Source organism: Cyrtonyx montezumae, unplaced genomic scaffold (genome assembly GCF_038088225.1).
Source record: "Cyrtonyx montezumae isolate F1298 unplaced genomic scaffold, pur_monq_1.0 scaffold_8, whole genome shotgun sequence".
Taxonomy (NCBI): domain Eukaryota; kingdom Metazoa; phylum Chordata; class Aves; order Galliformes; family Odontophoridae; genus Cyrtonyx; species Cyrtonyx montezumae.
In genome coordinates, this window is record NW_027072089.1 from 6,787,266 (window position 1) to 6,931,444 (window position 144,179).

General features: G+C 42.5%; 1 protein-coding gene across 1 annotated transcript; it reads left to right on the forward strand.

Annotated features, from left to right (window-relative positions):
• The first annotated feature begins 10,302 nt into the window (after positions 1 to 10,302).
• On the forward strand, positions 10,303 to 82,482 carry ST3GAL1 (ST3 beta-galactoside alpha-2,3-sialyltransferase 1). The gene is made up of 7 exons (XM_065752572.1): positions 10,303 to 10,387; positions 57,604 to 58,329; positions 68,090 to 68,286; positions 71,865 to 72,044; positions 77,299 to 77,344; positions 79,999 to 80,118; positions 81,592 to 82,482. The coding sequence occupies exons 2-7, from the start codon at positions 58,018 to 58,020 to the stop codon at positions 81,763 to 81,765; spliced, it is 1,029 nt and encodes a 342-aa protein (XP_065608644.1). The 5' UTR covers positions 10,303 to 10,387; positions 57,604 to 58,017; the 3' UTR covers positions 81,766 to 82,482.
• Positions 82,483 to 144,179: the final 61,697 nt, after the last annotated feature.

Here is a 144,179-nt window from a genome sequence, read left to right on the forward strand (position 1 = left end):
TGCTTAAATACAGAGGTCTACAGTTCAGGCTCTGACACAAGAGGCAGTCATCACAGGCTTCCTTGACTCTTGCTAGAGAGAAATAGAAATGCTGTGATGAACATTTATCCAGTCTATTTCAAACATCCACTTTAGGATGGGATGAATTTCGCTCTGGGAGGACTCATTTCTCTGTGCTGCCTTCAAAGGGAGGTGATGGTGAGTAGTGCTGCACAGCCATCTATTGGGTAGAAGATCACATCTGGTCAGAGGTATCCACCTGAGAGACAGGAAAATCTCGATCTACTTAATTCATTAGAAGCAGATCATAGTGCTAACTTGACTATAACACAGAGGACCTTCAGATGAAGACATTTGTTTCTGATGGATATTGTTATCCAAAAGAGATAAATAAGAATTAACCGTCTTGTTTGTAAAATTATTGAGAAAGCCCAGTGTCAGGTGAAGATATCTTTCCAAAATACCTCTTCAAGCCAACACTCCTTTTTTGACTTAATAAGGGCTTTTTGACTTAATAAGGGCTCCCTGTGGGCTGGGTTGCTCCAGAAAATAGAGCAGTTGATGTGTCCAGATCAGTTGGCTAATCTCTGTCTTAAATTTATTTTGAAGCTTGCATACTGAAAAGTCCACACTCTTTTCCATTCTGCTGGGAAATTAATAAAAACAAAGAAAACAAAACAATTAAAAAAAAAAAAAGTCCCAAACCCAACAAAACAACCCACAACCAATCAACCAACCAGGCAAACAGAAACATGTGAAAATGCAGCAAATTCTTTTGTCTGCTACAAAAAGAGACCTAGTCTTTTTTGACCATAACTATACCTTCTGTAGTTGTGAGAATGATCTCAGGGATTTGATTTGCCACTGTTAGGAAGAACTTCACAAACCAAAAGGAACAAGTTATTTCCTAGATAGCTGTTTCTGCTCCTTGCCTAAGATCTGCATTCCTATGATGTGTAATTTACACCAGTTAATGCATAGACAGAAATGTTAATGATGTGAATGGCAGAAGAAAGGAAAGACATGAGTGTCCAACCAAATAAAAGATGAAGGCTGATCACTGCTTGATTCAAATCATCATAAATCCATGAGAGTTGCTAAAAAGCTGGTTTATGCTGAAGGGATAGCCCTAATGTCTGCAGTTATCAATAGATTAAGTTTCAGTGCTCAGGGAAAAACTTCTACCAGGAAAGAATGTCCTTCTGCAGTAATGGGGGAAGAAAACTGCAAAGGCATTGCAGCCCTGTATGAATTCATGAAGCTCACTCTGAAACACATCCTTTTTAAATTAACAGTGGTGAGACTGGAATGTCAGCCAGTACTGCAGCAGGGTTTTTTTTTTTTCTGTTCATATCTTGATCAAAACTTCTTTTGACTTCTCAAACTGCTCAAAGAACAACCGAAGAAAGGAAAAAGACAGTAAAGACAAAAAGTGTGTTCAGTGACAAAAACTAACACTAAAACTAGGAAAATGAGCAGTAGCTCATATTTGGCTGTAAAACATCACTGTACCATATAAACTAGCTTTATTTTTTATTGTTTTAATGGAAAATTCTTCTTCTGCCAAAACCCCAATATTTAGAAACGATATTTGGGAACAACATATCTATGGGAAACTTTAATGTTACATAGTAGGTGGCTGAGAACGTGAAAATACTCATAATACCAGACCTCAGTAGCATTTCCCACTACAAGCAGCTTCCTCTTTGCAGCTTCATTTCATCTTGTCATAACCTCAGTACTCTCATAGGAGCAAAGCAGTCCACCCTTTGCCCCTTAGAGAGGTTGGAAAGGGTGCTGGATTGCAGCCCTGTTGGGATCAGCACAATCAGTGCCAGGCTGTATAACATCTTCTGTTTCTTACCCTTTTCAGTGCAATATAGCGGATGCCACCTGCTATGCTTTATTTCCTTGAGCATACACAACATCAAGCCACATTTGCTTACAAAAGGATATTGAAGTCTGATCCAGTTGTTTACTCATATAGGAAACAGTATCATAAAATTTTTCCCATAAATGCATCAAGACCTGTATGTAAACACCATGAGCTCTCCTTTCTCCAGTGGAGGCTTTTTTTGCATCATTTTGTCTTGATTATTATTTTAATTCACAACCTGAATGCATTCACCTGCAGCTGACACTCAGAGCTCCTTTAGCTGCTATACATTCCCCCCTTCCCTGCCATTTACTTCCCAATTAATCGACAGCAATCGGATTCCCCCTCAGCTTTCATTTCACTAGGCTGAGCAAATCTCATTTGCCCATTTCACGGCTCCATCCTGCTGGCAGCTTAGAGTCATTTCATATACCAGAATTTTTCCCCTCTTTAATTGGAAGCAAATGAAGAGCTGCTATCTCAAGGCAGATGGTTCTATTCATTCCTAAGGGTAGGTTTCACCTCATTTCACTTGGTCCAAAGTGCGCATTGTCAGCTCCCTCAAATTTGCTGACTGCTTTCCAGCCATGAAGCAACCCCAAGCCCAAGCCTTTCTATAGATCCCGGGAGAGACTAGAAGACTGGGAACAGTGCAAAGGCATGATAGCCTTGGATGAGGCCTATTTTGAGCCACAAGCATATTTAATTAACAGCGTTGAATGTGGACTGTCAGCATATAATGCAGGATGCGCCTTCTTACCCATATCTTCATAAGAAACTATTTTGACTCTACTTTTACATAAAGCATGAATGGCTTGGCTCTGTAAGTTCTGATAGCTCATGCTCAGCACACCTGCACTTCGACCCATCAGTCTCATTCACGCCTAGCTTCCAATGGAACCACCAGTAGTACCAGTTCACCCGCTTCATCAAAGACCACATCTGCTACATTAACTTTTCCCTGAGAACCACTCTCTGTCTCAAATACACTGATAAATTTTTCATATTTAATCTCATACTGGTAAATACACGTTGCATTTTATCCCATTATCTACATACCTAGTATTTGTCTACAGATCTTAATGTTTCCTTTTTAATTTGTTCTACAATATAATACTATAAAAATCTTAAGATTATCTGTCCTCTATTTTTTTAAGTAAGTTTCTTTCCAATTTATTGAGTCTAGGTTATGATCTAAGTGCTGCATCCACCTGGTTTACAGAAACAGTATTTTCAAGTATTTGCATTCTTTTATCCAGCTCTCATTTTTTATAATTAAAGCAATCCTTTAGTTCATCCAACTCTGGCCTTCTGAAATCAGGTAATCATAGCTGTAATCCTGGTTTTCGTTATCTAGATATACAATTTAAGTAGAAAAAGGTCACCATCAGTTACTGAACAGTCATCTGTTATGACAAGCCTTTCTATAGCAGCTGATTTGTTAACATCAGGTAGAAAACAGTGCTGAGGATGACTTAATGCTCCTTAGTAAGTCTGCGAAACAATAGTGAGAAACAATACAACCTAAATATTTTCCAGTCTACATCTGGGAGATTTAATTTTTCCAGACCATTTCAATTTCTAGACTTTTTTTTTTTTTCCTCTAGTAACATCTCAGATATCCATTCCACATGGAGCTCCAAGCCTGTGGGTTAACATCAACACCCCAACCCCACTGCTCAGCTGCATTCCCTGGAGCAATCCTGTCTACAACATTTATCCCTGCTCAGCTTGTCCCACCAGCTGAAGGGATTGTGCAATGTTACCTCAACGTTTACACCTGGCAAGACAAAAGTATTTTCTATTCTACGTAGCTTATTATGTTCCTTTTCTACCAATGAGCATAAATGTCATTCCACACTAAATTAAGCTGTGACTAACATCTGTCAGGTGTGGTTCATTGCTCTTCTCATTGTTTTCCTAGGGGATGACTTCCACATACAATTAGTGCTTTGTTTTCTTAGTGTGTTTAACAATACAGCATGTAGAGCCCTTGTAACATGTGCAGTGTCCTTTGAGGGAGAATATTTATCTCAAAAACTGCATGGTGGCAGAGTTTGTGTGCTTCTCTGACATTCAAGAGAGATGAAACAGTTAGCTGGTACTGATGAGACAAGCACATAAGCCTGACTTTGAAAAGGTTCTTCTATGTTACTACATTTATTTTGTTTGAGTCACAAAAAAAAACAACCAAACAACATTCTTGTCAAAATGTTTCTTTAACAGGCTTTGCTTGCCATTCTTCTTGTGGGCTAGAGACTCAAACACAGACCTAATAGACACTTTGACCTAACCAACATTTGTTTTCTGAGTCTAAATCTAATCTAACTTTCCAGTTTGCTGCTGATTATCCTGGGGGTAGCCGAAACAAAATGAAATGAAATGATGCTAATAACTGCACAGACAGTTAATGCACAAGTTTTCAAGTCTTTGGCTGGGAACAGATGAGGATTTTGAGCAGGAGTGGCTCAGGCACTGTGGGCTCAAGATGCACGAAAGTAAATCATGTGAATTTTACTCGTGGCCCTTTCTGTAGGTGATGTCTGAACTACCTAAACTGGTTCTTTATGTTGGGGAGATTGTCCATGTTACACGTGTATAAAACACTCCAAAAGTACACACATAGTCCTTCTTTGCCATAGTTACTTATTTACTACTTACCCTTTTTTAATGTGCTTTTGTCATTGTTCTCCAGTAACTTACTGACAGCTGATGAATGTTTCTATATGAATTTAACTTCCTGTATTCTGACAGATGTACTATAGTTTTATCTAATTTATAATATCCTCAAAGTGTTTTATTCATATCTTCTGTTTACCATTACTTTTGAGCTTTATATTACCCTTGCAGAAAACAGAAACCCGTAACATTTATCTAGGAGTTTAAAAGTAAGGCAGTATTTCATAGCTAGGATTGTTTTCATGTGAGTTTGCTGAGGGCTTGGCTTGAGATCCAGACTTGCTACATATTTCTGCTAATCAAGCTTCTGGTATTTACTGTGTATTTTTACATGCTACAGCGTTGAAATGTTTTTCTGACTTTCCTAGATTTTTACTGAGTGCAAGTTGTGCCATATCACAATCTCTATCCACAGCAAATACTCCCATATCCAGCACTAAGGAGTCCCAAAAGCTAAAAATCTTCTCTGTATTATAATTTGGACTCAAAGGAAAACGTGCTCTGATACGGAAGCTGTCTCGGATGCAGTCCTGCACCTAGGTGCTGAGATCACCAGCCATGCATCAGTCCCACTCAACTCAAGCACCTTCTTTGCTATTTGAACGTAGACCATCTGTCTCTCATATAATTCAGAACAAACAAATTGTGTAGAGTTCTGTCATGGTCAATAATCCTAGTGGTTACGAAGTTTTGAAGTATTTGATCTCCTTCATATTTAAACATAACAGACAATAGGTGCCTTTCTGTACAATATGTAATAAATGTATGTGATTAGCTGCAATAAAAAAAATAGATTTAATAGTAAAATCATCTGTGTGGAGTTGGTGTCAGACTGGAGACACTATATATCACTGTGGCAGGTCAGTAATATCAACATTGACAGCAACCTCACAGCATTTCAGTGTGTGCATTGGTCTAGATCAGAAGAAATAGTGGGGAAGCTGGGGATGGGGCATTTGCTGGCCACACTCTCACACATTTCCTCTTTTCCCCATTGGTAGTATGGTTTAGTGAATCACAGAATTATAGAATCATTAAGGTTCAGAAAGATTTCTAAGATTGCTTAGTCCATCAATCCATCACCACCATGCCCACTAAACCATGTCTCTCAGTGCCACATCTACCCTTTTCTTGAACAACTCTAGGGATTGTAACTCCACCACCTCCCTGGCAGCCTGCTCCAATAATGACTCTTTCACAGTAGGAATTCTTAATATCCAACCTGAACTTCCCCTGGTGCAACTTAAGTTCATTATCTCTTGTTCTATCACAATTACCTGAGAAAAGAGGCAGACCCTCAGCTCAGTACAACCTCCTTTCAGAGACTTGTAGAGAGCAGTAAGGTTTCCCCTGAGCCTCCTTCAGACTAAATAATCCCAGCTTCTTCAGCTGCTCCCCTAAGACTTGTACTCCAGACCCTTTACAGAGTTCATTGCCTTTCTCTGGACATGCTCCAGTGGCCTTAATGTCTTTCTTGCAGTGAGGGGCCCAAAATTGAACATGGTACTCAAGGTATGGCCTCACCAGTGCCAGGCACAGGAGGATGATTACCTCCCAGGTCCTGCTGACTGCCATATTTCTGAAACAAGCCAGGATGTCATTGGCTTTCTTGGCCACCTGAGCACACTACTGCCTCATGTTCAGGTGTCTGTTGGCTAGTACTTCCAGATGCTTTTCTTCTACACAACTTTCCAGCCACTCTGCCACAAGACCACAGCAATGCATGGTGATGTTGTGACCACAGAACTGGACCTGGCACTTGGTCTTGCTGAAGCTCATACAATTGGCCTTAACCTCCTGATCCAGCCTATAGTGCTTAAGTTTCATTGCGAATATTTTGGAGTGAGCCAGCCATTCTGAATGACAATTTATTTACACAGGCAGGAAGAAATAGCTTCTTGGCAACTGCATACAGACCAAATGCTGGTTTTCTATTTTAGCAGCTTCTTCTTGGACAAGACACAATGGCAATTGGCTTGTCTGAAAGATGGCAAGTTACCTAATGCAAAGAGCCCAAATGTGGAGAGCGAACACCAGCCCAATCTGCACTCTCAACTTACCACTCATTGAAATACATGACATTGGTTCTGGTCCCAAAAAGCTTTTAAAATAATCAAAATGATTTATTCCAATTGCAAATCTGGAGTTACTATGAAATAGACATGACATGCTGGGCCATGCAGGGAAATAAGGAAGTGTGTGGACACCGGTGTGTGAGGCTGAAACCCATTCTGACTTCAAGCATCTGCATCACTGGTTGCAAGCAATCAGGGAGGGACAAGAAACAAAGCCAATAAAATGTGAATCATTGGGTACTTACCAGCAATTAGCATCATTTTTAAAACTGCCAAGAGTGACTAAGCTGACGTTCCATTGTTTAGGAAGTTAACAGGAGGTTGGCAAAAAAAAATACATCCAATCTTTAGAAATATCAGCATAAAGTCACCGTACTGAGTGTTAAAGTCTCACAGCTCCAGCTCTGCCACAGCCTGGGTCCGGCCCTTTCATAGCTTTACATTAAGCAAGCTGCAGCTCCTCTGGGATGGGCTGTTTCGAGGTGAGCAAGCCTCAGCTCTGCCCACACGTGGTTTGCCAGTGTGTAAGGGGAGAAAAGCACTGAAATTGCTTCATTTCTCCTCTTTTCTGATCAGTGCCAGTGATAATAATTTCCCTGTTACAGCTTGTAGACCACTGTGTGAATGCATAGGAGAGCTCAAATCTGAGTCTTAAATAAAAAGAGTTTTGGTTCCAGCACAGCATGTTTGTGAAACATGTACTGACAAGACCAAAAAAAAAATTGTTTTACATGGCTTGTAAAACATATGTTAAAAATTCTGCATCATAGACCAGCTTTAAATTATTCATTTTTAATTCCTTCAGCCTTGAAGAGCCTTTAAACAATCCTGCCACTGAGGGAACAGCGATAAAATAAAATACTGGCTACTTAAAACTATAGAGAAAAATGCTTTACCCAGACATGGTTTCTGAATTTTAAAGTATGAACAAAGGACTGGATCCCCACTTGGTGAAAGCTGATAGAGCTGCTTTGATGTCTGCATAGCGATCCGACATCAGCAGCTGAAAGCCCTGGCCCTGAGTTTAGAATAGATTGCGTTTATCCACATAAGAAGACAAGCAAGATTTGCATGGTTAGTTCAAACTATTTCATATCCACTGAGCTGTTGAGGAAATATTGTCTGTGAAACAAATCCTGGAGTCTTTCCCAAAAACATCTAAATGACACTTGGTAGGGAAACGTGGAGATATAAAGGGGAGCAGATCCAACCCTCCAGGCTGAATCCTGCTGTAATTACTTCAGCATTAGCAGAGAGCATTTGCTACCTGCACTCACACTGGGGAGCAGCAGAGAAGTTACAAGCATTCAAAGAAGTTAACTGAGCCCAACACCGACAGAACAAAGATAAATAAATTCCATGCTTGATGTTGCAGGGGGATGTGGTCTTGTTCTCTCTTTCTGGCTCCACTTATAGGTTCATAGGTTCATTAGGTTGGAAAGGACCTACAAGATCATCTAGTCCAACCATCCTCCTATCACCATCCCTACCCACTGAACTACTAAATCAAATCCCTTAGCACCTCATCTAAACGCTTCTTGAAAAGCGCTAGGGACGGTGCCTCAACCACCTCCCTAGGCAGGCCATTCCAGTGCCTGACCACTCTTTCAGAGAAAAAATGTTTCCTCAAATCTAATCTAAATCTTCCCCGGCGCAACTTGTGGCCATTCCCTCTCGTCCTGTCATTATTTATCAGGGAGAAGAGGCCCACCCCCCCCTCACCACAACCCCCCTTCAGGAAGTGGTAGAGTGCAATAAGGTCTCCTCTGAGCCTCCTCTTCTCCAGACCAAACAATCCCAGCTCCCTCAGCCGCTCCTCATAAGACTTGTGCTCCAGACCCCTCACCAGTTTTGTTGCCCTTCTCTGAACATGCTCCAGGGCCTCAATGTCCTTCTTGTAGTGAGGGAACTTCTTGCAGCTTGTGGTGACAGTGGCTGAGACCTGAGGTCCCCCTCCGTGCCCCACAGATGTTCTTCACCATGACTCACCATGGCACTTCTTCATGCCCCAGTAAGGGCCTTCTCCACACTCCTCTACGGCACAGGATATCATAGAATCAGAATGTCTTGGGTTGTAAAGGTCTTCAAAGACCACCTAGTTCCATCTCCCCGTCCTCAGGAGATCTCATCACTGTCTCCATAACCTCAACATTTTTTTAGGTGGGATCCTGAAGGCTACTGTACAGCCCGAGAGCTGGCAAGCCATTCCCAGAGACTTCCTGACAGACAAGCCCACTTACCCACAGTCATCATGAAGCAAACGAAGCAGAAAACCCAACCACTTTGCTTGAAGGTATAGGAGGGTTACAGAAACTGTCAAGGTTGATCACACAGAGTCCTTCAGGAGCCATCCCACCTCCAGCAGCTCCTGGGGAAAGAGCTATTTAGCACTCTGCTTCCCCCCAGCAGTAACTCTTCGTGTTAATACACTCTTTGTAAAATTATTTTTCAAAGGATTTTTTTTTTATCCACTTTACCTTCAATTTAACTTCTTCCACACCCTGCTTATGAAGGATACAACGCGATGTTGCTCTGTAGCATCCAGAGGTAGAGCTGGGGATGGGGGAGTCTCTCTATGGGTTTATGAGCTGGTTTATGGATCTGTGGGTCTATGGGTCTATGCTCAGCCTGTTGCAGGTGCTTAAACCAAGTCCAAATATCTGCACAAAACGTGGCACCAATCTGCAATCGCACTTTGAGCCTTTACTAATATAACTCTATGGAAATGAGCTCAGCAATGATTGATGACTTACAGCTCCTACGTAGCACCTTACAGTGGAAGTCAGTTGTGCTGGATGCAATAAACCAACAACGTGGGCAGTTTCAGTAAGGAGATTAATAACTGACATGCTGGAGACGGAGCTTGTTATTCCCCAGCTGCCCAGCATCCTTCAGAGCTCACCCCTGACATGTGCTGTGGATGTGTATATTCTATGGCCCACAGTGGGACCAGGGAGAGCAGCAGAGTGGTATTTGCTTTTCTGGAGGTGCTATTACCTCCATGCTTCTCGGCTTGGCTCCAACCCTCGCACACCGACACTAAAAAAGCCAGCATTATGTTGTTAAATAGTTAGAGCAGACACTTTATCAGTTGAATGTATCTGTCTGGGGGTTTCTTTAATGACGCTTTTTTAATTCGACAGCGTTTTATAGCAACCTTAAAAATGTCAGACGCGGGACGCGAGGAAGATATTATTTACGATGTGCACTTTTTTATTATTATTATTAATGATGCAAAACACACTTTCACCCCTGAGAGAAGCACTGGATCTCCTTCCAATTCTTCCTGCTGCCATCATCTCCGGGTAATGGGGCAATCTCGGTGTACCAGGCACTTCAGGGTGGTGATCCGGGGAGCAGGTAGCATTGGGGAGAGGAAGGGGGGAAGGGAGAGGAAGGGGGGAAGGGAGAGGAAGGGGAGGAGAAGGGGAACGGAGAGGGTGCTTCTGGGCGCCCACAGGACAGCGGAGCACCGCGTACAGCCCGTGGGAGACGGCGACCGGCGGGGGCCGCCCCGATCTCGCCCTGCCCAGCTCCGAGGAGGAGCCGCGGGGGCCCAGCTCCGTCCACGTGGCTGGGGGCGCGATATATGAGCGGGCAGGAGGGCGGGCAGGAGGGAAGGGGAGGGACGGGGAGCCTTGGAGCAGCTCCGCGGGCAGCGGAGGAAGCGGTAACAGGAGCAGCAGCAACATCACCATCACCGCGGCGCCGATCTCCCGCCGCCGGCCATGGGGTTTGGCCGCCCTCGCGCCCCGCCGTGAGTACCGCGGGACCCCTCCTCCTTTCCTCCCGCTTACCTGCGAATCTCGCTCACCGCGAGGCGGGAGCCGCCTCTCCCCTCCCTGCTCCTCGTTAAGTTCTTTATTTCGGGGTTATTTTCTCGGCCACGAGCGGAGAGCGGCTCCGGCGCCGTTTATGGGGCGGCAGCGCCCGCGCAGCCGGGAGCGCTCCGCGGGGAGCGGTGCAACTTCAGGGCATCCCCAGGGCCGCCCCAGAGCCGTCCTCCTGCCTCAGTCCTCCGCCCCCTCGCCTCTCAAGATAATAATAATAATTATTTTTATTTATCGCTTTGCTCCGTTAGAGGAAGGAAGCGTATCTTACCCCGCCGGGAGAATTAATTTCCAGCGGAGTGTAAATAAGTAATCTTCGATTACTTTGCTTGTGAGGTGCTCGTGCGCGACAATTGGTGTCTCCCCTGGCCAGCTGTGGTGGATCTTAGCCTCGGTGAAAATGAAAACATGGTCAAAGCTGCCTTGGTGCGCATTGACTCACTCAGATGTGTGTGGTTTCTTTTTCTTCCCAACTCTTCATGAAGCTTGAGTTTCTGTGTAACTCATTCATATATAACAGTAAGTCAAAATTACGTCTTTGCTTGCTGGGCGCGCACGTGAAGGAAAAACCTCCCTAACTATGGATCATTTTGGAGAGATTGGAAGGGTGACAAAGCCCTTGTAATCTTTTGGGTCTGTTTTCATAAGCTCCAGAAAGCTCTCATGGAAAAGGAAATTAAATTTCAGCGTGGAAAAGAGACAGGAAATTTGAGGATATGAAAAAGAAACTCCACCTTTTATTTCCATCCTGTCCTTGTGTGTTGCTGAGTGTTGGTGCTCTCCACTGACATAAGGCATGAAGAAGTGTTGCCCCTTTCCGGAGCCTTCCTGCCACTTGACAGCTGGGAGTGCACTCAAGGAGCTGTGTGCTCCTCCTGTGTGTTAAGCACATGGCTTTTGCTGGAGGGCTGTCTCTGTGCAGAGCATTTGCTTTTTGGATCCCTTCTTGGTATATCCATTTGGTCTTCTGGACATATCTTCACCCCATCTTGGTTTTTAGGACCTGGCGCAAAGCCCATGGGGCACTGCCTGTTGGAGCTGCTCTTGTGTTAGAAGCTGGGGTTTGCCCCAGGTCTCCTGTCCAGCTTTTAGCTGTGCTTGATGTCCCTTCTTGGGCTCCCCTGGGAATGGGGTGGTTTTTAATGGCGGGACACATCTTCAAGCTCATGAATGGCTGGGTGTGAATTAAACAGAGTTTGTGAGTTGCTTTCTTGTTTTGTGTTTATTTTCGTGGTTATCCTGGAGATGGCAGAACCCCCATGTAGGTCCTTGGGGAGCTTGTTGCTGTATCCCACTTCCTCACTCTGTTTGCTTCATTTGGGCGCTGCTGGGGGGTAACATTTCGGCAGGTCTAAATCCTGAGCAATGACAAAGCCACACTCTGTAGCCCTACCCAAGCAGCTTTTGGTCTCTTTACCACCAGGTTTTTAAAGTATGCTTCTGTCAGACATATGTTGCATTTTTCTGCTAGGAGCATGTGAACGCACGATCCCTGAAAGAGCAAAAGGAGAGAAAACTCCAATTCCATGTCCTTTGGGCTTGCTGTTTGTGCATGGTCTGCTTGTGCAGGGGAGCAGTGAGCTGCTCTGCTCGTATCAATTTTTTACACATCCCAACCAGAGGGGAACTCTCAGCCTGAACTGCAGTTTTTCTTCCCAACTTGACAATGTTAGTAACAGTGAGAAAATATCAACTGCAAAGGTAACTTCTAACACTAAGCATCATTTTGTTTAAGGCTTTGCATCTGCTAATCAATTTGCTCTTCTGCTGATGGAAAACAGTAATTTGAGGGGAAAATTGGGGTCATGGGGATGGAATTTTCATTGTCTTGGCTATAACAACATCCCTTATCCCAAATACGTGGCAAATGCTGCTGCTAAATGATAGTAATACCTTTTTTATTAAGGGCGTCTTGCAGAAGTGTTTTCAGGAGTGTGGTGAAGCAGAAATGTGCTTCTAAGAGCAGATCCGGCTCCACAGCAAATTTAACATGCTGTTAATCCCACCACCTGGTGGAGCTTTTTATGGCGCCAGCTGAGGAACGCCGGATAAGCACGCGTTTTTGTTTGGGTTTAGTGGCCAGATGCAGAGAGTAGAGTTACTGTAACTTTTTTCTTCCTCGCACCAGACTTAGTTTTCTGTGCATCCTATGTGCCCTATACTTTGTGGAAGGGAGCACAAGGCTGTGGGTGTCTCATCTGAAACAACACTTCTGTGCAGACAGATAAATCAGTGGCAGATTCCTGCCCTTTTCTTTCCCTTTCTGCATGCTTTTAATTTCTTCCTTTTTATTTTGGAAATATGATGCTGGCATAATTACAGTTGGAACTTGGGCATCCAAAACCTGTTTGTTTTCACTTAGGGGCAAGCAACTTTGTGGAAGAAGAGATCAGGAAGAGACAAGCAGTGGCATGTTTTTCTTTATCTGAGATTACTGGTAAAGGTTAAGGCATGGGGGGGTGCATGTAGGAAAAGTGCTGAAGGGATTCCCTTGCTCCTGTCTGTAGTTCTGCTTGATTGCATCAGAATATGTAATGTTTGTTACGTGCTCCTAGAAGATGCTGATAAGTCAGAGGTGTGCAAATTGGCAGCTCACACATCAGTGTGGAATCAAGTACCATGGTGTGAAACTTTCTGTTAGCAGTCATAGTCCCCAGAAAACATCTGTTTAGGACAAGAGGCTGAAACATGCAGACAAACTACTGTTGTGTGTGTTTATGTTGCTTTTACTGCCTTAGTTGTCTGTGTCTGAAGACAAGTGGCTGATGAAGGCTTCAGCTGAGGAAGGTGGCTGTTCCCATGCACCTCTCAAGTTCTGCTGTGGTGCTTCTGGTCCCACATCTGATCTCACTTATCCCAAGGTGGATAAGAGCCTTTGTGGTCTGTCTGGGTTCACTTATCTCTGTTGGTATCTCCTCTGGTGTACTGTGTGAGCCACGTCCTGGGCTTCAGGGATTGCTCATTGGATCTGCACAGAGCGTACGGGGAGTACAGATGTCTACCTGTAGGAGCCCATCTTTCAGCATCTTGAAGGCAGTTTCTAACCATAGCCACTTAGTGGTATTTGAACTGACCTCAACTACCTGTTCTGGCCTCCTGGAGTGGTCCAGCAAGCAGTCTGACACCTTGTGTCATATTTGGGACTCTAGAAAGGTGGCTCTTATGTTTAGAGCATATCCAGTGGCTTTTGCAAACAGTGTTTGGCAACTGTATTGACCCTCCCATGAAGTGTGGGAGCTGGATATGTTTTCTGGGTACTAATCTTTAACTTATAAAATATATTATCAACATAAGTGATCTTATCTGTGTTGGTAGTAACTTTGTGTGACTCCATGTTGTTCTTTAGGCTCTGGACCGGCCTGACATCCATCAGCGGTACCTACAGAGGAACTACCATCACCATTCTGATCACACTTCCCACTCTTGTCCAGCCTCTTCCCTCTATTAATACTGCTTGTGTTTCTCATACTGCAGTTTTTAAGTAGCAAACTGAAATAATTAATGGAAAATACCCTGTGAGCTCCCGTTGGTTGGGTTTGTCCAGTGCATAGCTGTTAATTGCTGGAAAGAACAGAACATAAGGGATAGCTGTGGTCAGAGCCCACAGGGACCAAATGTGACCTTCTCTATCTTGTTGATACCTGCCATAGGACTGCTGCTGCCAGGGAGGTGTGATCATGTACTCTGGGAGTCCCTATAGCTTCTCTGAGCTGGACGCATTGTTATCCCCTTGGAGGGTTGTTCTGCAAAGAAAACAACAACACAGGGAAGCTTAAGAATTCAATTGGATGCTGGAAGCAAGTTTAAAATGCTTCTGGACTGGGTAATTGTTACTGAAATTTTCCCAAGATTGGTGGATTTCTTTAAATTATTACTTTTTCAGCTGCGATGCACCAAACCAAAGGTTGTTCCTTTTAAAGGACACAACCTTATTTCTGGAAACTGGATCTTCAATCAATGACTTAAACTTACATATCTGAAGTGCTGTATGTGCTGACGCATCAGAGTGCTGTACCAGCTCCACAGAGAAATCTAATTCTATCAAATCTGCCAGCTGAGTTAATGTGACCCTGCTAGGGAAGTGTAAGGTGTCACCTCCTGATTTTTAGTTAAGAATCATGTTCTCTATCTCCAGCTCAAATTCAGTGAACACTAGACATGGCCAGAACTAGATTTATTTACAAGGTGCCTGCTCACAGCATGACATGCAAAACTGAAGGTGAGATGTCATCTAAATATTAGGGATATAGTACACCAGTTCTTGTCCTACACAAAATCCTTGTTTGCGCTTAGTCTAGAAATACAAGTCTCTGGACAAAGTATTCTACAAAATAGTACAGAAAGAGCATGGTTCAGAGCTACCTGCAACTTGAATTGGAGCTGACCTCGCTTTATGAGTCTCTTTTTATGGTGCCCTGCAGCTATAAGGGTGCAGTAAGGACATTCATGCCTATATCTTAAGTTCCTTTAATCTGATGGGATATAGTGATTTCACATGATCTGCCCTTGGGCTGCAGTGTGCATTAGTGCAGGCCTTTAGCTGCTATTGCTCCATGCATCTCATATTTTCTATTAGATCTTGCTAAATAGGTTTGTGTGGGTGATATGGCTTAGCTTTTGGCTTGGTTGGGGAAACTGAGAAAAATGCGTGTTAATATTGACTTAAAGGAAACCTTAACCAAACATAACCAGGTCAAGATAATAATCAGATCATAATTTTGGCTTTGAAAATACAAGGCACTCTTGCTTTTTTGGTTCACTTGAACTTAGTTCCGTGTCCATTTCAAACCCTTTGAGATGAAGCAAAGAACTTTTACTATAAGAACCAGAAGGAAAATTTGCCTTTAGAAATATCAGGATGATTCCTGTGGCCTCCCTGGATCAGCTCCATCCACATTTCATTCTGTGAAGCTCTCCTGCTTGGCAGCCAACTGCATGCCTGGGCCAAGCCTTGCCACTTGTGTTTTGAGAATAAAATGGAAAAACTGGCAAAAAGTAGCAACACTTCTGTAATGGAGAGTCAGGCAGTAGTGAAATTCCCATGTCAATTGCATTCAGATTTCTCAGGAAGCATAAACTACGGACACATGGCATTGTGCCCTGCTGTCAGTGACACACTGCATGTCTGGGTCAAAGTTGAAGACATTGGGTGGAGTCTGTGATTTATTTATTTATTTTGTGCTAACTTCTATTAGAGCACTGAGTGTGTAAGGCTGAGGGTTTCCCCTGAGCCTTGGGGTGAGCTTGCATAGAATCATAGAATTGCTCAGGTTGGGAAAAACCTTCAAGATTGAGTCCAACCTGACCTTGCCTTGTTTCCTCTTCATTTCTCTTTTTTCTCCTAACACACTGAAATGGTTTTTAAGTCTTGTCTTTCTTCTACCATTCTGCTTCTCATCCCCTCTTTTACTTGTATTCTTCTTCTCATCAGTCCCTGTGCAACCACTGCTCCTTTCTAGGGGAGAACAGACTATTGCAGGCTATTTCTGTCTGCTACTCCCTTTCCTCTGCAGTGCTTTGGCCTTTTAAGAGCCAGGATCAGAGCAAGCTGAGACAACAGAAAGGCTGAGGACACTTAAACCTTGTACCTGAGGTGATGTCCTGAGTTTGAATTGGGAAAGTTAGAGTAAATTTGCAGCCTAATGGACAGAAGATCTTTAGGGACACTGGCTACAATGATTCACTGTCAGCCACTCCATTGAATAGTGCAGTCATTGGTGATGTGCAAAAGCTTGGCAACAAAAATCAGTTGAGTATCTGTTCTGTCTGCTGTAGTGATACCTGTGCTGCAAAGGTTGTGCAGTTTGGTACTTTTTCCAGATGGCTGTTGGTGCACTGCTTTTGCTGGCTTGGTTCCTGAGATCCTGCAGGGTAACATAGTGCACCTCTGTCAGTCGCTCTCTGTGATTGCTGCAGAAGATTTTATGTGAATATTGCAAAAATATGTATGCAAAAGATTAAAAAAGAAGAAAAACTGCAGACCAGAAGAGCTAGAGAAAACACTTGTAATGTGGTAGCAGGATGTGTGGGATAGCATGATAAAGGTTTAGGGGTGCTACAGCCATCCCAGTGGCCACTTCCTTTAGCTTGCTAGGGCAGTAGCATGTGTGTGTCATGAACATAGGAAATTCTGTACTAACATGCAGAAGAACTTTACAGTAAGGGTGACAGAGCACTGGAACAGTTTGCCCAGAGAGGTTGTGGAATCTGAAGACCCAGCTGGATGCCTGTGTGCGCAACCTGCTTTAGCAGAGGGGCTGGACTCAGTGATCTCTTGATCACTTCCAACCCCTGCATTTCTGTGGTTCTGTGCGTATATTGAGAGATAACATCATCAAACCCATTGAAGAATGTTGTGAATACAGACAGACTTGTGATAAACTGCCACATTAGTTTTGATAAGGTAATTGTGTGCAGTATTCAGGTGCTCTTTGACCATTTTGGGAGATTGGAAGCGTTTCATTTACGTGTAAGGTTTGTGCATTGTAAAATGTTTAAGGACAGTGGAGAACTGTGGTGTGTAGTCCAGACAGGGGGAAACTTGGAGTGATTGAGATCTCTCACAAGTGGGAATTTCGCTCCATTTACAGGAAATAAATGCGATTCGTAAAGGCACCTCTTTTTTTTCTCATGATCCTTAAAACCAAGGGCTTTTTAAGAAAAAAGTATTAATAATGTATATTAAGCTTTCCAAATGTTGCTGTGATTTAACATAATGTTCACAATTCAGACTAGGTATTAGGAAACATATTTCCTTATGGTAAGGATCAAACACTGGAACAAGTTTCTTAGCAAGGTGATCCCCTTGTCTATCCCTATTCAAGAGATAGTTTAATGCCCTCAATAATATGCTTTGACCCTTGGTTAGCCCTTAAGTGGTTATTCTGTTGGACTTGATCTTTGTAGGCCCCCTTCAACTGAAATATTTCTATTCTATTCACAGTTAAACTACATCATTGCGAGTTGGATGTAGATCTCCAGTTGAGCCTGCCTGGGCTTCTTGTGAAGCACTGTCACTCTGGTGTGAAGGATGGCCAGTGCTTCAAATGGAAATCTGCCTCCAGATGGGTCTTGAGTATCTCCAGAGAAGGAGACTCCACAACCTCTCTGGGCAGTCTATTCTAGTGTTCTGTCAGCCTCGCTGTGGAAAAAATTCATGTCTGCATACTCGTGTGGAACTTCTAATGTTCCAGGTTTTGGCCATTGCTCCTTGTCCTGTTGCTACTGAAAAATTCCGGCCTCGTGCAGTTCCTTCCCTCCCTTTAGGTATTTATAAACAGTAATTATATCCTATAGTAGGTCTTCTCTTCTCCAGGGTGAACAGACCTGTTGTCCACCAGAATGCCCATGTCCATCTCTGCAGAGCTCCTCTCCAGCAGGTCGTTCCTTCCCCTGTGCTGATGCAGGACTCTATGCTTGCTTTTGTTGAACCTCATCAGGGTTCCTCTCCACCCAACTATTCATATGGTTGCTGGCTGTTGAAAAATATAAGACAGTATACAGTAACTGCAGAATTTAAGACATTTGCTGGTATCATGGAAACAAAGGAGTTTTGATTAAGTTACCTCTGCAACTCGGGAGTCTCTTGTTAATGCTGGGTTGAGTGTAAATATTGGCTGAGTAAGCTACTATGTAGGTGTGATTCATTTTGGGATTTTTTTAATAGGGGAAAAGCTGGAGGTTTGGATGGAAAGGAATCAATAGGCTACAATTACCATCTCAACTTGTTTGGAAGGGGTTGTCTGTCTCTGTTTTGTACAGCCAGAGGAGAATAGGATGCTCTTCTCTGTCTTGCTGTTGGAATAGAAGAGGGGCTCATTAGTTGTCTTCGCTTCAGCCTGCTTAAAAGGAGGGCATGTTTATCCTTTACCTATGGCCCTAAAAACAGTGGCTGAAGAATGCTTTGTTAGGCAAAAATATTCCCAGATCAAGCCAGAAGTGCTCATTGCAGTTGCTGCCCCTGTTGTTTCTTGGAGAAGCTTCATTCTCTCCTCAGTCTAGACAGTTGCCCTTTGTCCTGTGTGTGGGGACTGTCGTTGCACTAATTGACAAACAATCCTATCAAGTCTCATGTTTGCTTCATTTAAAGTTGTTATTGCTGGGAGGACAGTTCTCTTGTGGGAATGAGCCTGACCAAGAGTTAGATGTTAGAGAAGCGGGGAGCAAACCTTGGCACCTCGTTAGGCGAGCTGTCAGGGGTGTGCACATCCCAGCTTTTTCCTCTTGAGTATGTGTGGTTTTCTTAACGAGGGTTTGCTCAAAATGTCAAGTTCCCTAATTTATCTTGCCACATGGAAACTAAGGGATTTTATGGAAAAAATAAAAAAATTAAAAATAATGCAGCAGAGCTTCTCTTTGGAAAACTGCACTTCATCGATGTGTCAATCTGCCCTAAGGTTGTTCCTGGAGCCACTAAGCACACTTCTGGCATGTCTCTGAATGTGGAAATTAACACTGGGAGTCTGACTGTTATCTGCCAGCAGGGTTTTGTGCCACTACGGTACTGGCTGTGATGCAGGCATACAGGAGGCACTGGGGTGTTACCTCAGGGAATAGACCAAAGGCAGAATGAGAGACCCTGTCCCCAGTTTCTCCTTGAAATTCCTGTTCATGCTTCAGATTTGCTTGGCAAAAATGCACTCGTTAAAGATTGGGTTACCAGGATGGAGTGCAGCACTTCTCACTCTCAGAGGAAAGCAACTGGCTTTTCAGGACAGGATGAGATGTGCTACTCTGACTTGTATTGCCAATTCCTGTGCTGCTGACGTTTGTCTCAGATGAATTGAGATTTTTACATTCAGTCATCAATGCCTGAGGATCACATTAAGGGGTAAAACCAGGTGAGTCTGGCACATTTTTGGAAAGCATTGCCCTCTGACCTCCTCACCTCTACCAAAGGAGTTACTTCATATTTGTCAAAACCAGGATCCCTTTTTTAATATTCTTGTATCTAATCAGGTGTTATTTGGCAAGTGCATCTCTTAGAGATGGAAATTCTGTTATTAGGGCGCTGACACTTTTCTGAATATTAAAAACCCTCTTGCTTTTTTACAGCTATCAAAATCAATCTTTCTGATCTCCCCTTGAGCTGCTGTGCTTTCTTCTGAGCTGATTGCTGCTTCTGGGCAGGTGCGTGGCAGCATCGCTTTGGCTGGCACTGACAGTATTGACTTCCAAGGAAATTAAGGTGTTTTTGCTTCTAGTGCCAACTACTGCTTTTGGTTTTTAATCCTCTCTTCCATCAGTAACAAATGCTGCATGACGATTTCACCTTTCTCCAAGAGAGAATAGGGTTGTGCACAGTAACCTTGAGTATAGACTTGTCATATCTAATGAGCTCATTAAGGCTTGATCTGCTCATTACCTGGGGACTCTTTTGAGCCTGAAACGTGTTAAGGAGATAGAGAGTGGGTAGGATGCTTCTCTGAGTCAGCACGGGGCTATTGCTCAGCACATGTCTTAGAATCGATTGCTGAAAGTCTCATCTGCTTAATGAGACTTGCAAAGCATCTCAGTTCTCATAATCTCTGGAACACATGGCACTCTTTTGAACAGGCTCATTGATGCTGATTTCCTTGCCCAGTTCCAACTGAACTCTTTTCAATCAGTCTAGCAGAGTTATTTTCCTAGACATACCTGCCATCACTGTCCAAGAGGACCACTGTCCAGTGATGTTAGAGGTTAAAAAAAAAAAGATTTCCTTTCTTGTGAAATTACCTCATCAGATTTCCTCCCCATTCCAAAGAAAACTCTTTTGTTGAGATGACAGTGCTTGGTACTCTACTTATAGCTCCTATTGAAATTCAGCTTCCTGTTCAAAATAGTTGGGGTGTGAGATGGTTATGTTTGCCTTGAAGGCTGCTAGATCTTTGCAAACAGTGCATGGTAAAAGATTTGAAACCTATTAAGTGAACTTTAAAGCAGGGACCTGCAGGAAGCATCTTGGGCAGTGGAAGAGCTAGGCACTGAAGAATTGGTTCTTCTTGACGCGCTTGGCATCTAGAATTAAGGGTGTCTTTCAGTCAGGCTGCTCAGCAGGCTACTTTTAGAGGCATAAGAACAGTGAGCGTCACACTGGAGACCAAACTACTACCCATCATATGAGAACTGTATTGATGTGGGCTTGTGCTGTCCTCAGCAGGTAACTTCACAACCCTCTAAAGAAATGAGGAACTGCATCTTGATCTGAATAGGAAAGAGACTTACGTCATAGTCTCCTATGCTAGGTTTCCCAGTGTGCACACTCAAGACTGGTGCATTAGCACAATCATGAATGGCAAAACTTGTATGCTTCTGATACAGTGGTACAGGGATGCATAGTTTTATCAAGACAGTGACTTGCTGATATGTTTTTGTTGTTGTTGTTGCCTGATGCTTCAAAGGAGAAGGCAAAAGGGGGATAACTCTCAGATAGCCCTGTATTCACTGTATTCATTCATATGAGCACTGGAATTTGTGTTGAGATGCTTCGTAAGGAAGTTAAGAGGAGCTTTAGCCAGATGCACATATGTTTTCCTTTGGTATATACCTGGAACCAGAAACAGATACTTTAAATCAAGGTAATTAAATATGTTGGTTTCTTGTAGAAGATGGTTACTGTCATTCATTTCATGGTTCAGGAAGAATCTTTACATAAAATGTTGCTCTTTCTGTGTAATTTACCTTCTTAATTTATTTATTTTTAATTTATTTTAATTGCAAGGCTTACTTAATACATTTGTAGGCAGAAGTATTTTGCAATAATGTCTTCTGTTGGATGTTATCAGCAGCACTTCTGAACTTCAGTTCAGAGTGTTTTAGGCAGGATGGAGGGGGATGTGCAGAAGGAGAATTTCTTTGTGCATAGAAGAATTAGAGTAAGCCCAGCACATGGTTTGTACTTAACTCTGTGAGCTTGAATCTGATCTTCCTCTTAATAATCTCTGAAGGGATTATTGCTGATTTACACCATGCTGAGCGACATCAGAATCTGGCCCTGAAAGCCTCCTTGTACTTTAGGCATTGTCTCTAAGCAGCTGACCAGTGGGTATGGAAGAAGCAGCTTGGCTTCCCCCAAGTTAATTGTTTTAAATTTGTTAAGCTAAGTGGACTATAGCTTGTTTATCAGGGTTTATTTTAAACTACAAGATCTTTATCCAGGAAACTATTCTAAAAACGCAGGCTAGAATCCATTTACTTCTATTGGACTAACAAGAGATGGTAATCAGAGGACCCTCTTTGGTACATCACAGTGCTCTTTATTTGCATAATACCTTTCATCTGTAGATATTAAATACTTCATTGCAATTCTAGAAGCTTCTCAGCCAGGCAAGTCTTGTTAATGACCTGAAGTGACTCTAGTTGGTAGCAGAGAAGCAAAAATAAGCTATTGCACCAGGTCTGTGGTCACAAGTGACATCTGTAAGAAAAGGTTTTCAAGCAAGAAGGGAAGGAAGCTGTTAGCTAAAAATATGGGGGCTGTGGAATAAAGATTATGGCACGTCTGTTCACTGTGGGAAGAACTGATCTCAGCACAAGTTCACCTAAAGGCAACTTTGGGGTAGGAAAGCTCAGGTCAACTTTGTGTATTCATGGCCAACTCCTTCATAGCTCCCAACGAGTACACTTTCTGTTTATTCTTTCTTTGTCTATGTATTCCTTTCGAAGGCTGTGTTCATGTTGTACCTGTTTGTATTGTCATAAAAGGAAAGTGGAATACAGCTTTTCCTAGGGACACTAAATTATATACACTCACATATTTTCAAATGAGCAAGTCATGTTTGTTATTGCTGTAAGGAATGATTTTACTGCAGTGATACACTGTACACTGTTTGAACTACATAAATACAGCCATATAATGTCAGGAAACAAGATGGGCAGCCTCACACAGTGTCTCTCTTGATTTCTTTTGAAAATTTTCCTCTTGCATTCCTTTGCCAACTTTGGTTTCCTGGGAACAGTCTCATTGCCATGACTATTTGAGATAGTCCAAGCTTTAAACTACAATAGTACTACATAGACTACATAGCAATCAGGGTCATTAATATTTATAAACACTAAAAGCATGGGTGACATAAGTGACTGAATTGCATATCCTGATTACTATCTTTGCAACAAGATGGTAAATGACTGAACAGATGTGAAGTGGCTTAGATAGCCATACGGAGTCCTGTGTTTACAGCCCAGATGATACCTTACAGCCCTAATTCACTCAGCACAGTGGAAAAACACTAAGTTCTGAGATACCTGTCCAAAAGGTGCAGTACAGGAAGATTTTGCTTATGTGGAATCACTTATCCTGAACAAACATATACTCCTGCCCACCTTTTGCTGGTTGAAAGCATGTTCATGGCATTAAATATGTGCCACTATGTAATAAACTAAATTTGATATGCACGTCCATTTGGCTGGAGAGTACTCTTAATTTTCTTTACCGTTGAGAATGGAGGTCTGTTTTGTCAGTCATAATTTACCTTTGTTGCCTGTTGCTATGAACTGACAGTGAGGAGAAGCTCCATTTTCTTTTGGAGCTCCAGCCATTTGATTGAATTAAGTTTCCCTAGACAAGAGGGAATGGTTTTAAACGAGCTATTTAGATTAGAAGTTAGGAGGAAGTTCTTTGAGAGGGTGGTGAGGCACTGGCATGGGCTCCCCTGAGAAGCTGTGGATGCCCCATTCCTGGAGGCATTCAGGGTTGGGTTGGATGAGCAGCCTGATTCTACCACTTCCTGAAGGGAGGTTGTGGTGAGGAGGGGGTGGGCCTCTTCTCCCTGATGAATAATGACAGGACGAGAGGGAATGGCCACAAGTTGTGCCAGGGAAGATTTAGATTAGACCTGAGGAAACATTTTTTCTCTGAAAGAGTGGTCAGGCACTGGAATGGCCTGCCTAGGGAGGTGGTTGAGGCACCGTCCCTAGCGCTTTTCAAGAAGCGTTTAGATGAGGTGCTAAGGGATTTGATTTAGTAGCTGGATAGGGATAGTGATAGGAGGATGATTGGACTAGATGATCTTGTAGGTCCTTTCCAACCTATGAACCTATCTGGTGGGTGGCAACCCTGCCCATGGCAAGGGTTGGAACTGGATGAGCATAAGGGTTCTTTCCATCCCAAGCCATTCTGTGATTCTCTTCACCTGTATCTTCTCTGTAGAGTAAGACACCCTTTTTCCCAATTTCTCTGCTCTCAGATGGTCCTGCTGAGGCTGACATTATAGCAGATGTAGGGGTGGAGAAACTTGCAAATGCAGCATGTGCCACATACAAACTCTACCACTTTACCCAACTGGTTAATGTTGTTTAGCTTTTATAACATAGATTTTATAACATAGAAAAAGCTGCATTTTAGTGGTGAAGCACCTCATAATTTTCTGGTATTTCTAAAATGGATGACAGCACTTGGAAATATTGAGTAATTTTTAATTGAAAGGATATGATCAGTAGGTGATTAGTTTGTAAAGTGCCTTGGACTCATGCTGTGTTGTAGATACAAGCCATCTGGAGCGAGCCTGTGGTTTGGCTTCTGTAATGAGTACCCGCAGACCACGATGCCAAAAATGAACCAGCTTTATTACGTATATATGAAGATCTTGAGCAATTCATTTCATTTTCATAGATCTAAATGAACTAAAATACGAACATAATTTGGCCCAAACTATTGATTTGCTGCTCTTAACCATTAAGTCAGAATCATCGATGTATCTTACAGCATCCTTAATAAAACCAGCCACAACAAATCAGACTATTGAGTTGCTGCTTCAGTCTGTAGCTTTACCAAATGTGCTATGACCAGGATTTCACTCTGTTTTTAGTTACATAACCCATAGCTTCATTGCTGCAGGGTATCTGAGTGGTTACTACTGTGGATTGCATGTGTGGAAATACAGGGTTTCTACATCTAAAACTTTGGCACTTGACTTGTCAGCACAGAATTAGTTCCAGAGCCAGAAAGAAATTGTTAGAGGTTTTGATTATAGAATCATTCAGGTTGGAAAGACCTCTAAGTTCGTCCAGTCCAACTGTCGGCCATCCCCACTGTGCTTTACACAGTGTCCTTCAGTGCCACATATACATATTTTCTGAACACCATAAGGGACAAAGATTCCACCACTTCCTTGGGCAACCTTGGTGCCTTACCAGAGTGACACCATCACTAATGAAGAGGGACTTATCACCCAGAGACCAAGTGCATCTGTGATCCTCTCTTTGCTATTTCTCTGGCTTTTCCTCGGCACCAGTTTGCCCATGTGAGAGATACGGGACGTGCAGGTGCCTCTTGGGTTCTACACCTCTTAGTGGGTACCTGTAGCAGTGCTGGCTGTGTTGCCACTCTTAATGCTGCTGGAGTTAATTACTCTAAAATGGAGATTGATTTGCAGCATCACACCCAAATTAATCCTCCCTCTCTCTGAAATTATCATTACACAGTCGTTTTGCTGAGGACCAATCCATCATACTGATGTACAGCTTCGAGACTCAGATCTGAAGGGCTGCCCTGTACCCGGTCTATTAGGTGGTGTAGGAAGGAGCAAGCAGAGGGAGCGATAGGAAAGGAAAAAAATCCTTAAGAAGGCTTCAGTCTGAAGTTGGATGTCTGTGCCCTGATGGGGAAGGCCCTTGTAGGAGAAGGGAAGCAGATGTATTCTATTTGATGTGTGAGATCAAGGCGTCAGAGCACTTAGCTGCTCATCTGGCTATCTTATCTTGCACATTTTTCCTCTTAATTTCTCCCTGGTGTTTAGGAATTATTTTTCCCTCTGGTTCTGTGAAGCATTCTTATGCAAAGCCCCATCTCCTGCAACTCAAGCAAGCTGTCTGTAGCATAAGAAAAGAGAGGTGCGGTTTTGGCTTGGTACAAAAACATTTTTTTTTGTCTCCTCAAACTTGTTATTGACTGAGCAGTACTTTAATGAAGCATTTCCCAGAGGGAAAAAAATGCAATTTTTTCATATAGATCTTTTCCAGATCTGCAAGGGAAAGATTATTTACAGATTAAAGCCCTCGCTGTTTCTTGTGTCATTGCAAAGCAAATAATAAGCAGAACTTGAAAAGCTCTGCTATCTCCTGGCTTGGAGTGCCAGCCCTCTCAGAACATCAGGAACGCCAGCATGTATTCATGGTACCAGATGACTGTGTTTCATAGCAGATTCTTTCCTGATTCAGTGTTGCTAATGATCGCGTGAACTGGATGGAAAATGCATGCACGCGTTCAAGATCTCAGCATTTGTATTTGAATTTAAGTCTTACAAGAAGATCCAGTTTGAAAAGGAAGGATGAGTTCAAATCTTTTTTTTTCCATTTTTTTTTAATTGTGATTTCTTCGAAGCCATCCAATCCATGAAAGGTTGTAGATCAGGAATCAAGTTCTTGCTGTCTGCGTGGATGTGTGGTGTACGTGACGGACAGCCAGCAGTCTCTGCACAGAAGCTGAGTCACTTGGGTAATTGGGGAGTTTCTTTTTTAAACAGCAGCAGTGAATTCATGCTTGAAGCAGCCTCAAACAGACAAAGAAGAATAAACTTCAAGTTTAAATCTTCTGCTTTGTGTCATTATTTTCTCCTTCCTTTTTCCCCTGCAGTGACAATGTATCAGGTAACAAAGGAAAAGTGAACTATGTCACAGGTGAGAATAGTAAGAACTAGCAAGATCTGTGGGATAAAGGTCCCAAACTAAAACAAGAGATATAGAAACATTTAACTTCTAACATATTGCAAGGAAAAATAGACATAGGTTTATATAGAACACTTGGACTGAGTACGGATTCCTTCTATACAAGATATATCTTAGATTAGGTGAGGAGATTATCCAGCTACCCACCCTTGACTACAGGAAAAACACCTCTAGCTAGCTGGCGTATGTTATTTATGAGATATCCAGAATATATCTATAACACATTCTGTTTCCAAACTGTGCTTTACAACAAAATCTGGTAAGACTTGGCCCTTCTGCTTGTAATGTTGGTTTTGCCACTGCTTTGAAAAGATTGTTTTCAGTGACGATGTTGAGCAGAGAGTGTCTTATCTACTGTGTAACCAAGGGATGAAGAGCTGTGACCTGCAGTCTCAGGTACAAAAGATAACATTTGCTTTGTCTTTGTTCCAACAGATACCTGTGATACGATCTCTGATTCCAGCCCATGAAGGAGTTTGTAGAGATTAGGTAAATAGAGACTTTGATCATTTTTAGAACAAGTGAAGTGGGATGGATTTTAGATAGGACACTGGCTTGAAGTGAAGATCATGGAAGATCTGGGAAACTCAGCTTTGTCTGGTGTGGTTTTGCCAGCTATGGGCTGTCTATCTATTTCAGAGCTCATCTGGTTTTTATTGATATTTCTTTTCAATCTCATTTTCAAATGTGCCGTCACATTAAACATTTTGAAGCATAGCTGGCTGGGTTTCCATTCTGAAATACCGAAAATCCTTAGTTATCTGTTATTGAAGAGCTAAAATGCAGATACTTTATTCCATGGACAAAGTCACAGGTGCTGAAAGTTTAAAGTAATGAAGAAGTACAGGAAACCTTTGAATTTGCAGTATAAGAAGGCTCTGGTAGCACAAAAAACACCACAAACTCTTTTTTCTTTTTCTGAGGATTCTCCATAGCCCGTGTTGTGCAAACATGACTGATGAGAACAGGGCTACTACCAGTGAGCACTACTGGCAGAGTGACACAATAATTTAAAAATGACCTTGTAGAAAGGAGTATGTTCTCCACTGTCACCAAGGGAATTAGGACTTTGTTTTCTTTCAGCAGCGTTTTGATTTCTTTTAATTAGGTGAAAACTGCTTGTCTTACAAAATGAAAGGGAGTGTTTGGAGGACAGGTGTAGTGAGGGAAGTAATTTGTGCTCCTTTTGGACCAGATTGTTTACTTGTCCTGTCCTGGGACTTTGCATAGCGTGTGGGATGCAGCTCACCAAGTGCATCTGCAACACACGTGTTTCTGTCAGAGCTGGTTATCTGGTCTACTTATGTAGACTGGAGAGATAAATAGAATCTTCAAGAGCTGATTCATAGAATCACTCAGGTTGGCAAAGACCACTGAGATCATCCAGTGGAACCATTAACCCTTTCCTACCCTGCCCCTTGAACCATAGTCCTCAGTCCCACATCTCCACATTTCTTGAACACCTCCAGGAACGGTGACTCCACCACCTCCCTGCGCAGCTTGTGCCAGTGCCTTATCACTCTTTCTCAGGACAAATTTTTCCTAACATCAAACCTGAAATGGTCCTGACCAAACAACCTGCTTGATGTTTCTTTAGGAGGGAAGAATATTGCTGGCCTGACTGCCTCAGAGCTACCCCACAGACCCCAGGGCCCCTTTGTACATCCCCTGTGGATGTACCCTTAGACAAGAGAGGTCCAGGCTGAGGGAACCCTTCTTCAAGGATTCCCACATCAGAAGTTAGCTTTCCTGAGTATTGTATTGTTTTTGTGCCCTACCTGAAAAGATGCTGTCAGTGCTCTGCCAGGGGAAACGTGTTTGTGTGTTTTTTTTTTAACTGAAGTGAAAGAATAGCAGCATTTGAACTCTGGTGAGGTATTGCTGCTTCGACAGTGCCTGACCCTGAAACTTAATGCTGCACTCCAGTTTTGAGTAAGCCAGAAAAGCAGCGTACGTGGTGTGTCAGACACTGAATCTCATGCTTTGCAATGTACTGCTGTCTCCAAAAGGTTGAGGAGATCCTTTTTCCTGTCTTAAAGGGCTTTTCACAACTTTCTCCTGGCTATCTGAAGCTCCAATTGCAGCTGATAACCTGAGGAAGGAATTTCTTCTGCAAAAACATCCTATCATTTGTAATTTCTGTGGCAATTTCCCTTTGTTCACACCATCTAGATGCTTTTTTGTCGTGTTTCGTAGCAGAGCATGCATCAGCTCTTTTCTCAGTGGGATGCTTCTGTGGTATATGCAAGTTGCCACTGATATTATAACACGTTTGCCTTTATTTTGATAGCCCCGTTGCTCTTACACATGTTCACTGTCATTGCAAGAAGGCTTTTATTGGCTTTTCTCAGGAAGAGATAGGGGGTTGCAGGAGGAAAATTTCTCTAGTAGAGAAATGTCAATTCTCCACTCTGCTAATATCTAAATGTATAAAAAAAAAAGAAAAAATTGAAGCTGAAAATATTGATTGTTCCATAGAGAAGTAAAAGGACTACCAGCTTGCAAATGCAGATATGGAATGTGGAAACATGATTCTCATTGAGATTCTGGATTATGCATCACGCTTCTGCTGTGCAGAGCTTCACTCTGTGTCCTTCTGTGTGTTCAGCTCATATTGTTTTGAGTGTTTGCGACAAGCTGGACAGCTATAGCCTTAGATGTGATGTAATCTAAAATCCTCTGAGATGCTGAAAGACTTGGAGGAAAGAAAAGTCTAGAGTGTGCATGATGTAACTGGAAAGTCTGACCACAAAAAGCTCAAATGTTTGCTGAAGGCACTGTTTGCTTAATTAATTAATTTGGGTTGTTTAAAGCTGTATGTAAAAATAATAATAAGTTGCAGGCAGTTCTTTTGAGGTCTAAAATGACTGGGATGGATGAATCCTTAGCCTGTGAAATTACAGATGCATCCAGAGAAATAAACAAAATCTGCTACATGATTTTTTTTTTAAATTATTGTTACAGATTTTACATCAAATTCATTGGCATTTTGAGTTACACTGAATGGTAAGTCTGCTTCAGAGGAATCACCTTATTTCTGAGGCTTGTGCTGAGCCATTGATGGGGATCTGGTTTCACTCATCCCCAACTGCTCTACGTGTGGCTCTGCACTTGGCTGCCTTACCGTACACTGCCTGCTGCCATTTCTCAATGCCAGACCCCAGGAAGCAATGACTTCCCAGCACAAAGCACTTGGCCTGTAGCTGTGCTTTTACGTTATCTTCTACGTTGTTTTTTTCCCCAGCTTGCTGTTGATGACTGTGTTGAACCTGTGCCCTCCTATGTAGCCTTCCCACCCTGAAAAATGGAGCACAGGAAGCATCTGGCAGTTCCGTGCTGATGGGGAATTCTTTTAGCGGATTATCTCTGTTTCATTCTGGCATAAAGCCCTGAAAAAGTCATTTGACTAACTCAGGCTTCGCAGATCCACATCACCCATCTCCTTCTGCTCTTGCAATGCGATTCCTCTGCATACAGCCTGGGTGAACAGCTGCTGCTTGGAGCTGCCTTCTCGGGAATCCCTCAGGTTTTTCCCCTTCTCATTGCTTTACCATTTAGAAGAGGAAATGCAGATCCCTAGGGAATAGCTGAATCAAAATAGATTGAACTTCAGGAAGTGAAGTTTGGGATGGGGTGAAATTTTTTGAACATCTGCTTTCAGTATGGGTAATGTACTGAGTAGTATTCCCCTCATCTCTGCATTTGTAAGTTTTCCATTAAGAGAAAAGGGAAGTTGGTTTCAGTTTTGCAGGTGTAAGAGAAAACGAGTAGCTGTGGCTTCCTTCCGATTTTACATTGACTTTTTTGTGTGTGTTTGGTGTAGCTGCTCTGCACAGGCTTGGCAGCTCCTCAGCTGTCTGCGCTTTCTTTTGTTGAGTCAACAACAAATCCAGCCAGAGGAGAACAGCTTAATGATCTGTAGTAATCATCTGGCCAAAAAATTCATCTTCCTGCTAACCTGTGTCACTCCTGCATTCATCCCATAGGGGATGCCTCTTGTGTAGGCTCTGGGGTTTTGGTGTCCTTCTGCTCCAGGTGATGCTGGTGCAGGATGAAGGCCCTCAGAACCCCCACATCCCCACTGAAGCTTTTCCTTTGGGTAATACACATTCTGCTGGGTTCCATATAAGCAGTTTTCACTTTGACTTTGGAGCTGCAGGTTTTCAACTTGTGGATTGTTGCTATACTGAGGAGGTTCATGTTGTGCTTATGGTGTTTCAGCAAAACATAAGTTTTGCAGGTTGGGCAGGAAGGTGGGGTGTTCTTGCTTCATTTTTTAAAGTGAAAACGACTTTCTTACAGCAGGAGAAGCTCTGAGGTGAGATTCCTAATGCTGAGATCAGAAGCTCTATTCAGAGAATCTAAAACCTCATGATTTGAGTCCTGTCTGAAGGGTGTTTAATGTCTGGGATGGCTGACATATACCGAACCCCTCTGAGTATGCCTACAAGGAACAGAAGCCTGGGAGAGACACACTAATTCATTACTATGTATGCTCATACATTATAAAGCTTAACGTTTGGATGAAGCCTGGGTGACAGGGACTCCATTTATTCTGTGTTTGGCTCTTAATCATTATGATAATTCATTATACATCATTTTTGAGGGTAGATTAAGTCCAAGCTTGACAAAACCTCCCATTGGGTTGCTGCTGAGATCTATCTAATAGAACCAGTGCTGCACTTTTTTTAAAAAGCAAAATTCTTATTTACCTATTACCAAACCATGCAATTACTTAAAGACATTATTTTTCTGCTCAGTGAGGAAGTCAGCCCCCAGGATATATCAGTGGGGTCACCCCTCTACCTGCAAACGAGGTCTCGCAGCTTAGCAGTGCTTTGCTAATGGCTGCTGATGCATTGCCTGGTGTGCAGCAGTCATTAGCAGGATGCTGCTGGCTGCCAGCAGTCCCCAGGCTGGATGCTGCTGGCTGTGCTGTCCTCAGCATTAAGGAAGTCCTAAAGCAGCGTTAGCCCTGCCATCAGCACAGGCCGAAAACAGAGAGGACATCCTGACGGAGGCCAGGCAGTGCTGTTCAGTTCGCTGCATGGTCTTTCTTCATTGCAAGAATTTATTTTCCTGTTAGAGGCCCCTGGGCTGGCCTTTGAAAATGAGAACCAGATTTTGAGCTTTTGTTCCAGCAGAGTATCAGCTCACTTGCTCCTGCTGAACCTCTCCTAGGGCTGCAAAGGTGTAAAAGAAAATCGCTGTTGCTTACGTGTTGAATTTTCTTCTCTGTATGTGCATGGTGGGTGTTTTCAGCTGGCCCCATGCCCACAGTGCAGGCTGGCAGAACAGGAAGAGGTCCCATGGTGTCAGTGCATGCTGTGGGTTTGCTCCCTGCCTGCAGCTGCCTCTGCTCACTTTGTGTGGGATGTCTCTACCAAATGAGCAAATCCAACTTCTATGGTGAGCTCAGAGCTCCTCCTCCTCCACGCTGCTGCTTTGCTGGAGGCAAATTAAACAGATCTATTCCTATCTAACTGAAGCCATCAAGTTACTTAAACAGATTGACCTGACTTAGGCTTATCAATTTCTTTAATGAGCTATCCTCTGCAGCTTCTGCTTGGCTTTTTGCCATCCTTCTCATTAAAAAAGTTTATTTTGAGATCACTTGGTTCCAGGTGGGTTCGTTGCCAGCCAGTTGGCTGACCCTTATCTACTAATAATGCTTTTATTTTAGATTTCAAATCACGAGACATTGAAAGCAGATGCACTCAGAAATAACCTTATTTATAAATTAGTGATTTTAAGGGTATTTTAACTAATTGTAACCCATTTAACTCATTTTAACCCAAGAAATGGGAATGGAGAGAGGCCTTTCTACCCTACAGCTGCATGGAAATAATTCTGCGCACAATAGTTTCCAGATTAAAATGCTTCATCTTGCAGCTTGGGTGAGATGCCTTCTCATGATAGCCTTTGAAAATGACAGAAGTGACAGATTCCACCCATGCTGGAGGACAGCAACCTCCCACGGCAACTTTTTCACCAAGTAAACCTGCAGGATTCAAATCTGTGAAGGGCCTACCCCGTAGTGTAGGAAAGAAATCATTATTAACATTTAGAGAAACTGACGTGTTTCTCTAGGATGAATTTACATGAAAAATGAGTGAACTCATACAGATTTACTTGATAAAACTGTGCTCTGCCCTGGAGCCCCACTCCATCTCCCAGACTTTCTTTTGGGTTCTGATAGATCTTGAAACTATTAGGAGAGCCCATCGTTATCATCCCTGCCCACAGCAGGGGGTTGGAACTAGATGATTTTTATGTCCTCTCCAACCTAAGCTGTTCTATAATTTTATTAAACAGGTTAATGTTAGGGGATTATTATTTTCCTTCTACTGGTAGCTATCATGTATGTATGTCATAACATCAGCCAGAGCCAGATCCTGTAAAGGACTTTCATATGCATGAATCATTTCCTTTTTGAAGGCCTTATTGAAGGCTACAGAGAGGCCACCTTCCTTGTGATCCAGATCCTTCGCCCTGAACCTTCACTCAAAGGTACTCCCAGGCATTACACCCTCGAGATTTTAAGTGTTTACCTTATAAGCAGATCTGTACCCTTTAGGCACACAGATTATTAATCTAGCAAATGGAATGTGGAGGTGGGAATCCTGCTGGGTGGAAGAAGACATTTAACTTAAATTAGGAAACATTTCTTCTCAGAAAGAGTGGTGGGGAGTTGGCACAGGCTGCCCAGGGTGGTGGTGGAGTCACCCTCCTTGGTGATGTTAAGAAACGTGTAAATGTACTTAGGGACATGGGTTAGCGGGCATAGTGGGGATGGATAGTGACGTTTTGAATAGATGATCTTAGGGGTCTTCTCTAACCTTAATGATTCTGTGATTCTAACTGCGTGTCCTGCCTGAGGAGAGTGGTGGGAAGGGGAACACCTGTACTTCTAAGGTCCCAAGGAATCCCTGATTTTTGTGTGTGTGTGCTATGTGCAGTCATGACACAGATGCTAAATGCTCACTTGTCTTTGCAAACTGCATCTGAAAACATCACTCTGGACACCTCTGGAAAACTGTTACTATTATTTCAGGATTTGCTGTATTCCTTTATGGCAAAATCCCTGCACAGCTTGGGGTGCCAGTGTCAGAAGAGTGCTGCTAAACAGAGGGTGTTAGACATGCAAGTTTGCACTAAGGCATCTGTCTTAGTCTCTTTTTGTTGATTTTAACTCTGGCCTTCTTCTGGAGCAGAGTCTTATCAGTGCTGACCAGGCTTACAGGGACCACTGTAAGCTTCCCCAGCATGCAGCGTATATAGTGCTGGTAGAGGCAGGATGCCAGTTCCAGTGTAGAATGTGTACATTTATTTTGAGGTTTGCTCATTTATCCTTGTTGAAATAAAGCCAAATTAATACAAAGTTGCTGCAGAAGAAAAGCCTTATGCTTTGATGAATAAACCACCTCTGCTTCTGCCCCTCTCCAGCTTCAGGCACCCAGTCGATGCGCTGACACTATCTGCATCTTGAATGCATGGTAGCAGGGAAACCCAAGATAAATCTTGCATAATAGATGCCTTCTATATCAAGACACATCTTATTCCCAGACAGGAAGAGGAGGAGGAGTGTGTGAGGCTCTCATCCTGTCTTTGCACACCCAGGGAATGTAGTGATATGCAGGGAGCAGAAGCAGCCCCATAGCACTGGCATTTCAAGGCACAGATTCACTCCATTCTCCTGACTGTGGAGCAAAGATGACTCTTATATGGCACAGCATTTATTACTGGCTGCTATTGGATTTTTATAGACCTGATTCAGCAGTGCATTTGCATCTGCATTATTTAAGTGAGTGGGAAACCCACTCTGTCTTTATAAAGTTGGATGTGTGCTTAAGTGTCTTGCTGAGCTCGGATTAATTTAGGGAAAATAAATAGCAAGCAGTCTGGGGCCAGCTTTTGCAAGCTGACTAGATTTAGGATGTTTCGGTTCCAAGTACCCATCTGAAGATTCCTCAGCACAGGAGTTTATCAAAAATAAAAGCACTGGTGAGAAAAATCAGAGGCTTAGCTGCACTGAATCCCACATGGCAGCTCGTGACACCAATTTACAGGGTGTTTTCCAAAGTCTGGATAGTTGGATAATGAATGCAAAGCTGGCTACAGAGCCACGTATATTGGATCTATAGGCAGAATTATTGAGTTGTGGTCAAAATGACCGCAGATAGACCCAGGTAACCCTGCATCACTCTGTGTGTGATCCAGAATAGCTTGGAGAAGGTGTTTCTTGTACTTGTGTGTGCTCAGCAGGTCCAAGCCTGCATTGCTGTGCAGGGTCTGAGAGATCTCCCATCAAAATTAAAGAGATTTTTTGAGTGAATAGGGAATTTAAGTTCTATCACTGTGTATTTTAATTCTTTCCGTTCATTTTCCTTTCATTATCGGTACAACGCTTTATTTTTGCATAGTGTAATCTTTTATTAAAGACACATTTGTAGTTCATAACATTTATGAAGAGGCAGCTTTGACTGAAACTGCATCTGTATGCCACTTAAATAATAAATGGGAATGCCATGTATTTATTTAAATTTGATCAATGATAACTGTATGCCTGTTAGAATCCCCTTTTTTGGTGGATGTGGCCAGCAGCCATTAAAATACAGTGGGAATTCTTGTTTACAGGCTCACAGTGGCTGATAATGACACTCTTGATAAGCATTTGCAGCTCAAGACACTGAATTTACAAAAGGAATTCATCATAACTAACGGCGGCTGTGAAGATGGAAATGTTACCATCACTCAGCTCAACTTCTTTATTTTTTTTATAGTCTTCTGTGTGTAAAGAAAGGATTGCACTTCCTTGTCTGTCTGCAGGCTTCTATGGGAATCACAGAATTGTAGGGATTGGAAGGAACCTCTAGAGATCATCTAGTCCAGCCCCCCTGCCAAAGCAGCTCCCTAGCCCAGGTTGCACAGGTAGGCGTCCAGGTGGGTCTTGAACATCTCCAGAGAAGGAGACTCCACCACCTCTCTGTGCAGCTGTGCCAGTGCTCCATCACTGCACTACGTAGAAGTTCCCACACACGTTTGTGTGGAACTTCCTATGGATCAGTTTGTGGCCATTTCCTCTTGTCCTGTTGCTACACACTGCCAAGAAGAGTCCAGCCTCTTCCCTTTGCCTCCCGCTCCTTAGATAATTATAGACATGGATCAGATCCCCTCTGAGTCTTCTTTTTTCAGTGGGAAGCTGCTCATGTTCCAAATGGAGTGTTGGCCTGTGTTCCCAGTTAGCGCAAACTGGCTGCAGTAGAAGACATGGGATCTCAGTGCATTATGGTGTTTGGTAAAGGTGAACACATTGGCTTTTCTGGCCCTTTTCACAGCAAACTATGCACACATAGCATGCAGAAAGCACTGGGATATGGTTTCAAATGACTTGGCACCTGATCTCAAGCAGCAGCTGTGACTGCCATGATCCTCAGTTATGAACAGAACTGTCCAACCAACCTCTAAAAAACATGCCTGTGCTTATTCTGAGGACAAAGCAGTGTTTAGCACCCTGTCCCCTACACATTTCCTCCAGAGATAGCATACAGAGTTGCTTGGCCCGCTCAGCCTATAACATAGCACTTGGTTTATAGGAAAAAAAAATCTACTTTTCAACCTATTTTTAACACATAAAGTTTTGTGGAATTTGAAGTGACTTGTTAGGTCATCTCATCCGATTTCTCCACTCCTCCACTCTTACTTCCAAAAGTTAGTGTTTCTAGGCTTTTTACTGTTTACAAATGCATTTCTACTGCTGCTGTTTCTCTAGCTGTATGATGTGTGGGTCTCATTTGGCTCTAACCCACACAGCACTTTGAAACTGGAAGTAAATATGGAAAATTCCTCTAAGCAGCATCTGTCCCAGAAAGTGATTTTGCTTAGCTTACAGTAAACATTACGTTGTTTTAAAAATATATTAACTAGAGACTCGTGTAACTCTTATGTAGACCTCCAAAGCTGACCTAACAGAAGCAGTGTGCTGCAGTGGTTATGATGATTGACAGGCAGCTGACAGACTTGTATGTTCACTTTGACCTTCAAAAAGCCATTTAATAGAGCTTTTCTGCTCCATGCTTGACCATTCTGCAGGGCAAGTTTTATCTGGGTAAGAACTGCTTACTAAGCATCAGTGCAGCATCAACAGGGCCAGGACCTTGAGCTTTATCTCTCAAGCCTGGTCAAATAGAAGTCAGTTGGACTTCCGAAGAAATAGAGCTTTGAGACAATCTTGTAAGATTGGATTTGCCAAGACATTTGAGTTTAGCATTTTCTCTTTCATCAAGGATATAGTCTATTGACTTTGCTGATTCTTTCCCCCCACTCGTGTGTTCAGTTCCAATCTGGCAGCAGGAACTGGAAGGCTCACATCCCTGTGCATTAAACAGGATGCAGTGCCTAATTATTATCTTGATTAAATTTTGTGATTAAGTGGTCTGCAATTGTCTGTAGGCTCAGTCTTTCCAAGAGATTACTCAGAGCTGCGTTGACTGATCATCTGGTCAGGGCTGAGGTGGCCATGCATTGATTAAATCTTACTTGAAAAGGAAATGGCACACATCTCTACATGCACTTAAGCTCTGTGGAATTTTGTTATATTTGTCTTTGGTGAGTAATATGTACAAGTCTATCAAGTGCAAAGCTAGATAGGTAATAAGTGTTGAGGAAGAATCTGTGGAGAGACGCATGTGTGATGTTTTAATGACTCCTTATTTAATTTCAGAAGAGGAAGAAATATCAGTTTACTCATGGAAAGTACACAAAAAAAAACCAAACATAGAAATAAATACATGAGGACAACTTGACTTCCTCTTGATGTAGCTGTAGAATGTTTAAAGCTAGGGAAGAAGCAATTTTAGAGGTGATGAAATTGAAAACTCTCCTTTTCTATCCTCATAGGATAAATTATTTAAAATATTTTACTTTTGATATGCTGTGGCATATTGGTTATTAGTCAGAATAATAAACACCATTCATTTTAACAAAGAATATGTAGTTTGGAAGTCAAATGATATTTTTCAAGCTCTTTCAGCTTGGGCTTAAAGGCTCAGATATCACCCAACAATAACAGTGCAGAGATGAAGTTCACTTGGATAAAAAGTACAGAGCAATGCAGCTTGACAGGCTGAGTCCTAAAGGGCAGGAGTCTTGGATCCAGTAGTCTCTCTCATTTTGAATAATTGCTGTTGAACCTTAAATCCAACATCTATTGCTGAGTGCAGGCACATTTGCTCTCCCTGGTGACCCTCTATAAGCAAATGTGCAATACGATTTTATTACGAGGAGCGCATTTCACACAAGCTGTTTGCTTTACAGAATTAAATAAAGGTGGAAAAAGGACAGTCAATACGATTGTTTTGCCTTCTTGCATTTAAATGCTATATCCTAGGCAATTCAATAGCAAGCCAGGAGAGAGTACTGCTCTGTCTAAATGGTTTGCACAGAGAAATTCAGCTTTGAATTTCTCTGAGAAGAAAAGCTCACAGGAGCACCAGAATCAAGGGGTTACTTCTCTGTAGACCAGCAATGCATTCAGACCCGTACCTTCATCTCAGCAGCACGTTGTGATTGATGGCTTGAGAGGATTAGGTTGACTGAGGAAATCTCAGCCAAAAAAAATTGTTTCCAAGCTGGAATGGCCAAGCAGTGGCCAAGCTTTGATATTACTGCCAATGCAGAATATGAAGAGTGAAACCATATTTGTGTCTGTGGCTGAAAGAGCTTCTGGGAGTCATTTTGAACCCGTGCCATGAATTTATGAACTAGAAACATTTTTCAGTGCACAGAAAAGAGGACATCTCAGAGGAGCATTTGGCTGGGGGAGGGGTTGAGAACGGTCTTGTCTTTGGGCAGAGTCTGCAGTGAGGCAGGTGTCTCTTCAGAGCAATTAAAAATAAAGGCATGTGGTGCCTCCCTTGTCACAATGACAGCACATTGCACTTTTGAGGAGGGACATTAGGATCCACTTCAAGTGCCTTATTCATTGTCCTCCTGCATTCCTGAGCTGCTGGGTCTCACTGCTAGGAGTATCTAAGACTTAACGGGCAGAAAGTTTAATGTGTTCAGCCCTTGCCTTTGAGAGTTGTGAGCACAGAGGGGTTAAAGCATCCCAAAACATGGAGAAGGGACAGTGATATTGTCACCATAAAATCTTCAGAACCTCCCAGAGCTATAGATGCAGCACAAGACCTCTAAGTCCTAAAGTCTTCTCATCACAGTTCACATTGATGTTGTTTCTCATCCACGACCCTGCCTCACCACTATACTTCGTATGATGATACAGTGAAGTCAAACTGAGGCACTGTAAAATTTATTTTGTATGTGATTGATAGCACTGCAGGAAAGCGGGAGTAAATTCTGAAATATTGATTTGGCATTCAAAGACCTGTAATTGGGCTTTTTGACAGCTTTTTGTCTCAGGAATATGAACACTATATGACAGGCATTCATACTGTACAACCACACTTCCTTATTGCTGTTGCAGAGAATAGCAGAGAGAAGCTGGCAGTACTTTGCAAGAAGCCCTCAGCTGCTGCAGGTCTGCTGGTGATGCAGAGATGAGATAGTCCCAGGAGTCAAGCTCCCATAATGTGCCCAATACAGGGGCATAGGATGCAGGATAAGAGCCACTGTGGACCATTTTCTGTGAATCTGACTCCAAATCTAGGCTCTGCTTGAGTAACTGGCTTTATCCTGTGCAAAGAACAGGGGAGGGAGATTTGCAGTGTCAGCACATGGAGTGTGTGATCTGGCAGAGGAGTGCTCTCTGCTGACATTCCTTGTAAATAGACATGAGATAAGTTAAATTGAAGCATTACCCACAGCTGAGTGAAATGGAAGCTAATGCAAAGATGGTTGGGGGAGTATAAAAGGACTTTTCTCTCAAAAAGATGGATAATTGGTGACCCAGGCTCTCAGGACACTATTTGACACAGTTTGATAACTGACTGTGGTCTGCAGAAATTCTCTCGTTACTCAGAAGCTCCCAGATCATACTGTTGGGACAGGTAGAAAGGACTGCTTTCCAAAAATAAACAGGCGTTATGCAATAAGCTTAGTTACCTTAATAACTAAAAGACAGATGTACTACTTACTATCAGCTTTAAAATCCAAGCAGGCAGTCATACTGATGATTATGGATTTTTTTTTTCTCTCTGCTCTTACATAGGGAAACGTGTGGGGAATGGCAGAACTCAGTTTTTAGCATTCTACTTTTGGTTCTATATTGCAGCTCGATAATTGATGCCATATTGTGGTACATGCTGCTTGCAGCTTTTCTGCTGACTTTGGGCTTTGAACTAGGTCTAAGAAGCCACCTCAGGAATCATTCTCAGGTCCTCTGCTTTATGCAGGGTGAGATCCTTCCAGGACCTGCTTCTGAAGTTGTCAATGAAATGAATGGAATAGATCTGGATAGGCAGTGCCCATCTTTGGTCTGTTTCTTCATATTTTTTCTGTCCTGATGATGCTGTATATAGCAAGTGTCCTCCATCTAATGTCCAATATCATAAGCACGAGAAATCTTAAAATACATCAGGATTTTTACAAAGGGAACACTGGATTAAACAGCGGGCGGAAATCATTTGGAAACCTCAACTGGTTTTACTTGGACTTGGAGCAGACTCAAGACACAATCACAAGTCAAATAGTGAAAAAATGTCTGTGTTTGTTGTCAATAAGTAAATCCTTCCCCAGCACTCTGGGTTATTCGCACACTCTGCCTGTGTTTGGCAGTTAATTTGACGTCTAAATTGGGAGGGTAGTAAATGAGAGGGCAAGTGGAGCCAGCAGAGGGGGAGCCCCATTACGAGGGTTGCTCAGCAGAAGAATTTGACTTTGAAATTACAAGTGTGAATTAAACATTTGAGATGAATCATAGAGTCATTTGGGTTGGACACGTAAATGTCATCTAGTCCAACTCCCCTGCAACAAACAGGGACATCTATACAGCTATATCAGGTTGCTCAGAGCCGTGGCCAGCCTGACTTTGAATGTCTTCAGAGACAGGGCCATTCACTGCCTTTCTGGGCAACCTGTTCCAGTGCTTACTGTAAAAAAAATATGCTTGATAGCTACTCTAAATCTCTCCTCTTCTAAATCTAAGACCCTTTCACCTTGTCCTGTCACAGCAGATCCTGCTGGAGAGTCTGCACTTTCTAGTCTGCCACACCTTCACTGCAATGGATACCTGCTGATTTACATCAACAGTTTATGTGTTTCATTATACATATGTATGTGTAAAACCCACATGAACTGGGTGTCTGATGAGCCATGACTAAACATTGTAGGCAGCACAGACAAGGAAGTTGTGAAAGTCAAAGCCCACAGCCAGGCAGCATCAACCAGACATGATACAGCTACTAACACTCTTCTAGGCCATCTAGGCTTGGCTCTGGATGGCTTTGTTTCCAGTACAAACATTTTTTTCTCTTTCTCTCTCCTTTCTTTTGAACAGAGTGCATTGAAGGACTGTTACTTTTCCCTGTCGTTTTTAAACTCTCCCTGCCTTTCCCAGCTTGCATCTCGTCATGGATGATGCCCCTGACAGCTTGACCATTCAGTCCTCCGCAAGCAAGCTTGCTTCTCCAGAAACCAATCTGTTACAAAGCTTCCGATTAAGTAACCCCTTCTCCAGCCTCAGGCAGACCCCTTTACCCTGCTCAGTCCTGCAGGAGACACAGGGATGGGGCAGACACCCACCCTGCAGTGCTGCAGCCCATGCAGCCCAGGCTAAATGACCAATGGCAAAGGCAGCCAAAGCAACACAGCGTTCCCTGTTCTCACCCAGTATCTTGGAGCTGATCATATTGGCAGGGGCCATTGTGTTTTTTTTTTCTCCCGTCCTTGTCTTGTTTATTTAATGGTAAATTAGAGCAGGCAGGCGTGCCACCTATCAGGCTGTGAATGCTACCAAGTGTTTTGGCTTTGAGCTAAATAATTGTGCGTTTTATTGCTATTTACACATCCATTTTCCAGTGTAATAAAATGCAAGCTGCAGTCACTGGTACTTTTTCTGTTTTCTGTATGTATCGTGATGGCTGCATAGGCTTAAGCAGCATCATGCAGCCTGCTGCCATAAATTCACTGTTATTTGAGCAGGTCTAACTTTTATTTATAATTAATGTCAGGGACCTTACATAGTAATGCCAATTATTGATTTTATTTTTTCTTCAAGGAATAGAAATGCCTTTTTTTCCTTATTACTGCCATAGCAACCCAGTCAAGTTGCAGTGGCTAATCTTGTACAGGGTTGTGGGAGAAAAGGCTCTTGGAAGCTGGTGATAAAGTTACAAAAGCAACCTGTGAAGCCTTAACAATGGGGTCACTATAGGTTGGCAGTATTGTACTGGGGAGGTAGTATCCAAAAGGAGCAGCTCTGATGGTGAGTGTCAGTGCAGAAGGTGACAGTGGGAAAACTCTGCTGCAGTCACTGCAAAACAAGTGCAAGTGGCAATGGGTTTAGATGTCCCGTGGCAGGACATGTCCCAGACTCCTGATAATTCAGCATTTGCTAGGCTTGACTGCAGAAGGGACTTCCTTTTGAGGGCTGAATGCAGCTCTTGCACACTCTGCAGTGAAATACGGTTGAAGTGGAGAGGACCCACTCACACATGCACAAAATTGCATATTGTGACCAAAGAAACCTTAAAATATGTTTCCAGACATGGAATCTCCTTCCTGGTGTTAGGTACCTAATTGAGTGTTTGCAAGCCACATTGCTCTTATCACTAACCCTTGCATGGCTTATGCTCTTTCAGTCCTCTTGTAGCCCATCACACCAGGAAGTTTGTAGAGGGCAGCATTGGATGTTGCAGAGAGCCCTGGGAACAGCAGCCAGCTCCATCTGAAACCAATTTTCTCCCTGCCAGGGATGGCTGCCTAACAAGTGCAAGGACCCAGGCTGAGTCACAGTCCTGGTGCTCCGCATGTTGTGGGCTAGAAGGGGCTGAAGAAGGTAAAGTCATATTTCTATCATTTCTACAATTCTTAATGATTTACCCTCAAAATTCCTGGCAGATAGAAGGAGCAGATTGGTGAAGTGGTGCAGAGTATGGATGCTTTCGGCCTAGAGCACTGTGATGGTAGCAGTAGAACTTTTGATGGCAGCAATAGGGTGGATGTTAGCTTTACAGAGTCTTTGGGCCCAGATTACTCCAACAGCAATACTGAGTGATTCTGGTTCGCCTTCTTGGGGGTGCTGAGTGACCAAAACCATGGAAACCAGTGAGAAGTAGGTGCTCAGTATTGCTGGGAACTCATAGAATCAATCATAGGTTGCAAAAGACCACTAAGATCATCTAGTCCAACTGTCAGCCCACCCACCGTGCCCTTTAAATCATGTCTCCCAGTGCCACGTCAGCACGTTTCTTGAACACCTCCATGGCCAGTGACTCCACCACCTCCCTGAGCAGCCTATTCCAACACCTCATCAGTCTTTCTGAGAATAATTTTTTCTTACATCCAACCTGAATCTCCAGTGATGCAAATTAATCCCCATTACCCCTCATCCTATCGTTATTGACCTATCCTCCACAAACTTCAAGTGCATTACATGGCTGCAATGAGTGCACTGGCCAGAGTTACTTGTTGATTGCCATGCAGCCAATTAATGCCACTTGGGTTTTGTGAGTTTCTAGGTACGTGTTTTCTTTTGTTTTGTTTTGTTTTGTCTGGAACTTAGAGTTTTTCTCTTTTCGCTTGCTCTTCGGGATCAAGTTATGTTGTAATTTCTGAGTTGGCTTGTTATTTCTGCACTCATTTAAAAATACCTGGCCACCGTGAAGTAATACACAACACCTGTCGAGCCACAGGGTTTTGCACATCAGGGAAAGACCATCTGAAGATGGGACTTCACATGCACTCAATCAGCCACGTATTAGGAGCTCAACACAGACATCACCCATAGGAACCTCACCCACTTCTATTACTGATGGGTGCCTGGGCTGCAAATTCCTCCCTGTGGACACAGTCGGGGCTGCAAAAACTTCTTCCTCCCTTTTACTGTTACAGTGACAAATGTATGAGTTAACTCCATGTTTTCTTTTAAAGCTGTTGCTAAAAGCTTTGCAGAGTGCAGGGTTGAAGAGAGTCCCTGCAATTGCAGCCATGGGGAGAAAGAAGGCTGATTCCTATTCCTCTCTCCTTTGTTTCAGCCTTTCTCTTTGAAGAGGGTTTTATTCTGGTTAGAGTTCACTTTGGTTCAGCCCAGAAGGAATTTGGACTGTGGGTAGGTATGTGCATAACACCCTGCCCACATCCTTGCATGCAGAGCAGCACATCCCTCCTAAGGGTTAACTCCAGCTGTAAGCTGTCAGCATGGCTGTAAGCTCGCTCTCAGACCCTTCCTGCTCCCAGCTAATCCCGACAAATCCGCTTTCCTTATGCATTCTCCTCTTTCCTCCACAACCTCGGGGTAGAAAGGAGGTCGGGCTAAGGGAAAGTTATGGAAACACGCTTTAACTGTTTTGTTATGTGCATGAAAACAAAATGAATCTTCCTCCAGCAGCCCCTGATATCCCTATGGGCTACATATGTTTGGCTGTGTGGTCTTCCCTCGTTGGCTGCCTGGCTCAAGCATCCCAGGACTTTTCCTGCAGTTATCAAAATAATGTCATGTCCTGTGAATAAGGCAAGAGGTCAAAGGCTGAAGCTGTTTTCCAGGGTGCCTCTAGCTGGAAGGAGGGGACATTCTTACTCCTTGCCCCTCTACGTCGCTGTGAGGGTGCAGCGTAGCCTCAGCAGCAGATTGCTGCTTACCAGGACCATAGAATCATAGAATCAATTGAGTTCGAAGGGACCTTTAAAAGTCATCTAGTCCAACTCCCCTGCAGTGAACAGGGGCACCTACAGCTTGATAAGGTTGCTCAGTGCCCCATCCCACCTGATGTTGAATGTTTCCAGGGTCAGGGCATTCACCACCTCTCTGGGATACTACTTCTAGTGCCTTACCAACTTTATCATAAAAAATGTCAACCTATATCCAATCTAGTTCTCCCATTTTATATTGAAATAATTTCTCCACGTTTTATCACAACTGACCCATTCAGGAATCTGTCTCCTTCTTTCTTATAGCTCCCTTTAGATATTGTAAGGCCGCACTCAGGTCTCCCCAGAACCTTCTCTTCTCCAGGCTGAACAGCCCCAGCTCTCTCAACCTATCTTCAAAGGGGAGATGATCCCCTTGAATCATTTTGATCATTTCTGTGGCCCTCCTATAGATGCACTCCAACAGGTCCACATCTGTACTGAAGGACGTAGTACTCCACGTGAGGTCTCACCAGCACAGAGTAGAGGGGCAGGATCACCTCCCTTGACCTGCTGACCAAGCTTCTTGTGCAGAAAAAAAAATAGCTTGGGATGGTAGAACAAGTTGGACAGACATCTGGCAAAAGGCTTTGTGTCACTGGTTGGTTCCTCCTTCACACCTCACCCAGCTGAGCCTCCTTCATTTCCATGAATGAATGTCCAGAACCAAAGCCAGACTGCATTCCAGCCATAACACAGTGCCAGCCAGCAGCCACACCTCTCTGCGTGACTATGAGGGCTGAAGCATCCTCCTCGGCTGCTTTTCTGGGTAGCAGAAGTGACTTGAGCCAATGCTGTTTCCTACATCATTGATCAGTTATCCTCTGAGAACTTGTAAGGATTGTTTTTGGGATCATTTATTCTGGAGAAGAAGAGGCTGGAGGTAACTTAACACTCTCTACAACTTCCTGAAGGGAGGTTCTGAAGAGCTGGTGCTTGGCCTCCTCTCCCAGGTAACAGTGATAGGGCAAGAGGTGATGACCTCAAGTTGCACCAGAGAAGGTTTAGGCTGATATTAGGAGGAATTTCTTCTCAGAAAAAGTGATGAGCATTGGAACAGGCTGCTCAGAGAGGTGGTGGACTCACTGTTCCTGCAGGTATTGAAGAAACATGGAGCTGTAGCAGTGAAGGATGTGGTTTAGTGGGCATAGTGGGAATGTGTACGCAGTTGGACTAGGTGATCTTAGTGGTCTTCTCCAACGTGACTGACACTATGATTCTATGAAATTCTGTTTGCAGTTATTAGTCATTATTGGTCAACATTCAGCTTTTTTTTTTTTTTGAGTGAGAAAGACATTTAAAAAAAAAAAAAGAGATTAAAAACTCATCCTACCTGTTTAAAGCCAAACAAGGCAGAACAGTGTATTTTCAAGAGTTCACAGTATATACAATTCCTGGCAAATCCTTGAGACATTTTAATTAAAGGTGAAATGACTTTTCTTTTTCCTTTGCTTAATTGAGGCCACACAAATAAAGATCCCGTAGCTCTGAAAAGCAAACTGATTGACTGAAATTGATTGCTCATTTAAAAGCAAATTCAAAGCCCCAGGCCACTGCTGTGGTTGCTGAGACCTTTATTTTCCCTTACTTTTTAGCACTGTGCCCATTAAAACTTGCCTGGAGCTTTAATGCAAGATCAAGTGGTGACATTTTTGTAAGTTCCACTTTCAGTGACATTTTTTATGGGAGTGAGAACAGAAGCCCTGAGACCCCGCATTGTCTGCAGTAGCCTTTCCTGATCTGTAACAGCCATCCTTCTTCAGGGGGACGAGAGCTTTTTATTTCTGTTGGAAACTTTTGTGCACAGTAGCAGTATTTGTGTGCGTTGTTAAGTATCTTCCATGTTGCATCCCAGATGAATCTTGCTTTTAAGCTTTCCTTTATGTGGTGCCCATGCGTTCACAGCTCTTGGAGGCTGCTTGGCAAGGATGACCCTTAGAATAATAGAATCCTAGAATCATTAAGGTTGGGAAAGACCTCTGAGATCATCTAGTCCAACTGTCCACCTACCACCAATGTTTCTCAGTAAACCAAGTTCCTCAGTACCACATCTACATGTTTCTTGAATACCTCCAGGGACGGTGACCCCACCACCTCCCAGGGCAGCATCTCTCTTCCACTCCTTGTCACTGACAAAAAATTTCCAGCATCTATCCTGCTACAGCTTTATTTCTGGGTAGGATCATAAAAGCACAGAATGGTTGAGGGTTGAAGGGACCTTTAAGATCATCTAGTTCCAACTGCCCTTTTATAGGCAAGGTCACCTCCCACTAGACCAGCTTGCTCAAAGCTCCATCCAGCCTGGGATGAGGCTTGGAGCTGGGTGTGGCTGGCAGTCCTATGTAGGGCGAGACCAAGACACTGATGCCATATGTGCAAAATGGAACTAGTCATCATTTTCTTGTGCTAAAATTTCTGCTTTCTTTCCAAACTTGGTGGACTACCTTATGATACCATTATAGAGCTCAGAATTTTAGTACTAAATAAATGAAAATTTTCTCTGCTAATTATTTCTCCATGGACTTTGAATTTCTCTTTGAACCAGAAAGCCCTTAGATATTCTAGGAGTGCTGGCTACCTTAGTACTCTCTCTTTTTATGTTTTAACCATCCAAGAATGATAAGTGGAAGACATGCCATAGTTATATGCTCATCTGTGTGTATTTCTCTAGGATGCAATTATCAGCATCCACATACTTCAGTATTAACATTTTTAATGCACTCAGGATGCCCAGTCGAGCTGCCGAATATGCAGTTCTGATGTATGCAAATCCATTTTGCATGCAGCTCTTGACATATTTTCATATGCAGGATTACAGGAAGCCTCTTCTGTGCCACTCTGATGTATGCTAATCTTTGTTTCCCTACAAACACTTAAAAAGTCCAGACAAAAAGACAGAATTTATTCGCTGAAATAGTGGTGTTTTCTCTATCAAGGCTGGCACACAGTCAAGAGCAAAGCTTCCACTCACAGAACATTGTAGGTGCTTATTCAGATTGCCTGCTCCAGGCATCTACTTCTATCCAACAGGTATTAGAGACAACCTGGGATCTGGCAGCCTGTGGACAAAAGGCAGCCTGAGTCATTCCTTTCTTTCCTGTCATTGTAGATATAGGGCAAAAGCTGGCCTGGGAAGATTATTGTGCACAGATGCTGGATGATGTGTGAGCACAGTGCTCTTGGATCCAAATAGGTCAGGTGCTCCTCTTAAGGGTGAATAAATGATCGATCAGTTTAAAAGAGCTGCATAATGCCTTTGTAATTCCTGGCTTATAGCACAGTGTATTAATTACCACACACATTATTTATCTCTGTTGTATGTTTTTTAATGTATTATTTACTGACCCCTTAGAAATTTCCTGTAACTGCCAGTCTCTCAGAGACATGCACATTAAATGTAAAACTGGACTTTTTTTTTTGTACATTCCATATCTTGCACAGACTGGCAAGTTCAGACTGCACAGGTGCTAAAACCACTCAAAATTTTACTGTGGGCTGACCAACACTATGCCTTCACTAGGCTAAACCCATGTTAATGAAGGAGCAAATCCATGTGGTGCTATTAAAACTTCTCCAGCTTGAGTGCAGAGTGTCTGATGAATAAATGCTTAACGCAGAGCTGTGTGGGTCAATGTCATTGATTCTAAGAGCTGTTGGTTCAAGAAGGAGCCCTCAGCATGAATGCAACGAGTTAATGACCCTGCAGTGCCAAAAACTGTTCAGTAGTGCTTCCAGGCAGAAATCCCAGGGAAAAGAGTGAGAGATGCTCACATGGGCCTGGAAACATATTTCCTAGATTTGGGGGATTACTGACAATGCTGTTACCATTATTATCTAACCTTTCTCTGGATTTAGAATTGCAATGCTGTGAGGCGTACTGTAGCATGTTATTCATACTGTTGGTATCAGAAATCAAGATTCCTCACAGTGTATTCCTTGCACTCTCTTCTATGTGAACAACTGTATTTGGACTCACATCTGTTTCCCTTGGTTTTAACCAAGAAACATCCTGCTTGGAGCTGGTGACTATTTGGGGGCTGCATACACATAGACAAACTAGCCAGACATGTGCTGTCAGTGTGATTGAGTTCTACCTTTAGTTTAGAGTGCTCCGTAATCTGAAGTAATCCTATATCCTCTCCTGTAATCCTATAAAACTGAAACTAATGCATGTACAGGAATTCTCTTCTACAATATTTTTAACTTGCCTCTATTTCTATTACTGCTGTTGCCACCATTATTTTCTCTTTTTGTACTTGGATTACCTGAAAGTAGCATTCTTACTGGCTCTGAAGAGCTGGGGCAAGGTTCTTAGAAATAGGTATAGTCAGATCAGATCAATATTTAGTAAAACCAATAAGAAAATTTCTTCACTCTTCTACCAGGAGTGAAAATAGAGCTTTTTTTTTTTTCATTCTGATCGCTTTCCCTTAGTTGTCATAAGCTATTTGTCTGCTAAAAAAGGCTTTTTGCAAGATAAAAATGAGAGGTTTTCATTTCAGACGTCAAAGGTGCTTCTCTTTTTTTTTGGGGGGGGAAGTTTCCTGAAATAGAAAATCAAGATGAAAAATTCTTTTATCTCCAACAAGATTCAGTTTTGGCAAACTGATGAACTTTACCTCCTAGAGAGAGAAAGAAAGAAGGAATGTAGGAAAGGAATGAAGAAAGGAAGAGAGAAAGGCAAGCAGACTGTTCTTGAAAAGCTCCATGTCTAGCTCCATCAAGAGCTGTTGAAGAGTTACCCTTGGTGGAAACACACGTGAGTGACCTGAAAATCCCTTTGACAGCTCCTGATCTCCCAAGCAAAAGCCAGCAGAGCTTGATCTCCGATTAAATACCACCTAATAGCATGGGAAAGATTTGATAGTACAGAAGCTCTCTGTCCACCATGGACTCTGCCCTCTAAGGATGTCAAAGAAATCAAAAAGCAATTTTTTAATTTGTCCAGACTAATGATTAGATGTGTTTACACACTGTTACAAGTGGAACAATTCATGAACACAGATATTATGAAGGAATTTTAGTTCAGGATTTTCACTGCGGAATTGTTGTATTTGTTGCCCCAGCTTTGGGCTCTTGGTGTGCCAGCCTCTATAAAGACACCACTAAAATCCCAGCCCAGCCCATCAGTGTGTATTGGCCCATTGTAGAATAGGTTTCCTAGTCCAGCAGGTTAATCCTGAGCCTGTCCAGCATTGCAGATTGCAGGATGAGGAAGTAAAAGAATATTTTAAGAGTTTCTAGTTATGTATTTTCTACTTAAGACATGAATAGTGTCTCTGTGAAAGAAAACTTGGAATATATGAAAGAAAATGAGGTACCACAAGGGAAGCAGAGGTACTGGTTTTGAGTCGTAGTATGTGTGGAAAGAAGTAGGGCTCTTCATCCAAAAATCACTTTTTAGTGGGAGAACATTACTACCTGCAGCATGTTTTTTCCCTTCTAGTTTCTAACAACCTAGATGAGGCCTGGGAGCCTCCCAGCTCACCCTTGGCCGTGATTACTGCTGCTCACAGTGTGAGTGGATGGCTTTTGCACTGGTGCTCTCCTTTTGTTTTGAAAATGCTTAAACTGAGGGTTGAGTTAAAGGAATGTCTCAGCAGTGGAGTTGCCCAGAAGATAGAATTAATTGCCCGTCTAAATGGTATCTTCCAGTTTATCCCATGGAAAAGATACTAGGGGCTGATTTGATCATGGGTTTATCTTCGCAGTTGCAGTCAGTTCTGTGTTTTCCAGTAGTAACTGGGACCCAAGGGGATGTCTGCCTTAGACAGCTGGTATGCTCCTAGCAGCCTTCCCCTTCACCCCAAACCCAGTTTCACTCCTCTCTCAAGGCTGAAGACCAGAGGCTTCAAAGAGATGGTCACGCAGTGTTTATCAGAAAGGTGAGAGGTTGATGGGATCCTGGAATGTTTTTGCAGCATCAGCATCCTTTTTTTTTATTGGGATCAGCCAGGAGAGCAAACGCTTAAGCTCAAGGTGTATGTTTTCCTCAGCTGTTTTTCATTTAGAGTCTGATCCGAGCTCCACTGCTCAGAGCAGAATACATTTCAGACCCAGTTCTGACTGCACCAGCTCCTGTTGTCCTATATCCCTGAAGAGGGTTCATTCGAACATCTGCCTTTCTCCATGCCCAGTTCCGAAGATGACCTCTACTGTAGATGTGATAGAGAGGGAAAAGTGGAGATGTTGTCCAGCCCTTCCCTCAAGCACTGTGGTAGAGATTCCACTTTCACCCTAGTAACATTCCTGTTAAAGACTGCTAAGATAAAGATTTATTTTGAGGTAGTAGAGTGCAACTTCCCCACTCAAGTTTCCATTAATCTTGTACAAATCTTGCACAAAAAGCTGTTTCCTTACTCTGACGGCACAGATCTGTTGTGCATGTAGGGGGGGAGGGCTTTGTTAGTACCAAGGAGATCTCTTATCTGCCTGGACAGCCCAAATGTGACAGATAAGAAACAGGTAATAATTTTTTTCAGATCACTAGCGCCTAAATGCCATGCATTTACACTCCATAAACCACCTCCAGTTTTTCTCCTATTCAGTGTGATGGATGAAACTGTGCCCAAGGGCTGGCTCCAAATGCAAGAAACATGGAGGCGTTGCTGCCTTGAAATTTGCATAAAGCAATTTTTTCTCATGGCTTAAATGTTACCAAATGTGTGATTTTAGTTTTTGTTTTCATCTTCTTTTTTTTTTTTTAATTTTTGTTATTATGTAGGCAGTGTTGATATGATTAGTTGTAGTTATTTGAGGTGAGCATTTTCATAGATGTGAGCAGTATTATTGACCTGTCAGGCTGACTTTGATATTGTGACCCATTTTGACAGCAGTGGTCGAACAAGCTTGATCCTTGATTTCTTGCTGATTAAAACATGGTTGGGGCTTGGAGCTGCTGTTCATTGTACACATGACAGGAGTACTTATGTAACCTTATTAGGATGGGCAAGAGCTTCCAGTTAGGTCTGCGAAACAAAATACAGTTTATTAAGCTATGGATGGAAAAGAACAATTCATAGAATCATAAGAGTAGTTTGGGTTGGAAGAGACTCATCATGAACATCTAATCCAACTCCCCTGCCACAGACAGGATCATCTCTCACTACACCAGGTTGCCTAAAGCCTCATCCAACCTGACCTTGAATACTTTCAGAGATGGGGCATCCACACCTTTTCTTGGTAGTCTCACCACCCTCACGTGCCAACTGGTGCTTTTCCAAAGTTGCATCCTTGGAGGATTTTGGTGGCAGAGGCAGTGACACCTGTTGTGCTGGAGCATGGGCAGCATCCTCTGGTGTTTGCCTTGTTTGTGTGAGCCTTGGTTCCTTCTGAGACTGATTGCCTGGAGGTGGAGAGATGGCCCAGAGGTCTTGCATAGGCTCCCAGCATTGCTTGCTTAAGGGAGATTCATGTTGCTGCCCCATGTTTAACTCTGAGGAGTTGTCAGGCTGTCTTGTAATTGCTCAATCCATTTCACATAGAAAAAGCCTCATGCTCTCAGGTCTCTGGCAAGGTGTGAGATCAATGAAGTGTTTCTAAATGTCAGCCAGCTCCTAGCAGTGGGAACAAGCCATTGATGAGCTGGGGCAAGGCAGACAAGCCTGTGGTTTGGAATAAAACAGCCCCATCCATTGTTTCTTTCCAGGATCTAGCACAAAATAGAGGTGAAAAATTACATGTGTTTTACCAGGAACAAACTCTCTGCTTCCCTATGGTGATATCTTCTAAAACATTCAGGACCTTCATTTGTACAGTAAAGCAAGATTTCATTTTGCATCCTCGTGGTGCATCTCAGGACAGGGCTCTGAGACCCAAGGTTGGTTAAGTAGTTACTCAGGAGTATGAATGGGAAGTCCCAAACAACAGGAAGCGTGCTTGAGGAAATAGAGCTTGTGTTGCCAAAAGGCTTGACAACAATATAGCTGTCAGTAGCTTAGCTGGAAAACTAATTTGGGTTTGGGTTTTTTGCAGGGAGTGTAATTGGAGCCATGCTCCTGAAAATGGGTTTGTGCAGTGCAGTTCTGCTGCAGTCCTAACACAGAATAGTGACTTGAAGTAAAATTGCAGCAATTCTCTACTCCTCGACACCTTCATTTTCCAACCATACAGTACTAGGGCTTGTACCAAGGTCCTGTACAATGGTTACACTTATGGGAGAGCTGAAACAAGTCACCTTGTCGCTCAGCACCTCCTGTGGGGTGACGCAGGCCAGAGAGGTTTGTGAATGCAAAGCACCGCGGAACATTGTGATGTTCAAAGACCATGTGAAAAGCTGGAAATGCCTCTGTACAGGGATGTTGCTTCTTTTTGCCTTTGTGCTGTTCTCACCAATGTGCTGCATCTGATGACATCAAACGAGAGAAGCTGGTTTTACACCTAGGTTGGCAAACGTCTCACCAGTGTGCTGGTAATTATTACTTTCCTGCTAGCAAACAGACATTAGGAAATGGTCAAACTTAACCATAGAATGCCATTTACTTGGGGAGATGAGAAGTACAGTAACTTTTTCTCAGGGCTCTTGCAAATATTTTCATGATGCTTTTTTGTTTGAGAATAGTATCAAGTAATGAAGTATTCTGCTAATTTTCATAGAATCATTCCAGTCAGAAAAGGCTTCTAAGATCATTAAGTCCAACCGTCAACCTATCACAACCATGAACTTTTAACACACAATGGCATATTTCTAAGCATTTAATTCATTTCTAAAATAATTCAGAATAACTTTGGCACAGAATTTGCACGTTTAGAAACATGCGTATGGTGAGGGGATGTGTTATGGTTTTATGTTTGAGGCTCCAGTCTCTTTGGGGGCGTGGGTTTTTTAACTCTCAATACACCACATGATGTTATGATGTGTAATATCAATAATACAATAAAAATCATAAAACCATAACAGGATGTGAGGAGCACAGGGCTTATGAGGAGAGGCTGAGGGAGCTGGGATCGTTCAGTCTGGAGGAGGCTCAGGGGAGAATTTATTGCTCTCTTATTACTGCCTGAAGGGAGATTGTAGTGAGCTGGGGGTTGGCCTCTTCTCTTGTAACTGGTGATCGGATGAGAGGGAATGGTTTCAAGTTGCACCAGGGGAGATTCAGACTGGATGTTAGAAAATCCTTCTTTGAAAAAGTGGTCAGGTGCTGGAATGGGCAGCCCAGGGAAGTGGTGGGGTCACTGACCCTGGAGGTGTTCAAGAAACGTTTAGACATTATTTTGAGGAATATGGTTTAGAGAAGAGGAACGTGGTTTAGAGAGAACTATTGGTGATATGTGTACAGTTGGACTGGGTGATCTGCTAGGTCCTTTCCAACCTCGATGATTCTATGATTCTTTGAAAATTCAGCAAGAAGTGATTTTATTGTAAGCAACAGTAAGCATGTAAGTTTGACCTCAACAAAATACCACTTGCATAGCTCAGATTATTTTCTGTCATTCATTCCTGAATGGTATTTTCTTGAAGGTTCGTATTTCCAATGAAATTACCTGTTGTATGTGGCCAACATTATTTGAAGTGACACAGAGTAATTCACAGCACTGTTCTGACTCAGTGTCGTTGGGGGACAGTTGGGCTGGATCCGGAAACCAAGGGAATGGCTTGGGTTGGAAGGGACCTCAAAGATCATTTTTAGTTCAAAATCCCCTGCCATGAGTAGGATTGCCAACCACTAGATTAAGCACTAGGTCTAAGAGGAATGGTTTGAAACTAAGATAGGGGAGATATTAGATATTAGGAGGAAGTTTTTCACTCAGAGGGTGGTGATGCACTGGAACAGGTTGCCCAGGGAGCCTGTGGATGCTCCATCCCTTGAGGCATTCAAGGCAAGGCTGGATGTGGCTCTGCAGCCTGGTCTAGTGATTGGTGACCCTGCTCATGACAAGATGAACGAGATCTTTGAGATTCTTTTCAACCCAGGCCATTCTGTGATTCTGCGATCAGTTTCTACCATCCCCAAATGCTTTTCCCTTTCATCCCATACTGTGTCCTATGCCCCGAAGCAGGCAGAAACATGCTCTGGTGTTGGTTCGTCTAGGTGGGTTTCACACCTGGATTCAGGCTGAGGCTGTCCTGGGACAGCCAAGGGAATCAGAGAAGGTAGCTTTTCTTCTGAATCCTTATTTCGCATTTTCATCTGCCCTTATGCCCCTGTGCTTGAGGATGTGGGCTCTGATGGGCTGATGACTCCCCAGGACTGGACAGGAAGCAGCCAGGCAGGGTATTATTTGGGCTTCCCCACCGGTCTTTTTGTGCTCCTCTGTGGTGTGCAGCTGAGATTTCTTCACATTAGCTAATGAAAGCAATGAGAATACATTGCTTTTCTAGGTGGATTTATTTTAAAAAAGTATTTCCTGAAGGTGTTACTAGTTTTTGTATATTAGCCTGTTGTACAAATGTGATTTTATCCTTATCTGTTTATTCCAAGTTGGCAAGGACCAAAGACTTCCTTCAGATTTTGCAATACAAGTAGAAGGAAAAAAATGGCATTTCTTTTCCTTCTTTCCATAATGCAAGGAAACAATGAACACAGTCAGTTGCAGTGGATTAGTCTCAGGATATTTTATTCCAGTTTATAAAACCTAGACAAAAGGCTAAGCTTTGCCCTCCTTTATGACCATGGGGTCGCACTGGAACCAGTCCTGCACTTAGACCACGAAGGAACCTGCCTCACCTTTGATCTTGCCTGAGAAGTGCGATTTTGCATTTTCTCTGCATTGTATGCCACTGTGTATTGCAAGTTCGCTGCAGAATTAAGTTATCCAAGCATGTCCAAGGGTATTTTACATGAGGACAAGGGTATACGTAGGAAGCAGGAGGAAGTAGGAAGGAAGCAGGAGAAATCCAGACTGCAGATAAGACCTTAAGCACCCAGTAGCTTAAGGTAGCTTAACCTGCTAACAACGGACAAAGCTAGGCACAGGCACACTGCTGTTCAACCCCATTTAACTCTCAGTGCATCATAGCTGAGCAGGGCTGGGCACGTCATTTAAACCTCCACATCTTAAGTTCCCAGAAATTGTTCCTGGGTCCAGCGCCAAAACGACCTGTTTGCAGATATGTGAATGCCAAGGTCACGGTGAGTTGTGTTGAGAAAACCGTGACTGGTTGCACACTGTTTCTTTGCGGTAACTTAAATTGACTAGTGCAGATAGTATAGGGAGGTGAAACAACTTCCGCAGATGAGGCTTGTGGGCATTAGCCCCGTGTCGGGTCTCACGTCAACAGCAAATATAGGGCTGCTGCTTTGGCATTGCCCTGCTCTTCTGGCACAGTGCTGGGTCTCAGATGCAGCAGAAGCTTCAGTGCAAGGAAGAAAGAAAATTCTGATCTCTGGGTTGGATCTAACTTGTGTTAAGAACGGAATAAAATGGGCCTCATCCAAGTCACAGCCAAGTCGATGAAAACTTTTTTTATTCATTTCAGCGTGCCTTTTCCTCAGGCCGTAAATCATATTTATAGTCCCCAGAGCCTTTCTGTCAGGATATATTTTTATATATATATTTTTTTCCTATTCTGAGTGCCCATAGGAAACATGAGCGTTCATAAGAAAACGGAAATAGCGAGAATTAAAATAGAGTATGTGGTGTGCATTTCCACACTGGAGAAGGGCCATGGGAGTTGTGCTTTTTTCTCACCTTTGCCCTGTGCTATAACAGGTGGTATGATTAGCAGTTTGGAGTCACTGCAGTGCACTGTGTAAACACACCATTCTTTTTTTTTTAATTCTAAATATAAAGATCAGTTAAAAAAAAATAAAAATCTAGTGAAATGGATGTTTATTCTGGAGGCTGCAATTGTGTTCTCTTATGAACAATACCCCATTTTATAGGTTTTTCCAAGGAAGGCCCTCTCCTTCCTCTGCTTAAAAATAGCTGAAGAACAGCAACTGTGTTTACAAACAGTGACTTGGCTCAGCATTAACAGCAGGAGGGGTTCAACCCTCCAACATTGCAGCTTTTGAATTATCCGACCCGTAAATGGAGAATCGATCTGCTTCTGGGACTTGGCACCACTCTGGGAGGTTTGAGGCTGTGTTTTTGTTTAGACTAGCAACTGCCTCCATACCAATAAAGTAAACACGTTTGGGACTTCACTCTAGCACAGAGGCCAACTGGCGTGGACAGGGCTGTTAAAATCCCATTCTTACTCTCCAAGGCACGGTGACATTATACTTTGTGCCTTTAGGGATGCGAATCCCAAATGGTACCCAGGGAGGTCTCTGGCTAGCACCAAAACTCATCACAGATCACTTTGGAATGTTCATTTTAGAGACAGGCACACAGGATTGCTCTCCGCAGTGTAATTCACTGCCTGAGCAGCCTGGGTTAATAAAGCCTTTTGTTATCCATGTTGACCTGCTTGTCAGCCTTGGTTGCATTTGTTTGGTCCAAGCTGCAAATAAATCTCAGGGCATTTGGCAAGCATTGACTAACCATGTGGCACGCACTGCCCATCACGGAGGAGAAACTTGGAGTAGAGCAATGGGGTTCACAACCACGATCTGAAGCTCCTGCTTTCAGGTTTGGCTCTACAGAACTTGGGAAATATTTAAACAACACCTCTAAAAAAATGTGCTGTTTCTATGTCCAGCCCTTTGGAAAAGCAGTTTGGCCTCAGGGTGTCTCCTTGCAGATCCCCAAGAGAAGAGGCAGCAGCCTCTTTCCTTCATCTGGGGAAACCTCAGCTCTGGGGTTGAAATGGGAGGAATCCTATGAGGAGCAGTTTAATATGGGAATTGCTGCTGGTGTTTTGCTCTTTCTTTGCTGGCTGGACTCCTGAAGTTAAGTCCATGAGATTTTGTTTGCTGGGCTTTTGCTTTTTCACAAATTGCACATATTCTAATGCAGACTCTTCTCCAGTGTTTTTCCTCATTTATATTTTTTGTTTTAGTCTAGAGAATGTTGATGAAGCGATGGCACTTTAGGGGCCTTTTTTTGCAAAGATCCAAATTAAAAAAAAAACACAAGACATTTTCTTTCCATGAAACAGTGGCATTATGGGAGGAAGGGATCCATTTTTCAGCTTTTAGGGACTTGGTGCTTGTTTAAATCTCCACTCCGGGCTGCTCAGTAACCCCACTCCCTGCCTGATTGGAATCTCAGGGGAACCTGCGAGATCAAAAGCTGGCCATACCTAGCCTGCCTTGGCAGTAAGAGGGAAAATAACAATAATCCATGCAAAACAAAGGCCATTTATCCTTTAACTTCTCCCATCTGTCCTAGAACATATGAGCTTTTCTTGCTTGGCTTTCTCTGAATCAAAAATTCAGCCCCAGTGCTTAGGAAATGGAGCTGGTTGGGGGAGAAAGAGAAAGGAACCAGTTCCTCTTCCTGTTCCTCCTTTCCCTCCTCTGGCACTTTTTGTTCAGCTGGATCACGTTATGCATACTTGGCGTATCTGGTGGCTATCAAGGTCAGCCTAAGGGAATAAGGTGTTTCATTGCTATTCAAATGAGTGAACTGTAATTCAAACAAGGCCAGAGAGCTGCAGCTCACTCAATATAAAGGGACTCAATGTCCACAGGTCGATGTTCTGCCCTTTCGGAAATTTCAGCCTGAAACTCCTTGGTATGCATGTAGGGCAGCTGAAGTCATACCTAGTGCTGCATTGAGGGCTCAGAACTTTTGGGATGGGCAGTGAAAAGCATGGAAACTCTGACATCTGTTTTTCTGTCTTTTTATGTGTGTGTGTCTCCAGGCTGCAAACTTCTCTGTATGGCTTAAATGGACATAAAAGTATGTCTCTGTGCTGGAATATACATCCCCGGATGATCTGATCCTTGGTGAACTAACGTCAAGGAAAAAAAGAACCACGTTCTGCTTTCTACAAGTTTGTGTCCTTTAACTAATGGCTTGCTCCTGCACAGAAAAACTGGAACTTGGAAGGACAAGGATCTGTCTTTGTTGAAGCCATAGTGGGAGAGACTTCCAAACATCGTGAGGAGGGGAAAAGAAAAACCCAGCTTTGCCTTTTTTAAGCCTGTCTGAGGAAAACAAAGCTTCTTCCCCCATGGACGGATGTACTGGAGTCGGTAGGTGCAGCCTAGGCCCCAGGTGGTGACTGACCTTGTTGCCTTAGCTTCCCCCCACGTCGAGTTCCACCAGCGGCAGGATGGTCACCGTCAGGAAAAGGAATGTGAAGGTCTTCACATTCGCCTTCGTGTTCATCACGGTGATGTCGTTCCTGCTGAACTACAAGCACCAGGTGACCATGACAACTTGGGATCCTAAACATATCATCAGTCAGTTTTCTGAGCAAGTCCGAAAACTCATCAAATATCCTAGGAGGCCGTGCAGCTGTAGCACCTGTATTTCCGAGCTGGGACATTCCCTCTGGTTCGACCAGAGGTTTAACTCAACTATGCAACCTTTCCTGACCTCACAAAATGCCTTGATCCCAGAGGACAGCTACAGGTGGTGGCTGGTAAGTGGAAGGAGTGCTGGCCTGGAGGCGGCCTGTCCTTGGCATGCTGTGATTTAAGGCCTCCAGTGATGCTGAGCAGATAGTGGGGGATAATTCTTGCTGTGGTCCGAGCTGACCAGACAGTCAGAATTGGGAGAAAATGAGTGTTTTTTCTGTTGTTTACCATACAGGTAAACATGTTAATGTGCTTCAAGTTGAAGAGTGGTCTGTTGGAGCATGTCCAGAGGAGGGTCACAAATATGATCTGAGGGATGGAACACCTTCCCTATGAGGACAGGATGAGAGAGCTGGGGCTTTTCAACCTGGAAAAGAGAAGGCTCCAGGGAGACCTGTGGGCAGCCTTTTGATAGCAAAAGCGGGGCTATAAGAAAAAAAGGATCAGATTTGTTAGCAGGGTCTGCTGTGAGAGGACAGGCGCAAGTGGCTTCAAACTTCAAAAGAGAAGTGATTTTAAATTGGATGTAAAAAAACGTCTTTTGCTGTAAGGATAGTGAAGCACTGGAACAGGCTGCCCAGAGCAGCAGTGGATGTCCCATCCCTGGAGACATTCAAGGTCAGGCTGAGCAGGGCTCTGAGCAACCTGATCTAGCTGTAGGTGTCCCTGCTCAGTGCAGGGGGGGGGTTGGACTAGATGACCTTTAAAAGTCACTTCCAACTCAAACGATTCTATGATTCTGTGAAATACCCTGGCAGAGCTAGGGATTTGCAAACCTCAGTATTACCTTTTCCTCCCTTCTTGTTGTAAAGAGAAGAATTTGTAATGCAGCTTATTATGCTTCAGGTGGTAAAAAAAAAAAGGCCTTTTGCCTTTTTGTTAAGGCAGCAAAGCCGACTTACTGGGAAGTGTGTAATTCGTCTGGGGCTCTCCCGACTGTAAGACATGTAAATAATTAGCAGGATTAAACAGAAAATGATTAATTCTAGGTGTGTGTGAGCACGGGCTGCATTATTGCTGGTGGCATAAAACAGCTCTGAAAGGCACATGGGCACATAGCGGGTTACCGGGAGGGAGCAGCCCATAAGTGTCCTCGGGGCTGGGTGGTGCAAAGATCTGGATCTGAGCATCATGAATGCTGGTGGATATTTTGTTCCAGAAACACAGGAGGGAAGAAGGCGTTTCCTGATGGTTTGTCTAATTGAAGCCCCTTTTGTGTTTTCTTGAAATGAGATCTTGTGTTAAATGAGTTGCTGATGGCCCCTGCTGCCCAGCTGCTAAAGCACAGGCTCTGGCTGGTTTCGTGATAAGTTGCTTCCCTGCTCATCAGAAGAAAAGTAGTTTCACAGTGCTTTTCTTTGAACACACAGCTGTCTACAACTTGGTCCCCCGTGCACAGCCCTTAATGTGGAATTAAGTTGGACGTTCATGTGCACACTGGGGGGGTTCAAGTCTCAGAGGAGGTGTCAGATGCTGCAGAAACAATGCTGCATCTCATTTATCTCTTCTCACTTCATTGCCTGTTGTATTTTCTGGTGGAAAATAGCTGCCAGTAAACTGCATTGTTTAACCGTTGCGTAACATAGATCCTCATTTTATGAAAAAGCCCACTTTGAGTTTTTTATTTCCAGCTCTTTCATTCTTTCACCTGCTCTTTTGCCATGATATCTGTCTCCAGTCACTCATGTATTTTCCTGCTGCCTTCATATACTCTTCTTTCTGGTCTCCCTATTTCTCAGCTGGGCTGTGCCAGGTCTATTTAGTAAGATGACAAGATCAAGTTCTGCACTCAGACCCAGCTTTGATTTAAACATGAGGCTTGAATGCATTCTCTCTTTAAAATAAAAGTTAAAAAAAAAAAGGAAGACAGATTGGGACTTTCAGTACTAAATTTCTGATTCTTGTTCTTGTAAAGAAACTGAAAGAGAAAAAACACAAATATCTAACATGAGTTTCACTTGAAATAGATATTTGGAGAGGAGGGTTCTTTTTCAGCTAGATGAAAAATTAGAGATCTTCAGGACAGTCCAAAACTTCTTCTTTCCTTTTGCTAACTTCAGGTCTGTCTAACTGTATTTTTAGTGGCTTTTTTTTCATTTTTTAAATTCAGGTCAAGTCCAAAGAGAATGCACTATTTCAGAACACAAAATCAAGGCAACTTTTTCTTCAATGGAAGATTTTTACACTTTCTCCACTAATTTTTTTTTTCAGTCAGAACTTGCCTTCAACCAGAACATGTGAAATGTTTTGGTGCCACCCAAAACTACTTTGTTTACAGGAAATAGCGATGCATTGAAAACACTTGCCCTAATCTAATGTTAAATGGTGGAGGAACCCTGCAGCTCCTGGTTGCAGCCAGTCTGAGTAGCCCTTTCTGAGACGGTCTGAGTTGTTTCTACAATTAGTATGTCCCAGGTGCATCCTGTCTGAGCTCCTTTTCTGCTGTTCAGTTTTAGTCTCATTATTCAAGTTTATTCAGAGATTTCAGCCAGTCTTAAAGAAAACATTGCTCATGGCCTCATTTTACGGTCACTCGGTTTGCTAACTCAGTGATTTGTGATTTTTTACTATATTTGTACTTAAAAGATGAAGCATGAGGAGATCTGAAATTGCTAGTTTTTACTTAAACTTAATTTCAAGGCAGAAATGCTTGCAGGACAGACTCCAAATAGTATGATGCTTTCATTACCCTGTAATTGAGAGGAGGGTGAATGCACTGGAACTCTTGTGTTGTAAGGCTATGACTCTGGTATAATGGGAAGACCCATGTAATATGGGCTAAACAAATGCAGAGCCCTTGCTGGAGAGGGGCTGTCAAGCTTAGTCCACCCTCCCTTTTTATTAACACTGCTGCTGAAGTTATGAATTGGGATTATTCAGCCAAATGCTAACATGGCATAAGTATCCCTCCACTTCTAGCAAGGCCATAACTGATTTCAGAGCCTAATAACAAAATTTGGAGATGAAGTGACGTGTGGGGCCAAAGAGCAGGATTATTTGGCTTCCTTACAACTCTTTGCATGGTTACTAGTCTCCTTCATGTGTTTGTAGAATATATGACGAGCTTGGTGGAATGTGGCTTTTGGAGGGAAATACTCTTGCTGTATATGAAGGTCCAAAAACCTGCCTGGTTGTGCCTGTGTTAACAAAAACAAGGAGCTTCTTGGCTCAACTGTTACTTGCTTTTCATTTTCTTAAATCTACCTAGAAGATTTCCTTCCCTTCCCTTCCCTTCCCTTCCCTTCCCTTCCCTTCCCTTCCCTTCCCTTCCCTTCCCTTCCCTTCCCTTCCCTTCCCTTCCCTTCCCTTCCCTTCCCTTCCCTTCCCTTCCCTTCCCTTCCCTTCCCTTCCCTTCCCTTCCCTTCCCTTCCCTTCCCTTCCCTTCCCTTCCCTTCCCTTCCCTTCCCTTCCCTTCCCTTCCCTTCCCTTCCCTTCCCTTCCCTTCCCTTCCCTTCCCTTCCCCCTGCCCCCCTCCCAGTGTCCCTCTGTCTTTCTGTCCATCTGCCTTTACTCATCTTGCATTTCAGAGACTGTCAGTCTCAGTGTTTGGAAGCTGGCAGCTTATGCCAGGTGCTGCATGTCTTCCTATTTTATCTCCCACTCTTCTGAATAACAAGCTCACTTTCAAGTTTTCCATTGTGCTGTGAAGCAAATACCACGGACAATCCCACTGAGTTCAGTAACCCACATATAAGGAACTGGGACAAAAAATACATGCTGTAACATGGCATAGCGTTTATTTATAGTTTTCTTGCTTTGTTCTGAAAGTTTTTCTTCATTGTTTTTAGTGATCAGAGAGTATAAAAAATGCAAAATTGGAACTTGCTGTTCTAAATTCCACATGACTCTGCTTGAGCTGATGGATTAAAGCTCTAAGTAAAATCAGGCTCAGAGTTTGCTGGCAATTTTACCTGCAGCACATTGTTCATCAGCTTCCACATTATAACAGTTTTTGTCTTGAGTCTTACGATATTTGAGGGGGGTTGTTTTATTTTTTTTTCCTTTTTTTTTTTTTTTAGAAAGCCCCGCTTCTGGGGACATTTGATTAGCATATCTAAAAGAAAATGTTAGCTTTTAGGCCTTGTGACTATAAGAAAAAGCTTAATGTGTGGCTTAAAGATATCCTCACCAGAGACTGAATAAAAGGGCAACCCCACCACGTGCACGTGGAAGCTGCTCTTATTTTTAAGACAGTATCAGAGCTACTTGGCACCTGAGTCATACATTTTGAATGCTCTTTGTAGAAAATTTATCCAAATACTTTGATCTCAAGAAATCTTTAAAACTGGGACACCGTCTGTGTTGCTTGAAATGCAATACCAAGGGCTCACTGCCTCGAAGGCAGCGTGTTCCCTTCAGAAGGGAAAGCCAAATGCAGTCCCAGTGCCTGTATGTTCTCAGTGTGACCTGGTGTCATCCTGCTTGGGTGCAAGCCCAGTGTTCAGACCAGGCTTGGACATGCTGAGAGAAAGACACTGAACTTGTATTCCCGCTTACCCCCGCCAGCAGCCCTTTGTGTGTCCAGCTGGTCTGCAACACCAGGTCCTCCTGTGGTGAGGATAGATGGATTTGAAAGTGCTTTGAGCTTCTGAGCTGCAGAAGCATCTTGCAGCCAGAAACACAAGCACACAGAGCTGGCAGAGGTGGGGTCTTTGCTCTTCTGGAGGTGGCTTGTACCAGCCGTGGAAGCTGGAAGTCATACAGTTTGGCATACACACATTACTGTGTGCTATTTACATAATATATGCACATTACAGTTATATTTGAAAATGCATATTTTATGACAGACACAAATCATTACACAAAGCCAACCCAAACCCTTGAAAGCCCCTATATTCTTCCCCTAAATCTTTTTGATGCATAGTAATTGTGGGACATTAAGTATAACAATAATAATGTCATATTTTCCAGACCAAGGGGACATTTTTAAAATTGATGATCTCCTTTTAACCTTTCCTTCGGTCTGCAAAATGGAGATTACCTGCGTTTGCCCCATCAGGCTGTTGCTAGGATTAATCTTTGCACAATGTCTTACGACTGGAACGTGCTGCCTGAGTGTTAATGCCTCCAAACTGCTGCAGGAAGGCAATTAGTAGCTGTGCAAAAGAGGTTCTCATGGGACTTATTCTCTATCTTTTAGAGACAGTTAAAAAAAATTAAAAAAAAGGGAAAAGCATTGAAAAACAGTATTTCTGCACTTACTTCTCAAAGCTGCCTGGCAACGTTATTGCAAAAGGGCTGCCCCAAATGTGCCTCTAGACCCACACGTATGGCTTTCCACCACCAAGGTTGTGTCCTGACCCATGCTTGGCACATTTCCATTTCCATCTAAGTTAACCAGGATATTTTCTACATGCTAATGTATTGGGATTTTGAAGGTGTCAAACTTAGAATCATGGAATCATTAAGGCTGGAAAAGACCACTAAGGCCATCTAGTCCGACTATCAACCCATCACTGCTATGCCCACTAAACCATGACACTCAGTGACACATCTACATGGTTCTTGAAAACTGTCAGGGACAGTAATTCCACCACCTCCCTGAGCAGCCTGTTCCAATTCATTACTGCTCTTTTGGAGAAGAAATTTTTCCTAATATCCAACCTGAACTATCCAAATTCTCCATGGATGCAGGATGCACAAGCAGCAGGACACATTCCCTTCCAGACTCTCTTATCTTTAGCTTCATCCTCACTGCTTCAGGCTATTAGCTCTGAGCAGCCTTGGTTGAATTCACGTCCTCCCCTTAGTTAAGTTTTGAGTATTGAATTTAGTAATACTTGGTATCATCAGTGGTGGTGTGATGGTACCAGAGAGCCTAGGGAACCGTCTGAGAAGTTTATAAAAACAGTAAATCCCAAGGTCTCTGGTCTCTCATTCTTGGAGGGCTAGAGATGACCTACGGATATTTGATACATGGACATAAGTCAGGTTAAGATTCCTTTTGAACTTGGGAAGATATTTAACTGCACGATTAGACAAGGCTGTTGATTGCAAAGACCTTGGAAAAAAACTGATTTCACCAAGGACACAAGGACACAGTGTTCAGATATTCCAACGCATTTAAGCCTGTTTCCAGCAGCTATGTCCATACCTGTATCCCTGGTACCTACAGCACTCAGAGGGAAAATCACATCCTGGCTGAGCTCCAGGCAGCACCGGGCTGCCTTCTGCACTGCCAGGGTTTACATGGCTCTGCTTTGCATGAGTTGTTCATTTATGGGAAATGCCAAACTGGTGGGAGATTGTTAAAATGACTTTATCTACTTTATGACGAAAGGTTGAGGGAACTGGGCTTGTTTAGCCTGGAGAAGAGAAGGCTCTGGGGAGACTTCATTGTGGCCTTCCAATACTCAAACAGAGCTTATAAACAGGAGGGGGAATGATTTTTTACATAGGTTTATGGTGATAGGATAAGGGAGAATGGTTTTAAACTAAGACAGGGGAGATTTAGGTTGGATGTGAGGAGGAAGCTTTTCACTCAGAGGATGATGTCACACTGGAACAGGTTGTCCAGAGAGGTTGTGGATGCCCCATCCCTGGAGGTATTCAAGGCAAGGATAAATGTGGCTCTTTGCAGCCTGGTCTAGTGGTTGGTGACCCTGCCCATGGCAGGGGGGGTTGAAACTAGATGGTCTTTGAGGTCCTTTTCAAAGCAGGCCATTCTATGATGCTCCAAAAAAAAAAAAAAGACAAATATTTGGCGTGGGAAAGTGGCTTGTTATTATAATGCAATTAAAATAGATGTTTTCAAGAAGTCAAATAAACATTGTGAAATAAGGTACTTGGCTGCATATTACATCTGACGTTTTGAAAGAGATTTGCCATAGAGTTAACTATCTTTATTGCCTGTTCTGCTTTGTACTGCTGAAAAGTCAAAGACTAATCAGTTCTGATTGAAGATTAGCTCTGGTCTTGAAAAACAGAGTCCAATCAGATAATCACTGAGGAAATGAAAACAGCGGTTTTAATGAGGGACTGGCGTTTTCTGAACAGATGTTCTGTTCTAAGTTCTTGTCCTGCTTAAAGTCTTTGGGGTCTATAAAGCCAGTACTAATTTCTGCTGGAGAAATTCTCTATAACTAACAGATCTGAGGAGAAGTGGTGACCTGCCTTCTGCCTGAGCTTGGTGACCATGTTTTAACCCAATTGCATTGCAGTTTCTCTAGGCTGATAGCAGTGTGACAGAAAGGCACATCAGATCTCAGTTCTATGCAAATGGAGGTGCCTCTGTAATGCTTAGTATCACCTTCATGTACCAAGCACAACTAAGTGCTACTGTTCATTTCCTTCACTGATGCTATCATTCTGTCTGAAAAGGCAGTTTAACATAAAAAGATGGCTCAGGTGCTTAGGATTTTCCTAAAATTACTTTCTTTATCTGAATTTTGTTGGGCAAAATGCTTTCAAGAATAGATTTTTATTTTCCCTAGATTGTTCTTTAAAATGTTTTGAAGCAATGTTTGGCGGTTTTCTCTTTCATTTCTTAAAGGCATTTAAAGTCAGTTCAATCTTTTCAGAGTAAGGAGTGTGGAAATGATTTGCATGCGTGTGTTCAGATAACTTAAAACAAGTTCCTTCTTCAAAAATTGGATTTTTCTGCGTTATACACCTGATGCTGCATTCTGTGATATCTATCAAAAGCCCCCATTTATTGTGAAGGCTGCAGGATTAGGCTAACATTAAGTGGCTTGCATATAGTCAGATTAGTTCTGAAAATTAGGTTAGACTGGGCTCATAAGGAACACACAAGTTTAGATGTGTGAGTGTATGCTTATAACGTCCTCCACACAAATGTAGGAGAAAATGACTCTTCGTATTTAAATAATCAAACTGTCCATAGAGTACTGACATATAATAATGACAGTGCTCGTCTGGGCATCCTAATTACCTTTTAGCTGTAGGTGCAGCTGTTTGGTTGCTTGGCCTGGCTTTTCTAATGTACTGTTCCCAAAGTGGGTCAAAGGAATAACGTGAAGGTGTGAGTTACTGTTAGTAATGCAGACAGAAGAAGGCAGTGCCTTTTTCAGTGATGCTACGTTCGCTGTCAGTTCTCACCATTGCCCAATGGACTCAGCTGTAATAGCTCAAGCCCTTGGTCTCATCTCTGCCAGTGTTCAGCGTCAGCTGCAAGCTGAGACAATAATGGATGGTATCTTCAGCTCAGCAAAAGTTTTGTGCTGACTTCTTTTAATAGAGGACCACCTCATGCAGACCCTACATGAATGTATAGCTTAGCAGTGGTTAGCAGGAAGATGAAGTTGTTGCCAGGTGAAGGAGGAACTAAAAGAGGGGAGATTTAGGTTAGATGCAAGGGAAATTTTTCACTGAGAGGGTGGTGAGGTGCTGACACAGGCTGCCCAGAGGAGCTGTGGCTGCCCCATCCCTGGTGGTGTTCAGGCCAGGTTGGATGGAGCCCTGGACAGCCTGAGCTGGTGAGTGGCAGCTCTGCACAGAGCAGGAGGTGGGAACTGGATGACCTTTGAGATCCCTTCCAACCCAGTCCTTTTCATGATTCTACGATGAATTTGTTAGGTAAGATTTCTTTATTTCCTTTGTTCTGAACCATTGGCCTTTGTTGTAGCTCTGAGCTCCATGAACTTGTTGTTCAGTTCAGTGCAAATAAGCTTTCTTTACTTAGATCTGCAAGGAGACAACGCATAATGTTGCTGATCAAACAGAATTTACAGTCGTAGTTCCTTATGTGTGCGTAGAAAGAGGAGAGCAGATTTACAGTTCCTGGTACAGGTGAGAGAAATGCATCAAAACTAAAGCCAAATCACCCCAGGGCATTGCCAGGAGTCGTGGGAAAAGGCATTTTTCCTCCCTCCCTCCCTGACTTTCCTTGCCTTGGACCTGCAGAGCAAGGGCAGGGCCTTTTGACGGATGCTGTCTTGGAGCCATTCTCCTTTAGGGAGCTTTCTGTACTGCTTGTAAGCGATACCACAGGTGTGGGCAGTGCTTTGTGTGAGCATGCCAGCACTCCCAACCTTTTTAGCAACCCAGAATCCCAGAAAGGGAGTGAGTGTAACATCACCTGCCCTGTGCCTTGCTCATGCCTTCACCATCCGGCCATTGTTTCCACCACGCACCATGGAATTGACACAAAGAGTTTCCCTCCATGGCAACAGACACAGTGACCAAGGTGCGGGGTGGTTTTCTTCATCCTTGAAAACATTTTTAGATGGTTTTACATCTCCAGCTCTCAGGGTTAACTCTACTTTACCATATTGCACAAGCATCTGGTTTCTCTGCAGTTCAAAAGGACAGAAGTGAAAAGTCACCTTCCCACTTCTGGCATATGCCAAAACTTGAGGGAAGGGTGTCCATGGCTACTCTCATTGGCTCAGCCCTATTTCTTTACTCCATTAGGTTCCCTTGGGCTGTTTTATCCTTCCTAGAAGGGTTAAAAGCAACGTTATACATGTCTTAACAGATGATATCTAGCCCAAGGCAGTACAAGGCTTTGAGACTCCAGAAGAACTTTAATTCTGCTAGGGTCAGCCTTGAGGAGAATGGATGATCTGTTCTACTATGGCTAGATAGAGACTGAGGACATAAGGCAGTTAATGGAAAAGGAGGAGAAAAAGGAAAGCAAATTAAAAAAAAAAAGAAAAAAAAGTAAATGGGAAAGAATTTTCCATGTTTTTCCTTCACATTTGAAGCTCCCATCTGAAACCTTGCAACACACACTATGGGAGACAGTGTCTGCAGCAGCATGAGCAAAAGTGGGCTTTGGGAACACATTTGAAGTCATATCTAGCTCAGAGAAAAGCTGGCTACACTAGTATAGTGGTAACCTGGAGTGATTTTTCTCCCTCACAGAAACTGCAAGGAGAGAAATCTCCGAAGAATATTAATGATACTCTTAAGGAATTGTTTGAGATCATTCCTGGGGATGGGGACCCACTGCAGGAGCGAGGCACTTTGACATGCAGACGATGTGCTGTCGTGGGCAACTCTGGCAACCTTCGTCAGTCTCAGTATGGCCAAGATATTGACTCCCACGACTTTGTGCTCAGGTAAGCAGGCACCTCCTCAGCTCTAGAGCTCTTTTGTTTTAAGATTCACTGTTTCTTAGGGGGTACAAGAGTGCAAAAAAGATTTCAGGGGCTATCTAGTGGCACAACCTCTCTGGGCAGCCTGTTCTAGTGCTCCATCACCCTCACTATGAGGAAGTTCCCATGCACATTTGTGCTGAACTTACTATGCTTCAGTTTGTGACCATTTCCCCTTGTCCTATCACCTGACGCTGCTGAGAAGAGTCCAGCCTCATCCCTTTGCCTCCCACACCTTAGGTATTTATAGAAATGGATCACATCTTCTCTGAGTCTTCTTTTTTCAAGGCTGAACAGCCCCAGGTCTCTCAGCCTCTCCTCATAAGGGAGGTGTTCCACGTCCTTTATCATCTTTGTGGCCCTCCGCTGAACTCTTTCCAGGAGATCCCTGACTTTTTTGTACCAAGGAGCCCAGAACTGGACAGAGTACTCCAGGTGAGGCCTCACCAGGGCAGAGTAGAGGGGGAGGATCACCTCCCTTGACCTACTGGCCACACTCTTTCTAATGCATCCCAGGATCCCTTTGGCTTTCTTGGCCACCAGGGTACACTGCTGGCTCATGGTCAACCTGTCATCCACCAGGGTCCCCAAGTCCCTCTCCTCAGAGTTCTTCTCCAGCAGGTCATTCCCTTCTTGTTTTAGTCCAGAAGGATAGCTTGACCTGACTTGGATTTAAATAAGTGTTGGTACTGTAACTTATTCTGCACTGTTCATAATTGCTTGTGTTTTAAAAAAATCCCTGAAAAAGCAGTAATTTTGGGTAAACATTGTCTCTGTAGCTAGTGCTTACAAATGGTATTTTGTACACATAACTGACTGTATCAGATCTTACTTTCTTGCACTGATTCACTTATAAGCAGTGGTCGGTTGAGAAGGCCAAAGTCACTCAGCTGCAGAGAGGAGACAGCTTAATGGCTAGAGCTACTTTGTTAGAGGTCACATCACCTCTGTCTTTTGTGCCAATGAGTGTTGTCTATTTTTTCCTGCTGAAAGACAAGGAGATGTGAGGTAGGCAGAGTGAATCACCCAGAGGGCAGTCAGGATATCTGTGCTAAGTTCACCTTGCCAAGCTGTCAGGAGGAACATTCTTGACCACGGTTGTCCAACACATTCTCCAGCTCTACACTGCACCTGACAGTGCAGCACAATTCAGGGAGCCTTGAGGGCAGGTCAGAAGGCCTTGAATGGAGGAACTGCTACTGAAAATACAGTGTGTGAAATTATGCTTTCAGAAAGAGTGTAATGTTTAGCTGGAAGCAGTTGAAAGTGAGTCAATAGAATATCAGCACTATTTGAACTGCTAGGCCAATTTAAGCTGCTTGGTTTTTGATGTGGCTTGGATACCTAGATGTGTTTGATAATTATTTCAGAGATTGCTTCCTTCATTTGAGTGCTTTGCCCTCAGCCACAAATACCTTCCCAAAGGCAGTCAGCCAACCAGACCTTCACATACATGAAGGGAAGTGAAGAGCACCCCACCTTAATCCCACAGGTTGTAAATGTATGGCAGTGGATGTGCATCTGTGCTTAACCCTATGTCCCTTATTTTGGAGACCACCCTATTCCTTTGTGGACTTTCTTACCTTGCCTGGCCTACATTTCCAAAATCTTTATAGAAAAGCCTGGCAGGCTCTGCTGGAATCAAAATTGTGTTTTGTTTTTCTTTTTATAGTAACTAAGGGGAAGTGTGTTTCTGCTCTGAGGCTTTACCCTTCCCATAGCTGTGCATCCCTGGGAGAGGGGAAACTGTCTGTGATTTGAAACTTCCCGTGCCAGTCTCTGACTTAGAATCATAGAATCATAGAACCCTTAGAATTAGAAGGGACCTTTCAAGATCATCTAGTCCAAATCCCCTGTAGTGAACAGGGACATGCCCAGCTAGATCAAGTTGCCTAGAGCCTGATCCAGCGTTGCCTTGAAAGTCTTCAGGAACGGGCTATCTGACACTTCTTCGGGCAACAGTGCCTCACCCCCTTACTGGGAAAGGCTTCTCCCTTATTTGTGATTTCTAGCTTAGATGTCTCAAACCACATCCGAATGAATAGCACAAGGTTTTAGGATTTGTTAAAGAAACTTGTGCTGAGGAGGTTACCCCTCCATGTGCTAATCCATCAAATGAAATCTGTTGACCTGCCTGTGCTCTGGCAATAGATCCTAGTGTAGGAAAGAGCCTAAGATGACACCCTTCTTTTCATACACTGTGTATCCATGTCACTTTTACTTGTTGAACTGTTCATTTTCTTGGCAAAAGGAAATCCCAATCCTTCCTGTTGAGGCTGTGTGCTGCCTTTTCCTGTGCCTGCCAACCTTTGCTGTAGGTGTGGGGCACAGACCTGAGGGCAGGTTGTGTCCATAACTGAGGTGCAGTCCTTGGCTTTGTCTTCAAAGAAAACATGCTGTGAATAACATACTTCAGATTGACTAATCTCAATGTAGAAATGGAGGACTTCTCATACTTTGTATTTTTTAAAGATTACAATGAGGATCCCTAAAGCTGGCAAGGAAGAGACAACTCTGCAACAAGCCCACACAGGTCAGCAGGATGTTCCACCTATGTTAATAACTCTCTTTGAGGAAATTAGAAGAAATTTAACTACTTCACCTTGGGGAGCACTGCAAAAACATAACCTGGTATAAACTTGCTAAAGAGTTGTATCTCCCTGTTAGCAGTGGCTGCAGCAGAATGTTATCCAGCAGTGTATAATGCTGACCATCGTTTCTTCAGTGACATCCTTCCTTGTCCTCCTGCCAGGAGCTGAACTTCTGTCTCTGCAGGAAGAGAACAGGGCAACAGAGAAACTTATTTTGCTCCAAGCTGATTTGAGGGTTTCTCCTGGTATTGTACTGTACCATGGAGACATGCAAGGTCCATAGGGTTCTCTGATGTGCAGACTGGATATGAAGCAGATATTATCAGGCTTTGAAGCTGGTTTTGTAGTGCTCCTTGTTCCCTAGATAGATGATCAAAGATGAGGAAGTGAAGGATTTGGCTGCAGATCCTGCATTTGCTACTGAGAATTTGGTGCTTTCTCATGAGAGGACCACAAGGAGTATTTGCTGCTTCTCGTCACAAATGATTACCTTCACCCTAGATATCCAGATACATCTGTACAAATGGGGTAAATGAAACTGCATGAAGTTAAGTTGATGGATTTGAGGGCAGTAATTTTCTCATGTACATAGGTGTAATTAGTACATTAAATAGGGTGAGAGGATATGTGTCCTGATGGGCCCAGAGTTCTGTTGACTAACTCTCTGCTGACTGTAGAGAGGACCCAGGGACATGCTCAGAGGGACACCTTCTTGGTAGACAAACCCAGCTGCACACAAAAGCCTATCCTTTGTTTGCTTTTAATTTATCCACTATGAATGATGATCACTTCAGCCACCTAGGGATCCTTACACCTTAAGAGCCTACATACATCACTCTCTTAAGATGTGGGAAAATTTTCCTGCCACTCCAAGCAAGAAAAATCACGTTTGCACATGTCTAATTCATTTTGCACTTTCTCACTCTCTTACTTCTTGTTTTTGCGCTGTAGAATGAACCGTGCACCCACCATTGGCTACGAATCAGATGTTGGGAGCAAGACCACCCACCACTTTGTTTATCCCGAGAGCTACAAAGAGCTGGCAGAAAATGTGAGCATGATTGTGATCCCCTTCAAAACCCTGGACCTGCGCTGGATTGTCACCGCTCTCACCACAGGCACTATCAACTTGTGAGTAAGAGCAGTCCCAAGTGGACAGGCAGAAGGATGGGTGCTGTGAGGATCTGTGAAGGTCCCCTATGAGTTAGTCAGAGGTGGGGATTTGCCCATCTACTTTGGACACCTACTTCTTCCCAGTCTTCCCAGGAAGGCCCTGAGGGCTAAACACTTCTCTGAAGAGAAGCCATACCCATCTGTAGGAATGTTGGATCCATGTGGGAGCACTATTTTGCTCTGAGGCTCACTCTCAGGATAGAGAGCCCCTTCAAATTCTCTCACTTCCTCCGCTCTTTCTCATGCTCTCACCCCTTCCTTTCTACCTGCTTCATTCGGAGAGCAAAGCCACCATTTGAGCTTATCTGTGTGGAGTTACTTTAGTTTCCTGATGGGAAATTGGCTCAAATCCAGGCGCTTTGGGTCAAATCCATATCAGAGTTCAAATGTACAGTGGAGGTCAGAGATGTGGTGGGATCAGATCTGTAGCTGATTGCAGGTCTGAGATCTGAGGGGGCCTTCAGTATAGGTTGCAGCAGGAAGGAAAAATGGAAAATGAGAACTTGACTGTACTTACCAGCTGTTACCTGAGCAGTTTTGATCCGATCTAGATTTTACAGCAGAGAAAGAGCAATCCTACCTCCACCCTTCTCAAAAGATAAGCTCTTCCTCCTTTGTGTGACTCAGAGCCACATGGCTCAGAGCAGAGAGAGCTGGAAATGTCTCATCCGGCCCTGAATGCTCAGGTCAGCTCCCTCCTGGCTAGGTTGGTGTCCTCCTCTGTCTTGGGATTCTGTTTCTGAATCTGACCAGAGAAACTCAGAATCACATAACCATGGAATGGTTTGAGTTGAAGGGGTCTTATAGCTCTACCCTTCTGCCATGAGCAGGGCTGCCACTCACCAACTCAGGCTGCCCAGGGCCCCATCCAACCTGGCCTTGAACACCTCCAGGGGTGCGGTATTCACAGCTTCTCTGGGCAGCCTGTGCCAGGGCCTCACCACCCTCTGAGTAAAGAACTTCCTCCTAATATCTAACCTAGATCTCCCTTCTTTTAGTTTAAAACAATTCCTCCTTGTTTTCCTCCTAACACGTGCCCTCTTTCAGTTTAAATCCCTTACCCTGTCACTACATGCCTTTGTAAAATGTCCCTCTCCAGCATTTCTGATCATCCTCATGACCACCTCTGGACCTGATCCAACAGGCCCATGTTCTCTCGTGCTGGAGGCTCCTGCAGTATTCCAGGTGGAGTCTCATGAGAGCAGAGGTGGGGTCTCACAGCCTGCCAGAATGGATTTTCAGGGAGAGCAAAGAATAATTGTTCCAAGTGAAGAAGAAGCAAATCTCACCTGTCCTAGGACTTTCAGTGGGGAAGAGTGGCGATGTAAGAGGTAGTATTTGGGTTTGGGTTTGGCATAGATGAAGACAGAGAGTTACTCTGTGCATCCTTGACTAGCTTATTTTCATTTTCATGCCCTGTTCCCTGAATTTGCCTCAGATAACCCCACTGAAAGCCATGAACTTCTGCTCAACTTCCCCACAACTGAGGGGCAACATCTTTGCACAGTCAGGTGTCTCAGGATGGCATGGCACATGGTGACTGGGAGCCATGCAGAGGAGACAGCATTGTTTCATGTGGCACTTGTGTGATTTAGCCTTAAAATAACACATTTTACGTGGCAACAACGTGTCACAATGAGATCTGTTCTTTCTTCTTTATGAGTGCTTTCAGATTGAAGTGCGGTTTTGGCTTCACTAGAATTAGAAATGTGAACAAAGCATATGTTTCTTCTGGATGCTTGCTAGCAGATTCTTTCCTCCTATAAGATGACTTTTCCTAATCCAGAGAATGAAATAGGTGATATTTGTACTGTGCATGAGGTTAACTGATGGCTGTAAAGCCACGACCTTGTAGGATTTCTTTACACAGACAACAAGAGCAGATCAGATTGTTTTATGCCAAGGAAAAATATTTTAAGGCATTTCAACTTTTGTCCCAGTCTGAGAGTCTCAGAAGATGAAAAACTTGCAAAAATACATTCCTCCTGACTGGAGATTAGACCTCCTTTGCATTTCTAAGGAAAATGTTTTGATGGGACAATAAATAGATTTTTAATTCTTTTTTAATATATTTTTCTTCTAGCAAATGCATTTTTTATTTTCCTTCCCTTATCATTAACACTCTTTTAATTAGTAATAAATGTGATTTAGTTTCTTTTAGCCTCTTTTTTAGTCGCCAGCTCTTAATATGTCCAGTCATAAGTTGTCTCAAAAGAAAAATCAATTTTCAGAACACAGTCATAACTCAGATAAATCAGCCCACTTAGAAAATCAGCTAAAATATATTACTGACCTTTTTTGTATGGCTTAATTTGTTTCTCTCATAAGCTAAAGGCTGAAAAACTCTGGCCTTAAGCCTGGATCCCAGTCCTATCAGGAAGCAAAGGAAGGCTCCCAGCTGCTTTCAGTGGCCTTTGAATGAATCCCCTTGCTGCATCTTTGTCAAATATATGTCTGTGCTGGGAGGAGGAGCTTGGTGGCAGCCAGTTCATAGAGTCATTGAATCATTATGGTTGGAAAAGAACATTAAAATCATCTAGTCCAACCATCAAACCATCAACTGTTGCTGTTAGCATCACCCATCTTTGTTTCTGTGACTGTCAGTGCTCTGTACCCAAACTGCAAAGCCATTCCTATCTTCTGTGGAGTATTTACCCTTCAGAGGTCGCAGTGGGGGGTAGAGTTGAGTGAGCCCTTGCCTGGCTGGGACATATAATTGGTTAACTACAAGTCAGTAACAGGAATTAGAAATTAGCACATTAAGGGAAAAATATCTCTGCTTAGTAAGTTGCAGGATATATATTTATAATTAGATTGTATGAATAGGTTGGTAAGCAGCTGGTGTAAATCAGTATGTCTTTATCACACGGAAGAAATAACAGTATTTTAAGATTTTTGCCATACTTATAGCAGGGCAATTGCATGATTAATAAGTTAGCACATGCTGGATAATAAAATCAGACAGTCATAAGCACACAAATCATAACAATACGTTAAACAGAATTTTAGACTAATGGTATAAACTTCTGAGGATGCATTAGTCATAATGTCAGATATAGTGTATAAGGAAACTTCTGACAGCACATTGGTGAAAGAGAGAGAGAGTCAAATAAAAGTAAAACCATCTGAAATGTGGTATTTTGAAAGAGGAGAAAAGTTTGTCTCCTTACTCCATGTGCATTAGACATTATATATTGCACCTAGGATGTGTAGTATCATCCAAGGTTGGATTAGCAGCACTCATAGTTAAAAAAGGTAGGCACCACTGTTGGGTAGACTTTTATGCAGTGTTTTATTTTCTGTGATATATTCATGTGAAATAATAAACTCCTAAGACTCAAATCTGAGTCAGCTTATCCACCTCCCAGCAGCATAATCACAGAATTATTCAATGGCTTGGGTTGGAAGGGACCCCAAGGATCATCAAGTTCCAACCCCCCCTGCCACAAACAGGGCCACCAACCTCCAGATTATATTATGATGTTATTATTGTGTTATTATTGTTATATTTCATTCTTCTTTTTTTTACCGTCCAAAAGAAAAGCGAAACAGCAGATATTCCTATAATTGATGGCCAGTTGACTTCTACCACTTGATTGAGGGATGTCCTATTACAGAGTAGGTCTCTAGGACTGATCTATTTGCTGAAGGATCACAAGCATTCTGGCTGTTGAGTAACCTGGATTTTACATAAGTTTAATAGTGAAGGTCTCCACTTGGCTTCAAGCACAGTGCTGTTGTGCCAGTACTCTATGCAGTTGTAAAAGATTCTGCAGCAGGTTTTGGGTATTGCTTCTAAAAATGTATATATAGATGTCCCATGGTTAGCAAGACTTAACTTTTCGCCTGACAAGAGCTGCTGGAGTCTCAAGGGTGGATTAGGGCTGTCTGCCAATATTTATCTTGAACTCTTCAACTGAGCCTGGCCAGGTGCCTATGAAATACAGTGTCCTTGTTTCCTCTACATCACTGTCACCTTTCTGGAAAAGATTGACTGTTTATTTATGTAATAATGAGATTTTATCAACAAGGAAGCCCTTTCTGTCCTCTTAAATCACAAAAAGGTTCATCAAGCTTGCTTCTAATGATCAGGGTCAAGCAAGGAAGCAGGTACAGGGGCAGATTTGCTGGCAGCAGACTGAGAAGTCTGCTTGGGTGTCCCTTTCTCCATAAGCACTGACAAACCCTGTGCATGTATCGTGTCACACTTGGCAGGGACTGGAACCCACCTGTCCCCTCTCCCATTGCATCCAGCCCAGAGTAGTCATCTCAGGTCAGAGTTCACAGAAGTAGTTAAGGAAGTGAGGACATAGCCATTTTCTCCACTGGATTACCAAAAATCACACATAAATATTTAGATTACAGTAATGGAAGGTTCACAGCCTCTGTGTAATAAGTATACAGGGTGCATTTCAAGATACACTCCAATTAAAAGTCCAGTTCATCTGATATTCCTCACTTTACAACCGTGGGGAGATGTTTCTTTCAGCACTTGTGATGAGCTGTGCAATCCCAGCATGTGCTGTTCATGGGACACAGAGAAGTAAAGGCATGTTTTGTTTTGAGACATGACTCGTGATTTCAAGTCAGTCATAAGGTATGATCTGAAAGGTTTACACTGGGGAACTGCTGGCAGCCATCTGCATCCCCCTGGGAGGCAAGGAATAGCTTGGTGGTGAGGGGCTGTGTGCTGGGATGCCCGAGTTGCACATAACTGCAGAAATGAGCTCTGCTACAGCCTACTCTGAAAATAGTGCTCTAGCTACAAGTATTAGGAGGGGAAAAGTCTCCCCCTGGTGGCTTTTCTGCTGTGAAATTAAATGAAGGCCTGTTGTCAGTGTGCAAAAGCTGCAAAAGTAATGGTCCAAGAATGAGAAGTCATAAGCTTTGTGTAATAGTGACTGTGTAGTATATGCTCCACTACATCCTTGATGTTCCAATGTCAGTAATTACCTCGATTTTTTTTCCAAACAATGTCTTTCTATAAACCTTGCTTTAATAAAAACTCAGTCTTTGTTTTTTTTTTTCGTGCTTTATTACTTAATTGCAGCCTCATTTTCCAACCACTTACTGAATGTGTTACTTTCAAATTATTTGGATGTATTACTTTATGTGAAGAATATTTGTTCTCTCTTTGGAAATACCTAACATTAATATGTGCTGACTTTTTACTAATGTTGGTAGCTTTTGCTTTTGTTTTTTCTTTTTACAGCACATATGTTCCTGTTCCACGGAAAATCAAAGTCAAAAAAGAAAAGGTGAGCAATGCTGGTCTGTTAATTTGTTTTGCTGATTTATCTGTAGATCTTTTGCATCCTTGGTTGACTGCAGGAATCCAAGGAAGTCTTTCACATCATGAAAATTGCAAGCAAAATACTCATTTTTTACAAGACTTAGCTAAGTGAAAGCTTTAGCTTCCATGGGCCATTCAGGGTACAGATGATCCACTAAATAATAGAGGTTGGGATGAAACTGTTCTTGTGAATATGCCACTGTATAACTGTTGTTTTAAAGTTTGCATTGCCTTTTCTGATACTGCTCAGGGACATTTAAGGCTGTTGGTCAATGGTACTCACTCTCCACAGCAGTTTTTCTGTTCCCACCTACTGCAGTCTTTTAGATGTACAGACACTTTGACCTTCAAAAGCTTTTGGAACTTTTTAATAGTGATTTGACTATTGGATCTATATATCTATATATATATATTGGATCTATATATCTATATTTGACTATAAGTGTTTTTCTTATTCCTGGTCAGTTCCATGCAATAAAGAGCTAAGTGAATTCTGAATAAATGAAAGTCTTGTAGAATTCATTATGATGGTATCAGTGGCTCTTGGAGAAGTTCCGCGTGCCACAGCTGTAATAACTGTCTTCAGCCAGTTAAAAAAGCCTGGAGATTGGGCTTGGGTTTGCCAAATCCGGGCTAGTTTTGTCCCAGGTGCATTAATGTTGTCCCAGGCAATGTTCAAGCACACTTTGAAGTACTGTGCAGGCCAGCAAACATACCTTGTTTTTCACAGGGAAAGATCCTGAGTAGTGTGGACACAGTCTGTGCCTAGTCACTTACCTGAAGGCTAAAGAAATCCTCCAACTTTAGTTCACAGCATAGATGTATAGAGGACAGTCAGACAGGGAACCTCATTTCACAGAATCACAGAATGGCCTGGGTTGGAAGGGACCTCAAGGATCATGAATCCTTAACCTCCCCATTTATTACTAGACCAGGCTGCCCAGGGCCCCATCCAGTCTGGCCTTGAACACCTCCAGGGATGGGGCATCCACAACCTCTCTGGGCAGCCCATTCCAGCACCTCACCACTTTCATCATAAAGAACTTCCTCCTAACATCCAAAGAACTTCCCCCTGACATCCAATTTCCCTGGAAATGTCAAAGGAGGAGGGACAAACACAGGGCCCACCCGGCAGCAGTCAAAAGAAGGTTCATCCTGTGCAGCAGACTGACTCATTTTCCCAAGTACACTGCTTTTTAACAGACCCTATTGCTGGAGGCAGGATTTCCAGTGGAGCAGGATGGCCATTCCCATGCTGGAGCTGCATGGTCTAAGGACATAAGCAAGGCAGGCTGTGTAGAGAGAGGTTAAAGACATTTCATCTTCCACAGACTTTCCATCAACATGGAACTCTTGTTCCAGCAACTGAAGAAGCTGATTTTCAGGGCAGCTTAGAGCTCTTAGTGTCTCAGGGACTTGCACAGTATGTTGTCAGTTGCAGATCACAAATTAAAGCACAGCCTTCATTCAGCAGATTGGGTTTTGCCAAAGTTTTCAGATGAGACCTTTGACCACTATCAGTTTATATCACTCTACTTCAACCGTGGACCTCTGTAGGGTATTAAATAATCACTCAGCTCACCTTTACCTGTGGTGATGGACACATTAGCCTCTGCAAAACCCTTATGAGTTAAGACTGTGGCAGGTTGTTAAACTGGTGTCACAACTGTTGTAGCACCAGCCCAGCCCTTGGCTGGGGTTATTCAGCAGCTTCCTGAACAAGACAGACAAGAAGTCTGTATTTCCTCCCACATTGTGTGATCCTAAGCATCATTTGAGAATGGTTACACACAGATAAAATGTCAGCAATTGACCCCTGACTCTATAACAAAGAAAAAGCCCTACAGCTAACCAGATAGTGCGGAAACACTGCCACTCTAATTCCAAATGCAGCATGGAGGGAAAAGTTTCTCTTTTCCTGATGCAGTACAAGAAAGGTGAAAACAAGGTTTAGCCTTTGGATGACTGTTCTCTCTTGCCTGTTCTAAATTGTTGTTTCCATTAGATGACCACGTAATTTCCCCAGGAGATAAGAAAGGCTGATGTATGTCCTGCTAAAAAGAAAAAAAAAAGTAGAAAAATAATATGTTTGGGAAACAGGAGAAATGCTCTCTGATAGGCTTCCTGATAGTTCATATCTGACCCTCATGTTTGCTCTGTCCTATAAATATAGACAGCAAGACATGGTTGGCATACATTGCAGAAGATGCAGTCCCCAAATACTGCACTGAATGTTACATTTCCCTTGCTCAGGCCTCAGACTTCCCAGAGCTCACCTGCAGTATGGCAGGATGCTGCAGGGTGAACTGAATGACTGATTTTATTTTCCTTGAGCAGTCTCATACCCATTGGTTACAGGAGTCACTTAGGATTTACATTATTGTGATCAAGTGGTATACTGAGTCTGAAGAAGGAATAGACATGAAATTGCACATGGAAAGTATTGTGGGATATGTTTAGCTATTGGTTTTTGTTTCCCTTTCACTTGTTCTTAAAGAATACCTATTATTTCTTTCTCTCATACTTCCCTACCCCAGTGTCACGTAAGGATGAAATGCTACAGTTGTTTTTATTCCCAAGGTGTTTTAGTAATGATTCTGTCTCTCCAATTTTGCCTAGGTCCTGATTTACAATCCATCTTTTATCAAATATGTCTATGAAAACTGGCTTCAGAATCATGGGAGATACCCTTCCACAGGCCTTCTTTCTGTGATATTTGCACTGCATGTATGCGATGAGGTAAAGTCTGACTGCATTTGATAAATATAGGTTTTAAATAAGTAGCCACACGTAGGTTCCAGAAGCATCCCCATGCCATTATTTGCTGCCTTCTCTGCCTTTCACTTCTTTAGACAGATGCAGAGTCCTCAGTAACATTCAGATGTGCTCAAGTGACTGTTTCTTTTAGTGTCAGTGACTGGTAGAGTTTAAAATGCATTTCAGAGAAATTTAACTGAGCATAAAAGGTGGTAGTCCATTTGGAATTAAAAGACATACAAATATGGATTGTGTCTACATCTACAACTAGTTGTTTGTGTATCCATCTCATCAGTGGAAGCCCAGAGTATATTGTCTGACTTCAGGCACCCAGAAACACTGGCAATGAACATGCCCTGTACCTCAGGTGCCAGGCTAGAAGAGTGGGAGTCTCTTGCTCCTGTGTGACATCTGCCCTTCTTGAGTAGATAATGAGTACTTAGGAACAACTCATGTGGCAGTTACATTTGGGCAACTGCATTGAGGTCTTACCTATTTAGACAGTGGAATCAAGAGGAAAACCAACCACTTGGTAATACATTTGGGGAGCAGGATTGCTCCCTGAGCTCTGCTGCCTTAGGTCTCTACTGACTGTAGTGGATGCTCAAGCACATCCATTTAGATAACTCAATCTTAAACATGATCCCACTGGAATAATTTTATTTACCAACTCCTACATAAATCAGTTTGGAGAATACAAATGACTTATTTTCAAATCCTTTTCTGTTCCCAAGCTTGTACATTTATACAGTAAATGCCTCTGTTCCATGAGTTTGAGGAAATTTCTTTGACTAGGTAATGTGAGGTGATCAAGCAATCAGAGGCTTAGTGTAAGGTTAGGTCAACTATATAAAATAATGTAAGCATGAGATTGGTAGCATGGGGGAGAAAAAACACAATGCTGGCAAAATCCCTGGCCTGGACACGGCTCTGCTGATTGAAGAGAGCTTTTGTCTCCTTGGCCTGTGTTGCTTGGAGAGGTGATGACCGTATGCCAACAATAATACTCCTTATGACACTAGCAGAAACTGTGCAGTGGCAAGGCAGATAGGATGGGCAGCTTGGGTGGAGTTGGGTTTCTGTCAAGCAGGCAGCGAGCAAAGCTTTTACATTATCAGAAATAACGTAAGACAGGAGAGACCACAGGTGTATACACACAAAAAGCATAATGCCCATCCACCTCTGGATCAGAAGTGACTGCAGGGCTTGGCAGGGGTCATTATTTGGAAGACTAGGAACAAAACAGAACACTTTTCTACTCTATCTTTCTTTGATTAGACACTGAGCTGTTGTTCTGTGGTGGCACCATCTCAGTCGGTAGAATAGCTTGGTATAACACCAAGGTCCTCAGGTGGTGATGTCTATAGATGTACTGACAACCAAGAGAAAGTTTTTGGTGTTTCAGTTGAATTATTGCTTTCCATGCCATAAAAGTAGTTCTCTCTTATTTCCTAGGTGAATGTGTATGGTTTTGGAGCAGACAGCAAAGGGCACTGGCATCACTACTGGGAAAACAACGCTTCAGCTGGGGCTTTCCGACAGACAGGTGTCCATGATGGGGATTTTGAGTTCAATGTAACATTGACTCTTGCCTCCATTGAAAAGATAAAATTTTTCAAGGGCAGATGACCCTAGCCACAGGGACAAGCATGGGCTGCAATTTCCAACATGCAGCAGCACAAAGCTCAGTGAAGATGATCTGGATGCCAGCCAGGTTTGGAGGTGTGAATCTGGAGTGGATTCACAGTGTCTCACTGCTGCAGTGCTCACCACAGGGAGCTCGTCCAAGGACCAGCTTCAACGCTGCACTTGATTGGCTATCTACAGATAGCTGAGAACTACCGATCAGCTGTGGGAATAAATGACATCCTGAATCACTCCTTAGGCTCTGTGGTTGGATTCCTGAGTTACTGGTGAAAGATCTACCTGTTGCAATTAGGGGAAACCTGGGCACTGGAACTGCTGTTTGTATGTCCATTCTTTCCTTGAGTAAGGCAAGAAATTCTTGAAGAACATGGAAAACATCTTCTGGGATTTGACACCTACTAGAGTAGCTCTGAACATCATAGTAAGGATTACCTCAAAGAAATGAATTCACTTCTGCTGTTAATCTTTTTGAATTCTCTTCTATTTCCTCTGTTACTTCTGGTTTGATGCACTGTAAAGCAAAAACGTGATGAAGTTGCCTGGAGTAGTTTACTCTTTCTACCATTGCCACGTTCTGCATTGATGGTGTCTAGGAAATACAGATCAAATCACCTGTGATCACTACTTATTTATTATTGCTTCCTATACAGCCATAGTAAGAAAAAAGAAAACAATACTGAAAACTCCAGAAAAGAAGAAAAACAAAGGCCTTTTTAGCCTGTTTAATTGTCTTGTTTAGTTATATATAGCTTTTTATTTTTTTTTTTGGTGAAAATTACTCCAGAATGTTTATTTATATTTCATCAGTTTATGGTTGGAAAGTGGACTGTTTTCTCTTTCATTTGTTTACATGTGCCTTTTATAGTTGTGCAACAGATGTGATTTTTTTTAATGCTGACAAATGGTATGTTTTGTTTTGTTTTTTTTTAATAAAGGGGAGGGAAATTAACCAAAGTGTAGCCTCCAAGTGGTATACTTTTGTAGTTGAAACTAAGAGTAATAGCTCCTATATTGTACTTAAACAATCACAAACAAGGCTGATTTTTAAAGGTAGCTTTTGCTTTTTTTTAATGGGAAAATATCCAAATGTTCCAGGGAATCTTTTCCTCTTATTTTTTTACAAATTTAGAAAGTGGTATCTCTTTACAGTTTTTCTCTTCTGAAATGGAAGAATTAGCATGGGTTGGAATATAAGATAGTGATGTAGTAGTGATGAATCCCTTGCATAGCAGCAGCATCTATGAAGCCACGATCTACCCAAACTGATCCTGTGGTGTAAGCCAGACTTTATGTGCATTGCTGGAGGAATTAATGCGTTACTGGCGGAGCTTCTAGACAGTGAGAGAAGTGGCAGTGGAGATTTTACATCTGCAAATTTGTCTGAATTCAGAGAGTCCAAGAATGAAGTTCAGGTACTGAAGAGTAGAGAACTGCGGGTTTTGCTTCCCAATGTAAGGAAAATGTATGGATTGTTGTCCAGTTTCCAGCTCCGGTGAAGACAAAGGAGTTCTTGGCACTCACTTCAAAGGACTTTAGCTCAGGCCTGGAAAACAAATGGCATCTTTCATTTCTAATGGATTACAATGGTTGGGATTTGAGGTAATTCAGAAATTGTCATCTAAATGACCTGTCTTTCTTGCACCAGTTGGTGGCAGCACGTCCTAGTGGATAGATATTTTGATGTGAGCTCAGTGAAGGCCTAGCTTTTCAACTGGTGATGTCCTTTGGTTCAAGATTTGTCCCCCTGACCAGCTTTTAATAATGTGTTCCCCTCTAAGACAGCAGTTCATGGCATAATGACACAATCACATGGAACCTGTTTCACTAAGATGAACTGCTTTACCCACATGAGTATTTCTGGACTCATAACATGAAAAGAGCCATGGATGCCAAACATGTATGCGAGGAACTGAATTGTCTTTGATGTACACATATAACTCTTCAGTTTAGCAATATGGAAAGGGATGGATTTTCAAATCTTCATTATGAGACCTGTTTGTGATCCTCATGTCAAGAAGCCCTTTCCCAGCACGCTGGCTATCAACTACTCACCTGCATGTCACAGATGGAGCAAATTCAACATGCTTAACACTTCTACCTGAATCTTGTTTATTTGTTTGTTTTGATTACTCACACCATTTAAATTGTTGTTAATCAATATGCTTCTGGAAAGATGTCACATTAATATTAGTCAAGCGAAGAAACTTTAAGAGGAAAAAAATCTCTGTGGAAAACTCAAACTGTATACTCACCCTTTGATTGAATTTTGGAGTTGTTGTTTTTTTTTTCTTTTTGCATCGTTAGTTTGAAATATTACAATTTATTTTTTCATTGATTTCTTCTCTCTGATGTCAGTAACAGGAACATTTCATTGCTGTTCCAGTCATTTCCTGAAAGATGTGGAGGAGAACTGTGGCTTGATACCATTTCCCATTGATTTTTTGTTACAAGTGGCAGCTTGCAATCAAGAAAAAGAATATTAAAAAAAAAAAACAGCTATCCTCTAGCCTTATTATTTTAAAAGTTTCCTGTTGCTGTTCATATTAAATTTCCAACTTTTCCCTGAATTCTGTTTCTGACAGCACATATAAAGCTCCTGGCTCATACTGTTCTGGATAGATTAAATATCTTCATGTGACAAGCTGCAATTTCTTTTTTCTTGACAATAGCCAGTAGTAACTATGTACCACGGAGGTCCATTTTTCAGAGCAGGAGGAGAGCAGAGGGTGGATCTTACAAGCTGCAGGATGAAAGATAGTCCACACCATTGCATTTAACAGAGTCCTTTACATGACTGACTGCCAATCATTCAAATGCCTTCAGAATAAGGAGATACCAACAGATGATGCTGGAGGAAGAATTCGTTCCCACTGTCCATGTTGAAGACTATTTGTCTTCCTGCTATGCATTTTCTGGTTTTCTTTTGCTTAAAAGAACAAGAAGTTATTTTAAAGACAAGTTGCTAAGTCAACAGGTCAAGGCATCAAACTCTAGAACTGTGTTCACCACCCGTGACAATTCTCTGAAGCACTCCTTGAGCGTGTGTTGTGTTCTTAACCAAAGCCAAATGTCTTGAGCACTTTTTTTCTCTCATGAACACATTTTCTTCCAATTCTTTTCTGACTACATGATGGATTATGATAATCATTTTTTGTTGTTATTGTGTTTTGTTTGCTGTGATGGTGGGGAGTCTTAATCATTCTTTGACATTTTATTTATTTAATTTTTCAGTATGATATGAATCAAAATAAATTTTTTTATTGTAATCAAATAGAAGGTGTTTTTTTCTCTGTCCACACTTGATCTTTTTCCCCACAGTATTTCCATTACCTTCCAGGACCTCCTCTGACCCATAACAATGTAATGAAGCCTTCTATCTTCCTTCTCAAGGAGACTAACACAATCCTGGTGTCTGCAAGTCGTTTCCTGTTCCCAGAATGAAGTTTAAAACATCAAAACTTCAATGGAATTGCAAGTTCCCGCATTGTTCGGCAAGTTTAGCATTCCCAATCTTAAATCCCCCTAAATCCTTCCTAACGTGAAAGAAGCTCCATTTGGGTGTCCCACTCTGACTTGTGGGTAAAGCTCACTTCTCAATATCCTTTAGGTATGTCTGGGTCTTCCATCCAACCGATCCCAGTCCTACTGCACCTTCAGCAACTCAGTAACTATCTGATTCATCCTCTCCAGTTGTCCCCACAGTCACTCAGAGAGTAGGCTGTTCCTTAGCAGGTCTTGCAGCCATCACATGATACCAGTCTCTCAACCTAGCTGTGATTCCAAAACCTTTTGCCTGTGGCTCTTGCTTAGCTTGGTGTAACACCATGCCAAAGGTTGATGCTGCAGAGGGATAGCTACTGAGATTAGAGGTTCTCTATTGGCCAGCTTCTAAGTGCACATGAAGCCCACCAACACCAGCATAAAGTTTCTCGAGTTTTAACCCTAAATGCTCCCTAATCTCACTGTTGTTCAAATTTTAATGCAATTGGGAGCTTTTAAGCAAAACAAAATTTGTAATGGTAAAGTTGCTGTCAGTGTGGCTACTCTTGTCTTTTAGGAGCATCTTGAAAATTAACATATCTACCTAGCCTGATGAAAAGGGATAATAGCTGCACTGTTAACTAACCAAACGTGTGTGTGAGATGGAGTTGAAGTGTCATGACCACTGCAGACTTGTGTCCAAACACAGAATCACAGAATTGTAGGGGTTGGAAGGGACCTCTAGAGATCACTGAGTCCAGGCCCCCTGCCAAAGCAGCTCCCTAGCCCAGGTTGCACAGGTGAGCATCCAGGTTAGTCTTGAACGTCTCCAGAGGAGACTCCACCACCTCTCTGGGCGAACACATAACGATAGCATACCCAAATGTATGTAGTAAATATCAGATGCAGTTCCTAGTACTGAAACACTAAGGGATTTGATTTAGTAGTTGGGTAGGGATAGTGATAGGAGGATGGTTGGACTAGATGATCTTGTAGGTCCTTTCCAACCTTATGAACCTATGAACCTATGAACCTATAAGTCTTTGTTCTGCTGGGGTCCTCAATTACATGGAAGGACCCCCTTGTGTATCCGGCACCTTATTAATGCCTGCTTCTTAATATCACATTAATCGTAAGGAGTTTTATTTGTGCAGGGATTTTGACAGCAGCAAAGTTACTCCAGAAGGGTAGAAGGAGGTATCATCACAGAATCACAGACATGTAAGGATTGGAAAGGACCTCTGAAAACCTAGTTCAATCTCATGCTAAAGCAGATTCCCTACAGAAGGTTAGACAGGGAAGCGTCCAGGCCAGTCGTGAACAGCGTCGGAGAAGGAGATTCCATCTTCTCTCTAGGCAGTCTGTTCCAGTGCTCTAGAATCCTCAAAGAGGTTTTTCCTCATGTTCAGATGGAACTTCCTGTATTCCTGTTTGTGCCCATTGCCCCTTGTCCTGTCTCTAGGCACCACCACAAAGAACTTGGCCACATCCACTTGACTCCCATCCATTTGATATTTATAAGTGCTGATGAGATCCCTTCTTAGTCTTCTCCAGTCTGAACAGCCTTCCTCCTCTGTCATCCTCAGCAAAGCAAAATAAAATGGAGACAGCTTGCCATTCAAAACCATGTTTCATGTCCACTCACAAGAAGTACACTGAAATGCAGATTCCAGGTCTAAAGTGATTTTGTCTGGAAGATAATTTGCATAAGTACACAATCTAAAGATCTGAAGGATCAGTAGGATATGTAGCAGCAACAGAGCAACATCTCAACAGATAGACCAACCACAAGAGTTGGAGAAAGGCTTTTGTTTATACAATCGACTGGAAAAAACAGCTGCCCACAAAGGGACAAGGTGGCTTTAGTTCATGGCATGGGTTCCCCTGGTGGCTCACACTGAGGACAGCAATCAAAGCAAACTAATGAAAAGGCAGAGAACTCTCTTGCCACCTTTGAAATCTGTTCTCTCTTGTCTCTTCTACAGACTTTCAGTGAACACAAATCATTATGTGTTGTTATCTTTAGGCAATATGAAATAAAACATGGTTCCCTCAGTGGAAAGTTCTCTAAGGTTAGATTATTTTATGCAGAGGTAAACCTCTGTGTTTTCAGTTTAATTTTCTCCTGTATAATTTTTTTTGTTTGTTTTTGTTTTTGTTCTACTCCTGAGTTTCTAAGGCAACATTTGGCTGGCAGATTATAAATATATCTGTATGGGAATTTGGCTGGACCTGTGACACTGAGACGGAATATTTCCCAGAACTGTTACTTGTTCCACATGGTCACATACTCCAGTGCCACATAGCAGACTCATAGCGATGCTGTCAACTGCCCCTGTGTCCACTCAGACACTAAATTAGCAAGAAAATCATCCTGCTCTATGCCACCAATGCTCCATCTCACGACCTCACAGTGTTCCTCCGATGAAGTCCCAGCTAAGTGCTCACGTTGGGTTTTGCATTAAGGAACACTTTCAGCAGCTTCTCCTCATCTATTTTTGTTGTGTTCTGATCCTGTTTCTCCTTTGAGTGTTGGAGGACTTGTTAGAACACATCCTCATACTCAGACATCAGAGGGTGTGTATGGGTGAGCAAGGGCCCCAGGAGGCTGATGAAGCACCGAGTTTCTGGCTGTGGAGTCGTAGTCATGGGAGTGGTTGATGATCAGCAGTTCATCACAGGGGATTTTGGAGTGTTGTCTGTGGCTGACAGCCTGTATCACTGAGGGTTTAATTTGAATAAGCAGTCAGGGATATAGAAATAACTGGAAGGTCATGACAGGGTAAATAAAATCAGTAGAACTTAAGAAAACATTCAGAAACAAGTGTTTTAACTGGTTGGTTGGTTGGTCAAAGTTGGTAGGACTGCTCATGTAGGTGGTCAAAGTTGGTAGTAGACTGCTCATGGCTTTTGGGCTGTGTGTGTTGTTGGAGGTCGGCCACAGGCAGCAGCCAAGCATCCACCCATCTGTTCCCTTCTCCCCGTGAGATGTATGACAGAACAGAAAGAGCAGAAGTGAGAAAACATATGGACTATGATAAAAGTTTAATCTGTTAAAAGAAGCAGAAGTCCAAGCCACACAAAGGTAGCCACTCAGCATCTCATGCCAGCAGACCAATACCCATCCAGTGTCCAAGCAACAGCCAACTCAGAAGACAACCCTCCATCTCAGTGTTTTGCTGAGGTTGACAGTATATGGGATATATATGGGAATAAGCAGTAGGCCAGTTCTGCCTGCCCTGTTTGTGACCCTTCCTGGCCTCTAACCTACCCCATCCTCCTTGCTGAGAGGCTCAGCAAGAAAAAGAAAAGGCTTTGATGCCATGCAAGCAATGATCAACAGCAGCCAAAACACTGGTGTTCTATCAACACTTGTACAGCCATGAATGCAAAGCACAGCACCATATGAGGGGCTATGATCAAAGTTGACTCCAACCCAATCAAACTTTGAGTTTAAAATGGACTCGAGGGTTGTAAAGACCTTTCCAGAAATCTGAGAGCAGATAATATCAACAACACCTGAGAAAAATCAAGTCAAAACTACACCAAGCTAACTCAGTTACAAGTTGTTCCCAAATACTTACCCCACAGGTCGCCCACCAGAATCATGTGAAATAACTGCTCATCACTGGCAGGAATGATATGATCCAAACTGGAAAGAACTGGGAGCTTCGTCAAGAGGAGTGCAACCAGGAGCACTTTGTATGCTCTTGCTGAAGTGCTTTTGAAGTTGCAGTGAAAACACTGGTGGCAGTTTAGTTCTTGTTATCATGAGAGCTGAAATAATTTTTAAACTACCATTTCCAAAAGCCAGGGGCAACAAAAAATCACTGCTCTGTGTGTGTGTGCAGAGTGTGTGTGTGGCATTTGCTTCCCTCCCTGTATTGGTGCAACACCTCCTTCCCCAAAAAAGTGTGTGCCACTGTAGCAGTGATAGTATTCCCCACAGGATGCTATTGCTCAGGACCCAAAGGAATTCACAGCTGATCACTGGTTGCAAGCCTGGCCCATAGCTGCACGACTTCACAGCTTAGCAGGGAGACACAACAGCACGAGTAAATAAAGGTAGAATGTTGATTTTATTCCCCATAATAAACAAAGTGATGGGAAGCATGAGCATGCATGCAGATTAATGAGTCTCTGAGCAGTGAGATGTGATTAACTCACTTCAGTCAGAGATGGAGATCTCAGCACCTCATTAGCTCTTTCATTAATGGTTGCAGCTAATATCTAATTAGTGTCTCAATTTAGCCTGTAATGAGTTCTCCATCTTAATGGAGAGGGAGTTTTCCACTGGGTGATGGTGAGAGGGAAAGAAAGAAAAAGGAGCCCTCTTGTTGATGTGCTAAGGGAAAACCCTGACATCATCTTCACTGATCCATCTGTCCACCCTTTGCCCTTGTAACGGTCCATACACTGGCACAGACATGTGTATGATGTGCCAAGCACGTGGGTGATGTGCCAAGAGGAAGCCCAGGGGAGAAAACCCAGTTCTGGTATCTGAAAAAGAAATCAGCCAAAGCTGGATGGTAGCAGGTGGGACAATCCGGGAGGTACTATCTTCCTTCCTGGCTAAGCAGAGGCAGTGACCAGAGATGTACAGGGAAGGAGGAAGAAACGTTGGGTAGAGATAAGAAGCAAAAGCTGTTTTCCTAAGGAGAGTTTCAAACCACGCAGCGATTTGTTTTCCAGTAAATTATTTTATTTCCCCACTAGAGAGTGCTATTTTGCCATTCCCAGGAGTAATTGAGTGGCTTCTGGAGAGCGCAGCTCAGTCTTATCAGCATGGCTGAGATTCATTTACTAGATCTGTAATTTTGGTCCCAGGTGAGGTCTGTCTGAATGAGGAGCACACTGGCAATGAATGGGGTGCTACATGGGAGGAGTCCTGTAAGGCTCCACACTGTGAGGGTACACATCAGTGCTGTTATCTGTGCAGTTTTTCTTTTGTGCATTGGGAGGGGACAATACACCTAGTTATGGGTCTGTTGTCTTTCATAATGAGTCTTTAGAAATGATCAGCACTGCAAAATAAAGGAAATTATTCTGTCTTTGAAATCTAATTTCCTGACCATGAACAGATATTTGGCATTCCTGGCAATGTGGCAATGTTAAAATCTTTTTAATTGGGGATCTAAAAGATTTTAGTTATAGCAATGAAAATGCCTTCTGTGGACCATAAAGGCAGCTCACTTGTTTCTAGCAGGGCTCTGCTACCAATATAATCAACTTGTGTGGTTTGGGATCTTTTTGTTCTCAGGCAGAGTACCCACATGTTAAATTAAAGGCGAATGTATTGCCAAAGGCAATCAATGTCACAAATTAATTAGCTGGGCCCAGTGAAAACAGAAGTCCTATCTGACCCTAGCTATGCCCTAAAGCAGAGGGATCAGGGAGCACTGGGGGGAGCAGCATGGCCCTCTCGGCAGAGCACTCACAAGACACAGTGCTCCTGGCTCCTGCCTCGGGGTCCTCAGTGGCTCTGCTGATGACCGCACTAAATCTCATCGGTGTCTGTACAGGGGAAAGAGCATCCATCCTGGGATGGCACTGGCTAGGGCACGCTGGCATCACCCATTTTGCTCCTGCTGGAATAGGGAGCTGTGTCCCATCCATCATCTACAGGAGGGGACACTTGTGGCAATCCTAAGAGATCCACAAAACAGCACATGGAGATGCAGGATGCTTCATCTCCAGAAGTGTTCAAGGCCAGGTTTCATGAGGCTATGGGCAACCTGATGGAATGAGATATTTGTCGTTAACCTCTACCTCTGTGAATTTAACTTTCAAAATATTAATTTGTGGATTGATAGAAATGCCATCTCTGGAAATCTCATACCCTGGCATCCTTTCCATTCATCCCTTTGAGATTGTCTTTTTATCACGCCTCTGTATAGAGCTTAGCATGGGAGGAGGTAGGGCTGATCAGTTTTGAACTGTTCAAGCATCCTACAAAAACTGTCTGCCAGTCAAACATCTTGCTGATATTAACAGGTTCCTAAAACTCGTATCATTTATATGATGTGCAGCAGGGCAACAGGTCGTCCATAAAACGATAGAGGGAAAAATTATTTTCCTCCTCATTGTTAAAGCAGGTGTGACCTGGAGTTTCTGTAATTCAGACACACTCAAAGACATATATATCCATTTATGCAATGTCTGATGTATACCTATCCTTTGTGAGCTTTGTTTGTTTGTTTTTAATATGTTCTCCCAATCTTGGTTTTCTCCCAGAATTTTAGGAGTTTTGGAAGACTTTAAAAGCTAGAAGAAAATATAAAGTACCTGCTTTTACAACAGAGCAGAAGGCACTGAGGCAAAGTGAAAACTTTCCTTGAGAAAATTAATCATTTCTGAAGTCCTACTGCCTCTTGAAAGGATCCTCATTTGTGAGGGAAGAGTGCAGAAGGCTGCTTTAAGCACAAGCTTCACAGATTTCACGGGACAATGAGTCACTCCTGCTCTGTAGAGCAGGCATTAAAAATTATCCAGAAGACATTTCTAAATCTTACCTTGGCTGGTCTGCGTTCTGCTCACAGTTACAGATTATTAGAGCTGATATAACACATGAATACTTTGCCTTCGGGAAGCAATCACCCGACAATTCAAACCCTTCTATTGAAAAGTCATTTCAACATCTCCACTGGCATCAGGCTAAAGCTGCTTATGTGAAGTTGGTCTGATCCTGTGTTGGCCTGAATTCATTTTAGAACACAGCACGGACACTGCTGAAGTTACTTGGAAATCTTTGCAGTTTCTTTAGTGGGTTTGGATTAGCACTGAAGAAGATGCCTGCACCAGCAAACAGCAGTTTACAGATTTCCCCTGGCACTGGTGCAGTCAGTGCCACATACCATGTACTGCCCGGTGGGAGCAGTCCCTGGGCAGTGCTATGAGGGGACAAGGGGAAGTGGGTCCAGACTAAAACAGGGGAGATTTTGATTGGATATAAGGAAAATGTTTTTACAGTAAAGGTTGAGACACTAGAACGGGTTGCCCACAGATGTAGTGCATATCCCACTCTTGGAGATATTCAAAGTCAGGCTGGATGGAGCTGTGAGCAATCTGATCTAGCTGTAGGTGTCCCTGATCATTTCAGTGGAGCTAGATGACATTTTGTGATACCTTCCAATTCAAATGATTCTAAGATCCTATGGTTCTATGTCTGGGCCCAGTGGTGGTTGTCCCCTACCAGAACTGACTGAACAACAGGAGCAGCTGTGGGACAGAGCTTTCGTCTGTGCTTTGTTTTTTTGTAAGTATGTACCAAACATAGTCAAATCCTGAGCACTCCAGGGTGACGGAAAAGGACACTGTACAGCGGGCATGTGTAGCCTCCATGTGTTTTGCTGACACCAAAATCATTCCTCCCCTCACCACAGCAAGTGCCAACCAGTTTCTGTTAGATTTAGCTCAGAAATCAGGTTTTGTATTTCTCCTCTTCTGTACTAGCAGAAGAGATGACAATCAAAGCCCATGTGTGTTTGTTTTTCCACTGGAGAGTTGGACTGGAACAATAGCAAGCTGGAAATTACAGGAAGAAAAAGACACCATGAATTCAGACCCTAAGAAAATGGGAATGAGTAAGGGAAGATACAGTGCATGGATTAAATACAGTACTGGAACTGACTCTGTTTAATATCTTCATCAGTGACATTGACACTGGATCGAGTGTACGCTCAGCAAGTTTGTAGATGACACGAGGCAGTGGGGGGCAGCCAACACCCTCAAGGGAAGAGATGTTATCCAGAGAGACGTATACAAACTTGAGCAGTGGGACCAGGAAAACCTCGTGAGGTTCAACTAAGCCAAATGCAAGGTCTTGCACCTGGGTCGTGTCAACCCTCACTATAAATACAAGCTGGGGGATGAAAGAATAGAGCACAACCCTGCTGAAAAGGGCTTAGGGGTAATGGTGGATGGGAAGCTGGACATGAGCCAGCAGTGTATCCTCACAGCCCAGAAAGCCAACCATATCCTGGGCTGCGTCAAAAGAACCATGGCCAGCAGGGCAAGGGAGGTGATCCTGTCCCTCTGCAATGTGCTGGTGAGACCTCACCTGGAGTAATGCATCCAGACGTGGTATCCTCAGTACAGGAGAGACATGGACCTGTTGAAATGTGACCCAAGGGGTGGAACACCTCTCTTATGAGGACAGGCTGAGAGAGCTGTGGCTGTTCAGCCTGGAGAAGAGAAGGGTCCAGGGAGACCTGAGAGCGGCCTTTCAGTATCTAAAAGGGGTTATACAAAAGAAGGGGACAGACTCTTTCGAAGGGTCTGTGGTGACAGGACAAGGGGAAATGGTTTCCAGTTCAAAGGGTGGTGATTTAGACTGGATAAAAGAAACAGTGTTTCACAATAAGAGTAGTGAAGCACAGGAACAGAGAGGTGGTGGATGCCTCATCCATGTAGACATTCGAAGTCAGGGTGGACAGGACTCTGAGTTAGCAGATTGAGCTGTAGGTGTCCCATTCACTGCAGGAAAGCTGGACTAGATGACCTTAAAAGATCCCTTCCCTATTCCAAAGATTTTATTGTTCTATGATAAATATAACAGCTTGTCCACTTTAGAAGATTGGCCCGTGTATGGGTCTGGGTGCTGTACTGTAGGTCAAAAATATCATTTCCTTCTTTCATTCACTCTTGTCTACAGAAAGGACTACTTCTCTCAGAAAACTGCTCCTTTCACAGCATGTTTAGCTGTAGTAAGACAGCCGTGACATGGTTTGAAGGAGGTAAGTGCAGAGAACTCAAGTACTCCATCCTACCCATGACCTCATCCCTGTGAAAATGCATGGCCAATATCAGCCTGACCAAAGCTGGAAATGACCAGTCCTCCTCCTCCTCCTCCCTGGATCTTCTTTCTCATGATCTCCAGCATGATCAGACCTGCAAGTGGATCTTACTGCTGACCCTGACTTGAGAGGGGATAGTCAACTGAAAGCTGGAAAATACCCTGCTCCGTTCCCCACCTCTTGCTCTGTGCAGTAGCCTCAGGAAAGGCTCTTACTCATCAATTTGTTATCGATCCACAGCAGCTGTAGTTGCAGAGATGGGAGCTGCAATTAGGGCAGTGAGAACAACATAACCTGTTACTCTGAGGTTGTGGGTACTAGAAGAGAAACATCTCCCATGTGGAAGTGAGCAGAGGTGATCCAGAGACCACGTGGTCAGAAACAGTATGCTCAGAAACTGATTTCCACGTAACAAATAAGGACTGATTTACCATTTTCCTCACCCTATACCTTGGTATATGGGTGTCCTGTCTTATTGCTCTTGACTTGCACAGAACTAAGAGGTCCTTTGAGTTGCTGAGGACAGACTGAAAGCCTCGAGGACTGAGACTCTCTGACATTCTCGTCATTTGGACAAGAAGAACCTGATAATTCAAGAAGACTTCACTGACCCTGAGATGGACCTCTCCAGTTCTTCGTGTTGGACCCTGGACCTCTCCAGTTCTTCGTGATCTTGTCCCAGAATGGTAAACAAAGACATGAGACATATGTACAGCCCCATTTATCCTGTCCCTGACCTGCATTTTGGTCTTGATTCTCATCTCATTGCTGAAATCTAATGAAATTCCAGCATGTGGTTGTTCTATTTCCCCCCCCAAACACACGCCCTTGCTCCCATTTCTGAGGTGTCCTGAAAATAATTCAGTTAGCAGGAAAATAAACAGGTCATTACTCCTGATGTTTTTCAAGTGTAATTTCTCTTTCCCTGATGTCAGCCCCTGGAAGAGGGAGTGGGGGAAGAGGAACTCGGCCACCAGAAGATTTTCTGGCACCAGAGAGAAACATGTGTGCTGCCAAACTCTTCACTATTGTTCAGAGTGCACCCTGCTGTTTGCCTGAGACCTGAACAATGGAGCCTTACTGTGAAACTGTTAAAAGAAAAAAATTTGAGAACAGAGAAGCCAGGTCAAGCAGCAGAATTAACTGATCCCAGCAAATGCACATTTTTACCTTTTCTGACAGCTAATAGTTATGAGAAAAGATGGGTATTTGTTAATAGCCATTGGGTTTTCTTTTCTTTAATATTGAGAAGCACTTGGACTACACTCTCAGATATGAAGTTTGAAATTTTGGTGGTCTCCTGTGGAGCTGGGAGTTGGACTTGATGATCCTTGAGAGCCCTTTCCCTCTTGGCATATTCTAAGGTTCTATGTTTCTAAGTGAAGGGTCTGGAGAACAAGTGTTACGATGAGTAGCTGAGGGAACTGGGATTGTTCCCTCAGCTCTCCTCCTCAGAAGAGGAGGCTCAAGGGTGACATTATTGGTCTCTACAACTACCTGAAAGGAGATGGTGGTAGGGTGAGTGTCAGCCTTTTCCCCCAGGTAACAGCAACAGACAAGAGGGAATGGACTCAAGTTGTGACAGGGCAGGTTCAGGTTGGAAATTAGGAAGAATTTCTTCTCTGAAAGACTGGTGAGGTATTAACAGGTGATAGAATCACTGCCTCTGGAGATTTTCAAGAACCATGTAGATGGGGCACTGAGGGACATGGTTTGGTGGGCATAGTGTTGTGGGTTGATGTTTGGACTAGATGATCTTAGAGGTCTTTTCCAACCTTAATGACTCTATTAATAGTGTCTGAGTAGTAAGGTAAAGCCCGAAGCAGACTTGCATCATTTCAAATTCCATTCACAGGGCAGACTCTAACCCTGGAGACACAGGCAACCTATGTCCCTGGTGACAATGGCCCTCACCATTATCCATCATCCACACTCAGTCTGTGGGGTCCTGGGTCCCAAAATCACAGAATTGCAAAACTGTAGGGGTTGGAAGGGACGTCTAGAGATCATCTAGTCCAACTCCCTGCCAAAGCAGCTCCCTAGACCAGGTTGTACAGGTCCCACCAGCATAGGGAGGTAATCCTCCTCATTCAGCAAGCCTGTGTCCATATGTATTGATGATACAAAGATTAGAGCATTGCGGGACCAGTTCCTTGCCAGAGTAACTTTTCTTAAGCACATCCTATATTAGTTAAAGACACATTAAACTTTAGAAAGATTTCCTCTGCACCACAGGACGGCGCTGTCCCAACTGAGCAACCTGACTGAGCTGTAGATGTCCCTGTTCGTCGCAGGGAAACTGGACTAGATAAGGGATCTTTAAAGATCCCTTCCAGCTCAAATGATTCTATGAATCTATTATGTTAATAGCAGTGAAAATCACTACCCCACTTCTTGCAGATGGGAACCAGCATGCTCTCAGTTAAAACAAGTGACGGGCTGCAATAACACGTGACATCAAGAGGGACATCAAGAGTATTGGTTGAGGCAACACTCCAGACTGGATGGAGTTGGTTGAGCAGGAGAGCAAGAAGATGCAAGAACTCCAGATGGAAGAAGAAAAAGAAGACATCTGAAATCACCCTTTGCCTTTCTTTCTCACAAAAAGTGAGTATCAGCCTGTTCAGCGTCCTTCCAGCCCAGATATCAGCCTAGACCATGAGTCACAGTGTTTTGGACCAAAGGCTCAGTTGCCCAGCATCCCATTTGCAGAGAATGCCCTGGAGTAGATGCTTGAGGAGCATTCCTTCCCTTTCAGCCTCTGACAGTTGGCACATTGAGGAGGAGGTTATATTCAATCTGTCCTATCCCACTTGTATTTCTCTTGCTTTTTTGACTCTTCTGTCCTCTACCATTGGGGAGTTGAATCAAGTCAGAATTCTTCCCATCAGTAGAGGGCAGTACTGTCCCAATTGTCGCAGTACAGGGACGTGTTGCAAGAGCGATAAAGTGTTTAATTAAAGGTTGAGGCCTTTTTGGCACAGGTCTGTGCTTTGGTCTCCTAGTAAACCAACTTAACAACTGCTGGGGTTACACAAGCCAGGAGTTAATCAGTAACTCAGAAGTTTATCACTTGCACATTTAGCTATTTATTCCTCCCTTGTAATACTTGCCTTTTATTTATTTATTTATTTTTAAATCTCCGATTTAATGAGTAACTTCTCAGAAGGAGATGAAATGCACCTGTCCTCCCAGCATATAGGACCTTTTTCATTGCTGGCCCATTTTGACTGTAAGTAATTGTATCTTGACTGAAGTAATTCAAATGAAAATGAAAATGAAATGAAAATCCAAGTGCTTATAGAGAAATAAACAGAAAATATTCTGTTAAAGACAGCTTAGTCCCTCCCACAGTGTTAATTGGCATGTTCCCAGCTTCATGCTGTTCTGCAGGCTCATTTATCTATGTACACCCCTTGTACTGTCTCCAAACATCTCTTGTGTTGTTGTGGCTTTTTTTTTTTTCGTTCCCACATGTATTCACAAAACTAAAGAAAAAAAGTGAAGCAGAATAGGTCTCAGGAGTTTATCTGGGCTGGTGATTTGCTTTCCCTCTGCTCTATCCCAGTGCATCCATTTACCAAGAGAAGAGTAAGGAAGTGAAGCAGCTTTGTTGTGCAGTCCACTTAGGATTATGTACTTTCTGCAGAGGAGAAACTGGGACTGCTGCTCCCAGTTTTGCCATTGCTACTTGTGAGAATGTGGGCAAGCCAACAGCTCTGTTTGTTCATGGATAACCTAAAGTAGAATTGTATCAATCAGAATATTCCAATTTAGAAGAGATCCATAAGGATCATCATGTCCAAATCCTAGGTTTTGCCTTTGAGTTCCAACATCTGATTGTGAGCTGTTTTGATGTCTATAGAAGAGTGTTATTAAGACAATATAAAGTATTACTATCTTCCTGTGCAATTCTTCCTGTATGTGGGATGTGCTCATCTCTCTGTGCCCTCTTCCCACCTGATCACTCCAACTCCTTCTTACATTTCTCCCCGCTGCCCTCACCATGTTTGGCTGCTTTTCGTAGAATCACAGAATCATAGGCTTGGGTTGGAAAGGACCTCAAGGATCACCAGTTTCCAAACCCCTGCCACAGGCAGGGCTGCCAGCCACTAGATCAGCTGATAGATCAGATTGCCCAGGGCCCCATTCAACCTGGCCTTGAACACCTCCAGGGATAGAGCACCCACAGCTTCTCTGGGCAGCCTTTTCCAGCACCTCACCACCCTCCCAGTAAAGTTTTATACATATTCATAATACAGTCACTACTGAAAACATTGTGCCTTCTGAGGTTAACTCCTCTTTGCCCAGCAGAAGTGATACAGATGCTTGCTATCATTCTTCTCCCTATTCCCAGTCAGGGCTGTCTGCTCTCAAAGCCTCCCCCTGCTAACATCACCTCCAGAAGAGAAACAGGCTGCGAAGATGGGCAAAGTATATGGGGGCAGGAACATTTCTGCAGTCTTTATTCCTGGTGACACTGGCTGAGTCTGAAAGCACACTGCTGGATGCCAGCTGCCCAGACAATGTTTGAAGAAGGTGTATTGTGAAAGGAGGCGTGAATTTGTGGATGTGTTTTTCCTGTAAATTGAAAAGTGAAAGTGCTTGACCACTGACAGCTAAAAGAAACAAATCCAGAACTGTCCAGGACAAGTTTTATGGTTGTTTTTGACAGAAGAAATGGTTTCAACCTGGCAATGATGTCATTTACTTCCCAGCTTTGATTCTGAAGCTCTCCTCTCTCTTTCAGCCTATGTTGAACACTAATTAAACCCACTTATTGCAAAAACAGCCTCAGGTTTATAGTACTATTTATTAAACTCCTTAATGAGACAAGAGGGAAAAATAGTTTCACGTTATCAATTTTTAATTAACACTGTCAGTTATGTGCAGTCAGCCTTGCCAGATGCCTGGGAGAAGGATGCAAAGAGTGAAAAAGAGGGAGAGATCTCATAAAGAAGAAGGGTCTCAGCTATTTTCCCTCCAAATGTCATGTACAAAACCAGTCAGAACTTTGGTATTAGAGAAAAACAAAATTCAGGTAAAAGCCAAAGTCGTCCCTGGATGCAAAGTTTTCTTCAGATGTGACAGAATCACAGAACATCACAAGTTGTAAGAGCCCCACAAGGATCATTAAGTCCAATTCTTGGAAGACATCAAGGGAGCACAGGAACCAGCCTCCTGCAGCAGCAAAGTGTTTGATAATTAAATATTTTATTCTTTCCCGAGACACTGTCCTGACACAAGCACTGTATGGGCTCTCTGAAGTGTTAAACATTAAAATGTCTGTTGTCTTTCATCACATATTTACTACAGATTTGAATTTTTCATGGTAAGAGACAACAGTGAACATCTGCACCTTTATCTGAACATAGTCTCTTGCATGCTTTTGATAGCACTACTAAGTTTCTTACTTAGCTGTACAATTTCTAATTAAAAATAAAAAAAAGCAAGACAAGGCCAATGGGCACCTTGCTGTGGGATGTGAGGTAGTGCATGGACCTGTTTGAATCAGTCACCTCACCCCTGTGACAACAGAAGCAACTGTCATTTGGCTGTAGAAGCTCTTGGGAGGTCACTGGAGTCTCCCTACAGCCCCAGAATGGATGCGTGCAGACCACATCTGAAGGGCATAGAGAAAAAGGCTGCAACTGTGAGAACTCTCCAGGTACCCAGACCCCAGCCATGGATCATCAGCCTTCCTGACAGCTGGGAAAGGGCAGTGGTACAGGCACCAAAATGTTGCCCAGTTCAATCATCATTCACAAGTAACACCTTTGTACAGATCTATGTACATTCATCTCTCCTTGATTACTCATATGTCATTTTTTCTGTGAGTACATTTAGTCAGGTGACTGCAGGTGAGGTAAGCACATATTTACAGACTCAGGTTGGAAAACACCTCCTTTGGAGGCTGTAGTATTCCTTTCACTGTGTTACAGTGACCTGGAAGATGCTGTCAGTGGAAATAAGTGAGTGGCATGATGGTTTCAAGAGTCAAGGGTCAATAAAGTGTACTCCCTGTGTCTTAGTTTCCTCCTGGCCAGAAAAGATCTCTTTCCATTATAACTCATTCTTAAACCTTCTGGTAAGCAGGGCTTATGGCAAAACTGATCGTTATGAGCAAATATTATCTGCGAACTGGGAGAGATAATCTGCAGTATTTGGGAAGTTTAGCTTCATACCTTACTCTTTGCTTTGTTTTCTATCTGCATTTCAAGAAAAGATATTCTCTTACAGGAACTGTGAAGGTAAAAAAAGAAAGAAAAAGAGTTTTTATGGAAACAAATCACACTCAGACCTATAGTCAATATATATGAGCTGAAGAACCCTTTATGGTCTTAGTGTTTAATTCTCAAAAGCAATCAAGAAGAAAAGAGGGAGGATGAAAGAGAATGTTTAATCTGAAGCAGTGACATCTTCAGGGCTAATGCAAGTAGAAACAGGCCAGGCAGCGTTGTTCTTTCAGCACTGATCACATGAAAGGTGTGTGTCTCAGGACTGTGGATCATTCACTCCAGTGAGACATGATGGACGTGCTTGCAGGAACAGTCACTGATTTTAGAAAATTGGTTGCTGATTTACCACTGGGATCTTTCATTGGGTTAACATATTACTTTATTTTCCTAACTCTATGCAATTCAGCCTGGTGCTCATCAAGCATAGCGAGGTTTATAATCTGTTAATGTTCAACTTTGCCTGCCCTTCTCTCTTTGTTTCATATCCTGTGTTCCTATAGCTTTATTTCTAGATATGGGGAGACCTGGCACCAAGTTTCCAGTTCTTGCTAATGCCTCAGACTCTAGGCAAACTTGCAAAAGCTTCATATAATCTTAGTATTTTCACATACATTGCCTCCTGGGCCTCATGCAGAGCACTTTGTCCTGCAGTTCCACTGTTGGTTTTATCACCACTACCACTGTGGGAGATGCACGGGGGGGTATATTCAACACACATGCACACATACCAACACATAAGACCTTCACACCAGGTTTCTCAATTCATCCTTTCTCCTCCTGTATTCATATGAGGAGAACCACAAGCACAGACCTAAAGAAAATCCTAATCTCAAGTCACATCATCCATGGTAATTCTCTGAATTCCCACATGCCTTTTACATTCTCTGATATTAGTTTGTTCTCTCGATAAACAATGTCGATCTTTTTCCCCTCCTGCTAAGTGGTTCCCATAAGTCCAAGATCCTTATTCTTTTCCATTTGAAAATTCCCTGTACGTCCTTGAAAACCTGTGGCAGGTCTTCCACCTACTAAACTGCCTTCCAATAAGGAAGTAAGAAACAGGTCATAGAATAATAGAATTGTAGAATGGTTTGAATTGGAAGGGACCTTTAAGATCACCTAGTTCTAACCCCCCTGCTATACGGTGGGACACCTCCCTCTAGACCAGGTCGCTCAAAGCCCCATCCAGCCTGGCCTTGAATGCTTCCAGGGAGGGGGCATTCACAACCTCACTGGAAAACCTTTTCCAGTGTCTCACCACACTCACAGTAAATAATTTCTTCCTGACACCTAGTCTAAATCTACCCTCTTCCAGTTTAAAGTCATTTTCCCTCATCCTGAAGGTCGTCAGTTCACCCTACTTCATATGTGGATAGAATGATGTCATCATGTCTGATGACTCACCTTACTCCTCTATCTGAGATGATTCATTTGTCATCAAGTCCTGCTACATGGAACAATGCTGATTTATACGTCAGCCTACCAGAACCATGCCTGTAATCTATATGGTGCGCATGCCCTGGATAGCACACAATTCATATCTGAGAGATTTGAGTTCAGATTATTGAAGCCATAAATTCTTATGTCACTTCTGAAAATCCTTCCACTGAGGTGTGCAGGTCTAGAGTCAAAGGAGATAAAAAATTCGGAGCACATGACAAAGGAGAGCAGAGGTGAGGATCTTCTTAAGGAAATGAATGTCCACAGTACAAGAGAGACAGGGACCTTTTGGAGCATGTCCAAAAGAGATCTGCACAAATGATCCCAGAGATGGAGAAACTCCACTGTGAGGACGGGCTGAGAGAGCTGAAGGTGTTCAACCTGGAGAAGAGAAGGCTTTGGGGAGATTTGAGGACAGCCTGTCAGTTTCTAAGGGGGATCTGTGAGAAGGAAGGGGACAGTCTCTTTAGCAGGATCTGCTGTGACAGGACAAGTGGACTCTACTACGGATCCACACCAATGAATCATATTTGATCAGCTGGTAGAAAAAAGTCAAGCAAAACTGAATAAACTGAAATGTTCTGAGTGGCACTATCTTCACATATCAGATCAGTAGATTATTACAGTCAGGGAAGATGATAACTATGAGGCAGATCTTGCTGCAGCAGCGGTACAGTTGGGTTGGGTATGGCAATTGGAACAATCGATTTCTGAAGAGGATCTGGAATTAGTAAAACATCATAGACCCAATTCTAGAAGGACTGGGACTCTCTAAGCTTGGGATGAATCAATATTCTGTCTCTCTGAACCAAGAAAATACATTATTTGCTTCTCCAAGTCTCAGAAATGTTCTATCCTCAAAGAAGGCATAACAAAATAACTGATACCCGAGACACTGAAGAGGGAGATGTGTCTGTTCTCCCATCTCTAACTCTACTCCTTTCTATGCTGAAAAGAAAACATGTTCCCTGGATGAAACTAATGTTGCTACTCTTGTTGCTGACCTGTCCTAAAAATCTTTCTTATTGAAAAGCAGAGGTCTTGTGTGGATGGGTAGTGCTAGTCTTGTAGACTGCTTGCGTGCCGGATGCCATTTTAAGTCAGAAACAAAGTAAAACAATTGCTAATGGAGTCCAGACTGGAGTCCGGGTTTTTTTCTTTGCTACACAAGTCTCCAAATTCATAAGTATAGCACAAACCCATTGCAGGAAACCTAAACTCAACAAAACCTAGGACAAAGAATTGCATTAATTCAACTATCAGCATAACATTCAAATTGTTTTTTCTTTTGCTTTTCTCCATTTTCTTTCCATCCAGTTTGTTTCTTGATTAAAATTCCACTAGGCCCAGCTCAGATCAGCCCACTCAGCAGCTGCAGTGGAAGCTGGTGTCAGAAAAGTCACCATCACACAGGAATCTAATTTCTATTAACTACACAAGTAGCTTCTTTCTATGGTTCTAAAAACCATAAAAGGTTACTTGGAAAACTTGGCTGGATACTGAAAAGCATTGCTGAGTCAACACTGCCAAATTTCTGGACGCCAAATCTTCCCAAGACTGCTGCAGACAATACCTCCTACCTCCTAACAAAGGACTTTGCATACTCCTACTTTTCTCCTCCAAAACATCCTTCCAAGAGCACATAATTAGGAATATCTTTCAGAGAATGTCTAGCTTAGGTGTCTTTAATATATTTCATATTTCACTGAGAAATACAGTCTTCATCTACAGCAGAATTTAGGGAATAGTAGAATGCAAAGATGTAGGCTGTGATCTTTTAAAGGACCTGTGACTATGGAGGAACAGATGCTTCAGGGAATTACCATATGAATTCATGACACGCACAATACCATACAAAAAATGCTATTTATGATGATTATGTCATTTTTGTGGAAATAAAACCTACACCAAATGAGCTAGAATAGTGCTATTCAAATCCTTCAGAAATGCAAAGCTTCACTAGTGTTAGTAGCTAGAGGCCTGACCTTTTTGCAATGTAAATACTTTCTGGGAGGATGAGATACAAAACACATCCCCAGGTCTCAGATTCCTTGAGAGTTCCAGCTAGGATTAATTGTTATTCTTACAAATTGGATTTCAATGACAGACAAAGAAATATTTGACGTTCAGTGCAATGAAGGCTGCAGGTTGCCTGTGCTAGATGTCATCCAGCAAATTAATCTGGCCTACAGCAGTCATTCTTATGAGTTTTCTGGCAGTTGTGCTGTTTTCATCACTCCTAAGAGCTTCACTGAAAATAAATCTGTGTCAGAAGAAGAAAACCTTCTTCCTCATCCTTCTCAATGGGTATACTTCGCATTCAGGCTCTCACAAACCTGTCATTTCTCCATCGTGTGCTGTTGGTCCTCCATTCCATGGAGCATCCTAATGAGCACAGCTGTGACAGAACAAGTCACTCAATGGACACTGAGCACTGCACTGAAAACAATAGTATGAAATTTTGGCTATTTGCTCTCCCTGACAAACCTCCAAGAAAGCCTGCCTCTGCAGAGAGCCAAGAACACAGTACCTTATCTAGCTTCCTGAGACATACAGGAAAGAGGCAAATTCCTAGAAGACATTTCAAAACCTAGTTCCAATTAGATCATTTCCCATCAGAACTTTCAGGACTTTTTGCTGAGGGCAAACCTTCACAATTCAGTATGATGTTTTCTTCAGGCCCCAACATTTTGGCCCTCCCACCCAGGTTCTCTGTCCTGGACATTTTCCTCCTAAGAGCAGGCTGGGCCTCACCTGCTGTGGGCTGGGTTATTCCAGTACATTACATCCCAGGTGCATTCCTGAAATACTTGTTGGGTGGATCAAGCTTATTTTGGGGCCTGTTCTGCTTGAATATGCAAAGGATTCCAGTGTTATCTGGTATACCTGATACAGCATGGATCTATAATCTTCTCTCATCTTATCTTCCTACTCAGTGAGCAGCCAGAAAATCCTGCTGCTGTACTACTGAGGGCAGTGCCTCCCTCCAGTGACTGCTTCCCAGTGTGAGATGTAACCACTCACATAGACTCCTAATACATCCCAACACATGCAGACTGTCAAAGTTTTATCAGCCTCTTCCCCATAGAGATATGTATTAAATATTGAATTAATTAATTATCAAGTAAAAATAATAATCTCTCCTTTTGTCATGGATAAAGTAAATGGTTCTTTCTCGGAGATGATGGAGGAGAAGGACATTTTGTTATGCACACTGTGAGTAGTAATCTTCTGGGAAATCTTTACTTTTCATGGGAAAAGGCAGATGCAAATAAATTCTAAATGTATCCTAGGGTAAGGTGATCAAAGAATTTGTCATTTCAGACAAAAACACCGAGGGAGAAAAAATAAACAAACAACAAGCAACAACGAAAAAGAAAATTCTTTTTTTTTTTTTTCCAATAAAAGTTTTACGATTCTCAGTTCCAGATGACCTTTGCTTACATACCTGAGAGTTGCTTGGTGGAGCTTGGGATGCTTTGTGTAACTCCTGAGCTGGAAGCAATCCTCAAAGATCCAGAAGCCCAGGTGTCCAGGAGATCCAGGGCCCTTTTCCTCCTCTGGATTTTAGACTTGCCACTGAAACTTGTCAGCAGAGACTTTCTAATCTGAGGGAACTCTGGTAGAAGCTGTATCAGAAGGGAGAGGTATTTCACATTATTTTAGTGTGGAAAGAATATGAGTGAATGGGCAATTGATCTGGAGCTGGAAGAGAAGAGACAGGACTGGTACTGGTGTCACAGTGAGGTCCTGCCCTGTTAAGCAGGACGCCTCTGGGCAGAAGCGTGAAGATGCAGTGAGGGGTGGTGGGAAAAGGCACTCAGGACAGAGATCATGAAAAGAAGATCAGCCCTGCAGCTGTGTTTCAGTGATGCTGGAAGAAAAAAACCAAGAGTGTGAGATAAGGAGAGTAATGGGAGATTATCTTTATGAGATTAGCTGGTACATCTGGAAAAGGCAGAGGACTGCAGGCCAGGATACCTGCATGCCTACAGGGTGGTGGCTTACCCACGTGCAGGTGGTGGAAATAATTTGTCTTCCCTCAGACTTTATCTCACTCATAGTCAAAGAGCTGCATGCATGTCCCATCACTTCTGAAACGACACTCTGACATCTGCAGCAACCAAAACTTGTAAGAGTGCTTTTCTTACCTAACAGTGAACACTCCAGCAGTGAACATTCCAGCAGTGCTGCAGGTGAAGCTTAACCTGGACAAGATTGAGGTTCAACAAGACCAAGTGCAAGGTGCTGTGCCTTGATCAGGGTGATTGCAAACAGAAGGACATTTTATTTTTCCAGGTTGGGTGGAGCCCTGGACAACTTGGCCTAGCCTGCGGCAGGGAAATTGGAACAAGGTGACCTTTAATGCCCTTTCTAATCTAAGCCATTCCATGATTCTGTGATTCTTCAGCTGTTTTTTCTTACTTCCCATATCCCCTTTTCATTTTTTAATTGTTTAACACCGAACTCTGAAATAGGCCTGAACAATCAAGGGGCAGAGGAGAACTTAAGATCATGAAGCATCTATTTGGTCCAGTGACTTTGCAGGAAATAAGGCTTTTGCCTCGTAAGCTTCTGGAACCAAAGGGAGACCCATCTGACTGTCAGTACCATAGATCAGTTCTAGAGGAATACAAAATCTGAAACACAGCTGCAGCTGCAGCACTGCTATCCAAGCTTTAGGAGTGTTTTTAAGAGGCAGTCAAACAATCAGTCCAGTAAGTAAATCTTGTGACTTGCTTTCTCCCACTCACACTTATGAGAGTATAAAAGATATAATAATGTTCATTGTTTTGGCTAAAAATGACATGAGGGAAGTCATACTTCCCCTTAAATGAATCAGCCTGAGGCAGCTTTTTTTAAAGAATGGTGTGTCATGTTACAGGACGTTTCTTCTTCTGAGAAATACCAGTGCAATCTCTCCCCAGATCTGTGTTCACTCCCAGCAGGCCTGTCAGCAAAGTTCACTGGGCAAACCAAGCGTCTGTCTATGGTTTCAAACTGCTAATATCCTTCAGAAAAAGTTAAGTTAACTTTGTTTAGATCCTGATGATTTGGACAGGACGGAGCCTTTGTAGACAGTGCTGTCCCAGGAGACAGTAAATTCAAGCAGTTCAATTGAGTAAGAACTGTCAAATCCTGGCTACAAACTGATATTTATTTGCATTGTGGCATGAACACTAATGCTGACCTGATTTCTGCTTAGGCTGCAGAACACCTGACTTTGATTCCTCCTTTCTCCCTTCCCAGCACAGTTCCTGGGGTGACAGGGCCAAGTTCCAGCAGCAGTAACTGAGTTCTGGTGTTTTGACATCTAAACCAGGGTAATTTGATTTGCTGTTGTTGCTGTTTGTTTGTTTCTTTGTTTCTGCTATCTTGCTCATCCTGCTCAGGATTGTAGTTGCAAAGCTCTGTGCAATTCAGCACTGAGCAATGTGTTCCCTACACACAGCTCAGTGTGGTACATTGGAGTGGTTACTATTCTGGACGCTATCAGAACATAAAGGAGAGATAAGTGCATATGTTTCAAAGCAAAATAGCAACAGGATGGCAGATGGACACAGGTGCTTGAATAGTTATCACATGTTTCTGGATAGAACTTCTTATCTGAAGTCAAATTTTCATGTTTACACTCTGAACACTTTTAAACACCTGCTGAGCAAAATGTAAAATGCAATAAAACAGTACTTACCTTCAGGATGACATTGACCAAACTTAGTCATAAACCTAGGCAAATTTCCTCTAGTGTGCCTGAAAGTGCCCTTAGCACAGTAATCTGTTATGAATGATAATGAGAATTTAATCAATAACTGATTTCCAGAGGTGTTTCAGCAGTTATCACAAACCACTGCTGATCTTTGCTCAGGCACATGACTTTCTGAATGAACATATGCCAGGAAGTCCAAGTGTGATAGTAGACAAAGTCTCCTGAACAGCAGCAGGATCAGGAGTTTGTCTCCTGGTTGGCATCAAGATGGAAAGTCTATTTTTGGATCTGTACAAGTTGAGATAAGCAGACATTGGTCCCAAAAGGAGTTTGCTCATGTTTCTAGTTAGTTTTGTCTCCTTCACAAGTTCAGCCATGATCTTATTCAACTCCTATTCCTTTAGCACATACATTTTTGAGATCAGGCTACAGACCAGCACCTTGAGAAAGAGAAGATTTCCTTCCTTAGGAGTAGATCTAGATGCCATCGATTCTGATGTTTTTTGCCATTGATGCATACCTCATACCTTCTTTCCCTTGAGCAATTCCAATGATGCTATTCCAAGCAGTACTCACAATAAACACGTACTGTTCATTCTGTCTCCTTTTTCAGCAAGATGCAATAGGAGGAACACCAAGCTGGGATAGAGGCAACACACAGAACTGGTGTAAGCAGCTTGAAGGTATAACCATATGTGAAAGCTCCACTGGTTCTGGATTTGCCATATGGATCCACAATGAGTGGAGCAACCAGAAAGGAATGTAGAAATAACAGAGAGACCTCCTTGCCATCTTCACCCTTGAGCCCTCTACATCACAGAATTCTGCAGACCCTGTCATTACAAAAATAACCCAAACCAAATGAAGAAGTGTTTAGACTTGCAAATCTCAAAAAGAAAGGAACCTCGGATTTAAGTGACACTTTCTCCCCTTTAAATATATGTGTACTTCCATCAAGCTGATCTCATTTCTTATTTCCTTTATCTTGTATTTAAACAATAGGCCACGTTTTATGGTTCTGCACAAAGGACTTGTTGCATAAGCTCCAGTGACTCATAATCTTGTTGAAAACTACATTCCCAAGTACTAGCCTCTAACAACAGGAATCCTGGTAAATGGAATTAAATGTTTTGCAAGAATATCTTGCTACAGCATTTAATACACCTCTTGCATAACTGACTCTTTTGGTGGGATCTTTACTTTGGAAAATAAAACATATATGCATGTATTCAGTTGAGAGGTTGTAACACGTTGATACTCATTTACTTGAAAGTTTTGGCCAAATGCTTAGGTTGCTGGGAGCAAAAGGGAGACAAGCAAGGCCAGTTGTTACTTTGCAGATCCTTACATTTCAGCTAATGCTTCTGGCCTTGAAAGCACACTGGGAATGGCACTGATGTAATAAAATCCTAGAATCATAGAATCCTTAGTGTTTGAAGGACCTTTGAAGGTCACCTAGTTCAACTCTCCTGCAATGAACAGGGACATCCAGAGCTAGATCACGTTGCTCAAGATTTGATCCAGTCTCATCTTGAAAGTCTCCAGGGACAGGGCATCTACCACATCTCTGGGCAAACTGTTCCAGTGCTTCATCACCCTCTCTGTAAAAGACTTCTTCCTTATATCTGACCTAAATTTCCTCTCTTTAAGCTTGAAATAATTTCCCATTGTTCTGTCACTACAGACACTGCTAGAGTCTGCTCCCTTACTTCCTGTAGCTCCTGAAAGGCCGCTCTCAGGTCTCCCCGGAGCCTTCTCTTCTTCAGGCTGAACAGCTCCTTCAACCCGTCCTTGCAGTGGAGGTGCTCCATCTCTGGGATCATTTTTGTGGCCCTTCTCTGGATGTGCTCTAACAGGTCCATGTCTTTTCTGTACTGAGGACTCCACATCTGGAGGCAGTACTACAGGCGCAGCCTCACGAGTGCAGAGTAGAGGGGCAGGATCACTTCCCTCACCCTGCTGGCCACACTCTTTTTATTTTTTTTTTAATGTTACCCAATATACATTTGGCTTTCTGGGCTGCAAGGCCACAGTGCTGGCTCATGTCCAGATTACCATCCAACAGTACCACCAGGTTTTTTGCAATAGGGCTGTGCTCCATGTTTTCACAGATTGTACTGATGGTGAGTGTTGCCTCTTCCCAAGTGCAAGACCTTGCACTTGAATTTGTTAAACCTCGTGAGTTCTCCTGGGCCCACTGCTCAGTCTGTCTAGGTCCCTCTGGATGACATCTTGTCCCTCTGGTGTGTCAACTGCACCTCATAGTTTGGTGTCATCCCCAAAAATGCTGAGGGTGCACTCAACCGCATTTTCAATGTCACTGATATTAAAAGAATATTGGTCCCAACATTGATCCCTGGGTGACAACACTTAGTCACTGATCTTCATCCAGACATTGAGCAATTTACCACCATAGTCTGGACACAACTGATATGGTCTCAAGGGCTGCGGAAGGAACTCCCACCTGCTCTCCTGTAGGAACACAACTGCATCTTACTGCTGTCTTCAATGAGTGCTACCCAACCCACAACACTACAGATTACCTGACACACCTGAATTTTGCTGCTTTCAAACACTCATCACAACTCCTTCTGCGAGTGAGCAGGAGTACTCCAACAGCGAGATCATTACTGAAGATGTTAAAACATTCCACTCCCTTCCCTACCCTCCTCCTCCCCCTCAACCTCTCTCTTCACTTCCAAACCAAACAATTTCCTCTTTTCTTTATTATATTAAGATACTATGCAAAAAAATCCAATACCTTATCATGAGGACTGAGTAGCATTAGAAGAGTACATTAACACATTGCCTCTGTGTTTATATCAGTGGTGTGTTTATTCTCCACAGGCAATAAATGTCCATAGCAATTCCCTATGCAGGGTAGGTGGATAGCACACCAAAGCCATGTATTTAGAAGCTGTGGGAGTTTAACTACAGATATATTAAGAAATTTGCCTCAGGAATGTAAACAGATCCAGAGTTTTGTGAGCCAAGGCAATTAATTTGAGGAGTTGTCTTGCATGCACACACTTGTACAAACGCTTGCCTGCTCATACCCCTCTCTACTTGTAACCCTACATAAATATACACCAAAACCAATATTTCTAAGGCACGAATAACAGTAAATGCTTCTGCCACAGGGAGGAAAACTTCATACTTATTTGAGGTGGAGTGGGAGCTCATTCACTGGGCAAAAAATGATGTATCCATTCATGATGTAGTATCAGTGGCTGATCTAGGTTTAGCTGTAGTGCATAGAAATAGTGTGTAAAATGAATCTGTGAGAAGGTTAATATGGTTAAATAAATTTACCAAAACTAAGAAAAGCTTGACCTCAGGCAAAGAAAAATCATGTCTTGTCTTGTCAGGCATATATTGGAGCCTTGGGTCAACTTAATCTTCCAGTGCAATTTGTTTACTGCCTATATCCTTGCGCAGCTCTCAGACACTCAAATGAAATATTTCTACATGGTCTGATCAGTCATTTCTAGCCTTAAGCTCTTCCATACTCACCTTTTAGGACTGGACTGTGTCAATAATACACTCAAAACACTGCACCTAACATTTTTGCAAGACACTTTTGCAAGAAAAAGATCAAGGCACCAGAATTGGAGATGTTGAATGATTTCTGGGCAACGTTCAGTCAAGCAGTCCACTGCTCAGCTTCTACACATCCAATCATTTGCCCTGCCCAAGCAGTTACGTCCTCCTCTTTGTCCAGCCACAGTCCTGAAGCTATGCTGAGCACCAGTTCATTGTCCTGAGGGTCCTGATCCAGTTTGTGATAGGGTCTTCGTCATCCTGGAAGAATGAGGCCACTCTCAAAATCAAAGCACGGCCTTTATTTAAAAAGCAACTATTGATGCTCCATCTTCTACATAACAGTTGTGGTTAAAGCATAACCCCGAGAAGTGGAGGTTTAAAAGTCCCAGCTGAGGTTTGACCTCAGATGCTACAAACCAGCAACTGTCAAAATGACAGGGGAAGACATCAAACCAAAGCCTTAATGACAAGATTCAGACCACTGAAGTAAATCTACCTTTAGTATGGTCTTACAGGAGAGACTCTTCTGTGCTCTTGTAAAAACATGGAGATCAGACAAAAAAGCAATGTAAAGATTTCTCTATTGAAATAAGGAATCAAAATAATTGCCTGTATTTTATTTACATATAGAGCCAAGATTTTAGTTCATGTCTATCTTTAATTCTAATTTTATTCTCAGAATTTTTACCGTGCTTTAGCATTACTCTTCCTCTAGAGTGGACTAGGAAACTCACCATGTTTAAAATACTTTAAATGAAATGAGGTAGCTATTATAGCAAGAAGTATGTAAGAGGCTAAAAGTATTATTAAATATTTATTTATTTGTTTGTTTGTTTGAATTGTTTGTTGCTCCTAAAACATTATACATCACAAGTTACCAAACTGTCTTTCCTCCTTTTTCAACTTCGTTTATCCTGCTGAAAGTATTAAGAAAGTTCCCACTGATTTATAAACTCAGAAAAGCCTTACTTTGATTTTGGCTGGGTAAACATATTTTTTTTCGTTTTTAAACTTTACTTCTTTTATAAATACTGCTGGGCTCATTACTTGCACCTGATAAAATCTCAAGGATCTCTGCAGTGACCACAGAGAGTAAGTGCAGGAGGAAGAGAATGCTGCACTCCTTGCAAAAAAGAGGGGACCTAAAAATGCTTCTGCTCCAGAACAGCGTTGTCTGAAGGACTCTGGGCAGCTTAATTCTTGTAAATTGGCTCTGCAACTGTGCCATAAGATCTGTCTGCACAGAATTATTCTTGAATATGCAGAAGTTCATCTATTTTTCCCTGAATGGTAGGCAGCATTGCATTTAAAAGTGGAATTAAAACAGGTTTGAATATTTTGAGAGTAAGTTTCCATATAGAAACACAAACAGATCCATTCAACTCCTTGCTCAATAGGCAAAGCAGTCCAACTTCAGCCAACCTCAGCCAGGTGAACTCTGTCTTCTCTTGCCAGTAGCAATACAGGCACAAACAAGTGTTAGTGTCATCACTGAAGTTTTTTTTTTAATTTTTCTAACCTTATAAAAGAGATGCTTGGTTTCTTTATGAGATATTTGGAGCCTATGACTAATTGGATCCTGATTTGTTAGTCTGTACTCATGTCCTGGTCACAGCCCAAGATCTGTCTCTCTAAGTTGTAGAAATGTTTAAGGCTGGCACCCTTGTGCTGGCACAACGTGACTCTTCCCCTTGGACATGCAGAACAAGATCTGGTGGGCTTCACTATGTTCTCACCTCATGATGGTTAAGCCAGAATGGCCAAAGGCCTTCCACATGCCCATCACAGATGAGCTGCTAAGTCACACTGTATCTGCTCTCATGTGGGTTATCTCAACCCATAATCCACAGAATGATTTTCAAGAATGATATTACCTTATTTTTCCCTACCTAAATATGTGATATCTAATGCAAACTCATCTTCTACTCTCCCTCTATAATCAGTGGAGAAAGTAAACACATAAAAGGACAGTTAAACCCCTCTTAGACAGTCTTTTAAGGATGGATTGTATTGTGAAGGTGCCTTTTCCTTGCCTGCAAATGACTGACTTGCCTCTTTGAAGAGATTAGTTCCATTTCTAAGTTATACAGAATGAGGTCCAAAGAACAGACCATGCCCAGGTCCTCTCATTTCTCCCAGCACAGCACTGTAACTCAGCTGCCTCAGCAGCACAGGGGAAAAGCATCTGATCCTGTGTCAGCTGTCAACATTAAAGATCCCTGTTGACTCTGACCTGGTGAGAGCTAAGCCCTTTGCCTCTATGTGAAATTGCTGAGTGTGTATCCATAGCTGTTATTCATTAAATGGATTCACCTGACTAGAGGGCTGCCACAAACAGTTCATTCCTAGTATTGTTTTGCAATGGAGTGCTTTAGAGCTAGCAAATTTCATCCACACTAAAAGCCTGACTTCAGGATTGTGCAACTACTGTTTAGAGTGGCTACTGCAATCTTTTAAAGCTTAAATAATACTTTCAGTTTTTTGATAATATAGACAAGGGGAAACCACAGTCTGAGTGACAAAAGATACTAAAAATCTGCATCTGAAGATATCTAGAGCTGTGTCCACTTCATGCTTTCCCCATGGTGTATCAGATTCCCCATTAAACGTCTCCTCAAAGGAGGCTCAGTGAAATCCCATACCTAAGTATCATCAAGCCCCAAATGTGGTCAATCTTTTCCTTTTCTCAGCTGAGGGGTTTGGCCAAAGAGGAGTCAGACATACATCAGGAGGTTGCAATGGGACTTGCTCAGCTGGGGTCCCTGGTCTCTCCACTGTTGATCCTTCTACTTTGCCCTGTGACATTTTTTGGAACATTACAGATTCCTGCAGTTTTTCACTGTTGTTTCCTGATGTCTACTCCATATCTTGCTACCCAGTTTTGCTCTTCTATCTCTGTCCTTTCCTTGCTTTCCTAAAAAAATAAAATAAGCAGGCAAACAAATAAACAAAATCAGGAAAGTATAGCATGAATCCATCTCCTTTGGCTTATTTTGACTTGATGCCAGCCTAAAATGATAGTGAAATACCGTTGAAACAGATTGCATCCAAACTGATATTGAGTGCTCTCAAGCCAGTAGCACATTGATAGGTGTAACCCAGTCTCAGAAACTTAATCTCCGTGCTTCTGCCTTCTTTGGAAGAGTTCACCCTTACCCAGAGAGTATTTTAAAGTCTACAAAATACTCTGTTTTACAGCTTCTTCAATTATATTTAATCAGTAACATTCTATATACAATAATTAATTAACAATAAAACAGAGGACCCTGACATTGTGACCCATGGATTTGGTAGTTTTTGGTCTGCTGTTCCAATGTTTTATCTTCTATATTCTATGCAGCAAATCTGTTTGAGAAGCTGGTTCAGGATGTCAGGGCACTTGTGTTCTGTTACAGAATTATAGAATCATAAATCTTAGAATCGGATCATCGTTTGAGTTGGAGGGGACCCCCCAAAGGTCGTCTAGTGCAACGAACAGGAACACCTACAGATTGCTCAGAGCCACATCCAGCCTCACTTCGAATGTCTCCAGGGATGGGGCACCCACCACCTCTCTGGGCAACCTGTTCCAGTGCCTCACCACCCTTCTTGTGAAACTCTTTTTCTTTATATCCAGTCTAAATCTCCCGTTTTTGTTTGAAACTATTTTCCCTTGCCCCATCCCAACAAACCCTGCTAAAAAGTCAATCCCCTTCTTGTTTATAGTCCCCCTTTTCCCTGCACTTAACTTGACACCTAAGATCTCCATTTACCAGCACCTGAAGTCTGTTACACAGTGGTTGTGGAAGCTAAACAAGGAGTTTGCCTGGATTAGAAGATGACATTGTACTATGTGTTTGACCTGCTGAACAGCTAGAGGAGTGATGATCACCAGAATGGCATTGTCACCAGTGCACCGAGGAAAAAATGAGGCACATTCCAGGCTGTGCAAGCACACACACTTCCCCAAGGACTTACTACATTTCCAGTGCATAGAAAACCACAACAAACACACCCAAATATGAGCCAGTTTCACAGTATATCGCCACATTTCAGCTCAGTTCAAGGTCACTGTTTCAGCTGCCATCCACAAGTGATTCTCCACTGTTTTAAGTGTAATTGGACAGAGGGTGAGGCCATGGACTATGGTATTTTTATTTTTATGCTTGAGAAACTTTATCATCCCCTGCTAGACACATATCTTATGTAACAAGTGAATTACTCGTCATCAACAAGATGAAGCAATGGGTAGAAAAGCATGAGGGTAAAAGGTATAAAGCTGAAGATTCACAAAGGTGTGTCCAAATTTTTTTATCTTGTTAATGAGAAACAGAGTATCAAAGGACAGTTTTATACTTCCAAACAGGAAAAGAAGGTTTAAGGTATCTGAGATTTGCTTTCTCCCTGAAATTTGGCATGCTACCATTCTTCTTTACCAGCAGTACTCAGCCAAAAAAAAAAAGTTATTAAAAAGAAAATTTAAATCTAATTTTGCCAGCAAAAATAATTGCAAACCTGTAGGGAGAACTATGATAAAAATAAACATCTCGTGCTCCTCGTGGCCTAGCTAAAAAAATATTCTTTCCTTAATCTTCATTATAAGCCATATGAGGAACAAGATCCAAAACAAACAGGATGACATATTGATTCTTCACGTAACAAATACATTTGAATGAGTGCTTCCAAGTCATGGGATTGCTGCCCAGGAATTGCTCTTTTTCTCTGTCCTTCTCTGTTTCCTCTTCCAGCTAGCTTTTGATGATTGAAATAGATATTTAAAATCTCTAAGAAAAAAGAGCTCATAATGCTTCTTGTCCTGTTGTGCATGACTTTCAGTGGTTGTTTGAGACTTGAAGGCTTTTTTTTCTGATATGGAGAGAAATTGTCTGCAGTCAAATAATTTACTGGGCATGTTCTTGCTTATTCTTCTTGGAGACATAAACATTTGACTTTTCAAACACAAGCAAACATGAAAACCCCTAGCTCAGTGATGCCGTTCTCCTAATCCAGCAACTATGTGCACAAGTCTACACTGAAGATACACTGAGCAGATCTCAGCCAGCAGCATCCTGCATCCATGCAGCACAGTGAGATGCCATCTGAAACTGCCTGCCAGCACAAATCTACACAACGTTTCAATACATTGGCTGAGAGATGCACTCAGTTTCCACCCTGGATTTTAGCAATGACAGGTTGAAGTGAAAGGCCAGCACATCTAAGCTAAGGTCAGGCCAGAGTGGCTTGCATCCAAGCACATCAGAAAGTATCTCCACAGTCCCCAGCACTTCTAAGTTATGTGAGATCTAAAATACAAAGCTTTGCTGACATGCCATGTTAATTTACAGTGGGACTGAATCATAATATGAACTAAAATAGCAATAGGAGCACATTTTTATATATATATTTTATTGCAGATGCAATCTAGGAGGAAATTTAATCAACTTTTATAGTCAACAAGAATTGTGTCATCGAGAGCTAAATGAACTATGTCTATGTGTGTGTAGGCTTTCCCTCCTGCTTTTCTGGAAGAATGCACTGAAGATACATACATAAGCCTTAAGGATAGCATCACAGAGTAACTGGGGTTGGAAGGGACCTTAATGATCATTTAGTTTCAACTGCCTGCTATAGACAAACCCACCAGACCAGGCTTCCCAGGGCTCATCCAGCCTGCTCTTGAATGCCTTCAGGTAGGGGGCATCCACGACTTCTCTGGGGAGCACCTCATCAACCACACCACAGCAAATATGCAGCTGAGCATCTCTACAACAACAGATGCTATGTCTTTCTAGATTGAAAGAGGTTGGCTTTTGTTGCCTGGTGAGCTGAACATTATGTATTTGTTTCTACTCCCTTTGTACAGTTATTGAAATGTTATCTATCAGACAATAAATCTCCCATTGATTGGTGTTTTTCCCCTACAGTGATTGAAATCTTAGGTCACTATTTATGCTTTTGGAATTATATGTGCAGAGAATATATTATCTACTTTTCTATGCCACTCTCTGCTTCTCTGAAGGAAGATGGGTATTCATCCAAGGACTACATGGATTCAATCTGTCAGTAACAGCTAAGCAGTTGGGGTTTATAGCTTGAAGGGATTCACTGTCTTTGCCCTGTCTAAATTGTAAATCCAACATTTACGTTTAGCTACCAGTTCTGACAGTAAACAGCAGTCTTTGTGTCATATTGCTCTTAATGATTTTCTTCGCTCAGATGAGTACTGTTAGCTTAAACCATACTATCTTGCTTTCAGAAGCACTGCTGAGCCAAAGTGGACTGCCAATTCCAATCTCCAGCAGCATCCTGAGATTCACATAAATGTACTACAGCAGGACAGACATAATCCTGACAAGCAGAACTGATCTCCAAATATATACGTACTTTCTATTATATTTGTTTCAAATAATCTCATGAAAATTACTATTCAGGATTCCAGAATTGAAAATGAAGCTTATGGTCTTTAAGAAGACAAAAACACTTGACATTTCTTTATCAAAATGTGGAGTGGGGAAAAGGAAGTTTTATGGGATTTCTCCATTGGAAAAAAAATGCAGTCAGCCTTACTACTAATACAAACGCATGTGATCCATTTTCAGGAACCAGAATGGAGGGGAGAACGGAACAAGAGAATAGGAGCAAAACCAGACCTCCCTGGCCTTAGAGGGAAATTTTCCATGTGAGATAGGTTTGCAAATGCCAGGAAGTCTTACTATCACTGGTACACATGCTGCCTCCTTTTGAACACACGAGCAGTTGAAGAGGCAACAGTGACACTCCTAATGGTAATTTAGCAAGAGGAGCCTGATAGAGAATCACAGAGGTTGAGTTATTCTGTTTACACACTATCTATTCAGTGACTGCTCCTGCAGGAGGAGAACCTGTATTTACAGAGGCCATGGGTCTGCTTCCTCTTACACATCTGAGAGTAGCATCTCTGTACACCTCCCAGTACTGGTGGTGTTACCTGGTGTGCCCTGCTTGGCACCTTTCTCTGATACCCTATCTCAATCCTGAGCCATTAGCCTGAATAATATTTGCCTTTTTCTTGTCCTTTCCATTAATCAGCCATTTTTCTGTGCCTCAGATTCCATGCAGAATGGCTTGATGGAAGGACTCACAGCAGCATATGGGACACAGAGCCACAGGACAAGAGGTGTGTGAAGAGCTGGGTTGTGTAATGGGAGAACTCATGATATAAAGGTGATCCATAATCACATAATTTGGTTGACAAGGGTAGGTCTCACCTGCAGCACACTGCCCCAGTCCCCCTCGAGCCCTGAGAGATGATGCCCTGCATGTGACTGTCTACCCAATTAGTCATGTATGGTGCCCTAGGGTGGCTGATGACGTTATTAAAGGATTCATTAGCTTGGCTCCTGTTTTTAATTGGCTGGAAACAGGGTGTGGTGCTGCAAGGCATTGTGCATGCAGGACGGTGCAAGAGAAAAGCCTTTGATTTTGGATAATCTTGGAGACCAGAATATGTGATTTGATATATTTGAGAGAAGATGGGAAAGGTTTGAGGACCATCAACATGCAAACACTTTTACAGTATGGTTCATCTACTGATCAAACATATCCTGATTTCTATGTCTGTTTTGAATGGATGTATACTAACACAGTACAGTAGCCTTTTTACTCTGATAATTACTGGTCTGTGTCTCTAGAGAATCTTTCAGAGGGACTGCGTGTTTAAAAATGAGGCATCCACAGAACTTCTTTTCATCTCAACAAATATTGGTGAGAATACACATCAGCAGGGAGGCCTTGCAGATGTATTACCTGGAAAATAAAATATTTGTTATACTGCCTGGTCTTAGCAGGGTCTGCTTTTCTGTTTCATGCATGAATTTATGTGTGCACGTAAGATGTGATCACAATATAATTTCCAGATGAGAAACCAAGCCAGTGATGTCCAAATGATTAATTTTGGTTAATAAGTACCTACATGACAAACAGTGAAGTTTATTGGAAAGGACTGAGTATAGGATGAGAGTGATAAGGTGCTGAAGTCACGCTTTCTGCTGCTTGTGTGCTGGATGATCAGATCCAGGAGAGCTGATATTTCAGTCAAACTGCCTGGAAATAGTAATGGGTTTTGCTGGGACCATTTCTGATTGTTCACACTAGGCATCTTGGCTCTAAAACTTTCTTTCCAATTACTGGGAAGGCTGATAAACTTGAGGGCACTGGGCTGTGGTTTTACATGCTGTTTCCATGCCTTAAAATGAGTCTGAACCTTGAGGTTTGAATCAAGATTTGCCGTTTGTGTATCTTGTGGTTTTAGGTTCCTCCAAATTTCTTGTAAAAATCTTCAGCCAAAATTATCCTCAAAAGGCCTCAAAAAGGGAAGGAAGGAAGGAAAGGAACAGAATGAGGGAGGGCTAAGTCTACCACACACAGAAAGGGAAGAGATTATAAAAAAATAAAACTAGAAAAGGTCACCACATTGAAGAGAAAAGCTCACTGTATGAGGCAGCTGAAAGTAAAACATGGTGTAACGAGGCACAGGGGGGCAATACCATCCTTTGGCTCTGCCAGAAAGAAGATGAGGCTCATAAGGAAAAGAAATGACCTGTTGATTTCTTCTAAACAGATCAATATCCAGTTACAACATTCTCTTGCAGCAAAAGGTTGTGTTAATGTAAGAAAATAAAGCTAACCTATTCTTGCAGATAGCAAAAGGTTGTGTGTCCAGGGTCTGCAGAGAGAAAGAGAATGTAGGAGTAACAAAACCTCCATTGTCTGCTTTAGCATGGATGTGTAAGATGATCTTGAGAAAGTCATCCACAGAAAAAGAAACAAAAGTAAAATCTTACCAGCCGACCAGTCAACAAACCAACCAACCAAACCAGAATGCTTCAGTATCTCACAGGAGGTCTGTGGGTTACCAATTTTTAGTTACTACTGTGTTAAACTCCCTAAGAAAGTTTAAAGGAACATTTCTCATGATTGTTTTGTACTTCCATTTATCACATTTGTTCTGTAAGTTCTTGTTTTGATGAGGATGCTTTGAAAGCAGACCAACCCTGTCACCCTTTCTCTGCATTTGCTGTAGGACTTGCTGCAATCTCCTGATAGCACTGGAGACCTTGCTGAAGCCCTCATCTGGTACCTTCAATACAGGGCACATATTCTTGACCCAGAAGAGATGGCTAGCATGTGCAAGCATCTGCTTACTCTGCAGGAATGAAACCTGCCACAGCAAGGAGGTGCAAGGATGCTCAGGCCAAGGAACTGAACAGCTCTGGAGACCCTTTTGCTGAACCTGCATGGTTTCCAATATGTAAGGAATTCGCAAGTCCCTTTCTCCTGGCTATGAGGGGATCTAGCAAGCAACTCCACCACTAAGCCCCACCCCAACACAGAGGCAGGTTGACAAATTTGGATTTCTTAGGGGTATCTCTTAGCCTTGCCTGCTGCCCAGCACACCCCAGAGACCAATCTGTCTTTGCTAGGTCACAGATTCCCCATCTTAGCTCATGTAGGGTTGCATGTGTGGACATAATTGGGCATCCTCCAGATGATGTCTCCATCCAGACTTGATGTTAAAGTACCACTGGTGAAAATCAACTTCTCAGAGAGCCTCTGCGTGGGAGTAGCTTTGTCTGCTCCTCCTCCCCCATCCCCCCTCCCATCCTCCTCAGAACAGTGCTATATTTACAGTCTTTCTGGGATTGTTGCCTATTCTTTTTTACCCTATCAGTGCAGGAGGTGACCCTTCCTTTAAAAGATATATCTTCTGTGATGGAATTTCCAGCTTAAAGTGGAATTTAATTCCTTTGTCAGATAGAGAAAAGGAATATACTTCATTGCACTTTGTGAACTCTTTCAACACGTACATCTTTGGTTATGTATTTATGTTGCTGGATGCTTGTGTCAGCCACCACGATAAGGAGAAAAGAATTTCCACTGGTGCAAAGGGTAGTGCTCTCTTTTATCCTGATCTTGTTGTTAAACTAATGAGTTGCCTTTAATGTGCTAGGATGTTTAGTTGTGCCATTGAAAGTGGTTCTTTCCACCCTTCTCCCTGTTTACACTTCAAGTAGAAACCTTTTTATGGGTGCTGCTGATTAAGGGAAATAATCTTAATTTCAGTTAGTAAAATTGTTTTGTGTATCTGTGGGTGTGTGAAAATAATACAGTATCTTATTTCAGACCTCATGGGGTTTCAGCAATTATTTCTTAAACAAAAAATCACAGAAGTCACCAGCCTTGTAATGTCCGGCTCCTGGGAACCAGGGTAAGAGGAAATTACACATCCATCTTCGAGTTTAATGGTGTAAAAATATGTGTATAGTCAACTCTGCCATTCTGTGTGAAATTCCCCCCTGCTGACATTCAGAGCCCAAAAAGCTCACCTTGCCCAGACAGGGTAAAACCAGAACCCACAGTCTCTGCTTGCCTGTATCAGCCTGCATGGGAATATCCCACATGGGGAGGAGAGTGGGCGGTGGTGGGGCTGTGCCTAGGCAGACATTTCCAGGTGCAAAGCAGCACGTTCCAGGCGAGGAAAGCCTCACCCACTTCTGACTACTTTTCTTTTTGCCTCTTCCCAGATCCCGTTCTCCTTGAGCTTCCAGTCACTTTTTTCTTCCTTGATCAAGGATATGCAAATACCGCTCTGAGTCACGGCTGTTGTATTAAGTTTCATCTCTTCTTAGAGGCGCTGAGCTTTACGTGATTGCCTGCACGTCCCTTGGCTCACATGTATAATCGTTTCCACTCCAAAATCTTGAGGCTGCGTTGGGGACAATATAATAATCAGTTTCTTGCAGTCTGTGTTCTCAGACTACTGGGAAATGATCCAACCAAAAAGCACAGAGATTCTGCCGTCTGAAGTTGAATTTTTCTGAAGTTAAGGTCCACTAGTAATCTCTAACAGTCTCATGGAGAGGCAAAATTCAGAGAGATTCACCTTCTGGGCACTCCTGCACTTTGCCTGGAAATGGATCCATCCCCAGCAGGGCTGGTTAGGTTCTAGGAAAGAGGATCTGCCCACTTCTGGGGATGAAGGGATTGTGACTGACCTGTGATTGCTAATCAGACTACTGCAATTTGAAGTTCAAAATCTGTTGTCATCAGATAACTTTACATTCAGCTGACTGAGATTCCAAATTTTTCTTGTCCTGAATTTCTATTTGCTGATGTTTGCACACAGACCAGTAATCGGATCTGATTCTGATTAAGGCCACAGAATCAAAGAATATCCCAAATCAAATATCCCAAGTTGGAAGGGGCCCATAAGCTTCAGCAAGTCCAACTCCTACCTCCCCTCAGAACCACCCAAAAATCAAACTGCATGTCTGAGGCTGTTGTTCCAGCTCTCCTTGAACTCCAGCAGTTTGGGGTTGTGACCGCTGCCCTGGGAAGTCCACTCCATGCCCACAGCACTCTGGTGCAGAACCTTTTCCTAACCCTCAGTTGCCCCTCCCCTGAAGCAGCTCCATGCTGTTCCCTTGACAGAGCCCATCAGGCCTCCCCTGTGCCTGCTCTGCTCTGGGCTGAACAAATCCAGGTACCTCGGCTGTTCCTCATACACCTTGTCCTTAAGGCCAGCCGTAGTGTACTTTGTAAATATCAGCAGAGAAACTGCAGCTGGTAGGTAATGCGAATGTAGATACAGAGACTGGTCCATAGCATTGTCCTTTAGCCGGTTGGAGGGGTACCAGACAAACACTGAAGAGGATAATAGTGAAGTGAAAGAGAATCTTCTCTTCCTTCCTCATTTCTCATGTTTTGCTTTTGCTGAGTCCAGCTGAAGGCATAAGACACTTGTTCAAATTCAGCACGTTGCCTTCAGTAGTTAATTTGAGCAGGTAATGCAGGATCAAGCCCACTGAACCATTTTCACATTTCACCTCTCCTCAGCATTTCAAAATACCCATTCATCACCAGCCAGGGTATGCTATGATGTGATTTGGGACATTTAGACCCACCTAACACCGAGTGTTTCTAAGGAAAGGGTGTAGGGCAGCAGTTTTTCTATACAGTCAAAACAATAAAGCTTCCTTTTGCTGTCCATCACACCTAGTACTAGATGGTTGCACTGTGTGCTCTAGAATTCTCAATTAACCTTGAAAAAAAGCTTATTGGTACCATGTGATGGAAGCCTTTAGAGAAGTATCTGTTCATATATTAAACTTCTCGCTATCATATAATATTCTAAAGGGATTTGTATTAAAGGTTTCTTTCTTGTTTATCTATTTACTTGTTTTCTTCATTTGAAAGTTCTTTCTCACTTAGAGACAGATCTTTTTATCTGTGAATAAGAAACAGTCATAGCATATTTTGGTTCAGTGGTAGTGAGGAAAATGAAGCAGAAAGATTCAAAGAAAAGAATTCATTTGCTTATGTCGCATATTAAAATGGTTTGTAATACCTACTAGCAGACAGAACCGGCCAGTTTGCTAGCACTTATGAGTCATTGGATGTAGGCTGCACTCACAGCTCTTAACCAGAACTTCATCCTGGTAGAGGGAAGAAGAGAAACTATACAGTAAAAAAACTATACTATAAATTGGAACTATACAGTTCTGTTGGGGTAAACCTGAGGGAAACAAAAAGTTTGATAAAGCAATCAGAGAGGCATGTCTATATTTCAGTAACACACAAGGGCTCAGGCTGGTGTAACAGTAGGTTGGGAATTTTATCAGCGAAGTCATTTTGTTTAAAGGCCTTTGCTGGATATCACTGAAATTCTCAAGGAGATTTCGTTTCTTTAATGACCAACATTGTGATAACTGTGAGATGTGGCAAAGACTGCGAGTGAACTCAGTTGGATTACACTTTGCTGAAAGCAGAACTAATTGTCATCCACAGCAGCAGATACAGATGTGGATCTGTGTGTGGCTGTCACTTGAACACCCTACCTCAGCTGGCCCTGGTTTGCTGTTCTGGCACAGATGTCTGTTATCGAACAGATGTTGGCTTGTAAGCTCTACTAAGCAGCTCCATTTTCCAATCAGAATTGTAACTGGAATTATGTACAGCAGATAATTACAGCATTTATACAAGGGGAGTCTAAAAAACTGGCCATGCAGCTCAGCGAATTGAGGTCACCCTTCAAGCTGCTGCCCTCCCCTCCTGCTTTTTTCAAAAAAGCCAGATGACTTTATTAGAATCAGCCACTGACTAGATACCATTGACATTACAAGCCAGGAAAGGCAGCTAGGATATTCTTGTCACTAACTTATTGTTTGACCAGAGAACAAACCAATGCTTGCTGTATCATCAAACAGGTAATGGTCTCTCACGTAGTCATAGAAAATTATTATAATAGTTATTATAATAATTTATCAGTATTTGTCCCTTAAGCCAGCTCCTTCATTATGTTTCTCACTGTCTGCTCTGTAACTGTCTTGTGGAGATGATCAGCATTTTGGGAGGGATGGTCTGTGTTATTTGCAGCACTGATCAACTTGTGCCTAATGAGTGCCGGGTTCTGCTTCCGGTAATTATACTGCATCTCTGAAGTCAGCTGGAAGCAGCAGGAGAAAAAGTTGCAGTATCTGGGTCAGTATATAAAAATTGTAAGGAATTGCAATATTATTTTCCTTGCTCTTGCTTTCATGACTTGTACAAATATGTAAATACATCAGGGCTAGATTCTCTCTACAGCTGCCTAATGAGATACTGGCAATTAGTTTAGGCCTCATCTTGTTATGGGAAATGACCCTGCCTGCCAGCATGTGTAAATCAACATAAAATAGCTGATGAAAATCTGACCCATAGATTAAAGACAGATATACCTGTAGCCAAGAAGTCATCTTTGGATACAGTACTGCCTGGATAAAACATGCATTTTGGATTAAAAATTTCATATGTAATACTAGAATAGCTTCAGAAAAAGAAAGGGTAGAACTTGCTAAATAGACATCTCTGGGGCAGAGAGAACAGAACTTTTAAATGAAAGAAAATATATCTCTGAGGCAAACAAAAATCTTTGAAAAGGTAATAAGGAGTACTTGTGTTCAAACAGTTTTAGAGTTTCTTCATAGCTCCTCTTTTCTTCCATGTTTGAATCATGACAGGGGGATGATCATTTAATACGAATATCGGAGTGCAGATGAAGGAGATACTGCACTACAGATATGCTGGTGATTTGGTTAACATCCACTTTTTCATAGGAGCTTTAGGTCTGTATATTGCTATTGCAAAAGTTCTGTAAGTGCAAAAGCCTGTATATAAAATTCAGTGTTAATACCTAAATGTGTCAGGAAACTAAAACGTGCTCTCCAGTGTCAGAAATTATGTCCATACAAATTTCACTGCAATAACTAGATCCACAGCAATGCAAAATGTAAGCAATGCTTCACATTCAGGAAGTAGATTTGACTGTAGCACATTATACAGTGCATACCAAACACTGATATATTCACATGCTTACTAACATATGTATATAATGAATACACACGAATACATGGAACATATCTGTATAAACACAAGGAACAGATATGCATCATTTTGGTAACTTTTCAATTTCTTTTGTCTTCAATTTCAAAGAAAATCACTTTGTCTCATTTGACCTTATAAACAGTCAGATAAATGGAGTCAAACAAGCTGACTTATGTTGCTCACTTTACAAAAGCTGGTAAAATATGTTGGTAAAAAAAGGTAAATGCTATTCCGAAATACTAAACTTGGAAAGCCAGTGGGATGGTGGGCAGATTCTCCAGGCAGACACAGGTGGGCTGTCAGGTAAGCTGGGGTCTGTCAGTGTTGACGTCTGCTTTGTGTGTCTGGGAAGGGTTGGTTCTCTGAGCTCTGTTTATTCCAAAAGACCTAAGGGATAAATGTCCTAAAATCCTTGTGAAAAGCTCTGAGTTCTACAGGTGACATGAGACAGTTTTTCACCTGAGATCAGAGGGAGCTAGGAGCAGGGTTTTGTATGGGCTGCAAGTGGCTCTTTCCCTGTCCAAAAGCTATGGGGCATCTTGGCTGCTTGGACAGAGCTGGTTTCCTCCCTTGCAGCATCCTGGAAACCTGAAGCCGGACCCATCTTGGCACCCAGGTCCATCAGTTGTACTATGGTTAGTCTGGGGCTATGCAGTTACTCTGCTGATAGAAGCCTGGAGGGTGAGGGGCAAGAGAAAAAGCTGGAGAATGGGAACTGTTTGGTAGGAGTTTGGGGAAAGAGATGTGTGGAAAGTGTAAGTTGTTGCACTTGGGTTGGGGCAATCCCAAACGTGTACAGTCTGGGTGAGGAACTCATTGAGAGCAGCACTGTGGAGAAGGACTTGGGGTCTCGATGGATGAAAACCTGGACATGAGCCAGCGGTGTGCACTTGCAGCCTGGAATGCCAACAATACCCTGGGCTGCGTCAAAAGGGTGGCCAGCAGGGAGAAGGAATAGTTTGTCCCCTTCTGCTTTGCCCTTGTGAGGCCCCATCTGTGTCCAGTCCTGAGGTCCCCAGTGCAAAAAAGGACATGCTGCTGTTGGAGCAGGTCCAGAGGAGGGCCACAAAGAAGATCGGAGAGCCAGAGCACCTCTTTCCTGAAGAAAGTTTGAGAGAGTTGGTCTTGTTTAACTTGGAGAAGGATGGCTTCAGAGAGACTTCATTGCAGCCTTCCAGTACTTGAGAGGAACTTATAAGCAGAAGGACAGACATTTTGCATGGTCTAATAGTGATAGGACAGTGAGGGATGGATTTAAGCTAAAAGAAGTGAAATTTAACTTAGATATTAGGAAGAATTTTATTTCCTCAGAGAGTGGTGAGGCACTGGAAGAAGAAGTTGTGGATACTCCATCCCTGGAGGTGTTTCAGTGCCAGGTTGGATGGGGCCCTGGGCAGCCTGATCTGTGATTGGCAACGCTGCCCGTGGCAAGGGGTTGGAACTGGATGATCTCTGATGTCCCTTCCAACCTAAGCCATTCTATGGTTCCATCGTTCTATGAAATCAAACACTAGTCAGTGCAGAGTTCAGCTTTTAATGCGAGAGGAAAGGAGACCCATCTCATAAGAGTGGAAGCCACCTTACTGCTGCCCCAAAGGCTGTGTTGTCACCTTCTAAAACACAAAAACACGCTGGGGAAGAGAAAAAAGAGATCAGTCCTCTCACTTGAAACAGAAGAGAACCAGGCTCTCAAGGCCCTTCCCCAGGCACTGGGTCTGCCAAGCGATCTCCTGGAGAGGCTGGCCAACTCCCATTTCCTGAATCTGCTGTGCTGTTGAGGCAATGGGAACTGAAACCCCACTCTCTTTTCCATCACATTTCCCTCCCCAGGGTGATGGTTTGGCGTGGGTCGTTGTGGAAAACCCCTGTTTCACAGGGATCTGTAAGTCTGCTTTGTAAGAAAAATGCGCTCGGCAGTGAACAAGAAGCAAGAAATACAATCAGTCCTGCTCTGGCCTTCCATGGTCACTGAGAGAGCAGTGAAATGTGTCAAAGCTTCCTTTTGCTGTCCCAAAGAGCCCTGGCAGTTACATCCCCAGGGCCGGGGGATTTGTTGCCCTCCACAACAAGTCACCCTGGACACAGTAAAAGCAGACTTCTCTCCATAGCAGCCGAGGCAACTGAGAAGGCCAAAGGAAGCTCTTAAACATTTGTTTTCTGGATTTTGTCAGCCAGATCTCTCAGGAGAGGCTGGATTCCACACAAAAATGCTTGACGGGAAGAAACTCCCTAGGAAGGGATTGTTTTCGTTTGTTTTAAACTTGAAGGCCTCCAGTTTGCTTGGGACACTGCCACCAGCCACCTAAGGAAATCATGAATCCTTCAGATACAGGGTGGAGTAAAGTCCTACTGAGGGGGTATAAAAGGACTTCAGATGCATGGCTTTTCTTGGAACATAATCTTGCTACACAATATTTTGTGGTTGAACATAGACTTGGTGGCTTGGTGCTTTTAATGAGAAAACTCTACCACGGTTTTTCTTTTTTTGTCCCCCTCAGTATCTTCTACTTCATGTTAAGATGAAGTTTACCCTTGAAAACAACTTTCTGTGGGTCCTATACATTTGCTATGGTTTCTTTTGTCCAAAGACTCTAAAAATGTGTAGGAAACACCAAAAAGGATACGGAACACTGGTTTCCTCCTCAGGGACAGGAGACCTCCTCGTCTCATTCTGGGCTCAAAGTGGCTCTTTCATGGATACTTAACACTCAATTTCTGTCCAAATTCTCTTTTGGGGTGCTGCTTTGGAATATCGTTAGTCATTTTTTGCCTCAGTTTCTTTAAATATATAACGGAGGTAGCAATATTTCCCAACCTCATGATGCATACATTTGAAGGACCCAGCTCAGAACAAGATGAAATTAATCTTCTACATGCTTCTGATAAATAATTAGAACCCTAGCTATTTTCCCTATTTACTAAATGATAGTTCTGATCCAAGAACCACAGCCTGAGCAGCAGCTGTAGCGGTTTGCAGATGCATGTTTTATGAAGTGCAGTAAAGCAGAACAGGTACAGTGCTGAGGCAGCTAAAACACTTGTCTAAGTGCCAGTTTCTTTAAAAAAAATCTTTAAAGATCAAACCTGTGAAAATGTAAGACATTTTCATTGTAAGTCATGTTGCATTTTCAATTACATTTTCAGTGTAAGTTTTATTCATTACAAATGTAAGGAACAGAGATGATTTATTATTTAATAAATACAAAATAAACAGTCTCTTTTGCCTACTACTTGCAATTCCCTCAAGAAGGTCACAGCATGAATTTCCTTTATATTTGACTAGCATAATGATATTAAAATACAGAAGTAGGCAGAAAAGTATCAGCAGAGCTTGCCTCCTTTTATTTTACTTATAGAGATGGCAATGGGAAATTGCCAAAGTCATGAGCTGTACGATGCAATGCAGTGATCCAGCTTTACTGTAAGGCTGGGAGCTCGACCTCCCCGGGTCATGGTGTACAAACTGTGCCCGTGTCCTGTTTAATTGATGTTCTGCTTACCACTCTGTTAAGCACCAGATCTGGAACGTCCCCAGCTGCTGTGGAGGAATGAACGCAGCCTGTTTGCCTACATTCACTCCCCTCACCGTTGCTCAGAATAAGGCAGAGTTGGCTCTCTGTTCGAATTTTAATTATTACTTTTCAAATCAGTGCAAAACATTTATGATTTTCTTTCTGCCTGTCGCATGATAAAAGACATTAGGACTGACCTGTGAATGGAGTAAGGTAGCGGTGAATTGCTCTGTTTAAAGCTCTGGAAGAGGATAACAATGTGCTTCTCATTTAGCAGTGGTAACCCATTTCAAACATGCTCGTGGCTCGTTTTTCAATAGTATGTTAAAGCTTCTCGATGAAGCACTCAGTTTATTCTCTGTCGAGTACATCCTCTTTTTCAATCACAAATGTCTTTTTTTTTAATCTCCTCCACTGTGCTCGAGAGATTTGCTTTACATTCTTTGAATATAAAAAACAAAATAAACAAGTGAGTTCTGCCTATCACAGTTTCAGTTTTAAATAACAAATATTGGAAAGTAGCATATGTAAATAAACGTACTGACCAGTGATAATTCACATGCAGAATCAGGCTGCTAACAGACAGCTTGTGAAGAGAAGGAAATACTGTTTGATATACTGTTGGCCCATAGATGTTATCTCTATTTATACACAGGCAAGCTGAAACCCATACAGAATTAATTGCTTACCAAGAAAAGACAGAAGTCAACATCAAGTCTTTGATTGTTCTCCATATATGTACATGTTCATACTAAAAAAAAAAAACAAAAAAACTTTCTGGATTATGTCACTAAACATTTCCTTTTTGCTGCTAATGGCTTTACCTTCAGTCTCTTGGTAACTAAGACTAGTATTTTGGACCTTCCCAGGCCAGCTCCTGCAAGCCCTGGTTTCAGCTATGCACGTCTAGCTGAGTCTGGCTATTTCTCTGTGTATGCCAGATGACTTCAGTGGGGAAAATAACCACAGCCAACCAGTGTGCAATCACAGAAGCACTTCCCCAGCAGCAGTTAGAGGCCATCTCCAAATCACTGGGCTCTTTAAATGCAAAAAAGAGAAGAGAGGAAGGCTTAGCATGGCTTCAGGAGCCTGACTGCTGTTGGTTTTGCTGGAGCTCAGGTTCTGAGGACAGTTTGGAGGAGCATGGCCAGATGCTTGTGAGGCCTCCAAGTAGACAGAGTGCCTTGTGCTCACCAAGACTCCTGAAGTAGCTCTTTAAAAGTGGCACAAGTTGCCCTTATCTTACAATCTCCTGGATTCATGCTTTGCTTCTTCATGCCATTTTGTGAACAAACACTGAACGAATTGCATCTGCTCACAAGACCTTATTCCTTGCTTCAGCAGGTCTAACTATTTTGAGCATTTCTTTGATCTAAGCATTATTTGTGTGCCACATCTCCATCAGTTCTGAAATTACTATCCGTGAGTTTGCTTCCTCTCAGCCCTTCCAAAGTCCACACAATAACATGACTTCTACCAGCACAATAACCATGTCTCTCTGTTGTCCACCAGTGTCTGCTGCCCAGATTCCTGCACATGCAGAATTGTTACTAGCAGTGTACTCCCAGGAACACAGAGAAAAGACAAGCATCCTCAAATAATACCAATGGACAAAGTTCAAAGTTTTCCTTCTTTTTAGCCATCCTCCTGCCCCTGTGCTCAAAAATCTTGTTCTGATTAAGTTCACTGACTTTGTCAAAGTCTTTCCTGCATTTTGATCCTCTATCAGCACATGCTTACCTTCCTTTCCTTCCTGTTTCACCCTTTGCCTTCCTATAAGACTCCTCTAGGACCTTTTAGAGAGATCCACACTGTGGGACATTGACCAGTACTATGTTATACAGGCTCTATTTTCAGGTTGTAGGAAATCTGCTTTTCCTTTCTTACATGGACTTCTTGGACCCCTCACTACAAGAAAGAAACTGAAGCCCTGGAGCGTGTTCAGAGAAGGGCAATGAAGCTGGTGAGGGGTCTGGGGCACAAGTTTTATGGGAGCAGCTGAGGGAATTGGGATTGTTCAATCTGGAGAAGAGGAGGCTCAGAGGTGACCTTATTGCTCTCTACAACCTCTGAAAAGAGGTTGTGGTGAGGTGGGGGTCAGACTCTTCTACCATGTAACTAGCAATAGGACTAGAAGGAATGGCCTCGAGTTGTGTCAGGGGAGATTCAGGTTGGACATGAGGAAAAAATACTCCAAGTGATCAGGTGCTGGATCAGGCTGCCCAGAGAGGCGGTAGAGTCACAATCTCTGAAGGTGTTCAAGAACCATTTAGATGTTGTACTGAGGGACATGATTTAGTGGGAAATGTTGGTGACATGTGGATGATTGGACTGACTGGTCTTAGAGATCTTTTCCAATCTTGGTGTTTCTATGATTCTTCACCTGGTTGAGATTCTTCATGGAGGTTTCGTGCTTCATAACAGCAGACAATGTTTCATGCTACAGAGTTCTGGTAGAGGGGATGAAACTCCTCTCACTGGAGTAAATTATGACTAACTCTAAGTTTGGAGTGTTCATATCTGAATGGAAAGAAACTGGCCTGTGTGCACAAAATACTGCTGTTTTTCACTGTGTCACTGTGAAAAACACGACCTCTGCATGTCATGTGACAGCATTAGTAAATGAGCTTTGAAAAGAGAATGTTTTCTAGTGGCCTCTTAGAGAATGTGGGTGGCAAAACAGCGACAGTAATCAGCAATGTTAATTGCAGTCACACACCAGTTTTCATTGGCGTTTACCAACTTTCCATATAAAAGACATTGTTACACTTGAAAGCTGAGGTCAAGTTAGCTAATCATTCATAGTGTGTTTACATTCTCCCAGGATTGTCTAGCAGGAACTGTACCTTATGTTTTAAACTGATTTCAAGGAAAGAGTGAAATTGTTTAATTGATTTACAGATGTTTATAGCTGACCTGCCAGTCAAACCAATTCAGACAACTGGTTGGTGCTCTGCCTGGTGTATGAAACTCAGCTGTGCATTAAGTTAGATCTGATGGTTAGATCTGTTTTGTTTTTTTAAATGTCAACTTTAGTCAAAAACTGTCCACTATGCCTATTGCTAACAATCATGGGACTGTGAGTCATCTGTCTTGGATGTCTTATGGTTCTGCCACTGATTCATTGAAAATGAATGTCCGTACTGCACTTAAGTAATTGACAGCTCAGGCACAGGAAGCAAACTAACTAAATAATCAGAGGGCCTGTCACTTGATAATTATAGCAAATCAAACTGTTTTTTGAGGCCGTAGGGGTTACAGTTATCACCCTGCTTACATGTTCAGAACAGACATGATCTTGTGGCCAATGTTAAGTAACTGTAGAGAGGGTGATTAATATCTCATGCTAGGTGAGAAATGCACGTTCATGGTAAAGTGCTTTGAAAGCTATATTTTAATCATTTAGTTACTGTAAGTTTGCTATCTTCGAGTTATGGAACATGGTTTTAATAGATAATGGGAAATTATGCTTTCAGTTATAACATGCCTGTTTGTAAGTCATATATAGAATGGATTAAAAACAAAAACAAAACAACAACCAAGCAAGAATCTATAATTTGTGTTTAACTACATGATTTGGTACAAGACTATAATGAAAACAATTGGTGGTACAACTTTATCATAAGTTTTACTTTACCCATCCCCATAACAGCCCAGAGTACCTAATATCACCTTCTGCAGACTAAGGTAACTTTACCTCAGATTTATCAGCCAGTGACTGTAAGGCATTGATCACTGGAGAACTGCTGCCCTGGGAACACTTCCAGGAGCTCAACACTAAGCCTGGCTGTTTGCTGCCATGGAGAGCGGAGCAGTTGGAGGCTTTTATCCGTCACTGAAGCCACAGTGACCTTTGTGTCTGCTCTGGTTCCCATGTGCCAGATGCCCAAGGGAATGAGAACAGGCAGAAGAGCTGTGGGTGGCTGCAACTGTGGTGGCACTGAGATGGCTCTGCCAAGAGGTGGGCAGCAGAACAAAGCCAGGAACTCCTGTAGCTTCCCCTACAGGTGCCTCTGCCTAAAGTATATGTAAATAAGGCATATTTACATATACTTTAGCCTCTCTATACCTTACCCTTAGGAAAATGATTAGCTAGTTCTTTCTATATCTCATGGATATAACATTGCTTAGTTATAAGCATTCAGTGATGGAGAAAAGAACAGAATTTACACCAAATTTTGGAGAAATGTCGCTTGCCAGGACCCAAAAAAGGACTACCTTTCCTACTGCTTGTAGAGTTCTTGCTACAAATTGCATCTTTGCTTCCTCCTATGGTGATATGTACTCATGACATAGTGCTACCAACTATTATGGATGTCCTATATGGATCACCATGGTCCATGAAGCATGTTCTCTCATGACAGAGGAGCAGGGGGTTCTGTGCCAGAGGTTTTCTGTATTGAAAGTCACCAGTGCAAAGGAAACTGCCTTTGATTTTGGTTGGGATCCTGGGCAGGCTGGAAGGATTGGCTTCCAGAATAAAGTGCCAGGTGACTAAAGGGGCATGGCTGAAACTTCATGAGCTTTCTTACTCAATATTTTGATAACAACTCTCCTTATATGTTCATATTTGACCTTCATTGCTACTCTCAGGTTTTCCCAAGACAGTGAGAGTGTTGCTGCTGCTGTCACTGTTGTGTTGATTGGGCACTTGTTACTTACAGTCTCTGTGCTCTGTTGCTAATTTACAAACACAGTCACAGAGCAAGTTCTGTGATCAGGCTGACTCAGGAAGCAAAATATTGCTACTACACACATATCTCTGTGATTGTATTTGTTGCAGCTTGGAGTCAGCTGGGACTCCCTATTGTTTTTTCTTTTCCCTTACACCTTATATTTAATGCATTTTATCTTCCTGTCCTGCTCTCTTCCTCCCAAGTGTCTCTTCATCCGTTTCCAGAGATAATAAATCATCTCTCACATTCTGAAATGAAAATACACTGTTCCAATGCTGATACGTTCACTTTGATATTGCCAGAAGTCATTGTGCAAATCATGGAGATGCTGGAGGTTCAGAGGGAAATCCAAAACACATTGTCAATGATATAGGAATTCTTTTTCATAGGTGATGGAATTCTACAGTGCTACCACTTCTGGAGATGTGCAGGTGAAATAATATGAATACTTATCTCTGCTCCCAGATATTCCCTCAGGAATGCTCTGGAAAGCAAAAAATGCAGGAAAGTACTGTAGAATTGCCTGTGTATGTCCTTGTCTGAGAAATTGGTACCAAATTGCAGTGGGAGAGGTGATGGGGGTTTTGAATGCCTTGAGGGTCCTCTCCTTGAAACATTTTGGCCACAAGGATATAAAAGTCTTGGTTTTTCTCAAAAGACAGAGAGGGAGGAAAACCTTTGAAAAAAAGCAAACTTAAGCCAACTGTGCTAGTTTTAGTATCCAGTGCAGTACACAATGTAGAGCTTTGTGCAGACTCCAAAGAGAAGAGCATATATGTGTATTTAAATGAGAACAGAAAAGAAATGCTCTGTCAACTGCCCAAGAGCTGGGATGTTTATGGATTAGCTTCCCAAGAGAGTGTAGCAGTGAGAGCAACTAGGAGAAGGCTAAGATTAGTACACCAATCAAAGCCCTCTGGAAGACAGGTTTGTCTTGGATTTATGAACTTTAGTATAGATCTGTAGAACAGATCTCAACTGAACAGTGGACTTTTCAAGTGGACTTAGATAACTAAAGCATTAGCTTGAAATGATCTCTTCTAGGCCTTCGTTCTCCTGCAAATACACCTTTGTAGGCAGAGGAATGGTTGATAAGCATAGAGGTGAGCCATGCTTGCATAGTAAAACAGCACAATAAAAACAAAACCAAGTAGATTCTGACTACGACTCTAATCCAAGGAAAGGATTTAGCAGGGCTGACATTCTCCTTGCTAGACATCCTTCTGAGATTTGGAAAATGTCAAACCATCAGTCAAAGCCTAGAAATCCTATATTCCCTCACATCATTCAATCACCATAGATCCCTGGAGCAACCTGTGAATTGTATAACTTAATAACTGTAATAGCAAAATGAGACAAATCCTTAGTGAGTGCTGGGATCTAGAAACTAGGTAGGTATAGGGACACTTAAGCTCATGTTGGGCCAAAGTGGACAAAAAGATGAGATATAAAAGCAGAAACTATAAAAGCAGAAGAAAGCTCTTCATCCCATGTAGAAGTAGTAGAGATAACTCCAGTTCTCTTTTGTTTCCTGCATATAAACCCAGAGCAGGACAGCAGTTCAGCAAACACAGACATTAATATTTCCTGTTGTGGAGCTCTAGGCAACCCTTGTTCTGCAGTTTAGATCATGTTTATGCATTATTTAGGGAATCTTATCTCTGGATTTCATTGTGAGGATTGTGTATGCTAAGCCTAGGGCTTGGAGTTCCTGAGGTCTGTCCGAAGTCTGGCCACAGAAGGATTGGTTTGTTGTGTTGCAGGATCACCACTCACTGAATGATGAAGCGTGCTCTTACTGTCGTGTGTTCATCACTGGAAGTTTTATACAATGGTGCTACCATGTTTTTGATGGGGAAAACATGGGTACTCAACTGAAAGTAGAGCATATCTCAGTGGGTGACTACAGCCTGTTACTTTTCACATTATTTTTGCTGTTCATAAAACAGCCTTTGTCCCTGTGCAACTGAAATATTAAACAGACTAATGAGTGACTCCTGGCCTTTCCTTACATGTAAGCACCTCTGCCCACAACCTCTCCCACCAGCTTACCATTGTCTGAGAGGACCAAATGCTTTACAGAGAGCCCACCAGCGGGGAGGCCAACCTCTTCCCAGTGCAGCTGAATGAATGAACCCTCTCGTTATCCTCTCTGTAGCAGCAGGGGGTGTACATATTAAAAGAGAGAGAGAAACTAAGCTGGCAGAAACTGTCTTTTACGATTTTGTAACTCCCCTGGAAAGTTCTTCCTTCTAACTGTCACCACATCAGTCACGCTGATGCAATTGCTAAAGGGTCTGAATGAAGACAACCCCTCCTTCTATTTGCTGCCCACCTCAAAAATGAGCTTAACTCTCTTGCACTGCAAGCAATGACAACCCTCGAGGAAGGAAAGCACTGAGAACACCAATCCACCTGACTGCCAGTGGTTGCTGTCACCATATCTTTGTGGCTTTGAGCTTTTAGGCCTCTGGATCATTGTAATGTAGTTCTTACACACTCAGTATCTAAATCACCAGTTAAAGCATCAAAAGGAAAGGGTATTTTAAACACTCTGTAGGCTATTTCTTCTTCCCAGGCTAACATGTTGCCAAATATGCCATCTTGAAGCAAAGCTGAGAAAAAGACATGTTCTGGATGTGTACCTAGCACATAAGCAAAAACATTCATCTGTTCTTCCTTTTCCCCTGTGCCTTCGGAAATCTGTCCATGATTTCCATTATTTTTTTTTTCAAAAACAGTTGAAATTCAAAAGATTGGTCCTCTGGGGTTCGTGGTCACCTAGTTTGGGTAACCTGAAAAGTTGATGCAAGTCCTATAAACTTTGTTAACCTAACACACAAGGAAGACTTTTTTATAAGGTTAACCATCAAATTTGTGTTTAGATGCTTTACGTAATCCTGTACTTCTTTTTAAAATGGAAAGTCAAGCTGTTCTAAGCAGGTAATACACCTCAAAAGTATGTACACAATGCCCACCCCAACTACCTTCCCTTTCTTTTGACTTTTAGATTACCTTTTCCTTGCATACCTCTAAGACAACTTTGCGTGCCTGATATTAGATGGTCAAGTAGGCTGATAGGATTTGTCCTTCTGCCCTTTAAATACTGAAGTTTCACTGAAATGTTCATCAGGCAACCAGTAGTGAATTCCTGTGGAGCCACATTTACAACACTAAATACTTATCCATTATAGGAAGTGATCCCTAGCTCTTACCACAAGGTCCACCAAAGATGATGATTTTATAGCATGAGGCTGAGGACACATAACTAGGAACTAGGGGTTCCAAACCATCAGAGATGGTGATAATAGCAGTACAAGGCAGAAGGAGACAAATATAGCTGAATATAACCCTCACTGCTGGCAGGGAAAGCTGCATGGAGGAATGCCACCAACACCATGACAGGGCTTTGAGTTAGGCAGAACTAGTCGGATAACTCCAGAATAGATCCTGGGAGAGGAAAAAATGGTTTTGTATTGTTGGCACTCAGGGGTTCATTTTGTCAATTTCTTCCCTGGATGTTTTTTTTTTTATTTAACAGAGCAATGATAATCCCAAAGCACAGCCTATTCTATAGTCCTCTCTCTCAGGGACAGCAAAGACACAGCCTTTGGTATTTGAAAGAGGCTGTCCTGTTGAATTTCCCCGCATGCTTCTCAGATGTGGGCTTTAGGCTACAAAAAAAGCCCACCCTGAATGCTGAAGATGTTCATCTCCAAATGCTTTTTCCTTCCTCCCTCTTCTGCAGCTGGTTGACAGAAGGCCTTAGAGATTAGCTGCACTTCAGTGAGCTATTTATACTGAAATATTTTGTGTTGAAAGACGTAAGCCCTTTGTTTCTTCTGTATGTACACAGTGATCCCAGAGGGCAAGCAAATCCTGCTTTGTTTTAGATCAGATACATTATGAAATACTGTTGTAAAACAGCTTCCAGTACACTTTCATGAGTCAGTCTCACCTATATGCACTCACATGTCACCAGGCACTCTAGATGTGTGCATTTTTTTTAATTTCAGATTAACCTAGTTGAAACAAATCTAATCCCCAGTTGAGATGAAATATTTTCTCTGAAACATTACTTCTTGTTAATTTCTCCAGGCAGAATGAATCCTAAGTTTCCTCATTGAGAAAATAAGAAAACTTGCTGTTAAGATGGCAGCCAAGTTATCTGGATAATGATTATAAAATATTCATCTTTAATGTCTCTGAAATAAAATGCATAGGCCACAGCAGTATTGCACACTTGCCAGGAATGGGAAAGTACTCCACAGATCTCAGTTAAGAGGATCTGAAAAGAAAAACAGAAATGAAAATGTTACAAAAAATATCCTATATCCAAGCCAAGGCACTTCTTATCAGCCCCTAAGTTCAGCAGCAAATCTGTCAGTACAAGAGACAGTGGGCACAAACAGAAACACAGGAGGCCCTGTCTGACTGTCAGGAAGCATTTCAGTGTTGTGTAGGTGCTGGAGCACTGGCATTGGATATCCAGAGAAATTGAGGAGCTTCCTCCCTGGAGATATCCAAAAGCTTCTTAGACATGCTCCTGGGTCCCCTGCTCTGGGTGTCCCTGCTTGAGGCGGGGGAGGGCCAGATGGACCCAGAGGTCCCTGCCAACTCAACCATTATGTCATTCTATGACTCATCTGTAAAAGTCCAATCTCAAGATCCTTCATTCCTTCTATGTGGTAGCTGGAAAGCTCAACATTAGCAGCAGCTTTCTGTTACAGTCACTTAACAGGGAATCAGTTTGGGGAGATCTCATATGAGTCACTGAACTTGCAGGTCAGTGGCCAAATTCTTCTTTTTGTTACACCCATTTAGTCCTGTGGGCTTCAGTGAGTGGGAGGGTAATGGAAACAGTCCAGATACATTTTATTAAGCAAAAAATGCGTTTTGGTCCAAGCTGTTTCAGAGGTGTTCAGTAAACAAAACACACTTCAATATAATGCCCTGAAAAGGTCACCCAAATCCTTTCCCTTTGGGAAAAGAAATAATTTAAACAAGACTCAATTGAAGAATAATACTATTTTGATGTGAATTTTTCTTTTTCTTGCACAGTATAGGTGGCCATCACTTGCTGAATCTTTCCTTGGTTGCCCACAAACATACAAACATAATGCTTCTACATGCCAGGCATTGTCTAGCACTGCTAGTTCCTCTTAAATGAGATTTTATGCTGAGTACCCTCACACTTCATTGGTACTCTGTTTTTAAGAATTTCAGTGTGAAGACCTTCCTCTTCACTCAGCCTTGATTCAAGGATCTTATTTTTTTTTTTATTTGCAAATTATTAATACCACATTTAAAAGGCATGCTGTAAGGTTTCCACAGGGCAACTAAAAATACCCTGAACATTTTTCCACATTTTTATGATGTCCTTTGGAGAACTTAGAGTGATTATTTTTGAATGTAGGCAGCAATATTTAGCAAAACAAGCAAGTAAGAATACAAAACAAATCAAAACAGAAAAAAAGCAAGTAATAATTACTGTCTATAATGCTGAACCTTTCCTAAGGCCAGTGTTTATGATGAAAATAGAAGCTGACTTGGGCTGTAGTGTAGTGCTATTCTGCTTTGTAAAGAAGCAATGCTACAGGAAGTATCATTGTAACAAATTTTATTCCAATTTCAAAAATTTAGTTACGATCAGTAGAATCCTTATATTCGATGCTTGTTGCATAGAACTGTTTTAGGGTATTGCTGATTTTTTAAAGCAAACATACATGTGGAGAGTAAAGCAAAAGCTCTTTGTACTTTGCAATTTTTTACATTATTAGATGGAAAATTTGCTCTCATTATATTTTTTGTTTCTATTGGCAAAATTTTCTTGTTTTAGAAGGTAGAAGACATCTATATTTATTAAAAGCATGGAGAATGGTTCTACTTTTTTTTTTTTTTCTGGTTTTCATCTGACTTCTTCCTACCTCTTATGCAGCATAGACTTCTCTTTCTACCAGCACTGATTGTTGGGATTCTGTCTGGCATTGTACATGTAAGAGAGTTCTTTGGTTGCTAATCTTTACTGAATCTGGAAGTGTTCAAGGCCAGGTTGGATGGTGACCTGTACAGTCTGATCTGGTGCATGGCAATCAGACCATGGCAGGGGGTTGGAAGTGAAACTGGATGATCTTTGAGACCCTTTCCAACAACCCAAACCACTCTACGATTCTAGAACTTACAAGTCAACAGTAATAAGATGAGCTCTGAGGGCTCATGGAGGTTGATTGCCACATCTGCCTCTCAAGAGGTAGAACTGAAGAGGGACAAATGCAGGGAATTCAGCTGAACTCAGAAAGCTACCGAAACGAATAGCCTATAAGCACTTGGAAGATAAGGTGGTGCTCAGAAGTGACCAGCTCTATTCTGCCAAGAATAAAGCACGTCAAGGGAATTAAGCTTTGATTCATTAACACATCCAGCTGATGAGAAAGAAGCAACTGACATGATTTATAGCATTGCATTTGTAATAAAACTTTGGATACAAGTTCAGTATAATATTCTCATGCAGAAATTAGGGATGCATAGCATAAAGCTACTCTAAAGCAACTATTAAAATGTAGTGATGTGTCTCAGAGCAGGTTGCAATAATTGCTACCCAGCAAGGATGACACATTAAATAGCCCCCTCCAGCTAGTGATTTATATCACCATAAAGCAGAAATATAACTTACAGTAATCAACCTGTAGGGACAAGTTCAGCATTTAGAATGATCACATGAAAGTGAAGGAATTGCCTAAATTTGTTACTATCTTAGAAGGGAGAAATCACAGCCCAAATAGGAATAGTCGTAAAGACAGTGATAGCACAGAAACTGAACATTAAAAAGAAAGCAACAGTTGTGCAACTAAGCAGATATCATCCTGAAATACATTAGCAGGATTGCTGTAAGTCAGACCTGGGGGGGGAAATTTTGCAGTTCATTTTGCCCCTTTGAACAACAAACCTAGAGAGAGACTCATCAGCACCACCAACTTCCAGAGCTCAGTGTCAACTTTAGATACTACCCTTTAAAAAAAGAATGCAAAGAACACAGAGAGACTTGAGAAAAGAAACTACGTATGAACCTGGCAAGCACTTCAGGAAATATGATTTATGAGGAACTGTTCTCAAAATTAAGCTTGTTTTGCTTTTCAGAAGGCTAAGAAAAGCAGAGAAGGAAAGCAGCCAAACTGCCTGCTCTCCAGGGCATGGAAGTTTTTTCAAGAGTAGTACATGCCAGAAGGAAAACTTGATCTCTAGATACCCTCAGGCTTTGATAAGAAAGAACTAAAAGGAAGGAAAGAATCTTCAAATAATATGTCTCAGAAGACATTATCTAGAGAATACTCAAAGTGGGGGATTTACTAGAGGATTTCAAAACACGTTATATAAACTTGATAAGGAATGACAAGCTTTACCTGTTCCTGTTTCGAGTCCCCTTCAGCTCTGATTTTCTGTAATTTGATACGAAAAATACAGTTTCTATTCTTTCCTCTAGAAGCTGCTTGGCATCATTCCCACTTTAAAAGGAAAAAGATATATATTTGGAAAACACAGAGAATTTCCTTTCAACTCTGGCTTCCTGTCAATAGAGTAAATCCTTGATTCCTGCTCAATTCCTTGAGGCTAGCAGCTTGCTTTTTGTAATGTTTACAGTAAGTCAGTACTTCCAGTAGTACTTTTATCTAGTACGGAATCCCCTCTACACAGTAGCACAGTGCTTTAGGCCCACTGTTTTTAAGCCTTGTGCTGCCCTGGTTGCAAATACAAGAAGGTGTCTCAGTTTCCATAATCCTCTCTCTGTAGGAAGTAGGATCAAAGATTTTTCTAGTCTCTTCCAGGGTCACATCTCCTGTTTTCCAGGATGTCTTAACCTCTTCCCTTCTCCATGTGATCCTCTGGTGCTTATGCTGTTTTTCTTCTGTAAATATTTGTACCATCAGTAGATTGAGAACAAAGCAATAAACAGGAAAAGACACTTCAACCTCAGAGTTACTCAGTTTGTGTCATTGCTTTGTACTGCAATATAGGACCACCTTGAGGCCTTGTCACCTTGGCTACTTGCTTCCACAGCAGATTTTCCTAGATTTAAAAGTATCTTAAAAGCAGCTAAGCTTTCTCAAAAGCAACAGCTATCATTTGTGTTTATTCTTCAAGTGAGAAACAGCCTGAATGTCAAGAAAGAAAGGTTTATGTCAGCTACCAGTACCATCTTTTTTTTCTTTGCCTCCTGCTACCAGACCTCCCACTTTTATGATCAGAAAAAAATGGAGATCTGTCCCCCTTCAGAAAATCAATCAATCATACAGGCTAAAATGGATAAGTCATTCTTTTCTATTTTTGTAACCAAGCCTTAAACATGAAGGGACTGATTTAAGTTTAGTAATATCAGATTTCCTAACACAAAGGATATATTGTTAGCAATAATGAGCCATTATTGTTAGTTAACTACGGGAAAGAGTTTGGGCATCATAGTGTATATGAATGATTATTGGATGAAAGTGTTTTAAAATAGTGACTAAACCTGATCTTAAATATTTACCAAATCTTCTTTGTGATAACGTTCAGTTATCACACCTCTGTGCTTTGGCTCTGCTTCTCTGCAGTACCAGAGAATGTACTGTCTGAAACCTCTAAAGATTATTTCAGAGAGGTTTGATACTGAGCCAGGAAAACTCTTGAGTACATCACTGCTGGATGTTGGCGATGGCCATGAAGACTACGTGGCTCTAAAAATGTCTAATCCAGTAGTGCCTTGCAGCTGCTGCGAAAAGGATATTTCCTTTTTGGTGAAGAAAGTTCTGCTCTGATAAATTTCTGCTGAACCCGGGACATGTCCAGTACCAGTAGTTACCATGAGCCAATTTCTCTTTCCTCTTGTGCTTTCACTCTTCAGCTGGATCTGTGTGATCATCTGTGTAGGGAGAACAAATCAGTCTGCAACACAGTAAGTGGTTATTTCCAACATCCATACACTCTTTTGAAGACTTTGATATTGCATGGATGTATTTTCTGCAGCATGTTTTCTGCAGCAGCTGCCCCAGACAGACAGCTCTGATAACTTGCTCTTGCCACATTGTGTGAAGGAGAATCCGAGTCAAGGCCATGGATTCTCTCATCCAGAAGGAGAGTCCTGGAAGATATAACCTCAAGGTGAGGTTACTCTCTAGCAGCAGAGGTTACAAATCTCCATCCAGGTGAGAATCCAACAGTTTCCCCACCACCTGATCCATTAGTGTGCAAGTTTGTTGTTACACAAGGTCATGTCAGAGAACTAGGTGGACTTCCTATCGATAATTCAGAAGTTCATGGGACCTGTCTTGGAAAATGATCACATCCCAGAAAGAAGGGCTGAGAGCTGGCTTTCATGTCTGCAACTGGGGCCTTCTGCTTGACCAAGTTAAGCAAAGAGCACTAACATGACAAAAGATCAATAAAAAGTGAGCCTCTGGCAGCTCAATTCTGCTTTCAACCTCTGTCTTAAGGTGGTAATAAAAACAGAGGAAACCTACAGAAACTCACAGGTGAAAACAAGTTACCGTAAACAGCTCCTCAACTGTTTAACTGTTGGAGGGGCAAAGATTTATCACTTCTCCCTATCTATGCAAATCTGCATCGTGACATAGATAGAACATGAGATTAAATTAGGCTCCTGGGGGTTTTCATGTCTTGGAGCTAATGACAGTGATAACTTGGTAAAAGAAAGAATTGGATATACCAATGGTTCTGTAGACAAAGAAACTAATAGTTTCCAATTTCGTCCATGCTGCATAATGCTATTTTTGAGACATGCTTAATAATGGATTGTAATTTATGAAGTTCTAAATAACGCTACAAACAGGTATTTATGCTTTTCACAAAGTGATATCTAGTTATAGTCAAGACTTCCCTTCTGGATGAAGAGTCTTTTTTCACCACATTACTTGATATTCTACCAAAATGGCTTTGAAGTTCTATCCAAATATGACTGGAGATACCATGTTTGAAAATTGACCATAAAAACTGCAGTAGATTTTTGTTCTCTTTTAAATTCTGATAATTTTTAAAGTGCTCCTTCTAAGAAAATAACCTATGATATGTGGGACAAACAAAGCAATAAATGCATTCCAGCAGGGAAAGCATGCTAAACAAGAAATCTTGCATTCAGTAACTAATGTTCTTCATGACATTCCTTATCAGTTTGCTCAGTACCTTTCTGAGCTGAATGGACACAAACTTGTCTTTTCAGACAGAGGGCCTCTGACATCAAATTTCAGTACATACCTACCTTTTTCCCAATCAGTATTAATCATGCTGTTAAATACTCTGTAGCTCAGATGTATTCATCACCAAAGGTGAGGAAATCCAATGAGATCTTTATGACACAGGGTGATTTTCCTATGGTCAGATTCTCCCTTTTTGAAAAAGTTTCCTGGTACCACAGTAGGTGGATTAATATATTCAGGTCTTTCTAAAAAGTGTGTCCACATGCATTCAAAATCTACTCATCCTGCAATGCTAATATTTATGTGAGCTTTAATACTTGTAATTACTAACTGAAGCATTCAAGATTCAGACTCTGGCCCCAGTCCCCTATCCAGAAGATTATAGGAAATGTCCTCACCATTTCAATAATGAACACTTTTGCTATGAACTCTCTCACG

Coding starts and splice junctions, on each gene's coding strand:
- ST3GAL1 (XM_065752572.1), top strand. CDS start 58,018: ATGGTCACCGTCAGGAAAAGGAATGTGAAGGTCTTCACATTCGCCTTC. Junction 72,045..77,298: donor ACCACAGGCACTATCAACTT/GTGAGTAAGAGC, acceptor TTCTTTTTACAG/CACATATGTTCCTGTTCCAC. Junction 77,345..79,998: donor TCAAAGTCAAAAAAGAAAAG/GTGAGCAATGCT, acceptor AATTTTGCCTAG/GTCCTGATTTACAATCCATC.